This window comes from Homarus americanus, unplaced genomic scaffold, assembly GCF_018991925.1.
Source record: "Homarus americanus isolate GMGI-L3 unplaced genomic scaffold, GMGI_Hamer_2.0 scaffold47865, whole genome shotgun sequence".
In the NCBI taxonomy this organism is placed as follows: domain Eukaryota; kingdom Metazoa; phylum Arthropoda; class Malacostraca; order Decapoda; family Nephropidae; genus Homarus; species Homarus americanus.
In genome coordinates, this window is record NW_024740134.1 from 1 (window position 1) to 112,500 (window position 112,500).

The 112,500-nt window shown below is 44.1% G+C and overlaps 1 protein-coding gene across 2 annotated transcripts; it reads right to left on the bottom strand.

Annotated features, from left to right (window-relative positions):
- Positions 1–40,851: 40,851 nt before the first annotated feature.
- On the bottom strand, positions 40,852–100,485 carry LOC121875219 (nascent polypeptide-associated complex subunit alpha, muscle-specific form-like). Of its 2 annotated transcripts, none has more exons than XM_042379682.1 (4): positions 99,940–100,485; positions 82,379–82,928; positions 53,615–54,293; positions 40,852–43,839 (listed from the first exon to the last, which is right to left on the bottom strand). In XM_042379682.1, the coding sequence occupies exons 1-4, from the start codon at positions 100,001–100,003 to the stop codon at positions 43,627–43,629; spliced, it is 1,506 nt and encodes a 501-aa protein (XP_042235616.1). In that variant the 5' UTR covers positions 100,004–100,485; the 3' UTR covers positions 40,852–43,626. The 2 variants fall into 2 exon arrangements, with proteins under 2 accessions (XP_042235616.1, XP_042235615.1); XM_042379681.1 differs by having other exon boundaries at positions 99,916–100,485.
- Between the last annotated feature and the right edge of the window lie 12,015 nt (positions 100,486–112,500).

Consider the following 112,500-nt stretch of genomic DNA (forward strand, 5'->3'; position numbering starts at 1 on the left):
AGAGAGAGAGAGAGAGAGAAGATAACAAACCCCACCTCGTGTAGAGAAGGCTCCCCCCACGGTGCGCCTCTGACAGACAAATACATGGGTCGTAAGGGCGTCCATGACACTAATATTAAGCATTGCCGTTCCATTATATTTGTGAGTTTGTTTTAATGGCTTTATTGAGTGTGGAAAGAGAGAGAGATATAGAAAGAAGAAAATAGAAAAAGAGAGAGGAGAAGAAAAAATAGAAATAAAGCTAAAAAGAAGAGAAATGAAATAAGAAAAGTAAGATAATAAAAAAATAAGAGGAAGAAAAAGAGAATTAAACACAGAAAAATTATTTAACATCTACTTAAACGCCTTAAAAAAATCCACGTAAATTAAGTCAAATGATACGGTAAATTTCACTCCACTTTGGACATTTTTTTTCCCCTCTCATATTGAACCTGTATTTAAAACCATTTCTTTTCGGTCCGTTTATAGTAAAAATTTTATTATTATTTAAGAGGGAAGCGATACACTTCCATGGTGGTGCCGTGTCGTCTCTCGTTCATTAATGCATTCGTAACCTGAAGCATTTTTACGGCCTGGAAATTTCTCCTTAGTGTATTGTGTATTTTAGTTATTTATTTATTTATTTTTTATTATTTTTTTTTTTGCATTTTCTTTGCTTCTTTATTTTGTTTTCCTTTTTTTTTGCTTTTTTGCGACATTTAGAGTGAAAACACTAACCACTGGAACACAAAAGGTACAGTTTCCTTACATTCTTGTACAAATATTCACAGTAAAATTATTATTAAAACAAATACGATATAGACACACTTCTAATATTAATATAGTAATAAAAAAATCAATAAACGATATAATACTCCCAAAAATTGACCCATTTAGCGATATATAGTCAACAAAACAATAAAATATTTTTAGTATTGCAATAAAATAATAATTACTATTAAAATTCTCACAATAGCGATATATATACACCACCACTATTGGGTAAATTTCACTCACGTCACGATTTCCTTTCAGTAAATTTTAAAAGCGATTTATTAACATTTATTTTGTCGATATTTCAGCCGTAATATTCCTCCAACATTAAAATAACCTCATGAGCTAAAGAAAATCACCCTAATAAATCGTGTATCGGACCTGGGTTTTTTTTTTGTATAATTCGTGTTTTATCAGTTCATAGTATAACCATTATTATCGCAAGACTAACGATAGACCTCTTTAAAAATTCTCGTATAAAGCGATAACTGGGGTAATAGATTCTCTCAACACTATGTAATTCTTCAGGCGTTATGAGTGAGTCTCCCACAAATTTATAACATAACCTTTAGCAAAAATGTCTTAGAAACTTGCATATGCTGTGATATAATTTATGCATTATGTTAATTACGAGAAATATTTTACGAGAATAAAATGTTAATATATTGTGTGTCAATATGATCTTAATAAATTCTGAATATTGTTTTAAAATTCCTATAAATTCTTGCAATTCCCATATATTACTTTAAAAATATACTACACATTAAATATCTACAAAATAGACAAGCACTCATGATATAATCCCCTCCCATTCCTCCATCTCTCCCTTCTCCTCCCCCTCCCTTTCCTCCATCTCTCCTTTCTCCATCTCTCCCTTCTCCTCCCCCCCTCCTCCTCCTCCTCCATAACCACAGCCAGGGAACGAAAAATACCACAGGTGAAAATTCCTCAAGGTATCATGTGTCGAGGCAGGTAGGCAGGCAGACAGGTATGTAGGCAGGCAGGTATAGGCAAGCAGGTGTAGGTAAGCAAGTATAGACAGGCAGGTATAGGCAGACAAATAGGTAGGTAGGCAGACAAGTTAGGTCGGTGGTTGGAACATTTAACAAAGGTCTAAAGAATCTACAGGGCGTGCCATTACCTGGGCCAGATATATAATGGTGTTGGATCTTGTCTTTCCGGCTGGTGAGTGAGTATCATGAAGGCTCATCTAATGGAGTCCCAGGTGTAATAAGAGTCTTAATTAGTGAAGGTTCTTTTTGCTGCTTCGTTTTATTCCTCATGGACCCTTTTTTTTTTAACCCTAGAGAGAGAGAGAGTGATAAAATTGTTTGTGTGTTATGAGATGGTGTCGTAGGTGTTGAGAGCATCGATCAACCTTGAAGTGGGTAATCAGAGGGCAATAACTAACCAGGGCTTAGCATTATGATCCCTCCTCCACCCACCCTCTCTGGCCCTCTTTGATGCGAATATAAATGTGTTTTTTTTTTGACGGCTGATGTGAGACAGGGGTGGAGACGGTGGTGATAGTGGTGATGTTGATGGTGATAGTGGTGATGTTGATGGTGATAGTGATGGTGATAGTGATGGTGATAGTGATGGTGCTGTTATATAAGAGAGAAGAGGAATGGGAGGAGAGCGAGGAGGAAGGAGGGGAAATGGTGGTGGTGATAGAGGGAAGGGGAAAACAGATAGAAGAAGGAGCGAAGGAGGAAATGGAAGAGGATGAGGGAAGGAAGAGGAGGAAGCAGAAAAAATGCAATGCAAGAAAAATCACTTAGAAAGGAAGAGGAGACAGACAGACAGACAGACAGAAAAGAAACACCTCAAATAAAAAAAATAAAAAAAAACACTTAAACACACAAAACACACAACCCAACAAAACACTATAAAGAAAGCATAAAAAATCTCAGGTGTAGCGGTAATAACTCCCCTTAACGACCTCCCACCTGGTCATTTAACCCAATATATAACCCCACCCCCCCCTTTATCATACCCCTATACCCTAACTGGCTATTAATTCCCCTTTATATCATATATGACTTTGACACCTTTGTTTAATCACTTTGTTTACTTGTTTATCTATGTTGTTTACCTATGTGTTTGGGTCACTCGCTGGGGGGAGGAACACTTTAATGACTACCTGGTTTAATGTATGGCGAGTTGATTATTACAAATTAACCTGCCCGGGTCTTAAGCCTTAATGAGCTCCGGCCCAGGTGTGGGGTCGAGGAGCGTCTTTCTTTCTCTCTCTCTCTCTCTCTCTCTCTCTCTCCCTTCTTTCTTATTTCTCTCCATCCTCTCTCCCTCCTTACCTTCTTTCTTCCCCCCCTCCCTTTCTCCTTCCTTCCTCTCTCTCTCTGTCTCTCTCTCTCTCTCTCTTATTTGCCTGTAGCCGCCCACTATCTGTAACTGTAGTCGCCGCCCACTACCTATTTCAGTAACCGCCCATTATCTGTAGCTGCAGCCGCCCACTACCTGCAGTCGCCGCCCACTGTTTATTACTTATTGTCTCCACCCATTTTATGTACCTATAGCCACCCATTACCTCTACCTAAAGCCGCCCACCGTGTATGTCTGTGTTCATGTGGGTATGTGTGTATATGTGTATGTGCGTGTATATAGGACCACCTCCCAAAACCCACCTCATAACCTACACACACATAACGAGGTCACCTTACAACATAAAAACACATACATTCATACCTCACCCTACCCTCCCCCTATACACACACAGGTAAAAAGTAGATAAATGCGTTATCTGCAGCAGTAATACCTAACACACCCCCTACAGCCACCACCCCCCCAACACTATCCGGAGAGAATGTGGATTAATGTCTCCCCCTCCTCCTCCTCCTCCTCCCTCCACCTCCCCTCCTCCTCCTCCTCCCCTAGAAACTAGATCCACACTGCTGATCCTCCAAGACTCTCAGTAACTCGCATGACGACCCAGAACAAATCCAACCAGACGTGGAAAATAAAGTTGATTATATCCACATAGTTGATGATAAGGATAGATGATGATGTCAGTGATACGTGAGGAAGGGGTAGGGATGGTGGTGGGGGGGTGGTGGGGAGGAGTGGGGATGCAGAGATGGGCGTGGAGAAGTGCAGTAGGGTGGAAGAAGTAGGGAGAGATAAGGAAGTGGAGAAGAGAGAGAGAGAGAGAAGTTTAATGAGTTCAGTGTTTACCAAAAAATACTTTAAAAAAAATATCCTAAAAATTCTCCCCAAAACAAAGAAAAAAAAAAATAATTCCAACCATCCTGACCAAGAGTTAAGATATCGACTCACTCCTCACAAGACAGAGAGGCGGCACCTTTAGAGCTTCTCCTGTTTTGTGGCGGACGAGGAGAAAAACTTGTCTCAACAGAAGCTCCAAAGAAACTCAAAGTTGTTTCTGCTAAAAGGAGATTTGTCACTAGGAGAGGAGGGGGCAGGTGTGAGGGGAGGAGGTGGGAGTGGGAGAGGTCTGAGGAGGGCAGGTGTGAGGATGGGGGTGGGAGGGGTCTGAGGAGGGGAGCAGGTGTGGGGAGGAGGTGGGGGGGGTGGGGAGGGGGTCTGAGAGGCGGAGTGTGAGGAGGAGGTGGGGGTGGGGAGGGGGGGGGGTCTGAGGAGGGGGCGGGGTGAGGGGAGAAGGGAGGTGTGAAGGTAGGGAGTAAAGGTAGTAGTGGTAGATGATGAGGGGAAGAGAGGAAGAAAAGGAGAAGAAACGATGATGAAAATTAAAATAGATATGAGGAAGATAATGATAAATACTATAGGAAACAAACAAGACCAGAGAGAGAGAGAGAGAGAGAGAGAGAGAGAAATTCACAGTAATAAAATCAAACCTCCGAACAACACAAGTGACATAAAACGGTGCTATTAACCCGACCCAAACCGACCCGACCCTACCGAACAACCCGACCCGATCGTGTTATCTCTCCCCCTATATGCTTCACCCTACCTGATATACCCACACTTGCCATTAATTAACCTTACTGGCATAAGTGTACAGGTAATCAAATGTTGTAGTCTCTCTCTCTCTCTCTCTCTCTCTCTCTCTCTCTCTCTCAACAGTAATAAGTTAAATAAGTTATAATAAAATTAGTATTACTCTACACGACTAAGATTAATATTCGTCTCGGTCATAAAACGTAAGGAATGAAGCAACACCAGTAACCTAAAAGCATCATTATCAACCATCAACCCCATAAAAAAAAGTGCGTCCTTTTACCCAGCGTCTCAATCAGGTCTTCATTATTAACAAGGTGGGTGTGTAGGTGGCCCAGGTATAGCATCTCCTGATATACACTGTTACCAATACCTGCATCCTAGTGACACACCCTTCCTTTTCACCTCTCTGTATCTTATGTTATCGTTGGTTTTGTATTGGTAAGAGGACTCATGGGGTCTACTACAGGTTGTCTGGTTGACTGACCTGGAAAAATAGTGACAAGCGACCACCTACGTGAAGATATTCCCTCGTCGGTTGGAGTTGAAGAACCCGGCGTCTTTGTAGGGTACCTAGCCGTCCGCCGCCCCGATCACCCTCCAGCCGCCCCTACCACCCCCAGCCGTCCTTACAGCCGCCTCCAGAAGCTCACATTCTCCTTCCCTGTGTGTCTTTTTTCATTGGTCCTGGAATCTCATTTCTTGTAATGGAACATAACTTCTTTGTGGTTCCGCCGCTCCTCGTGTCCTTTCTGTACGTCTGTTTGTGTGTCGGTGGAGTCTGTGTTGGTCTTTTGTGGTGGTCGAGTCCCAATTTGTGATGGGTTCTGAACCTCTTTATAACCAAAAAAAGAGGAGGGGGATTTGCGGTCTTGTACGGGAGGTGCAGTCACCCACCCGTGGAGAATTACGCGGTCTACAAAATGCTCCCAGATGTTTGAGGAAAATTACAAAAACTCTCCTCTACAGGTCCGGCGGCCTCTACGGAATAACACCTTGGCCACGCCCGAGTCTGATACCTTAACCGTATGTCAAAGGAAACTTCCCTCAGTGGCAGGATATTAGATGAAATTAGATCCATTCGACAATGGATCTTGCGAGTGGTACAAAATTGACTCTCTAGTGTTCCATATTGAGATAATGAGTGTCTTGCATCTGGTATCTGAACACAAAACATCCCAGTTAATGTATTTCGTCTGTGTAGTGAATTATTATACCGTGTGGTAAGACTATGTGGTGGTTAGGTTAGGTATCTAATTATAAACGCAAGAAGAAACGCCACCCCACACACACACAACCAGCTCAACATGTATGGGTTTCTGTCTGGTTTTAACGAAGCATCGGTTAAAAGGAGTACAAGAAAACCTCACTAGAATGTTGTTGTTTATCTGGGAGTGTTGGAAGACAGTTATAGTTGATGTTGTCGCTTGTTTCATTCATACTGTTGTTTACCTGTTTTATTGTTTTTTTACTAACTACTACATTCTTCACTTAGTTACAGAGGTGATAAAAGGTTAGGTTAGGTTTAGGTTAGGTTTAGGTTAGGTTAGGTTAGGTTAATTACATAGGTGATAAAATTTTTTTATATCACTCTTCACAAACCACAGGACTCCTCGTCAATCCCCAACTACCTCTAGACACCTCTCCTCACTCTCTGCGCCAACACAACATCAAAGAGACTCCACCGTGCGCCATAACTCCCTTAAAAATGCAAACAAACAAGCGCGCCGACATCACCAAGTACCCGAACTCCTGAGGTGCGGACACGAACCGCCGAAACGAAACTCCGAACCCGCTAAAGGCAGGTCGGTTATGGTGACAAATACTTCCTCCGCGGGTGGTTGGGGGTTCAGTGGCGGGCAGGAGGAACTAGGAGGAGGAGGAACAAGAAGGAGGAAGAACCAGGAGGAGGAGGAAGAGGAATATAAGGAACTCTGTAATAAAACATACATCAGTAACTCCCCAGACACCGACGAGGAAGGACGCTGTTGTTGCCTTCTCCTTCAAGACCCGAGGCATCTTTAAGGATCTTTCAGTCTTACAAAAACTCAGTCGTCGTCATCGCCGTTATCCTCGCTATCATCATCACCATCGTCATCATCGTCACCGTCGTCATCATCATCGTCACCATCATCATCATCGTAGTCATCATAATAGTCAAAAAGCAATACCAATGTCTCACTCTCCACGTCATCCCACTTCAGCGAGACGAGTAAGTTGTGGTGATGGAGGAGGCTGGCAGAGTGAGTAGGTCAGTGACAGGGTGAGTAGGTCAGTGGCAGGGTGAGTAGGTCAGTGACAGGGTGAGTAGGTCAGTGGCAGAGTGAGTAGGTCAGTGACAGGGTGAGAAGGTCAGTGGCAGGGTGAGTAGGTCAGTGGCAGGGAGAGGAAGGTCAGTGACAGGGTGAGGGCAGGTCAGTGCTGCATATCAGGTAGAAAATGGCAGCTCCTCGCTGTATCGGAGAGAGGTTATCGATCACTCAGCGGTCATCCCGCCCGCCTGCCGTTCCGCCCGCCCGCCTTTCCGCCCGCCCGCCGTTCCGCCCGCCCTTGCTGCCCGCCCTAACCTCACTGCCTCTGCCTGCTGTTATCATTGCTGCACCGACTTACTCCTCATGTCTCTCCTCACCATCATGTCTCTCCTCACCCCTCATGTCTCTCCTCACCACTCATGTCTCTCCTCACCCCTCATGTCTCCTCACCACTCATGTGTCTCCTCACTAACTCACTCACTCACTCACTCACTGACGGAGAATATTAAGTGACTCGTTCTTGATAGGTCTATAAGTAAAGTCAATAAGTACTACAGCATTGTAAGAGAATATGTTCATGTTAATATTACCATTGACTTATTTATAGGTATTTCTACAACTGAGCTTTTGTTATGACTATTTATGTGGTCGACGTAACAGTAGTAGTAGTAGTAGTAGTAGTAGTAGTAGCACCCTCACCACAGCAGCGCCCCCATACAACATGGTACCAAACTAACTCACAATGTTACACCGATGACGTAAATAAACACAAACCACAATATTATTAAGTCAACGTCAATCCTCACTGACTTATTATGATAGATGTTTTAACAGATTGAGTCGGTAATATATCATCAACCTTAAATCAATTTGCAACGCTTCATTCTTTTGCAATTTACATTTTGCAATTTATATCCTACCGGCGTCTATCGTCACAAGCAACTAAACAAACAAGCAAGAATAGGTAAATCAAGCAAGAGTTTGATTTAGTCGTAGGAAAAACACAAGAAAAACAATGATTTATGTTATGAAAATTACTTTGTTGTTGTTTTATTGTTTTTTCCTCCTATCCTCCATCTTTCCTCCTCCTATTGCTTCCTCCACCCATCTCCCTTCCCTCCACCTCCTTGACACACCATCAGTCACTTCACCCTTAGACAGACAGACAAGCAGAGAGGTAAAAGACACACACACACACACACACACACACACACACACACACACACACACACACACACACACACACACACACACACACACACACACACTACAAATAAAACTCACTTTCAATTACCTATAAAACATTTTCTGTGTTAATACTCTAAACTCTTATGTATATTTAAGAACTTTTTTTCCTTATTTCTTCACATAGGGAAGAGTCGTGTTTACTTCCCAGTGTTGACTCAAGAGTATTTTCCTCCTTATAAGTTTCTTCCCAAATTTTTTCGTATTATTGTATTATTTTTCTTAGTATATAAATCCAGGGGTATTTTTAAATTGATGTTTTATATATACCTTTTTATATATTAGTGGATTTTATTTATATGATCAGCCTCCTCTCTCCCCAAAAAAAAATTACCCCCTAAAATAAAAAATATCCAATCAGTTATCCACGAATCCCATCTTGTTTTTCTACCTTACACGATAAACTTAATTAATTTAGAACAAAGGCATAATGATATAATGCCAAAAAATAAGACCCGATCAAGTATAATAACACAAACGAGCATAATTACTCTATCAAATATTCTATAATACTTAGAGACTAATTATAGGAAAAAATTATCAAATTATCTTTTATCTTAATTATTCATATTCTATAAGGTATTTTCTCTTATCTTCACGTCATAGGGTTTGTCTCTGAGGCTCCTATCAAAGGATTCTTAGTCGCTTTCCTTAGGCTCCATCTATCGTAAGGTTCTCCTCTGAGGCTCCATCTATCGTAAGGGGGTTACTCGAAGGCTTCATCTCATTCTATCGTAGGTTTTAAGGTTCCATCTATTGTAATATTTTTTTTTCTCCCCTGAAGCTCCATTTATCGTAAAGTTCTCCCCTGAAGCTCCATCTATCGTTAGGTTCCCTTCTGAAGCTCCATCTATCGTAAGGTTCCCCTGAAGCTCCATTTATAGTAAGGTTCTCCCCTGAAGTTCCATCTATCGTAAGGTTCCTCCTCCCCCCTCTGAAGCTCCATCTATCGTAAAAAAACAAAATCCTCACCGCTTGAGGCTCCATCATTCAATATGAAGAGCCTCAGCCCAGGTGACGTGAAGCACCTGGACGATGACTTGGCAAAATATTATCACCAAGATTTTTAAGGATTTGTTTTATTATTGTCTCTCTCTCTCTGTCTCTTGTGTCTGTCTGTTCTCTCTGTCTCTCTCTCTCTGTTGTCTCTCTGTGTCTCTTGTGTCTGTCTGTTCTCTCTGTCTCTCTCTCTCTGTTGTCTCTCTGTGTCTCTTGTGTCTGTCTGTTCTCTCTGTCTCTCTCTCTCTGTTGTCTCTCTCTGTCTCTTGTGTCTGTCTGTTCTCTCTGTCTCTCTCGCTCTGTTGTCTCTCTCTGTCTCTTGTGTCTGTCTGTTCTCTCTGTCTCTCTCGCTCTGTTGTCTCTCTCTGTCTCTTGTGTCTGTCTGTTCTCTCTGTCTCTCTCGCTCTGTTGTCTCTCTCTGTCTCTTGTGTCTGTCTGTTCTCTGTCTCTCTCTCTCTCTGTTGTCTCTCTCTGTCTCTTGTGTCTCTGTCTGTTCTCTCTGTCTCTCTCTCCATCCTATTTGGTTCTCTCTGCTCTCTTGTGTCTGTCCTTTCTCTCTGTCTCTCTCGCTCTGTTGTTTCTCTCTGTCTCTTGTGTCTGTCTGTTCTCTCTGTCTCTCTCCTTTCTTGTCTCTCTGTCTCTTGTGTCTGTCTGTTCTCTCTGTCTCTCTCTCTCTCTCTCTCTCTCTCTCTCTCTCTCTCTCTCTCTCTCGAAAAACTGGAAAATATTTATGTCACGATCTTCATACAGGCGTCAAGACTATCACGCCAGAATGATGTCATTTTCCTGTGGCGACGATGGTGGTGGTAGTAGATTGGGGTGGTAGTGGGTGGGGTGGTAGTGGGTGGGGTGGTAGTGGGTCAGGGGTGGTGAGTGGGTGGGGGTGCTTGGAGTGTATTTTTTATTGGTAGTGAGGTGGTAGTGAGATAGTACCAGGGTGGTTGTGTGAGTGGTGGTGGTAGGGGTGGTGGTGAGGTGGAGGTAGAGTTGGAAGTGGCACTATGAGGTTGGAGGTGGTGGACCACTACCTCCACAGCTTTCCACCTCTTGGAGATGCTTTACTATAGGTGTTGGTAAGGGAGTGTAGACAGGACCACTTATTTATGTCATCCCCAAGTGTGTGTGTGTGTGTGTGTGTGTGTGTGTGTGTGTGTGTCTGTGTGTGTGTGTGTGTGTGTGTGTGTGTGTGTGTGTGTGTGTGTCTGTGTCTGTGTGTGTGTAGGAATAGGATAAGGAAAAGGAGGAGGAGGAGGAAGAAAAAGAAGATAAGAAGGAGGATAAAGTGGCAAGGGAAAGAAAATGAAAAAGGAGCAGGAGGAGGAAGAGAAGGAGGCGTCCAGACCAGGCCAGCTGACCCAATGACTCGCCGTACAGCAGATGTGTGAGTGTTTGTCTTGCCAGGTTTGTGTTTGTGCACGTTAACCCGGGGTTAATCCTGGTCCTAACTCAACCTTGAAGCTGGTCATAGCTGCTGCAAGGGGGGGATATGGATGTGTTTGTTTATGTGTGTTTGTTTGTGTGTTTGTATATATGTTTAGGTATATTATGTGTATGTGTGTTTCTTTGAGTGTGTGTGTGTGTGTGTGTGTGTGTGTGTGTGAATATGCAGAGCACCTTATCGGCCTAATATATCCCGCTCTAGCCTGCCCCCGCCCTCACCCGACCTGACCCCGCCCTCACCCCGCCCTTACCTGACCTGGAGTGCCTTGAATATTTACAAGGCTCTTCATTATTTTTCTACCTATTGTTATCATACTTCTTCCCGTGGCCCTAAATTTGAGGCTGGGAAGAGTCGCCTTTTTTTTTTAGGCAGTATGATTGTTTTAACTGTTTTTATGTGTGTTTTAACCTCTTGGGTATGATGGTTTAACCCGAGTATGATGGTTTACCTCCTTGAAGTATGATGGCTTAACCCCTTGAAGGATGGTGGTTTAACTCCTTGAAGTATAATGGTTTAGCCAAACGAAGATGATGAATTAGCACCTTGTAGTATGATGGTTTAGTCCCTGAGTATGGTGGTTTAACCCCTAGAAGCATTATGGTTTAAACTCTTAAGTACAGTGAGTTTACGCCATCGAGTAAGATACCTTAACCCCTTGAGTACGATAACTTAACCCCTTGAGTACAATAACTTAACCCCTTGAGTACGATAACTTAACCCCTTGAGTACAAAGACATAATCCCTTAAGTACAATGACAACCCCTTGAATACGATGTCAATTATCGATAAGGTAATATTAGAGAGACAAAAAATTTATGTAATTTATTCTCCCCGGAAATAATGTGGTCAGAAAACACCCATTCTGTGAAATGTTCTCAATAATGTCTAACTTTTTGGGGGTTGTATTTGACGGAATATATATGAACGTTGTTGTTGTTACTGCGCTTCAACAACAAGTTACTAAGGCGTTTAAGCAAGTAATAAGGTAAGTATTAAAGTATTTCATCAACAATTAAATATTATAAGTGATAATTTGCGCGGGAAAAAATCAGAAGAGCGATGATAATAATAATAATAATAATAATAATAATAATAATAATAATGATAATGATAATGATAATGATAATAATAATAATAATAATAATAATAATAATGATAATAATAATAATAATAATAATAATAATAATAATAATAATAATAATAATAATAATAATAATAATAACCTAACCTTCCCCAGGTGATCAAAACAAACTCCTTGGAAGGGTTGTGTAGCCCTCTGGAGTTACCTGCATATCATACCTGTGTGAGCCCTCAACAATCTGTCGAACAAGACGTGACCAAGAATAACCCGAGGAGTTTAGACCTTTCATGATATCACCTCTCCTCTGGTCACGAAGGTAGGGAGGCTTGACCTGTGGTTGGTGGCAGGTGCAGGAGGCATGGTTTCTTGTCCCAGGGGAAAGACCTGTCCGCAGGGGATCATGCCGAAGAGGCCGAGGGACACAGTTGCCATTATTATCCCCTCCCTCGGGTATTTCCTGTCGTAGAAATCCCTCGGTTCCTGGGTCAGCTGTGGGGGGAAAAATGTCTTCCACTTCCTCTCATAATTTTTTTTTACTTTATGTTTTCCAGAGTTTCTTTGTCGTTGTGCCTCGGTGCTGGGTCGATCTACATAGTCATGTTTCCTAATTGCAACACGGGAAGACCTCCACGAATACCAAGGTAACGCTTCTTAGTAATCGCTTTAGTATTTTTTTTTCATATCTTCATTAACTCTATTATTATTATTATCATGAACATTATTCTAAACTTTCTTATATTTCTTTATGTCTTTGTAAAATTTTATGTTAAGAGACCCACGGATTACGTCTTCAATTTAAGTCAGTTTCTTTAGACGATTCTGCGTTTATATTTTCTCTGTTAACTGAAGGATCTTATAAACTCGTTCATTAAAACTCTTTACGCTTGATAACTTTTCTGGAGTCTCTAACCGAAGCAAGGAGTTCCTAATGCTTATAATAATGAAACTTAAAGGAATTCTTATTAAAAGTATCATCGTAAGTGGTTACTTTGGAGAATATTAACTAAGAGAGAGCTAAGAAAAGAAAGAGAGGAAGCGAAAGAGAGATAGAGAGAGCCGTCTCCCTGACCTGGGTCGGGTCGGGTGGCTCCCAGCATAAAGAGAACCTGGGCCAGGCCACTGAGGGGTGGAGAGGGCAGACGTCTCGCAATATTGCTGTTATAACCTTCACCGCCGGGCGTTCCTTATGTTAGACAATGTCCATAAACTGTTGTCACTCACGGGCCGCCTTCTGAGGGATGCCGACGCCCCTGGAACCGAGGAACTCCGCAGGGTCATGTAGCCTCTGACAGATAAACAGCCGTTCGTTCACAGGGCGTCTACCGAGGTGTGGAAATAGCTTGTTCGCTCTCCACTAACCAGACGTTTTTTGCCCCAGGTTTTTTGTTGTATATTTTCCCGGATGATCAGGTTGAATATTAGTTTCTCTCCACTAAACAGACAACGTTTTTTGGTGAGGTTTTATTATTTCTTCCTATAGTTGTGTTGTTGTTGTAAATCACTTAAGAGTTCCTCAGCGGTGGAGGCAAATTGAAAACCTGAATTTATATCACATTTATTGTTTCTTTGCATCAGTATATCAAGCTTTTGTAGGTATATAAATTTCTGTGTGTATAATAAACTCAAGGTACATTAATAATCATGTTGATTGTTTCCTTGCATTTGTATATTATTTTTTGTTGTTATATAAATTGTCTATAATCATCTGCATATAAAGTCGACAAAGGACTTTCACGCCACATGTGCCCACTAGAACACATGCTAGCGAGACAGTACACATCCACCACAGACGACAAGGTCCAAGGCTTCCATCCCTTAACCCGGAGTGACAGCCTTAGGAGCCAAGTTAATGTAAACACGAGCTCAGGCGCCTCTGACGCACGTCCTGTCAACAGGTAAATAAATAAAAGCACATTCGTTCTGCTTCACTACCGCGTCGAACACTCGCTCGTCTCCGCCTCTACCTGTTGGTTTTGTTTTATTTACAAGGCTGAGTCCGACGTTTACCCGAGTTGTAAATCATTTCCGGATTACGAACCCCAGTCGAGCTGCGTCTCTTTTTTTATTCATCACCGAACCATCTTCAAAAACGCCCTCAGGATTATTGCTAATATATTTTTCTCTTTTCAAAACTGGATCTGACTTTTGCTTTTGGTGTAACGCTTAAAGTCGTGTGAGAATTTACGGAGCTATTGTCAGAATTTACTCTTCTTTTGGGGTATAGTGAACCAATGACCCGACTTGACCTCTCAGATCAATTGACCTGACCAGAGAATATCTTTAGTGTGTAAATTTAACAGTTGAGGTGTTTTGTTGTGATGCTTGGCGGAGTTTCATTCATGTAAGATTATTCTTTCGTTCTGGCGAGACCCGTGTGTGTGTGGTGGGTCCTACAAGGTGAGGCTTTGGGTGCGGAGGTTACAAAACTGTTCAGTATTTAATTCGGTTGTGTAAAATTTGTACAAGTTTGGAGTTCGGTTGTGCAAGATGACCGCACGTTGAACTTTTGGTCTTACATAATTCACGAAACTTTAAATTTTGGTGTTGCACGACTTTTGCAGGAAGACATAACTTTTAAAGGTGTCATATTAATGTCAATAAAGATAGCGTGGACAAGAGCGTCATTCTTCAGGCTTGAGTGACTGGCGAGTCCCAGTAACTGGTATTGACTGTACAGAACGTGTGGTCACGGTCACGTGCAGGCTTGACAGCTCACCATGACTGTTGCCTCCTGGACGAGAGGAACAGTCTGACAAATGTGCCCAGTGTTTGTATATCACTGCTGGCATTTGACTGCTAATGTCAAGAGTGGCGTCCAGACACTTTTCACAATACGTAGAGAATTAAATCTTACGACAAATATTGTTGGAAAGTTTGTCCAAATAAACCTGTTTATTTTTTGTCAAGTGGAGCGCTGGTTCTACCTGTTAGGTCTCCAATAATTAAAGAGCCATTCTGTAATGTTATTCAGTTTGGTATTTATACTAACACTTAATTCTGCAGTGACTCGTCCTATTGTTGATGAGTTAATACGGGTGAAATTGACCGTGTGAATGTTTACAAACCCTATCCTTTAGCGTCACCAGGAGGCAAGAACCACTCAGGGGCTACACAACTCACCTGTCTGATGACACTGTCAAACTTTAGTCTCAGTTCCCTTTAACAGCAGACTCAAACTTAAGAGTTCCACCAGCCAATACGAGTGTGAGGGAGTGTGTGGGCCTACCAGGGGCATGATCAGGGGTACGGTGGGGGCTGCCCCTCCTGAGTGGTATTGATCGTGGGCAGGCCTCCCGGTGGGCATTAAGAGGTCTTCTCAGCACCTCTCCCGTTATCATTCTTATCTTGACCAATACGGCTTTATCGCCGTCGTTCATCGCCTGTTCGGGAAAGGCGATAGCCCAGGCCACAGCTATCAATCAATTATATGGCTCTTGGGGGGAGTTTTTCAACGGGTGTCAATTGCATTCGTGCCGCTTGTTGCATGGAGTGGAGGCTTTGGTTACGGCTCATTTGTGGCACAGCAGTGTTGGTGTTGGAGAGGATAAAGGAAGAGTGGTGGAGAACTTTGTTGGAGAGGGTAGGAGTTGGGAATTGGAAGTGGCGACAACATTTAGTATTGTTGAGTGTGACGTGAGGCGGTACTTGAGGTGAACCTTCATGATGTATCGCTTAACGTGAAGGTGATGTTAGTAGTGATGATGATGATGCTGGTGGAGTGAGGGAATAACGCTGGAGCTTGACTGTAAACGATAATTCTTGAATGGGTTGATACTACAAGTTTGTTGGTCTGGTGTGGGATAAATACTGGAAATTTGACGACGCCTGACAAGAAAAATAAATAAATAAACACAGATGAGTATTTATGACAAAAGGAAGACTAGTTCAATAAGTTGCCCGTCCAGTAGATCCCAAATTAATTTAACGTAACCAATCCATTAGGTTAGGTTAGGTTAGGTTAGGTTAGGTTAGGGCGAGAACCACTAGGACTGTGTGTGACATATTTCACCTTCAACCATGGCGAAGTGGCATGAAGGACTCTAAAGGGGTGAGGGCCTTGCCACCCCCTGCGAGGATTGAAGGATGCGAACAAAATCAGAATCCTGGAGAGTTTAATAAAAAATAAAAACTAGCAGTATGGTCAAAAGATCACGACCGGATTATCAAACGATTGTACGCGTAATCGTTCCCTGAGACTGTAACCTAACCTAACCATATCCCTTTTTTCCTACCCCTCATTCAACCTCCTCCCCATCCATCCCTTCATCATCATTCACCTCTTTCTATGGTTCAACCCATACTTACTCATCCTTCGACCATTGTCTCTACCATCCCACAATCATTCCTTCCCATCCTCACCTATCCCACCCACCCCCAGTCTCTAAAATCCCACATCCTTCTCCCCATCCTTCAATCCTTCAGGCACCAATCCCATCCTTCCCCCACCCATGGCTATAGACAAATAGGGAACGTGAGTGTGGTGGCGATACGGTCATTACAAAGAGCATTTGCATTACGCCGCTTGTGGGGGTAGGCGGTATACACTCGGTATATCACAGGCGGTACACACTCGGTAGGGGCTTCATCCGTAAATCAATACTGCACGTGATGTAGTAAGTCAGAGGAATATATATATATATACCGTACAGCGAAACCTCTCTATAACGGACTCCTATCTCCATATAATCCGTTGGTGGGGATCCTCGATATAATGGACTGTTCGTTGCTATATAGTTCGATAGGTGTAAGTTTCACATCTAACGGACAATCGATATAACGGATTTCCCTCGCCATATAGTCCGTTAAATAGAGGTTTTCACTATAATTACCGCTCGTCGTTTTTTTAAGGCTCTTCGCGCTAAAACGCACCACCCTCAATGTTTACATCACGTACCAAAGTGTAATGTCATTCATTACACATTACCAGAACGAATCAAGTGATGAGTAACATTACGATACTAAAACAAACAACACATTACTACAATATCAATAAAAATAATGCTAAAATTAGACAAAAAAATATTAATACTATCCCCACCAAAAACCACTCGGCCATTAATCACATTATGCTAGAACGCATCAGATCAGGGCGTCCATCATACTAGAATGGATTTGGGGTTCGTATGTTTTATTCAGTCTAGTATGGCCATGATAATATATGCTACCTTCACTGCCCCTCAACACGGTGATAGATCATGTTACCACGCACTACTGTATACCATTACAGACTCAAAGCCCTCATAGTAGGTTATATTCAGTGAGGAGAGTGAAGTGAGTGAGGAGATTGAGGTGAATTGTGATACACCTTTCGTTGGATATTCCACCATGACCGAGGTACTTGTGGGGTGTATTGTGTGGGTGTAGCTTCATGTGTAGCTGTTTAGGAGGAGGTGGAAGAGGTGGAAGAGGGAGGAGGAGGAGGATAGAGGGATGTACAGAAGGATGGTAAAAGAGGGAGGAGGTGGAGGTAGATGTATTGACCCTAACCTAACCTAACCTAACCTAACCTAACCTAACCTAACCTAACCTAACCTACCTAACCTAAACACAATAACAATGATGAGTATCGGAGTGTTAAGAGAGGGACAGAACAGCGACGGTTGTACTGACTATTAGTGAGGAAGGAAGGTGGTGGAACAGAGGCCTCGTACAGTGGGTGGGTGGGTGGCGGGCTGAAGACGGATGAAGGTAGATGTTATGAAATCGGAAACTAATGTTGTGAAAAAATCCGAATCATATTTTAGATAAACATTGATAAAAACAACAACAATATGGCCGACACACCAATCAATCGCTTTCACTCCGTACCCATTCACAGCTGGGTCGACCAAACGAACCAAACGACCCTTAGAACAGAAAGAGAGACTAGGGAGGTTACATTCGGGGAGACAGTTTAAGAAGCTGGGGAGTTAAAGGCTAGTTAACATGGGGGAGGATATCGCCGGGGTGGAAACTGGGGAGGGCACATTCGGGGAGATATCTTAACGTTTTGGGGTGACGGGGAAGGGCAGTAGAGGGCAAGAGGGGGTTAACTCACACGTCAAGGAAGGAAGGGCGTCAGGCAGGTGGTGGAGAGGCGTAAAACTACCTATCACGACCATGGGGAGGGGGTCGCTCTGTGGGGGTGGAACTGGGGAGATGGACTTTGGCTAGGGGTTGGGAGAGAGCTGGGGAGAATGGGGAAAGGGGTGCTGAGATGAGTAAAGACCTGGGGAAAAGGGTGGGAGGAGGTGTAAGAGCTGCTAGGAGGAGTAAAGAGCTGCTAGGAGGAGTAAAGAGCTGCTAGAGAGTAAAGAGCTGCTAGGAGGAGTAAAGAGCTGCTAGGAGGAGTAAAGAGCTGGAGGAAAGAGCTGCTAGGGAGGAGTAAAGAGCTGCTAGGAGGAGTAAAGAGGCTGCTAGGGAGGAGTAAAGAGCAGCTGGGGAGGAGTGGAGGAGGAGTAAAAGAGCTGGGAGGTAAAGAGCTGCTAGGAGGAGTAAGAGCTGCTAGGAGGAGTAAAGAGCTGCTAGGGGAGGAGTAAAGAGCTGCAGGGAGGAGTAAAAGGCTGGGGGGGGGTGGGCGGGGGTGGGCGGGGGTGTGTGGGTGGGGGTGTGGGGCGGGGGGTGGGCGGGGTGTGGGCGGAGGTGTGTGGGCGGGGGGTGTGTGGGCGGGGGTGTGTGGGCGCGTGGGGGTGGACGTGGGCGGGATGGAGAGAGGAGAAGGGAAGAGGGTTGGTGTAGCAGAGAGACTTTTGGCCGGCGGAGCAGTGAGTGGCCAGCGGAGGCAGTGTTGACCCTGACCTCAGTTCCATAATTCATGGCCCCGTCTGGATGTAATGGCCCCAGATGGCCCAACTGGGGGCTCAATCGATCATCGGAATATGATAGATTCTGCAGGCAGTAAAATCACTGTTCTGAATGCGAAATTAGTCTGAGGGAACACTGTCGGATCTTCCTATTCTTCCTTCTCCTCCTCCTCCCTCCTTCTCCTGCTGTTGTTCTTCCCCCTTCCTCCTCCCCCTGTTGCTGTCCCCCCTTCTCCTCCATCATCTCCTCCTCCATCTACCGCACTGAGTTGTGGTGATAGAAAGACAATCACTCTTCCTCCTGGTTCCCTTCTTTATCAGATTTTCCTTTGTCGTCACCGTTTATCTGTGTTGTCATCTACCGTCGGTCTGAGCACAGCATCGACGTCTCGGCTTTGATGAAGTTCAAGAATTTATCAGATTTGAAGAGTTTATTGGTTTAGGAAGTTAAAACAATAAACCATAAATAAACAGATTGTGGTAATATGAGATAAAATGTATTAATATCTTACTTTATTATGCATCTTCTCACTATATAATCCTATAGTCCATACGAGTACAAACGAGTCCGTACGAGTCCATCCGAGTCCATCTTCCCTATTTGCAAGTTTTGTGAAAGTCTCTTTGGTTCTGAGTGAAAGTGGAAGGTCAGTGAGAGATTGAAGCTGCATCCATCATGACCTAACCTTAACATAAACCTAAACCTAAACCTAACCTGACCTGACCTGACCTGACCCACTCTGATAAACCAACAAGAGAGAGAGACAATAAGAGGATCTAAGACGACACGAAAGCCTCACCCCTGGCTATAAACGTCCTAAGTTAAAGTATCCAACTCAAATTATACGAACGGTCAACTACTTCTATATATACGGTGTTACTGTTACTCGATCGTGAAACAAAGAAACGGAGGAGTGACATGAGGCGTCACTCCCTCGGTCACTGGATGAGGCGTCACTCCCTCGGTCACTGGAACATCTAGAGGTAGTGACTGATGATACTCTCCTCCCTTATCTGGGACTAAAAGTGACTAGATAACATATTGATGGTGAGCTTTATACCTGTGTTACCTGTGTGTTATTACTTCACCTGTCGCCATACCTGTTAATTAGTGGTTATCTTCCAGGAATTGATGTATTTGAGGACAGCCTTTGTATTACTACGTCATGTTGTATTAGGTGATGTTGTATATGTTGTATAATACATCCACAGGTAGGCATCATGTGGTCAGGTGTATCACTTTGTCATTAGATGTAACAGTGAATAATATGTTATCATTTCTACAACACGTGTGAGACTGTGAGTAAGATATCACATGATGTCATCTCTTAACAAATGACTCGATTACAAGGATCTCTTTTAGGATGTCAGGTTAACAAATGAACGAGCTTGTCTGTAAGATGTAAGACTATGATCGACTGTATTCAACATTGCCAAAGTCTTTATTTAAGTGTGTGAACTCTGACCACCTCATCATGATCAACCTCACTCTGTTTTTACTCGTCATTTTAAGAAAGTTCTTCGGCACCTCATTACCCGTAGACGGTAAAAAACAGAACGGGGAAATATCTAGATTAACAGTACTAATTTAATGACCATAGCCAATTAAGTGTCTTGGTCATTCCATCGTTAACATTCACATATTAGAGAGTTCAAAGTTAACACTATATATTTTTAGGCCTATAAACTCACGCTATAAACATTATACTAATTTACAAACACACACACAGGTTCTAAAAACATCCTATTATCAACTGAACCCCTGATATGACCCTTCAAACATCTTCACTACACCTGGAGCTGAGCATGATTAAACCCTTCATTAATCAGTTCCTTCTCCCAGGTGTACAGTACAACCCGAACCCATCATGATCTAATCCACCAATTACAATCTTAGAACAGTCAATTTATTAAAAAAGAATCCCTTCATTGGCTGAAACAACGCCCTATGCTTTGCTTCTGAAAACTAACCCAACTTAACCTAATCCAACTCAAACTCAATCCAATCTAACGTAAACTAACCTAACCTAACCCAACCTAATCTAACCCATCAAAAAATCTCACAACACACTTCCTTTCTTCCTTCTTCATCTAGTTATCTAATATCCACACTATTACTTTCTTCACTAACACTCACCTCTACACCTCATTCCCTCACATGTCATTCTTGGGTTGAGATGCGCAGTATTACCAATCAACGCGCGTCTAAACCAAGTCTATTTGGAGGAGTTTCTTTTTTTTTACCTTGATTGTGGATGTGGTAACGGTGATTTTTCTGGTTAGTTTTGTGCTCTCTCTCTCTCTCTCTCTCTCTCTCTCTCTCTCTCTCTCTCTCTCTCTTAGTTTACCTGGACAACCCACACGGTGTCAGAGGGAGCATAACCCACACGGTGTCAGGGTCAACCAGGAGGAGGTGTACCAATTGTTATTCTCACCCAGGAGTCAGTTCGAACCAGGCGTCAACTCATGCTGGGTCGAGTGTCGTCCGCATGTGTATATAACTGTAGCCTTTAATCCTTATAACACGAGAACATTAACCGGTTCCTCTTACTATACATAGGTTAATATACATACCTTACTATATATAGCTTAATATACATAATTTAATACATCCCGTCAGTATGAATGATAAATCAGATAAGAAAATAATCCTTAAATAATCACAAATACACACACAGTATGCTTGTGTGTGTGTGTGTGTGTGTGTGTGTGTGTGTGTGTGTGTGTGTGTGTGTGTTTTCTTCATAATCAACACAAACATCTGGGTGTGTGTAAGATGTCTGTCTTAAGTGATCATTTGCATGTTGTAAATGAATGTGTGTTGGGATTTGCATTGCAGACGTAGGATAACTGACGAGGAATTTCACACATTCAAGAAAAAAAATTTTCAGTGTGTATACAAGACGGGAGGAGGGGAGGGGAGGAGGGGAGGGGGAGGAGGGGAGGGGAGGAGGAGGGAGGGAGGGGAGGGGGAGGGGGGGGAGAGGGTGGAGGAGGGGAGGAGGGAAGGGGGGGAGGGGGCGGGGAGGGAAGGGGAAGGGGAAGGCAGGGGGAGGGATTTATCAGCAAGGAGTCACAACACAGGTGTAGGTGATGGTGTACCGCTGCTGGTCAGGTGTTCTCAGGTACACCCAGGTATGTCCCGGTTACACCTTGGTATGTGGTCGTTTGAGTAACTCGGTCAATGCTCTCTGTACTTAACCATTTATGTCTGTCTCTGTGTATTTATTTCCGTATTTATATATTTTATTTAACCATAAATAATTCTATACTGTGTTCATCCTTGGCACTGTGTATTGACCATGGTATACCCCCCTCCTAAAGCTGCCAAGACCTGACCTTAAACGTTGAACCTCTTCCGCTATCATCGTAAAGATCCGGGTTTGTGTTCGGGTTCGGATCCGGATTCGTGTTGGGGTTCGGATTCGTGTTGGGGTTCGGACTCGTGTTGGGGTTCGGATTTGTGTTTGAGTTTGGGTTCGGATTAGTGTTCAGAGTAAATATCTTTCATCACATTAGCGTTCCACATTATACACATTTACATTTTCGTATTTCTCAAAACATTCGTCTCTCCCTCATCAATTGTGTCTCAATACGAGTCTCATTTCTATATCACCTTATTGACAGAGAGAGAGAGAGAGAGAGAGAGAGAGAGAGAGAGAGAGAGAGAGAGAGAGAGAGAGAGAGAGCTGTCACACTATTCTTCTTTCGGTCTCCCAGTTACGATGATTTATGACCGGCTAGACGACACACACACACACACACACACACACACACACACACACACACACACACACACACACACACACACACACACAGACACACACACACAGCCCCCCACAAGACCAGAGTTTGTGGACGCACTATTTGTCATTTCTCCCTGAAGATTGACTGTTTTTCGTGATAGTTTCTTTACAGAGGAGAAACTGCCCGACCAACATCCTGACAGTATCATTACCAGAGGAAGAGGAGGAAGAGGAGGGGAGAAAAAAGAGGAGGAGGGAAGAGGGTAGGGGAAGAAGAGGAGGACGGGCAACGAGGATGACCTAGAATTGGTGACCAGGAGGTAAAGATGCGTTTATGAGGATCTACAAGCGTGGGTTCGAGTGTGTGTGGAAGCAGAAAGTTATCTCAGTGAGTGAGTGAGTGAGTGAATTCTCAGGACTCACTTTTTTCAGTTGTACTCAATATCCACACCAACTGTACTCAATATCCACACCAGCTGTACTCAATATCCACACCAACTGTACTCAATATCCACACCAACTGTACTCAACATCCACACCAGCTGTACTCAATATCCACACCAACTGTACTCAATATCCACACCAACTGTACTCAACATCCACACCAGCTGTACTCAACATCCACACCAACTGTACTCAACATCCACACCAACTGTACTCAATATCCACACCAACTGTACTCAATATCCACACCAACTGTACTCAATATCCACACCAACTGTACTCAATATCCACACCCTCTGCACCCTATAACTCAAGTCAACTATATTCAAGAAATTCTCCACCAGCTGTGCCCAGGAGTTGAACTATCTGTGGTCAGAATTCAACACCAACCGTGCTAATGCAGCGGTCGAGAGCCATGACAACTGGCGCCAGCTGCACAAACCTTGTTCCGCCTGTCCAGTAGCCGAGGAACAGGAGGAGGGGGCTGAGGAGACGGGAGGAGGAGGAGGAATAGGAGGAGGGGATGAAGAGGAGGGATAAAGAGGAGGAGGAAGAGGAAACGAAGGAAGTAAGAGGAGGGGGAGGAGGAGGAGGAAGTGGAAGAGGAAGGACAGAAGGAAAAGATAATTAGATGCATAACTGGGCTTCGTTGGGCCGTGGTTGAGGACGTGAGGAGACGTGGCTGTGAAGAGGTGACCCCCACCCCCCACACACCTGCCTAGGGAGGGTCATGAACCGTGAAGAGTGGGGGCGATAGGGTGAATAGGAGGGAGATAAGGGAGTAGAGGAGCTAGGTAAGGGAGTATAGGGGCTAAGTGAGGGAAAACAGGGAGTAGATAAAGGAGAACATGGAGTAGATAAGGGAGAACAGGGAGTAGACAAGGGAGAACAGGGAGTAGATAAGGGAGAACAGGGAGTAGACAAGGGAGAACAGGGAGTAGATAAGGGAGAACAGGGAGTAGATAAGGGAGAACAGGGAGTAGATGAGGGAGAACAGACACACTAATATCCCTACTCAACCTCCCACAGGAACACGAAATATAACACACACATAAGATTAACCTTTTCCTCTATTTCCTCCAACATCAACAAAGACAAACTAACAATATATTAAAATTCCAACCATGAAATACGATTTATTTACCTTCATTGCCAACAGGACTCCCACACACACCCAACCCTGTAACGAGACCCCACACACACCCACCCAACCCTGTAACGAGACCCCTCCCACACACACCCAACCCTGTAACGAGACCCTCCCACACACACACACACACCCAACCCTGTAACGAGACCCTCCCACACACACCCACCCAACCCTGTAACGAGACCCTCCCACACACACACCCACCCAACCCTGTAACGAGACCCCTCCACACACACCCACCCAACCCTGTAACGAGACCCTCCCACACACACACCAACCCCTGTAACGAGACCCTCCCACACACACCCACCCAACCCTGTAACGAGACCCCCCACACACACCCACCCAACCCTGTAACGAGACCCCTCCCCACACACACCCAACCCTGTGTAACGAGACCCCCTCCCACACACACCCACCCAACCCTGTAACGAGACCCCCCCACACACACCCACCCAACCCTGTAACGAGACCCCCACACACTCCCACCCAACCCTGTAACGAGACCCTCCCACACACACTCCACCCAACCCCTGTAACGAGACCCTCCCACACACACCCAACCCCAACGAGACCCTCCCACACACACCAAACCCTGTAACGAGACCCCCCACACATACTCCAACCCTGTAACGAGACCCCCCACACACACTCCCACCCAACCCTGTAACGAGACCCTCCCACACACCCAACCCTGTAACGAGACCCTCCCACACACCCAACCCCTGTAACGTAACGACTCTCTCCCACACACACACCCAACCCTGTAACAGACTCCCATGTAACGAGAACACTGTAACACTATCAGAACCTAATCCAGTCTCGTCTTCATCTTACTCAACTTTTTACCTAATGAATATATGCAATAAATGCCAAGTTCTATAATACGCTCTCTTAAGTCTCCTCCGGCATGAGGTCCTATAGCAGCAGCCGTCCTCCGTGGTGGCAGGAGGAACACTGAGCTAATACGGTGAACAGGGATCGTTTATATAATATTTTTTATCTTGGCTCCTTGAGTACTATGATATAACCCTTTGAGTACGATGGTCTAAGTCCTTGAGTACGATGGTCTAACCCCTTGACTATGTTCTAGCTATTTGAGTATAATCATAACTATAATGCTAACCACGTCGATATATAACCAAAAGAAATATACTCATTATACTCATTTAATATAACCGGGTAATAACAGATAATACTCACTCGCTACATTATAAAAGCCTTATTGTCTTGTATGGGTATAATAAGGACTTATAAGTTATGATAAGACTACATTAGTAAGTATATCGCGTAGTTAATATACTCAGTTATACTACAGATATGATGGAAATTTTCTCACCTGTTAATTAGAATAAAGTTAGGTGTAGGTTTTTGTAATCCAGGTGTTTAAGGTGTGTTTTGATGAGAGAGAGAGAGAGAGAGAGAGAGAGAGAGAGAGAGAGAGAGAGAGAGAGAGAGAGAGAGTTCTGCATGACTTGTTGACACACACACAGACACCAGTTGATTCTGTTAGCTTCTACCTGATGCACCGCCGAGACGCCAACAGCCAATCAAAACCTCTTTATTAACCTCAGCATTTTATACCTTTATCTTAGATGGCCGGGTTGTGGGGATAAAACTGTGTGTGTGTGTGTGTGTGTGTGTGTGTGTGTGTGTGTGTGTGTACGTTTATATACATAGCCAGATAAGACCATAAGGTAGAGTGTACCCGTATTCATTTACCGATACAAATCATGCAAATCAGTATTTATCTGATGGTGAAATTACTAACACAAGCTACAGGTTCCCCTCAAAGGACCCACCCTACCCACCAAAACCCACCACCCCAATTCCACCCACCCACCCACCTTCTCAAAACAAAACTCGTTCCTTCGTTCATAGGTCAAAGAGTAGTCTGAAATTCACCCTCAAAAATTCCCTCTATCTAGACAGTACTGTATACGTTCCGCTGTGCATATAGTTGATCTAATGGTCTGGACATTTTTTCCCTAGTTTGGACAATTTTCCCCCGAGTCTCGATAATTTTTCCCCTAGTCTCGATAATTTTTCCCCTAGTCTCGATAATTATCCCTAAATCTCGATAATTTTCCCCTAGTCTCGATAATTATCCCTAAATCTCGATAATTTTTCCCCTAGTCTCGATAATTATCCCTAAATCCCGATAATTTTTCCCCTAGTCTCGATAATCTTCCCTAAATCTCAATAATTTTTCCCCTAGTCTCGATAATTTTCCCTAAATCTCGATAATTTTTCCCCTACTCTCGATAAATTTTCCCTAGTCTCAATATTTTTATTTTTTGTCTTACCCTGTACGTGTTTACTAAAGTCTCTTGTCCTTGAGGGTGTGTGGGTGTGGTAGACCTCAAGTTTTATCGAATCATCAAGTAAAGAATGGCTTAAAACTGGCTTATTTTACCCTCGCTGTGTAAAGGTCCTGTGTTAAACTTCTTGAGGAGAAACACTCGTTTAAGGTCGACTTTCATGTAGTTAATTCTTCTTGTTTTTCTATCTGATGTGTTTGTCTGTTTGTCTTTCTGTCCGTCTGTCCATTTGTCTTGCTGTCGCTTTTTGACTCTCTCTCTCTCTCTCTCTCTCTCTGTCTATCTCATAAACTCACAGGTAAACTTTATATAGTGGACGTAGCTTCAACCATCCATATGCCAGCACAATACTTCAGCTGGTGTGCAAACTTCATCATCAATAAGTTGTGTTGTATTACGCTGTGTTGTGCTGTGATGTACTGTGTTGTGGAGTGATGTACTGTGTTGTGCTACGTTGTGTTGTGCTGTGATGTACTGTGTTGTGCTACGTTGTGTTGTGCTGTGATGTACTGTGTTGTGCTACGTTGTGTTGTGCTGTGATGTACTGTGTTGTGCTACGTTGTGTTGTGCTGTGATGTACTGTGTTGTGGAGTGATGTACTGTGTTGTGCTGTGCTGTGTTGTACTGTGTTGTGTTGTGTTGTGTTAAACCTGTTTCAGAGATGGTGCAAGACGCTGAACTGAGAGATAGCTAGCTGATGATAAGCAAAAGATTCACCCTAATACCTTGAAAAATTTATACAGGTAATGTTTGATGTAAAAATCTCTCCAGGTAAGTCTCTACAGCTAAGTCTCTACAGCCAAGTCTCTACAGGTAACCAAATAGATGGACACACACATACACACACACACACACACACACACACACACACACACACACACACACACACACACACACACACACACACAGAAAAGTCTGATCCAAGATATACCCTCAGCTAGGAATAGAAAAACACACTTCACCACCTACTGTTATGTACCAGAGAAAGTGTGTGTAGAGAAACTAACTACATTGTGTTTATGTCAAGGGAAGAAAAGTGTCTACATTACGTCCACACAGAGAGAGAAAAAAACAGTCACCTTCAAGTAGTATGTGTGTGTGTGTGTGTGTGTGTGTGTGTGTGTGTGTGTGTGTGTGTGTGTGTGTGTGTGTGTGTGTGTCATACTAAAACATGCTCACTGTCTAAAACTTTCTCCCAGGTGTTACCGAACGGACAATTGATCTAACTACCTGTCATTACCTGGACAAAGAAATCTAAGGCAAGACAGAGAATGAAACAGTACTTGATCTCGCATTATTTTCTCTGTCTATTTCTCCTGTCTCATTATCTGACAGTAGACAGGCACAACGAGAAGAGAATAGTAAATTAAACAAGTTTCTGTCTAGCCACATTACCTAAAGTAAATAAGATTTCTCTAAGTTATTCTCCCGTCTAAAGGGGGTGAAAAATCTGTCTTTTTCGACCCGTCAGTGGTAAGATGAAGCAGTGGGACGGACGCTGGACAGATAAAAAAAATCACCTCAACCAACAGTGGCAATGGACGGAGCTATGAAAATCCCGTCCTTTTTGTCTTTTAGTGGTCAGGCTCGGTGACAGTGACAGAAGGGAAAGGGGGAAAAGGGGAAGGGGGTAGAGACGGTCAGAGGAAGGGAGGGATGGAGAGGGACGGAGAGGGACGGAGAGCGAGGGAGGGAGGGGAGGAGAGGAGGGAAGGACGGAGAGGGAGGAGAGGGAGGAGGGAGGTAGGGGACGGAGGGAGGAGGGGGGGGACGGAGAGGACGGAGAGGGACGGAGAGGGACGGAGAGGGGAGGAGGAAGGGACGGAGAGGGAGGAGGGAAGGGACGAGAGGGAGGGGAGGGAGGGAGGGAGGGAGGAGGGAGGGAGGGAGGGAGGGGGGACGGAGAGGGACGGAGAGGGAGGGAGGAAGGGACGGAGAGTTACGGAGAGGGAGGACTAAAACAGAGCTCTCACTTTTTACTCTCCACGTTTTGAGAGACGGTCACTCGCCGCATTGTTCTGGACGGTCCACGCAAGAACCCGTCTGCACGTGACAACAGTAGGGGGTAGACGCTCTCTCTCGTGTGTGTGTGTGTCACATTTTCCTCTCTCTCTCTCTCTCTCTCTTTCTCTCTTAAACACACACACACACACACACTTCCCTCTCCAGCGAGGCTCAGAAGCGGTGTGAGTCTCTCTAGGAGGCTTCAGGCATAAACAGAACTTGATTTGAATCTAATTTGAATATCAGATTATAATGAGATACGTGATAAAACAAGGGAGGTAGCGTGGGCGGGCGGCGGGAAGACAGGTGGTGTAAGTTATTCCCAGCTGGGCGTCTCACCACCTGCTGGAACCCGGTCTTGAGCCACCTGAAAGGACGTTAAGATTTTTTCGTTGGTGGTGAGAGAAGCTATACATCCTGGAGGACGATGATACCTCTCCTGGAAGACCTCAAGTGTTGAGTATTGACGACTAAATACTGGAATTCCCAAGATATCTGCTGAAAATCCCAAGACATCTGCTGGAAATCTCAAACACACTACTGGAAATCCTAAGCCATCTGCTGGAAATCCCAAGACATCTGCTGGAAATCCCAAGACATCTGCTGGAAATCCCAAGACATCTGCTGGAAATCCCAAGACATCTGCTGGAAATCCCAAGACATCTGCTGGAAATCTCAAACCCACTACTGGAAATCCTAAGCCATCTGCCCCTGGAAGTCAAATTCTCTTCTAAAGACCTGAATCACTAAATCACTTGACAAACGAGCAGATAATCCACTTAATCCAGACCCATTAGCTAATCCACTGAGATCATCGGAGTCATTTCAGGATCCACACCACCTACTGAAGGATCCACACCAGCTACTGAAGGATCCACACCACCTACTGAAGGATCCACACCAGCTACTGAAGGATCCACACCAGCTACTGAAGGATCCACACCACCTACTGAAGGATCCACACCACCTACTGAAGGATCCACACCAGCTACTGAAGGATCCAGAAGGATCTGAAGGATCCACACCACCTACTGAAGGATCCACACCACCTACTGAAGGATCCACACCAGCTACTGAAGGATCCACACCAGCTACTGAAGGATCCACACCAGCTACTGACAGATGTGTGTGTGTGTGTGTGTGTTTTGCTTGATGTGTTAATACAGTTATATGATCTGACTGCTGGTACAAGAGGCTGATCAGTTGTGGTAGAGGGAGTCTTTTATCTCACACACTATTATAATGACAACAGGTTCTCAATAGTACACCGGAGCATTGTTGATGAGCTTCGTTTATTGCCAAGACGGTCTAGGTTAGGTTTAGGTTTAGATTAGGTTTAGGTTTAGGTTTAGGTCAGGTCAAGAATAATTTACCTTATATTAAGTTACGGTCAAGCGATTAGCGAGCTCACCACTTAAGCGTAACAGGTTATGGAAACGACCCACCAATCTTATTTCGACATCAAATATTTACCTACGAGTCAAGCAGACCAACATCACTCTCTTCAAGATGGAATGATCAATAGCTTCTGTGGCTCGGCGTAACAGCTTTATTTATCATTTATAATTGGTCCAAAATCCTCTTTAACGACCGGAGCATAATTTAAAGGCTGGAGAAATATTGATCTAACGCAGGTATATAATTCATCGTGTGTCCAGCTTCTCACGACACCATCATGTAACCCCACGACTCCCGGGATCACCTGGTCATTAACGAGAGATCACCTGTTTCTACCTGGGATCAGTTGGTTATTAACTAGAGATCATCTGTTTCTACCTGGGATCACCTGGTCATTCCTGGGATCGCCTGGTCCTACCTGGGATCACCTGGTTATTAACTAGAGATCACCTGTTTCTACCTGGGATCACCTGGTCCTACCTGGGATCACCTGGTCCTACTTGGGATCACCTGGCCATTAACTAGAGATCACCTGTTTTTACCTGGGATCAGCTGTTCAGAACCACCTGTATCTTGGAAGTCCAGTCGAGCAATCCCTCAGATTCCCACGACCTCCACAACCCAGTATGCAAAGGCAGGCGGCGTCCAGCGTTCCTTAGCGTACGTGTGTTGATGTGGCAAGCAGGGGAGGTCATGGCCTCAGTGCTCTCCCCCACCTCCCTCCCTCAGCGCCTTCTCACTGCTTATTCTTCTAACCTCTTCCCTCTCCCCTCCCCAATACCTCCTCCTCTCCCCCTGTATCCTCCTCAGCAGTACCTCCCCTCCTCCTCCTCCTACCCAAGTACCTCCCCTCCGCCTCACTTCAGTAACTGTATTTCCTCATCCCCACTAAATCCTCTCCTACCTCCTCCCCACTACCCCCTTTCCTCCCCCCCTCCCCCTTGTCCCTCCCCACTAACCCCCTCCCCTCTTTGCCTCTCCCACACTATTACCCCCCCCTCCCTACTACCCCCTCCCCCACCTTGCCCCCACTATTCCCCCCTACTACTCCTGTCCACTACTCATTAGTTCTCTCAGTGAAGCCTACCTGAAGGGCATGATGGCCTGTCATTTAATTCACTCACCTTTGACCTCCTCCTCCACCACTCACCCTTGACCTCCTCCTCGACCTCCTCCTCCTACACGACTCATCCTCGACTTCCTCCTCCTTTCTCACTCACCTTCGACCTCTTCCTCCTCCTTCACCATTCACCCTCAACCTCCTCCTCCTCCTCCTCCACCACTCATTCTCCTCCTCCAGTGAACTTTGACCTAATCCTCCTCCTCCTCTTCTCCTTCAGACCGACCACTACTGACTACTACTACTACTACTACCACTACCCCTACTACTACTACTACTATTACTCAAGTCAAGATCCAGCTTCACCTCCTCCCTCTACACCATCAGCGCCTCGCCCCCCAGAGACTAACCACTAAGCATTATGTTAACTCACCTTCTGATAAACTAGACTAACTGTGACCTAACCGGAGTAAACCACTATGTCTCAGCTCTCTTGTTTGTCTACAGTCTACACGTTTTTTGTTGCTTCCTTATACTATTATTACTATTACTATTACTCATACTACTATTACTACTACTACTACTACTACTATTACTACTACTACTACTACTACTAATAATAATAATAATAATGGTACCACTACTACTACTACTACCACCATCATCATCATCTCTACCACTATCACGACCATCATGACTACCACCTCTACTACTACTACTACCTGCCAGGGGTGTAAACCTAAGATACGAACGTAAGTAAGTAAATAAGTAAGTAAATAAGTAAGTAAAATATGTAAGTACCGGTAAGTAAACTAACACACACACACACCACCTGGCCACCGTCTCGCCACCACCTGCTTCCTCCTTATTCATCCTCCTTCCTGTTTTCCTTCTTCCTTCCTTCATTTTTTTGCCTTTTTTGGCTCTCTCTCTCTCTCTCTCTCTTCCTCCTCTAGTCTCTTTCTCTCCTTCATTCTTACCTCAGTCCTCTCTTCGCCTTTCTCTTCCTCTCCTTCCTTTAGCATTGCCTCCTCTCCCTTTCTCCCTCAAATGTCCCTCCCTTATACTATTTTACCCCTTCACCCCTTACATCCCTTTCTTCACGTCACACCCTCCTCACCCCTAATCCCTCACACCTCCCCCCCACTCCTCACACATCCCCCACTCCTCACACCTCCCCCCACCCCTCACGCCTCCCCTCACTAGGCTATGCTTGTCCACCTCTCGGGTCATAAACCAACACACGCTCAGCCATCAGTCAAGGTAATATATATACTGCCTCCCACCAAACACCAACCCTGATTTATGGTTCACTTTCATTATAGTTAACTTTCATTATACCCGGGTCACACAGCCGCGCCTTGTGCCTACAGGTGTATTTTAATGTAGTAATTATCATAAATGAATTTCCTCAGCGACTAGAATATAAATAATTAAACTACAAACACATATTACAACACATTTTAGTTAATATAACCTAACCTAACCTAACCACTTTTGTCTTATTTAATTTACCTAATTTACACATCAATTTATATACCCCCATCTAATTATTAATCTTCAACATACAAATTATTTATATTGTTTCAGAAACCTATTGGAAAAAAAATATTCCAACAGTGTTTAAAAATTCCATGGAAAATTTCTTCTCTTATTTTACAATTTATTAATATATGTAGACCACGATTTAACCCCCTCCTGCCTATCCCTCCCGCCTATCCCTCCCTCTCTCTCTCTCTCACCTCCCCTTCCTTCACCATCCCACTCCTCTCCCCTTTCCTCCCTCTCCCTCTTCCCTCTTACCTCCCCCTCACCTCCCTCCCTTATCCCTATATCCCCCTTCCCTCTCAACCTCACCCCCTACCCCCCTCTCCCCCTCCTCCCCCATCTACACACGAATTATAAATTAAGATCATTCAGGGATTATTCTTTATATGCAAATTAGTCTCCATTCATCATCAAGTTTATTAAGGTAAAGTCGAGGGGACTAATTTTATGGCAGGAGCAACATAAATTATCCCCGTCGTGTGGGTATCAACATCATAACTCAATTGATAGGTCGAGGTAAATCAATTATTGTAGGTAGGTTGTTGTTGTTGTTGTGGGGTGAGAGTATGGATGAGAGGTGTGGTGGTGGTAGTTGTAGTGGTTGTAGTAATAGTTGTAGTGGTTGTAGTAATAGTTGTAGTGGTTGTAGTAATAGTTGTAGTGGTTGTAGTAATAGTTGTAGTGGTTGTAGTAATAGTTGTAGTGGTTGTAGTAATAGTTGTAGTGGTTTTAGTAATAGTTGTAGTGGTTGTAGTAATAGTTGTAGTGGTTGTAGTAATAGTTGTAGTGGTTGTAGTAATAGTTGTAGTGGTTGTAGTAATAGTTGTAGTGGTTGTAGTAATAATTGTAGCAGTAGGACTTAACAGCATCAGAGTCCTAAACAGCAATAGCAAAGACAGCACTAACTAAAGTTAATTTTAGCACTCACACAGCACCCACACACAGCACACAGCACCCACACACAGCACCCACACACAGCACACAGCACCCACACACAGCACCCACACACAGCACACAGCACCCACACACAGCACCCAGCACCACACACACCCACACACAGCACACAGCACCCACACACAGCACACAGCACCCACACACCAGCACCCACACACAGCACCCACACACACAGCACACAGCACTCACACACAGCACCCAGCACCCACACACAGCACAGCACAGCACCCACACACACAGCACACAGCACCCACACACAGCACCAGCACCCACACACAGCACCCAGCACCCCACACACACAGCACACAGCACCCCACACACAGCACACAGCACCCACACACAGCACCCACACACAGCAGTAGCGGCGGCCGTAGCCAAACAAATTTAATAACAAGAGCTTGGCGAGGGAAGAGACTGACTCATTGACTCGCAAAACACCCTGGAAGCAGTTACTACCGTATATATTAATACTTCTTGACTTGATAGACCATGTGACTCCCGCATGTAGGAGAAACATACATAAATGCATACACACACAAGCATACATATTCTCTTTACAAACATGTCGACAGTTATACATGCTCATGTATACACAGACACGCACACATATATACATCTCGTCACAACCACACACACATACAAACATTCACAGTTGTCTGTTTGAAGTTGTGTTGATGTAACAAGTGCTTTTACACACACACACACACACACACACACACACACACACACACACATAACTAAACTCCTCATCTGTGTACGTATCAACATAACTTTAAGGTTTACACGTGTCTACATGTGTGTGATAATGAGGTAACACAAGTCTCTATCTCAAATCACATAATTATTCTGAATATAATTATGCTCACACCTGCCTACCTGTGGATAATTATACTCATACCTGCTTACCTATGCTTAATTATTCTCCTAAATGTTTACCTGTGGTTTAATTATCCTTATGCACTTATGCTTACCTACCTGTAAGGAATTATACCTCCATACCTGAGCATAATAAGTCACACCTGTATTGCTGACCTGACCAGACCTGAGCATGATTACACACCTGTACATAATTACAAGGTCATTCATACACACAACTGACCTTTGACCTAGATAGAGGCATCCGGAAGACTTTTCAGTTAACTCACAAATATCTAGAATTCATCCGTCCATCGATCTATCTATCTATCTATCCATCATTCTATTCATCCATTCACAAATTCACCCATTTATTGATCTATCTATCTATCTATCTATCTATCCATTTCCCATCCATCCATCCACCACCCTCCCCCCCCCTCTCTCTCACCTACACTGAGACATCTTTACGACCACATATTTTAAAGTATTTCTCATGATCATATTTTTATGTATATTTTTTTTTTCGTAAGAGAATCTCTGTTTATTTTTTTCTTACAGATTAATGAAAAGACGAGTCGTAGTTGTAACAGATTTTTGTTTCTTTTTTGTTTTTCTTTCATTTTTTCCTTATTTAATTTGCTACTTTCACGAGAGGATGAAGGAGGGTGAGGGAGGAAGGAGGGTGAGGGAGGAAGGAGGGTGAGGGAGGAAGGAGGGTGAGGGAGGAGGGACAGGAGGAAGGAGGATGCAGGAGGAAAGGAGGATGCGGGAGGAGGAGGATGCGGCAGGAAGGAGGATGCGGGAGGAAGGAGGATGCGGGAGGAAGGAGGATAGGGGATGCGGGAGGAAGGAGGATGCGGGAGGAAGGAGGATGCGGGAGGGGAGGAAAGCGTTAACGGGTGAATAGTTGGCATATTAAGTGAAATTTATAGTTGGTATGAATTTTGTTGTGTTTATTTTTTGCTGTTATCTAATTAATTTGTTGTTGTTGTTGTTGTTGTTGTTGTTATCATTATTATTTTAATGACTATTATTGTTGTTGTTATTGTTGTTGTTTTTGTTATTATTATTGTTTTCACTATTATTATTAGTAGTAGTTGTATTGCTGTTAGTGTTGTTATTGTTATTGTTGCTGTTGTTATTGTTGTTGTTGTTATTATTGTTGCTGTTGTTATTGTTATCAGTATTATCACCATCATTATAATCGTTCTCGTTATTACTGTAATATCTTCACTACTAAATCATTACGATAATTATGGCCTCTTGTCTAAATATCAATAATTACTTCAACCATAACTCCACCCATATTTATCTCACTATCTCAGTCTCTCTAATTTATGGCTCTGACGGTCGAAAATAAGGACCTGGGGGTGGGGGGGTGTAGCCATGATTATTGTGTGTACGTTAGTCTGTTCGTTTGTTGCTCTCGGAATCGCGGTTACACACTATTGGCATTCATGCTATTTAAATACACAATAAATACGATTTATGTAATGTCAATATTATATCGTATTGTTTATCATAGGCTTAAGGTTTGATCTACGACCCGCAGTTCATTGTAACATATTTTACGTATTAATAACAGTGCCTTGGGTCTTGGAACAAATAAACGTGAGCTGTATGAACAAGGTATTTTACGTATTGACAGTGCAGGTGGTAGGGGGAGGGATGGGGTGAAGCAGGGTGACCAACTGTTCCGATTGGCTCACTTAAATGATCTACACTACATTTGATACTCTCATGCAGGGTTGGTTCTCACGTTAGGTCGTGTGAAGACGGTGGGACGGAGTAATAAGACCTGCGTCACCAATACAGTACTTCAGTTAGGTGGGAGTTTAGTTTACCAAGGGGGGGTGGGAGGAGCATGTCACGTGAGGGAGGTAGGGGGAGCATTTCAAGTTAGAGAGGGGGCACTTCATGTGGAGGAAGGAGGGGGGTGAACATTTCAAGTAAGGGAGGGAGGGAGGGAGGGAGGGAGGTGTTCCACAGACTTAAGCTATATTTAGCATCTCACATCAGAGAAATAATCTCGCCGTATAAGAAAGATTACATTTATTTTCAGGAGTCAAATATCTTCATTTTCACAACGTATAATCCACTTCCAGCCAAATCCACTCAGGCTCCGTCATGAAGGCTCTTAAAAGGTGGTGTTTTGTCCGTTAGTGTATTCTGAAAATAATCTGACGTCGCTTGATAATAACATTCAATCGCGTCTTGTCACACACGCTGTCGCATTTACTGAACTGAGGCCTTTGTGTGTCCAAATTAAAGTATATTGAGGTAAGAACGAACACTTGATTGAGGAGCGTCTTGTCTACAGATGTCACTCGCATTATTAAAGTAAACAAATCATAAACGACGCCTTGATGACCCTTACACGCGTACTACATTTTTTCCCTCCGACTTACAATTTAATCAAAACACCACGAGGGGTTTTTTTTTCTTTTCTATCGTCGTAAAAAAAAATGATTAAAATGAACTTCCCTCGTCATCTTCAGTCACACACACACACACACACAGTTCCAAGAGTTCAGTAATATTTTTTCGTCCTTCCAAAGCTTACCAGAATAGTCTTAGAGAAACACGTAGTGAATTTTCTGTGTATACATTCCATTATAATGCACGCCACCCAGTCATCACAGTGAGTCACAGAAAACCAACATTCAAAGGTGTTCAATGTTTATACTCTCAAACCCTCAGTTGTACAGAAACACCAAGAATTTTCCACATCCCACACAATGACACCTTGCCCTCCCTACCTCCCTCCCTGCTTCCTTCCTTCATTCCCTCCCTCCCTCCCCGCCCTAGCCTCAAGAATCACTATCACTCGACGTCTTACAGAACCACCTTTAAGCTGCTTCTGTATTTTTGTGAATAATGAACAAGTTTGAACGCATACACCGAGCATGGTGAACACCCCCATCGTCCCGTACAATCATTCATCAGCGGCATTTCTTCTCGGAGCCAAAGGAACCTTTCTCCTCAAACGTCTACTTACCTGCCATTTATATGTTCGAATCTTCCATCTCTCACCATATATATTCCCCCCCCACAAATACACACACACACTGAGTACCACAAGGCAATATCACCATTATATACCATAGAGGCGAAACTCACAACAGTATGAGAGTAAACCTTACCTTTATGATGGTTGGTTGATTATGTCTGTCTATACTTGGTATCTTCATGACTCCCAGAAGATTTTTTTTTAATGCTTCATCCACCTTAGAGACGCTGGATGAACGAAGGATGGGTGAGTCATCCAGGTGATGTATCTCTCGTGGCTGTGTTTTCAGGTCGTGGTTCGAGAGGTTGAAGTGGGTGTATCGTTGTCCACTCGTTTTTCGCTAATTTGTTTATTTATCTGTTCACGATAAACACTAACTTGACTCAAAAGGGACGAAGAACAAGGTAGTTTCTCATCAGTATTCACATCCAACACAAAAGTTTACAAAGTATATCCTGCTGAAAGTCAAAATATAAGCGTAAGATTCACCACTAAGCCACATATCAACAATGTTATATGTACAAACTGAAATATTTCTTCACACGTATAAAAAAACGATCTTGTATGGAGTAATTCGCATTGTACATTACGAATAAACAAATGGAAACAGTAATACTTGTAAAACTATTGAGATATTTACGTGGAATTCGTAGTTCTATGGTAACAGGTGATCTGAAGAACACACACCAGCCTGCCCTGAGTTCATGGCATTGGTTCTGAGGTGACACCAATTTTTTTTTACGGTTTTTAAGTATTTTTCCATTAAAGTCATTCACTATTTGGTTCAATAGTCCTTCAACACAGATTTGCAACACACTTGATGTAGCTGAATTGTTGATAAAGTCAATAAAATCCGCCAAAACTCACAGAAATGTCAGAGACCCGGTAACGCCAAGACCAGCTAAGTTGCCAACCTATCCCGATTTTCAACCTCGTAATCCAAGGCTACCAACAGTATTTTAAACTTTTAAACCACACTGTAATCACTACTAGCAGCAAAAAAGTAACCAAAATTAAATAGTTATAAGAGGAGCACCTTCTTGGTTTACCACCATGATGTGCCTCTGATTTTAAGTATAGTCGTGAATAACAACTTTGTTTTGTACTCGGGCGCCTTTTTCCCCGGCAAGGAGTAAATAAACACAGCAGTCAACACATATTGTGGAAGAAAATATTGAGATCGTGTGGAATTTAGTGAAAATAAATACTGGTCATGTTTGTGGTCACCTAATGTGAATGGAACCGCTATAGCGTTTGTTGAGGGGGAGGGGGGGAATTCTATTATTTTTTCGTTGTCAAAACTAACTAGAAAAACACTAGCTCTTGCTCTCTCCATGGTCGGGAAGTGAGGCCAGTGACCAGCCTACTCAGTTGTTTGGCCGCGCCCTTGATATTTATTTATTTCCCATTCACATTTTTTTTTTTAATATTTCAAATAAGTTTATCTTATCTATTGGTATATTTATTTGTACGTTAGTTATTAATGAGTTTAGTGATGAGTTATTTCTCTAGGATTCTGTTTTGTCCATTAATACAGGATTTGGGAGAATTTTCTGTTAAATATAAACCCTCACATCTGAATTGCTTTTATCATAACACAAATCATAAGTTTATTTCCTCAAATATTCCAAGTTTATTTCTATTTGTTTTATTCTTTCCACCCCAACTATCACGTATTTTCTGCCTTTAAATATCACAGGAAATAAAAACCAAGCCACATCTTCGTAAACATTCCAGATTTTTTTTTATAATCTTTTATGGATTATAATTAAAGATTCATATCAGTGATTATTTTTCCCCCAGACCCAATCACCAATTTTGTTTCCCTATCACAGTTTGGGGGAGTGGAAAAAAAATAAAACACCCACCCATTTGCATATCAGAAATCTCACGTATATTATTTAGTGTATGTAACTTAGGTGTCCTCTCTCACTCGGGCTGTAATTATTAATCTATTTTGGCCTTGGTCTTAAACTCTCAGGCTTATCTTGTATTTTAATAGGAATTCATAGTACCTGTTCATTAACACCTGATCAATATTCAGTTTTAATCATCTTGGCCAGGAGAGTAAATTACTTATTTGGGTCCTGTGTGTGTGTGGGTGGGTGGGAGGGTGTGGAGGGTGGGGGAAGGGGTGTTTAGTGGGTGTGTGGGGTATGAGGTCCTGTGGGTGGGGGGGGAAGTGTGGTGTTTATGTGGGGGTGTTGTGTATGTATGTATATATACTATAGATGTATACATGTGTATATTCGTCAGAAATATACACCTCCTTTACTCCCTCCACAAACAGCTTGTAACAGAATGATCAGACAGTTTTGTATCTACACTGTCATGACACATTCACCCTGACTGAGCTCTTGAGAGATAATAAAAATAAATAAAAATTAAAAATAAACTAAAAAATATATAAAAATAAAAATCCGTCTCCAGTGAATGCTAATACCTACATATTGAGGCTAGTTATCGTACCCTGTCAGAGAATAAACCCACTCTCAATATAATCTCGTCTCTCGGGTCTATTGTTGACATGACGCATGGGAGGTTCAGACCAGTCACGTATACCTAAATTTGTAAACCCGAATCTCTTAAGAGGGTTTGTTTGGTGACGTTTAGAGGCCCGGGTGAAGCTGTTCCGAACCTCTGAGTCAAACACCCCCCTCCCTGAACCCACCTCCTCCACCCTTCCACAGACACTCTATCTTCTCTCACCCCCCACCTCCCCACCCCACCTCACCTCCTACCCACCACCTCCTACCCTACCCACTCCCACCCCCCCCTCCCTACCCCACCCTCACCCTACCCCCACCCTCCCTACCCTACCTCACCCCACCCCCCCACCCTCCCCACCCCACCCCCACCCCCACCCCTCCCCACTCCCCCACTCCCACCCCACCACCCTCCCCACTCCCCCCCTCCCTACCCTTACCTCACTCCTACCCCTCCCCCCCACGTCGCGTTGTCATTGTTATATTTGTGGACGAAAGTTAAGACTGTGTTTAGCCTTCGTCTCTTATTTTAATATTTTCCTCTTTTATTTTTATTTTTCGCTTATTTCCTTATTCTCTGGTTGAAGATGATGGTGGGTCGTCCGTTGCTTGTTGTTGCTCTTCTTCTTCTTCTTCTGCTTTTCTTTCCTTACGGTTCTGTGTTTTTCTTTGTGTTTTTGTATCTCTTTTTATTACATATTATTTGTTTGTTTGTTGGTATTGACAGTGTTATTATTTAGTTATTGTTGTTAAAGTTTTGTTGTTATTTTCACTATTTTGTTTACTGTTATTAGTATTTGTATTTTCTTTATCATTATTATTCCATTTCTTAGTGTTATCATCATCACTATATATAGGATTTATAAAACTTATATTGTATTATTTAAATTACTATTATCATTATTATTATTATTTGTATTTTATCTTTTATCATTAGTCAGTTACTCATTTCTTTCTTAATCAACTTCTGTGTCAATATTTCCGTCAACCATTACTTTCACAGTTTATTTGTTCCTGGGAGAAAAATATTACCAATATATTTCACCAACTTTTGAATTATATTTTGATAATAACTATCGTCTCAGTATATACCGTTAAAACCTTCACTGAGAAATACAAGATGTTGATGACATTTGATCCCTTGAGTACGATGCCAACACCTTGAGTACAGGAGATATTAGAGTACTGTATTCTGTATGGGTAAGTGTTATTGATATAAAATAAATAGTAAAAAAATAATAAGTTCTATATCAGTGTATACTTTCAGTACAGGAATATATCTGAATATATCACATGTTAAAAGTATAGGTGGTAATATTATGTATAAACTAATTAACAAATATAAATCATTAAAGGATAACTGGAATTAAATAAACACACAAACATCTTTCCAATCTTTATTCTGGTGTTATGGTATGTACATCATGGTGTGTGGTGTAGTACAAGCCATCCCAATAGAAATTAATATTATAGACAACAATATAAATTTTTTTTTCAAAACTCCCTTCGGCAGTTTTCAAGAAATCGAAAACCTTCACTTTATTAAATATATTTATTGCTCATACCCGACCCTGCCTGCAACCCCATTAGCGTCTTGGAACTCAGCAATGTGTGTGTCAGGAACCCCGTGTGGCCAGACATCTGAGGCTAGAGGAGAGAGGAGTCTTAACTACTCATTTTGTTTACCTCTAGATCAGCTGATGTCTTTAAAGAGCCACTTGGGGAGTCCTTGCTGCCGAGCTCACGACAGACCACCGGGTTTTTCTTTTATTAAAAATAGAATATAAAAACACGCCATTCATTACAAAAATTTAAAATAACGACTTTTTCTTTATATACAGAGAGAGAGAGAGAGAGAGAGAGAGAGAGAGAGAGAGAGAGAGAGATGTATCAACACAAAGCCTATAAACACGAAAGTGAGAGAGAGAGGATGAGCCTTTAGGATATGTAGTGAAGGTGAGTGATCAGGTAATGGAAAATGATGAAGCGTAGCAGACCATGACGCCGGACGACAGTGAGGGAGTACCAAAAAACAAGTCATATTCTTCGACACCTGTGGGAACCGACCAATCAGGGCTCTTCGACACCTGTGGGAACCGACCAATCAGGGCTGCTACCACAAGCTCGTGGGGGGTGTTTTAGGATAACACTACAAGTTTTTTTTTCCTATTTGTATTAGAAGAAAATATAACGTAACTAGCCTCTTCAATATGTGTTAATTTCTATAGGTATGTGTTAAGATGATCAAGCAGTATAGAATAAACAACTCAACTGTCATAAGCGAATGGTCTTGTTAGTGACTGCTCGAAGGGTGAGTGAGTGAATGAGTGAGTGACTACATTTATCAATATGACCAATAATAATAATATAAAAAAATTATTACTAAATAAGACATCTTGCTGGCTGGCATTAATAAAACCGCAGCGAGCAACACAGAAGTGACTCGATAAATTCTTCCTCTCCAAGTGACCTCGGAAGAAGAATTTTTCATCAACAAACTAAAAAAATTATAACAATCTATATACAGACAACCCTTTCAATTACACAAACATCTTTAAGTATTTTTTTTTTGTAATAAAGGCTGCACAAAAAAACATACATCAATAAATACTGCATCATTTCTATCATGCCCCTACCATGAAAAAAAAGTATTGACTAAAAAAGAAGTTGGACTTATGGATAATCTTTGGGTTACACAGGTCTGGTTTGTAAGGGAGAGAGAGAGAGAGAGGGAGGGTCGTGTCCACCTGAGGTCATGACCCAGCAGGTGAGTGTAAAACAACCAGCTGTTATTATCTTCTCCTCCTCCTCCTCCTCTTCCCTTGCAAAGCTACCAATGGCTCGAAGCTATACTCTACAGCACGTGTCATTCATTGTTAGCTTTAGCTTATTATAGCTTAATTATTTTTTTTGCAGTCTAAAAAAATATGAGTTGCAAATGCATGTAAAAAATAACAGCAATTAAACAACTATAAACCTGTTGAGGTATTCTTTTTAATGTACATTTTGTGTGATCGGCTGTACAACAAAAAACAAAAAGGGTCAATCTGAAGAGACAAAAAAAAAGCAAAAAAGAAAGAAAGTTTCAAAAAAAAAAAACTTTGACTTGAAAATCTTGAGCGGGTTTTGTCTTTTGAAGGACCATACAGAGAACAACAAATTCTCAAGGGCCAGGAAGCACTAAGCAGCGCCAAATTCTGAAACGTAACTTAAGAAGCGAAAAAGAGAGAAAAAAAAATACTGAACACAAGAAGAAAGAATAATTAACATAAACAACAGATCACTGCCTTGACCTTTCTTGACACGTTAACAACACACCTTATACGTTTTAGTGACAAATTCATCCATTTACTGAACACTTGAGCTACGTTTCAGAATATGGTCCTATTTAAGCGCATGTCTCTTGTTTACAACGCAGAACACCTACGGCAATCGTCTCACTGGTCGACTAAGCAACAGCAACTACAGTTCGTCCGTCTGTCAGTCAGTAAACATCATTATCTCTACGGGAACAAGAGCACCTTCAGACGTCCTTACTCGGGGACTCCACTTGACTATGGTTTTTTTTATTTTGTCTTTAAGTCACTTTTACTTTTTTTTTAAATATATATCTGCGGGTAGAAGTGTTCTCTCACTGGAGGCTCAGACCAGACTGCGGGGTAATGGCCACCGCTTTACTGTCCTGGATTTGTCGGTCATCCCCGAAATAAAAATAGTTACTTCAGCGGAATACACTTTTTCAGTAAGATGAACCTCCCGTCGACTGACTCACTGAGGACCCCACGGCGCACTCTGCTGCAGATGCCGTCGAAAAAAAAAAAGGTTGGGGGGGTAAAGGAGGGGGGTGTTGTGTAGACTGTTTCCTCCTCTCTACACCCCGCCATTAATAACACTGTCACTTTCAGTATAGACACGCAGCACTTCGTAGGAATTACCCAGGGGAGGATCCTTTGGGTGTGGGGGTTTTAAAGTCCCTGAGGTCATTATAGCATAGTCCACCACCTCAACGAGAACGGAGGCAGTGTTTAGTATCCCCTCCCTTAAACTGCTGTAAGAACACCACCGGAATTCATCCAACACTCAACTTCGGTAAACGGAGGACTGGTGAATGTGCCCGAGGAGGGGATTCACTATGGATGTGAACCCGATATAGTGGTCCTATTGTCCTGACGAGGCAGAGCTGGGCCGCCGTTCCTGCGTCTGCGTGTGGCAGTGGTCACAGTGGAGACACACGTTACAGGCTCCCAGGCGACGTGCTAAGACAGAACGTAGTTTGAGGGCAGGACCAAGCTTCATGTTGATGCTGGAGGTGAGGTGTTCCTCCGTCAGCAGCGGCAGCGCAGACCCATCGATACGTTGCTCACGGAACGCCTGCGGGAGAAGAGAGAATCATGGGTTAGCGGAGGTGTCTTAACAACGCAATAATTGTGGGGATTTCAGCGATGAGGGACGTCAAGACAGGTTTTCTCTGGCATAAATGGATGTGTATCCATTACCGCCATTGATAACAGCTTAAACGAACTACATCACACATCCTACTCAGTTCTCAACACAAATTTAGAATATGGAAATCAGTTGTAAGATAGTGGAGGGCTTTAAGATCATGCATGAGAATAAGAGAAAAATACACCGACTACTCTTTGCCAACACTGAAGGAACATATGTTTCCAGAAGTCTGTGTTAAGAATTTTTCAACAGCCAAGAGGTTGATTGGCAGTGTTTCGTGTGTGTGTGTCTCTTCCTGGCCGCTGTACAACTACCTGGGTCAGTTAGCATATAGATTGGCTCGTAGCGACAGGCCCCAAGGGTTTACAAAACGTATAAAAACGACAGTGAAGGAGGCAAGGGGGTTGTATCTCCATAGTTTGTGCGATGCTCTTTTGTTTTATGGTTTACGTGTTGTTTGGGTTTTATGGATGTTGAGGATTAATGAGTGAATACAACGAAGGTACAAGTAAGACCAAGAGATTTACTTCGCTTTTCAAATGTCGACAGTGAAATGAAATGGCTAAATCTTCAGCTCTGGGAGGACTCTAGGGGGGGCTCCGTGAGGGCTCTACATGGAAGATAATAAAACTAGTACGGACGAGAACATCCCCGCACCACGACCTGGATAAAGAATGGCGGATTTCCCTTCATACGTCACCTAGACTTGGGAAGAACTTTCACCCACAAGGCACATCGTTCCTCACTGTGAAGGTGTTGGGCCACGTCAGCTCAAGATGATATCAACAGCGAGAGGTAGAACACTTCACACACTTCCTCCACCTACAGATCTCCGTCAGACACCAGGTAACCCCCATCAAGTTCCTCGTTCACACCACACAGACGAGACGCAGACCGGCCATAACAAGCTACACGCAGACGAATTAAAAAAAATGATAAGAGATATGTCCTGGGGGATTGCCGCACCAGAGACGTAGGGCCGAGGAAGAGGTCAAGAGGTAACGCTGTTGCATGCTATATGATAGTAATTTTCGCGCAGGGGTCCGGTAGCTTTGTTTACTGATTACCTGATCGTGCTGCCAAGCCCGCCTTCCACTCACGTTCTCATTGGCCCGCGAGGGTCACGTGATTATAGTGGGGTTAGCCAATAGAATACCGTCTCGACGGAGGCGCGCATTTTGTTTCTTGTCCGAAAGATTACAAATAAATTAAGTGCTTATTATCTTATCCCAATAAAGTATCGAGAGGCAGAATTTGTATCTCGGGTCAGAGTATAAGGTCTTTGAACCTTTACAGCATCGGGGAGCAGTTTTTCCTCCAAGTACAATCTACACCCTCTGGCTGCTCTGGACGCGCGGCAACTAATATATATACATCTCTCTCCCTCGGGTCAACTCTGGGGCTGACGGTGATGAGAGCGATGATGTAAGGCTGACCTGACGGTGAGTCGTGGGATCGATTTGTTAAAAATTAGCTCGTGACCAAGACGGCAGGGAGAGGTGCCCCGCTGGTCACGTCAGCCTCCTGAGAAGGTTGACCCCGTCCCTCCCGCTGCGCCTGACACCAGCGACGTCTGCGCCCTCCTAAGGTCAAACTCTGTCCTGTGGGAGACTCACTGACCCCAGGGTACAGATGAGGTCACAACCGAGGTCATGCTGCCGCGTGGGTGTCGTGGTGGTGGTGGGTGGATGATGATGGTGGTGGTGGGTGGTGATGATGGATGATGGTGGTGGATGATGATGGTAGTAATTGATGATGAAGAATAGTGATTGATGATGATGATGATGACGACGACGACGATGATGATGAGGAGGAGGAAGGACAGAATTCAGTAAAGGAGTATGGAGATAAATGGTGGGTGGATCCAAGTGTGGATAAGTGGATAAAACTGTTTGTCAGTGGCAGCGAGTGATGGCCGGTGGATAAATGAGTGACTGGGAAGGTTCTAAAAGGATTCACACACACGCACACACACACACACAAACCCGTCCCGACATCTTTCAGCAGCCAGGGATTCACCATTAGGCAGTAGCTATCAGCGCTCCCTGACAGACAAGTCTCTTGATTCATGAGAAATTCATCTTAGGAAGAGGTCAATATATGTTGATATATTCACCAGTTGCCGGAATCATGATGGTATCGAGCCCTTCATCACTGCCCGGGCTGCACACATCAACCTTTGTTGATTCAGGTCGCAGCGGCATGGACGGCCTCCTCCTCCTCATCCTCCTACCTCCTCCTCCTATGTTGAGGATGGATGTAAAGGAGGAGGGAGGGAGGGGGAGGGAGGGTGGTAGGGTCACACATTGTTTTATCGTTTTCTTTCTCTCTCGTATTGTTATGCCTGCGCTTCTCTGACACATGAATGGCGTTGCTTTCGACAGTGAATGTTTCTGAAATTCACTTCGAACCCGTGTCTAAATATCTTCCTTTTTGACCGAGGATGCCTTTACATTTATTCATGTCAGCGACCACACGTCACCCAAGACAATTCTAACCCCCCCTCCCCTCCCACATACACACACACAAACACACACTACCCTCTCTCCCTCCCTTCCCCCTCCCTCCCTCTCTCACACCCTCCTATTCCTTCCTACACAGCAATTCTCACGTGGGGGGTATTTAATCTCTCGCTATCAACGCCATCTCATTTCTATGTTTAATCTGTGAGCTCTCAGGAGAGAATAAGAGAAGCCCTCTCTCTCTCTCTCTCAACTCTCTCTCTCAACACTTTTTCTTCTGCCCAAAACACAAAGCATCATTCATCGCGGGTACATAATGAGCATAAATAATCCCCGCCCCCCTGCACCCATGGTCACGGGGGAGCAGCCACACGGGGCTATCGTCGGGACGAGAGGTCGACGAGGGGTCACCGGTAGGTCATGAACGAGCCACTTAAAGCCACCACCACTAACCACTGCTGCAGGATAGGAGGACCCCGGGGGTGGACGGGATGGGTGGAGGGAGGGAGAGAAGGAGGAGGGGTGGCCGTGAGGTAGCTGGGAGAGGAGGGGATAGGAGGAGAAGGATGGGGGGTAGTTAAGGATACAGACAGCTAGGAAGATAGGTATTAAGCATCATGGAGAGAGGATGAGTTAGTGGTCCACCATTACAAGGTTAAGGCTCAATAAAGTAGTATAGTAAAACACACTGGAGACGACAACTCTTGTGTTCCTGAAGCAGAGCTGAGCTTCCTTGTTGACCTTGGAGAGCAAGTAACGTTGACGCTAAGAGCAACAGCAAACACACTCCTCAGCCACCCTCTCCTTCCCCCCCCTCACCTGTTAACCTCTCCCTCCCTCTCACCTGCTAAGTCCTCCCTCCCCTTCACTTACTAACCCCTCCCTCCCGTACATCCCACTTCTCCCTCTCACCACCAACTCCTCCCTCCCCCTCCCAACCATCTTGCCTCAAACAGTGGTGAGCACCAGCTGACTTGTCTCCGGCACGACGCGACCATCACCGCCAGGAGGGTGAAAGGTTCCCTCCTTGTTTAGTGGGTCTTACCATTCACCTTCAGATACTGTATCTTGACATTTAAATACAAAGATATATTCAGGTATGGTTTAGTATCGTTTTACATTTTCGCTATACTATAATATGATTGATTCAACTTCAAACACATTCAATTATTAAAACAAATAATGGGGTAAAATTATCTAATAAAGTCTTTCCATTAAACTCGCCAATGAGTGTGTCTCGTGATCCATTACTTCAAGTCATGTATTTCCTTCTACTCTCAACACAATACGGATCTAAACCAATTTGCAATCCAAACTTGACCACATCCTAAACGATACCGTTGGCGGCAGAGTTATGGCGCAGAGAATGAAGTACACTCACGATAACTCGAAGCAACGAGCCCTTAATCGATGCAAATCAACGCGTTCGAAACAAAGACTCGATACTTAACGACTGAGCATTAGCAGAGCAATCTCATCCTACAAGTTCATGAACAATGCAAATGCACTGGAATCAATCTACCAAACTGGCGATTAGACTTGGGATAAACGCTTGAGTAGTTTCTCTGGATCGACAAATCACCAGCTACTCGGGTTCGCTTGGGTTCAGAGCTGGTGGTTCGAAGCAGCTCAGAGCATGACCTCCGCAACCCGGTCCCTATCGATGGCTATCTTACTCACATAACTTATTAATTGAGCTTTTGTTTCTCTGACTGCTATTGTTTCCACGTGAGCCACAAACTCAATAACAGGAGAGATATTTACGATACACCGAGGAGGAGGAAAGCTTTTTATTATTCTGTTAATTTTCCTTTTGAGCGGAGGACCAAGATACAATATTTGTTTAGCATGAAAGTTACTTCTTATTAAAATCTTTTCTGTTTATCCAACCATGTTAAGTAACCCACTTCCTCCTGACTATAAACACACACACACTCACACACACACACACACACACACACACACACACACATCTCCATTGTTTATGCAGCGGCCATACATCGGGGTTGTCATGGTAACACAGACAAAAGCAGGCACCCACTTTCACAAGCCTCACACAGCCTTCGTTATATAGTAGTGTTATAAACCAGTCAGTATTAATACATGCCTAACATAAGCTGTACTCACGACCAAAGGAGGGGAAGAGAGTGAGAGAGAAGGGGGGGAGGGAGGAGAGGGGTAGAGGGAGGGAGAGGGATGGAGAGGGAGGAGGGGGGGGGAGAAGGAGAGGAGGGAGAGAGATTCACCTTAAAACACCTTAATCACCTTCGCTTCAGTGTCTACCGTGATCCTTAACTGCTCTAATAATACACTAGGTTAGGTTAGGGTAGCATCAAGGTACTTAATTATCAGGTGAAGGTGAAGTAAGCTGGGATACCTATTCTCCAGGTGATCCAGCCAGTCCATCCATCCAGACCCGAGTTATGGATAAGGCTGTCAGGTGGATCAGCAATGTTATCCAACCTACACGACCCCTATCATGACTTAGGATAAACGACCCCCTTAAGCGTTGGTGAGGGTCAGGAGGCCATATTCTATAAAAGCCCCCTTGAGCATGACTACATCCCCGTGTAGTCGTGGAGAAGGAGCCAATTAGTGCTATGTGAAGGGTCGTGGGAGGGTCGTGGAAGGGTAATAGGAGGGTCAAAGGTAGGAAGGGAGTAAGATGATAATAGAGGGGTCGTAGAAGGATCGTAGAGGGTCGTAGGAGGAGGGTCGTCGTAGGAAGGTCGTAAGAGGATCGTAATGATTCCAAAAACTATCAATAAATTAGACCGTCATTTATGAAGTAAAATCAACCTTTTTCATTCATATTTTCATTCATTCATCATCAATTTCCCTTCATTTTTTTCATTCATTAATAAATAACTTTTAGACTTCAAATATAAACAACTTCCACATTTTTCTGACTTTTTTTTTATTTGAAACTTTTTAGAAAATTTATGGATAATTTCTACACTATTACACCCGACACCCGTGTTATTTTTTAATACTTTTTAATACTTTTGAGGTAATAAATTAGAGGCTTTATTCTAGTAATTTTCTTCATAGGAGAGAAAATAGTATTAACGTGGGAGTGTTTACGTCGAGGTTAGGTTAGGTCTGTCTGTGCCTGAGAGAGAGAAGAGTAGGAGAATGGGAGAGGAATGAAGAGGAGAAGGAGACAAGCGAAGGAGAGAGAGAGAAGGAGGAGAAGTGAAGAGGAGGAGGAAGGGAGAGGAGATAAAAGGTAGGAGGGGCATGACCCGACCTGCTCCCACTTTCGATGGTATCTGCCTGGCGATCCCACGACTGTGCTGACGCTGGCCAGGCACGGTGTGAAGAACGCCTTGCCTGGTATCCCGTCCGGCAGTTGGTAAAGCAATAAAGACGAGTGTAATCCTGGCTGTATATAGTGAAGATTGGCCTCCTGGTCCGGGGATGGGGAGGGGGAGGGGGAGAGGGAGGTAAGGGATAAGGGAAGGGGAGGGAGACGGGGATGGGATGGGATGGAAGTGGGGAGGACACGAACTTAAACGCATCATCCCACTGCAAGATATAACGGATGGAACCTAACGTAATGTATCACAACGTAAACTAATGTAATGTAACGTAACGTAACGTAACTTAACTTAATCTGAGACTGATTGACGTAGAATTAGAGACAAATATTTGATAATAATAATAATAATAATAATAATAATAATAATAATAATAATAATAATAATAATAATAATAATAATAATAATAATAATAATAAATAAAAGTAAACAAATATAATAAAAACACTACTAACAACGAAATCTTTAACGAACGAAGATTAAAGTGAAAAGTTACAACAGTCTATTTACCAGCTGATGGAGGATGACCCCCCCTCTCTCGCACCCCTCTCGCACACCCTCTCGTTACCGGCCGACAATTTCCTTATCTCGAGAAAGAAAGCATCGTGACCATCCTCCCTCCCACCAGCCTCCCGCAGGTCGCTCCTGAGGCCACCAGATTATACAACACAACGCTGATAACATGAAATTATGGCAGATAAAGTAAGTGAAGCTAACGCTGCCTGGTAGAGGAGGAGGAAGGGGAAGAGGAGGAGGAAGAGGAGGAGGAGGAAGAGAGAATAAACAGTCTTCTTCCGTGATTTCGTCTTCCTGCCTGCCTGCCTGCCTCCTCTTTAAGAGCCGAAGACCCCAAAGAGTAGGTCGCCCTCATCTTCCTCCTATGCCTCCTCCTCTTCACCCTCTTCTTCTTCTTCTTCTTCTTCTTCTTCTTCTTCCTCCTCCTCTCTGGTAGCTTCCTGACGCCGATGGTGAGAGGTGATAGTCGCTTGATATATTGACACGACACCGCCAGAGAAAACAACACTTTTTTTTTTATTTTTTTATTTAATGGTTTGTTAATGGTCTTAAATTTTGGTATTTTTCCTCCTGACACGGCAGAGAAAATAAATCTACGACCAAGGGAAAAAGAATATATATCTTTTTCTTCTTCATTATTGAGAAAGTTTTAATATTATAAACAAGTTTTCTAAAGAACGATGTTTTAAAAAAAGGTTTTCAAAGTGTGTTTTCAAAGTGGTTTTAATGATTTTGTAATGTTTTTCTTCTATCAACATTAAGAAAAAAAAATATATTCCCAAAGAACAGGTTTTTGATACTATCCAAATAAACAACATTTCTCTCCTTCCACAACAGATTTAATAAGTTCTAAGTCTATGAAAACGACTTCAAGAAACACCACCTTTGAAAAATACACCAAATGCTCTATATATTTCGATTTTTATTTCCATCGTCCCAAAACCCAATTCTACTTTAGGTTTAAGAATGGTGGAACCTAGTAAAACCTGAAGGAACCTATTTAAACCCGAAGGAACCTATTAAAACCTAGAGAAACCTATTAAACCCGAAGGAACCTATTTTAAAACCTGGAGGAACCGTTTCAACTGTATATCGGCCATCTTATCGCGATCTAGATTATAAGAGTCCAAGTGATATTCCCCACAGCTCTCCACTACACTCAGAACACGTTTCTTCACCAGCAACTGTTGGTTAAACCCATTCGATTCTCCCCCTTGATCAAGATCTTGTTTACAATTGGCTCGCCTGTGCAATTGTATGAGGTGGTGGTAAGCTATCTATCGCATCCTGTAAGTGAGGTGAGGTGAGGGTTTTCTTTCTTTCTTTCTTTCTTTCTTTCTTAGTGTCTGTCTGTCTCTCTCTCTCTCTCACCACCGTACACCACTTACCATAATCCCTCCCCCTACCCCCCCCCCCTTCGGTAGTCTACACAGTACACACTTGAGCATTTCCATGACTACAATAGGTGAGAATTGGTAATGAGATCCATAGGCCTATAAAAAAAGTAGTAGGCATAGGAGGCGTAGGGAGGAGCGAGTTTTATTTAGGTTAACGTCTTGGTATGGTTAGGTTAGGTTAGGTTAAGTCTCTATCTTATCTCTTCTCTCTCTGTATATCTCTGTTTATCATTATTTATCGATGTATATATCGTTCATTCTGTCTGTTTGTTTGTTTAATAATTTCTTCGTTCTTTCGTTCACCTCTTATGCTAGAGAGAGAGAGAGAGAGAGAGAGAGAGTACAGGTGAATTTGGGAGAGAGTCACCTGAGTTTGACTCGAGAAGTGACAACAAAATTTTAGTATATATATCAACAGTTCTTATACGCATTAAAAAAATAAATCGAATTTATACCAAAAATCAAAGTCTTCCGCATATATCCAGGTCAGGGTTCGAATCCCGTACTGCGAATGAAAGGGCTCGAACTCCGACTAGTGAAGGGGGAAGGGGGTAATGTTCCAATGACGTTGATATATATGGATCATGAGTATTTATTTGCATATCTACATTAGATTTATTAGGTATATTGTACAGGTGTTCTCGAGGCTCGTGTAAGAATGGACTTTTGTAATGGACTTTCACTGTGAGTAATTAAGATACCTTTATAGACTCACAGGTGTGTTAGAAGTACAGGTAGCACATCCTAAACACACCGTCTCATGGTTTCGGGGCAGTAAAGGTCTCAGCAGTGAAATCCATTACTGATCCTCCTGATCCATCACACGCCCCAGTGATAGGTGATCCACTGGCACGAGGATCATTACGGCCACACCTGCAGTGACTCTCCCAAACATAGACGGATGCTCACCATACATCATCCCAGGCCTAAGGCTGCTCAGGGATTAATCTCAGGGGGTGTCGATACCTGGCCTGTGTAGCAAGACGCGGGGTGGGGAGGTGGGAGGGAAGGAGGGAGGGAGGAGGGGAGATATCTGATGCTTGTTTTTCTAATGTGATCAAATAATAATAATAATATTAATAATAATAATAAACTACACACAAACGCAGCGAAATGAAACACCTGTCAACCCCATCATCAGAGGTGAGTGTGAGGGAAGAGTGGTGTAGCAGAGGCGTTGGGCAGGACTAGAGGAATGTCACATGGTTGGAGGAAAGGACAGGGAGAAACAAACAGAGGGAGGTGCTAATGACAGAGACTCGCCGCCAGGTAATGTGGTTTGTAATATCACCTTGACCAGCCAGATGAGCCTCAGTAGATGGTCGCCTTCACATATTTCTCTCTAGGGTCAAGTGTGTGTGTGTGTGTGTGTGTGTGAGTCTCCAGTGTTTGGTCTCTCCTGTCTGGTGTTGAAGGATGTCTTGAATCTTATATGGTAGTGAGGATGTAGGAGGATATACCTGTGTTGGTGGAGGGGTATTTTTCTTGTATAGGAGGACAGGAAAGTGGGTCAAGTGTTAAACGATTCACAGAGGAACATTAACTATGGCAGTCTTCTTCACAGCTGCTGGGTGTAGCCGTGAGAAAGTTTGTATTAACGGCGACATTACGCGGCTCTTGTGGTTATAGCCCGGGGAAGGCACAGAAGGTGAGACCCTTTGTCCCATAGACACTTAGGGTAGACCCCCTTTAAGGAATTTACTAAATGATAGGCACTATGTTTGGACAGGACCTGATGTGGCCGCCGGTGACGGTATGATTGCCGCCTTCGTCTCGTCTCTGTGGTGTGGAGGGAGTCATTGTGGAATTACTTGATTGATTTTAGGGCGGAGAGAAGGGGAGAGGGAGAAGAAGTGACCGCCGGTAAGACTTCCCTCAGGTCAGTTTAGCCTCACGTGGGAATGGTGGTGTAATGTTTCTCACTCTTGGCTGTTGTTCTCAGAGAGGAGTAGATTCAGAAACATAAAAAATGAAAAACTATTAACTGGTGGAGATGTAAACTTACCTCGACATATTCGGCGCACAGTTCTATGCTCCCGACGAAGGAACAGACATCGTCGACGGTCCACTGGCCGATGGTCTCGAGTGTGGTGCAGTTCTTGTCTGAGCAGGGCGTGGGGGGCTTGTGGGTCCCCGGAGAAGGCGTGGGACGAGGCTTGGGTGGCGTGGGCGACCGGGTGGTGTGGGCCTTGGACTCCAGCTTCTTCTCCTCTTCGTGTTGAAGACCAAACAACGTCTTGACGTCGAAGGACTTGGAAGGTTCTGTGCGGGGTCTCTTGGTGGCCATGGTGGCGGAGAGGTCGAGAGGGGAGGTTGGGGCGTCAGCTGGCCGCTTCATGGCCCCCCGCAGGTAGTTCTCCAATTGTGACTGTTGCGTCGCCGAGGCGTTGCGCACCATGTTGAGGAGGACTTGCGAGGAGGACATGTCCACCAGAGGGAACCCGGGGAAACCAGGGATACCCGCGGCCCCTGGGAACATCGGGGGCGCCCCTGGGTGAGGCAGCGGAGACATGCCCGCGGCTGAGGACACTGGTATCGTCTCCATCTTCTTCTCGGCCTCCTTGACTGACGCCGCGGTGGTGGGCTGTGTGGGCACGCCGATGAAGGGCGCCGACCCGTGCTTGAAGCCCGCCAGGCCACCCAGGGGATGACGTAGGAACCCGTTGTTTGGACTGCTGAAGTAACTGCGGGGGAGACAGAGAGAGAGCCATTAGCCACGCTCGGCAGGTCAAGAAGTTTCCATTACATTACCTACATCAGGCACCATTAGTGGCTGGTCACCTCAGGCACCCTAAGAGGAGGCAGGGGTCAGGGTGAGTCAGGGTGAGGGCGGGTGAGGGTGGGTCAGGGTGATGGTGTGTTAGGGGGAGGGTGGGTCAGGGGGACTAAGTTTTAACGTAATAATGCAGACGCCGCGGCCGTCCGCCCTCCTGGAGATTACGAGCCGCCATGAAACACACCTCGACCACACACCAACCACACACACCAGCCACACCTTGATATCAGCACCACACTATTATTCAGAACCTTCACAACCATATCACCACACTCACCACACCATTATTCTAAACCTTCACAGCCACACCTCGACCACATCAGACCCACGATACAGCTCCTCAAGGCTTCTCGGTAAGTTACAATCACACGAGAGTTAAAGAATCATCACGACTCACATGGCCTCCACATACCCCCCCCCCCACACACACACCACTCTAATTTCTTGTGTAAATATTATAAAAAAGTAATCACATACCAACAGAAATCCACATTAAGTCTCATGTTCTATTTGTTAAGTCATTATATACGAGAAAAACAAACTCCACCTGAGAGGAATTTAACGCCTTAAGGAAATACGATCATGTTGGTAGCTGAGACAAGCACTGAGAAAAGCAATCACAGAGAAGAGAGAGATGAGAACCTGTCAATGTGGTGATGGTGTGGCTGAGAGGTGAGGTAAGGTTGAAGGGGTGTAGCTGAGAGGGATGTGGTTGAATGGGGATGTGGCTGAGAGGAGTGTGTGACTGACAGAGAGGTGTGGTTGAATGGGGATGTGAATAAAAGGGCATATAGCTAAAAGATCAAATGGCTGAGAAAGAGATGTGGCTTAAAGGGTGTGGCCGAGCTTTTGAAGAATTTGCATGGGTGTATATCTGGTAAAGAATACGGACGTGGGTGTGGCTGGGTGTAGGAGAATGGTATTGAGAACATGTAAGGTGGGTGTGGTTTGGGTGTAAGAATGGAGTGTACAGTTATAGTCGTTAGTAAAGATGGTGTTAGGTGGTGGTGTTAGGTGGTGGTGTAAGGGGTTAGTGGTTAAGGGGTTAGTGGTGTAAGGGGTTAGTGGTGTAAGGGGTTAGTGGTGTAAGGGGTTAGTGGTGTAAGGGGTTAGTGGTGTAAGGGGTTAGTGGTGTCGTAAGTCAAAGCAAAAGTTTATGTATGAGGGTAATGAGGGAGTGTGAGTGGTGAGGGTGGGCGTGTGAGTGGTGAGGGTGGGCGTGTGAGTGGTGATGGAGGGCGTGTGAGTGAGCAGCTGGGCGTGTAAGGAGGAGGAGGTCAGTTAGGTCAGCAGTGTGACGGGGAGAGGAGGAAGAGAGGAGAGGAGGAGAGAGCAAGGGGGGAGGAGAAGGCGTGGCATGATAAGAGACTCTGTGCAATGGAGTCAGTCTGTTTCTCGAGTTCACATTAGGTCACTCCTTAATTCACCTCCTCCTCCTCCTCCTCCATCCACCCACACCATACTAATCCACTTTATCCAACTCACATTAATAATATATTCGACCACCCACATAAGGCTGCATCCCTAATCTCTCTTAATCTTCCAAGAAACCAAAAAAAAAAATAATAATCTTCAGTAAGACATTCAGACCATCCCTTCCTCCCCCCTCCTCTCCTTCCCCGTCCCCTATCCCTCCTTCTCCCTTCCCCTCCCCCCCTCCCTCCCCTACCTCCCCTGTCAAGAAGTTCACGCGAGCGATCATGGTCTGATATGACTGGGCCCCTGGATAAAGATCTCTCAGAGTCTTTATATTCGGACAAAGATTTCAGACTTGGTAGATTTCATTTCCTGATATCTTAAGGTTGCCCAATCGATGGCCACCCAACCCAACCCAACCCAACCCAACCCCAACCCAACCCAACACAACCTAACCTAACCTAACCTAATCGATGGCCACCAAAATATGCTGAGTGTGATGACCGTGACGGAGTGGGTGTGAGTGGCTGATGGTTCACCTATCAGGAGATGAAGGTGATAGCCTGACCACTTCTGCTGCCCGTCATCAGCATACTCTCTCTCTCTCTCTCTCTCTCCTCTCTCTAGTTTCTGTCTGTGTTTCCTTATGTCTATCTTTCGGTCTATTTCTGTCCGTGTTCTGTCTGTATGTTTCCGTCTGGTTTTTTTTTATTTCTACCCATAAATAATTTAGATATGAATTACCACTCCAGAACCCAACCCCACCCCACCCCCCAAGACACGCCTGATGTCTCCTGTCAAGCTACACTAAAGTTCTTCCCTATACATTAATATCCATCTCAGGTCAGCCTCTAGTCCACGTCACAGCCGGTCAAAGATCCACCTCGAGGATAAGCTCTCTCTTGTTCTCATGTTATTACAAATGGCGCTGCTTCTCCAGGATGCAAATTTCTTCATTTTCGTGACGTCTTCAACTAAGGCTCCTTCTATCAGAGCCTGACCCCATCCAGGATACTCAATGACACACAAGACGCATCAATGGCTTATGTCTTGGAGCTTAGATTCACCCTTGTTTCCGATACGATTGAGGATTGAATTCCCTTTATCTTCAGGAAGGTTGGGATGCCCTCCATGACCCCTTTGACAGGAGGTTATGTCGAGGGGATTGTCAGTGAGGTTCTGGGCTAATGGTGGCTTTGTTAAGTCGTTGTCACGTGCGTCACCTCTTTAACGCTTTTACTACTTTCAATCATAACCGTGACTTTTGGAGGAGAAAAGGAGGAAGAGGAGAAGAGAAGAAGAGAAGAAGAGGAAGACAGGAGGAGGAGTAGGACAGGAGAAGAAGAGGAGAAGAACAGGAAGAGGCGGAGGAAGAGAAGAGGAGCAGAAGAGGAGGAGAAGGGGGAAGGAAGTGGGGGGAAAACATATGTCAGTGGGGAAAAAGGTTGGTACCTCAAGGGAGAGATTCTATATATGGGGAAGGGAACGCTGGGTGTGACTCAACCCTTAGGGGAGGACACGATGATAATGATGAGAGAATGAGATGATTAAAGATGAGGGAGATGAAGTGCCAGAGAGAGAGAGGAATAAATAGAGGGGGAGGAGAGATGCAAAGATGAAGAAAAAGAGAAAATAAAAATAAAAAAGAACGTAAGAAAGAGAGAAAGAGAGAGAGAGAGAGAGAGAATTACAACACTTCAAGGCTTCCGTAATTTACAGGTGAGGCCACAGGTCACGTACCGAGGCTTCAGCTTGCACTCTCTCCCGTGGGATAACTCGCTACCCTTTACTCAGCCAGTTAAAACTTTACTCACCACTAGTTTACACATTTACTCGCTCAGGGTAACGCGAGTGTGGTGATGGTGGTGGACGAGTCACTGCCACCACCGAGTGAGCCGACCCACTCCTTGCCTCAGACATATACTCATTGAAATCACCACCTTGTTCAAGCCGCGGCGTCTCGCGTTCATGTAATTCTAAAGGCTTTTGAATCTTAAGACAGTGATATTTCAAGTGTGATTATGGCAACATGCGGCTCACCACAGTGGGAGATTCAACCTTTTTAAACCCCCCTCGAGTGTACCATTCTGCCTTGTGGTCATTTAGCAGGAACATCACCCCTCCCCGTATGCTGAGGTCAAGAAGCCACACCCTAATTCACGACTCGCACAAGAACAATACGAATTCGAAGTCTTCAAAATCCCTAGACACAATGGTCTATAAAGAGGAGCAAGGCATAAATCCTCCGGCCAGGGGGAGGGGGATGAAGGGTCCCGACAGCCTTCTCTGAGCAGCGGGCCTCCTCACCTTTGACCTCGGGGGAGTTGTTAGCACCGGGAGGCCCCAGCGCTGCCTCGCAGGGGCACCGCCACCACGTGGGGAGGAGAGACACGTCCACCATCTGCGGCGGCCACTGGGGGCGTCAGGGAGGGAGGGAGGGACGTGGCCGCCTCAGGGGTCGCGTACTGAAGCGTGAGGGAGTGGCCCCATCACCACCGGGTACGTAATGACTCGCTCTGTTTACTGTTTTTCATCCCCGTCTCGTCTCGCCCAAGGAGGCGAGGCGGATGAATAAGATTACGCTATTCTTACGTCTACTCAACATCGGATTTAAAAGACTCACAGAGGCAGAAGGCGATTTACAAGAGGAATAAACTAACATAGCAAAGATATTAACAAAAAATAAACCCGGGTGTGTGTGTAGGAGTTCGCAGATGTACAAGTGTTGGTACAGACAATCTCGGCATCAAGATGTCTTAACGACTGGCTCTGGTCACGACCCAGCCATCGAGACCAATATCTAATCCAGGGGTTTGTCGGGGGAGCCCTTCGGAGGCGCGTCAAGGGCGGCCACGATAGGTAGAGGGAGGGAGGGAAGGGGGGGGGGTTATCTCATTTTATCCCTTGGTCATCAGGTACTCATGACTCTGAGGTCGTGCCAGGGTCGTATCTGGTCGTGTCAGGTCGTGTTAGGATTATTCCAGGGTCGTGCCAGGGGGTCGTGTCAGGGTAGTCTCAGGGTCGTGTCAGGGTACTCTCAGGGTCGTGTCTAGTCGTATCATGGTCGTGTGTCATGGTCGTTATTGGTGAGCCTCTCTCAGGAGTTGATCAGCAGCGTGATACACCTCCAATGGTTCGGTACATAAAAGTGATGTTGATTTGCCGATTCATTTAACCCTCCGTCTCGTGGGGGGGGAGGGGGGGTGAGGGAGGTGGGGGGGTGAGGGAGGTGAGCGGGTAGGGGTAGTAAGGAGTGATGATGGAAGTTGTGAGGGGGTGGCGAGGTGGGTGAGGAGGGTAAGGGAGGAGTAAGGGGGAGTGAGGGGGGAGTAAGAGGTGAGGGTCAGGTCGTCTCGTAGTGGATGACAGAAAAAGTTGTTCATTTATCCTGTGATTCACCACTGATCGTCTTGTCGATGAAAGTTGATGATACTGATTCGCCGATCATCCTGTTAATGTGATACTGATTCGCCGATCATCCTGTTAATGTAATACTGATTCGCCGATCATCCTGTTAATGTGATACTGTTTCGCCGATCATCCTATTAATAAACATGACGATTATGATACCGATTCGCCGATCACCTCAGCAGCGTCCCAGGAGAGAGAACAATTGACCACTTTGATACCTAAACAAAAAACACTTCTGCGCCCCCATCAGGTTGCATGACCCGAGCAGCATCAGGGGACCTCATCAATCTTATCGTCTCTGTTGGCATTCATTCCCCAGAGAGAGAGAGAGAGAGAGAGAGAGAGAGAGAGAGAGAGAGAGAGAGAGAGACTGTTTACTACTACTACTACTACTACTACTACTACTACTACTGCTGCAGTGGTCGAGAAGTGAAAGGTACACAGCCATTAATCTCTCCTGCTGTAGTACTGATGACTGGTTGGATACTCACACCAGGGTGGCGTTTGAGGGTGTGTAGAAGGAGAAAGAAAGAGAGGGATAGATGAAGAAAGGGATAGATGAAGACAGGGATAGATTGAAGGGGAGGGATAAATGGATGAAGTGGAGAGGGATGGCAGTGGTGGTGGTGGAAGCGGTGGTGGTAGTAGTGGTGGTGGTGGTAGTAGTGGTAGCGGTGGTGGCAATGGTGGTAGAAGCAGGAGCAACCAACTAGCCCTACGGTGCTCACGACTACTGCTCATTAATTGATAAAGGCCGGGCATTAATTTTGCTGTGAGACATTGGGCTCTCTGAGTTACGGAGGAACTTGTGTTAGTATTATTTATGAGAGAGAGAGAGCAGTAGAAAGAAAATGCAGAAAATAAACAAAATAAGAAAAGTGAGAACAGACACAATAGAAAGAGAGAGAAAACAGGATAACAACAACAACAGATAGACAAACAGAGATAAAGACAACTTATAGTCACCTTTCTGATCTCTACCTCCTCCCTCCTCAGCCAAGACCGTCCCACACTACCACTCAGGGCAAGACCTCAAGACCCCCGTCCCACCAGGTATAGCAGCCAGGTTATCTCCCAATATCAACAGGTTATCGATGGGGGAGGAGATGGAATCTCTCTCTCTCTCTCTCTCTCTCTCTCTCTCTCTCTCTCTCTCTCTCTCTCTCTCGGCGAAATCTGTGAGAAGAAGGAGAAAGGAGGAGGAGGAGGAGATGGGAGGAAGAGAAATTTGAAGGAGATACAAGAGGATAGGGAAGGGGGGAGGTGGAGGTATCTCTAAGGGGTAAGGAGAAGGATAGGGTAGAGGTGGAGGTAGATGTTGAGGTAGGGGGGTGAGGTTGAGGTAGAGGTAGGGGGTGAGGTATAGTGGGTTATCACACAGGCCATCTTTATGACTCGGCTACCCAAACATCATCTGCATATCGAGAGGATGTGTACAGGTTTTCATCTGAAGACGCATGATGGTGGTAGGTGGTAGTAGGTGGTGGTGGTAGGTGGTGGTGGTAGGTGGTGGTGGTGGTGGTAGGTGGTAGGTGGTGGTGGTAGGTGGTGTTGGTATAGGTGGTGGTAGGTGGTAGGTGGTGGTGGTAGGTGGTGGTGTTGGTATAAGTGGTGGTGGCAGGTGATGACAGGTGAACTCATAGGTAAGAGAGAAAGAGGTGAAAAACGTCTTTGATTTTCCTTGTAGCAATGGTCATACTTGCTGGCACTTTTCTCTCTATGTATTCAAACATTTTAATTCTACCTCTTGGTGGTGAGATTGTCTAGTCAGGAGAGGAATGAGACGCTGTTCCTCCCCGCCCCTGTGATCCTGAGCCGCCGTCGACCTTCAACAACACTGTCACTCTAGGGTCCCCGAAGACACCGCAGCAGCTGTTGAGGATCACAGTTTTTCTACGATGTCTGATCATACATAATAACCTAGAGTACACACGAGTACACACACACACACCACCATAATAACCTAGAGTACACACGAGTACACACACACACACACCACCATATTAACCTAGAGTACACACGAGTACACACACACACACCACCATAATAACCTAGAGTACACACGAGTACACACACCACGACACAAATCACTGCTTCGTGTGTCACTGCTGAGCCTACTGCACCGTCGTCAAAGCAAAATAACGAGACTACTGCCTTCTTCAGGAGACTTCATCTACCCCACCAGACAAACGAAATCATCATCATCATCTTCAGGAAACCTCAACCACCTCACAAGACAAACGACAACATCACTACCTTCTTCAGGAGATCTCAAGGCGTAGGGGTCGCGACATAATAGATTTACTTTTTGCTGGGGTATGATGGCGCAGAAGGGGTGAGACAATGAGATGCTGGCTGAGAATAAATAACCAATTTGGTATGGGTACAGAGAGAGAGACGTGCCCGGGTATGATTACAGACGAAGGTAATTGTACAGGGCATTAACCATTCTAGTCCTTTTGTCCCTTGGTGATAAAGGTGAACTAATGCCCGCCACCTTTACCCCCAGTCTAATATCGAGGTCAACAAAAGAACTCTTAGACTCAAGTATCCTGGTGTGTTAAGTGACTTCTCTAAACACTTAAGGGGTATATGAGCTACTTAAGTGTATATATATAAGTTGAGAATATAATTAAGTACCATGTAGTGAATATATCTACAGTATTACGCAAGTTACTCCTATTCCTATAATTATCTTTTGTTTCTCTTATTTTTTTATTCCATCTTCTTCCATTATTGAGGTTTCTGTTACTCCCCTATTCTCTCTCTCTCTCTCTCTCTCTCTCTCTCTCTCTCTCTCTCCACGTTATAACTCAAGGCAGGAATGTAGACTGAGAGGAATTCCGGTTTATTAATTTGATCTCATTAAATACCGCAATAGCTGATAATATACACGGTAATAAAGAGATAATTAACCGTTCATTACTGAGTTATTACCGGGGGAACCTACCTGGCCCTACCTGGAATATATTAATCACTACAATAGGCCTTTTTTAAGCAGAGAGAGAGAGCAGTATATGGGGGTAAATCACGTATATAGAATTTCTTAATGAGAGAGCGAATGACTATCACCTTTATATCAATATCTGTCTTTTGATTGGTTCATTATCAGGATCGTACTGCGTTAATGGAAGATTCCTTAGAAACAAATAAATATATCCTGGTGATATTAAGGTGGGGTGGGGGTGGGGGGGTAGATATTATTGCACATTTTAGGAAGTGTCACATAAGGTAGTGCAAGGTTTACGTTAGGTTAGGTTACGATAGGTTAGGTTAGGTTAGGTTAGGTTAGGTTAGGTTACGATATAGTGTCTTAAAAGTTTCCATTCTTCACGTCACAAAGACAAAACTAACCACAAGTCGTAAGGTTAGGTTAGGTTAGGTTGTTTATTGTTCTTGAGAGTCTTAGAGTATTTGAGAGAATGAATATTAATAGGTGTTGTCTCTCTGATCATTAACCAGTTACCTGCCTTAACCTCAATCACTTCACAAGTAATCGTCTAATGTCCTCCCGTGGCTGAGGAATTGTGTTTATTTATGCTTCATTAAATGTCTGTCTCCTCAAGAACCATTTGTCAACAGTGGATATCATTTTTCATTCAATTTTCTTTCAAATTTCTTTCAATTTTAATCGTTAATGTGTAGTCATTGTGGAGACATTTTCGAGACATCAACCCGTTATTGGCAGGTGTTCTATAAGTGAGGTATTTCTTTGTTTTTTTGTCTCAGTGCCTCGCCGATAGTCTGGGAGAGGGGAGGAGGGGGGGGAGGAGGAGGGGGAGGAGGGGGAGGAGAGGAGGGGAGAGGAGGAGAAGGAGGATGAGGAGGAATCTTTTTACATGAACTTTTGATGGTGAAGATTTACCGCTACCTGGGTTAATTAAGACAAGCGACAGGACGAGTTACAGCCTCACCTCCCCACCCCACCTCTCCACCATCACCCCCTCTCCACCATCACCCCCTTCCCCCCTCTCCATCACCCCCTTCCCCTCAGTTACCTAAGAATGTGGAACAGTCTTCTAATTACTATTTCTTCCCCCAGATTGACACAGCATCTTGGGGTACGACCTATTACCTGTGTAAATTCCACCCCTATCAGGTAGACTTAATGAGACGATAGTATGGAGGAGATCACCTGGTATGACGTGAGTAATGGTGGTAGTTGTGGTAGTTGTGGTAGCCCAGTGATGGTAGTGGAGATGATAGGAGTAGTGGATGTTGTTGGTGGTGATGGTGGTGGTAAGGTTAGTTAGTAGGGGGTAGTAGTAGTGGTGGTTGTTGGGATAGTGATGGTGGTGGTTGGGGTAGTGATGGTGGTTGTTGGGGTAGTGATGGTGGTAATTGTAGTCACATATGCATAGACAAACACACATAACGAACACACACAGACTACCTTCCTTCATGTATACAGACAAAACATACATGGAGAAGAGAGAGAGAGGGGAGGTGATGCTGGCTGAGACACTAACATGGTTAAGGTCGCTCAGATAATACAGACGGCAGTAATTAGGATTTGTGGCCCCTGGCAGCCGGGAGACGAGGAGGAGGAGGAGGAGGATGGGAAAGATATATAAAGAGGGCCATAGAAGATAGAAGCTATTAATGAAGGATAAAAAAGGTTATTATTGTGTATGGTTTGTGACTGTGTGTGTGTGTGTGTGTGTGTGTGTGTGTTAATCTATATATGAAAACAAGGACATCCCGGGAGGCAGGGTTAAGAGGGGGCACCAGGACGCGTCAAGGGTGAGACTGCATCACTACACACACGCACACGCACACACACACACACACACACACACACACACACACACAGGTGAATAAGCCAATAATAACAAAGAGCCGCAGGTGGCCATGGTGGCGTTGACTGTAGCTTCAGAGGCCAAAGGTTAAATCCCCTCTGGTCTTCTCCTCCTGCTAACCCCCCATTTCAGCATCCCCCCTCCTCTCTCTCCGTCACATCTCTCCCAGCATCTTCATCTCCTCGCCATTCCTCCCTCTTCCTCCTGCTCCTCCCCGTCTCTTCATCACATCTTTATTAATATCTCTTTCTTCTTCCTTCACAACCCAGTAAGTTTGCTTTGTTTATCACATCTGTTGACAAGACTGATGTACAATTTAGCCTAATCTGAGTAATTGAGTCTTGTCTTGTCATTGAGAATGTTGTTATTATGTGTTGCCACCCAAGGCAAAGGTTTGTACAGAAGAGGAGGTGAAGTCTGTTTATAAGTCATAAGTCTTGGCATAGTAACAGCTTAGCATCTCTTAATCTTCTCTTATTACGTCTCTCAGCTTCCTCATCTCCCGACGTCTCTCTCATCATCATCTCCCGACAACTACGCCCACGGGAGGTAGCGGAGGTGCACCAGGTGGGACCATCGTCAGGGGAACACCTCAACACGACAGGCGGGGGTGAGATCTGGCGACTTAGTCCAAGGGGCGTCGTCCTTTGATTGAATCTTATAGAGCGGAGATGAATACCACGACCTAGGGAGCCTGTGAAGGGAACCGGTGGGGGGTTCCTTTTCTGGCTTTTCTCGTATCAAGGCGCGACCCTTTGAGATGACGTTCTGGCGGCAGTGTAAAGCGAGCGAGCCCTTTGAGATGAGTTTTTTTTTGATGGAGGTGTGGGGGCGAGTGATCTCCAGAGTGCCCTACACGCCCTTTGAGACGAACTTCTGGAGGAGGTGAGGAGCTAGCGGGGCCTTCAGAGAGCAGTCGTAAACATGCTGTTGAATACGGTCGGTCTTCAGTCTTTATATCTAAACAGAAGTTAACTCAAACGTGTTTATAATCAGCCTGTATTGTCCGTCGGCAGCTTTTAATACCAACTCTAAAGCCGACCTAAGACTGAACTAAACTGTGTTGTACTCAGGCTAATGTCTCCCTCGTCTTGCAGGTGTCCACGGCTGCATCTAAACTCTCCTGAAGTAGGTGGAAGCTTGAGGCCACCAGCAAGCAACTCCGCGGGAATTTCATCCTTGTCGGAGGAGAACAAGTTACGAGCGGAGTTAATTCTTGTTGCGCTGGACGAGTGATGGTGTGTGTGTGTGTGTGTGTGTGTGTGTGTGTGTGTGTGTGTGTGTGTACATGTGCGCACGTGTATACATCATGTAGGTGTGTGAGAGGTGGTGCATCAGGTAGCCACACACACACACATTATACTCAACCATAATGCACCTGCGATAAATCTTGGCTGTAATTAACTGATCCACATTCAACTGGTAGTGATATGTTCAGGTAGTCGCTTGGGAAATACCTTTAATTAATCACGTTAATTAGGAAATCATGTCTCTTGTTCTCCCTCCTCTCTCTCTCACCACACACAGACAGAGGCACAACAACCCGTGTATCTTGATGTAACATGACGTTCACTACTGTTGATGGTGTCTGGCAAGGAGGTTACGTAGTGAGAACAGGACAGCTCAACGCGAACCATCCTATCAAACTTGCTTTTTAGTTAGGTTAAATTAGGTTAGGTAGGGTTAGGTTAAGTAAGGCTGGATTAAGTTACCTTCAATTTGATTAAATAAATATAGATTACATTAGGTCAGATAAAGATCAACTTGATTCCTATCTAAAACAAAAACACAAAAAGATAATAACAAATACCCCCAAGAGCTCCTCCCCTTTTCGTGGTATCATTTCAACATAATAACATCTTCCCCTACCAACAACATCAACACACAGAACCAATAAAACCACTCAGTCGGCAGTAGTACCCGGGAGGAGGTGGAGGTCTTCACGATCAGCGGGGTGAGGAAGGTCTTCACGATCAGCTAACATAATAACAATGCTCTTCGTCAGAATAATATACCATTAGATGTCAACATTATCTCTCGCTACTGAGGATTTTATTCATCTCTAAATGTATTCTGAGTTCAGTTAAAATCTTAATTATGGTGTGGAGAGAGAGAGAGAGAGAGAGAGAGAGAGAGAGAGAGAGAGAGAGATCACAGCACTCAACCACTGTCTTCCCTCCACCCAGCCACCTTCCTCCATCCTTACCCTCCACCCAAGCCTCCTCCTCTAACCTCTTCCACCTTCTTCTTCCACCTTCCTCCTCCTTCTCCACCGCGGGAGGGAGTGAAGGGACAAATATATAAGTGTTATCGCCCGAATGACAAATACCAGATGGACACGAAGCTTTAAGATAAGGGGAACTCAACCTGGCACGACTACTGGTCAAGACTAATTGTAGGTGTTGTGTCTGTCTGTCTGTGTCTGTCTGTGTCTGTCTGTCTGTCTATGTATGTGTGTGTCTGTGTAATTCTGTCACATAAATAATGCAAAATCACGATAACGAATGAAGAGAGAGAGAGAGAGAGAGAGAGAGAGAGAGAGAGAGTATCTTGGTTACACTATTAAACATGGTGATTTATAACGGGGTTGTTGAAGAGAGGAGAGATGTCTGACCTCTTTAGTGAGAACCAAGAGATGTATGGGAGCCAGGTTGATATATGTATTTTGAAGAGGAGTAAAGAGATCGACCTTGTGGAGCGGTGTGGAGGTGTATGGAGGGGTGGAGGGTGGGAAGGGTGATGGTTGGGTGTGGAAGGGAGGGGTGGTGGTTGGGTGGAAGGGTGGAGGGTGATGGTTGGGTGTGGAAGTGCAGAAATGTGGTGTGTGTGTGTGTGTGTGTGTGTGTGTGTGTGTGTGTGTGTGTGTGTGTGTGTGTGTGTGTGTGTGTGTGTGGATGTTTTGGAGGTAAGGTGTGAGGTGGAAGTATTTTATCGAGTAGAAGCACAAGAAGTTATCCCATCCACTTAACCAACCGATCCACATACCCACACAGACATCCACATCCACCATCTCTCTCTTAAACCCTCCAAACATCCACCACCACTACCACCTGCCACCACCTCAATAGCAACCGCCTCATCTCACCTTAATTACTCACCTGTGCTGCTCCCTACACCTGTGAAAGAAGGCAGATCTATGGTATGGTGTTTACCCTAAAGTGGAGTATATAAAATAAGTCTCTGTCTGCTTGAAATACACTGTTTACAATTTAATAACAGAGCAGGTCGGGCACCATACAAATAGACTGTAGGTTGATTTGCATAGTAATCCAGAACTTCACACCGTAATAGGGACAAGTAATTCATTGGAGGAGAGGGAGAGAGAAAGAGAAAGAGAGAGAGAGAGAGAGAGAGAGAGAGAGAGAGAGAGAGAGAGAGAGAGAGTAGAGAGAGAGAGAGAGAGACTTAATAGCTCCTCCCCATTCACGCGTCTCTATCAATAAAAACACCACATATATTCCACAACTCAACGTCGTCGACAAGTTTCTAATTAATCTCAACTGTATCTGAAATATAATCACAGAATCCAATTAAACGCAACATCTAATTTGCGCTGTAGGTGTGTGTGTGTGTGTGTGTGTAATTACCTCACCTGTTAATGCTTTACCTGTTAATTGTTTATATCGAGGAGGAACACCAAATCCACGAAAATTTAATCAAATGAACCTCCCAAAAGCAGTTACTAAATTTTCTCACCTTTTAGAGTGGCCAGAAACGACGCGGTGATTAGCATTATTTATGACATTACGGAGCGAGGCGAGTTTAGCATAACAATGAAGCCATATCGGTGGAGGTATAATTTGATTTGATTGGTTGTATCTGGGCACAAGGTAAGGGTAGAGGTAGGCAGGGTGTGAGTGAGAGACAGGGAGAGGCATAGACAAGCAGGGAGTGAGATAGAGCGAAAGATAGAGAGAGAGAGAGAAGTATAGATTGATAGTAATAGAGATATAGCATTGTCTCTAACCTAACCTAACCTAACCTAACTTAACCTAACCTAACCTAACCTAACTTAACCTAACCTAACCTAACCTAACCTAACCTAACCTAACTTAACCTAACCTAACCTAACCTAACCTAACTTAACCTAACTTAACCTAACCTATTCGATGGAAAATAAAGAAAAACGTCAATCCAGACCAAATACTACAAGCCACCCAACCCAGAGAAACCAGAAGCCACCCATGCCACCCACCCCATAAAATTCAGAAGCCAGCGACCCATACCACAGAACTAGCAATCAGGCCCCTCCACGCGTCACAAATGGAGGCTAGCAAGGGCACAGTAGGGGGGAGGGAGGGAGGGAGGGAGGGAGGAGGGAGGATGGATGGATGGATGATGGAAGGAGAGGGGAGGGAGGAGGTAGGGAGGGAGGGATGGGATGGATGGGGAGTGAGGGGAGGAGAGGTTCGACTGACGGGTGGCAGGTGCTAGACGCTAGACGGGATGACATTTTCTATCTCCAGGTAAATTGCACAGTGTTGTGAATTACTGCGCCTCGCTGGTCACTGCCACATGGTGCCGCCTCGAGATGGTTCTGTGTGTGTGATGGTTGGAGGGGAGGTGAGGGAGGTGAAAAGGATGGGGAGGAAGAGAGGAGGGGGGATAATGGGGAGGAGGGGAGGTAACAGCTGGAGGGTTGCATGTCAAGGGGGAAGGAAGGGTTAAGTTGGGGAGAGTAAAGGTCAAAGGTGACTTAGGTTGAGAGGAGAGGAGAGGACAAGGAAAGGAGGAGGATGTGGGAGGAGGAAGAGAAGAAGGGAAAGAGGAAGAGGAGAAGAAAGAGGAGGAGAAGAAAAAAGAAGAGAAATAATAAGAGGAAGATAAGAAAGATGAAGAGGAAGGAAAGATAGAGGAAGAAGAGTAGGAAGAAGAAAAGAAATAAAGAAGAAAAGAATAACAAATGGAAGAAAGAAGAAGAAGCAACAACACTCACACCTTATTTAACAATCACCAATGGACTGGGGCTACCATTAACCCTCCCTCTCTACCCCCCTCTCACCTACCCCCCTCCACCCTCTCACCTATACGACGAACGCTAATTGGATCAAACACCTGAGGCACACCTGACTCAACCATTATAATTAGTCCTACTAGTATTCTTAAACAACCATGAAACCACCACATGAGGGTAATACATTAGGCTGTAATTTATATATATATATTTATATATATATACATCGATGTACCACCAGGTGAATAATACACCCATTACTATCACTCTCTCATCACCTCAAATTATATAACAAACGCGTATATGGATTTTATATATATATATATCTTTTTATATCAGGGCCTCATCCAGTAAAATGTATATAACATGTATCATTAAATATTATAATCTTATATTACGAGAAAATTATATCAAGTATAATGTATCGTATACTTGTGTGTGTGTGTGTGTGTGTGTGTGTGTTTATATCACCTTATATGGAGTAGCCGCGGTACGTCTTTATATCTGAAAGCATTGTATTAAGGGAAATTCTATCCACGAGCTAATACCAATATTTCTCGAGCATTATTACACGAATGAGCTGGTCTTATAGCGTTATATTACCGGGTGTAGAAGACTTATTAACATTATGCTTGTCTAATATAACATCCAACAAGCGAGCATTATTTGGAGTAAGTTTTATAGAATTATGTATAAGTTCTCCAGGTGAAAACAACAAGAATGAATTACCTGTTTCTGAAGTATTATAGGAGTGTGTTAATGAAAGTCACTTGTATATTGATATAAGCCTTACGGGGTTAATGTTGATGTTATGCTAATTATTGATATATAATTTGCCTATAACGTCTAATCATAGGTACAAGGATATATGAGTTGGATAAATATTTACACTATATATGTGTTAGTTGTATAATTTTTTCCGTGTGTGTGTGTGTGTGTGTGTGTGTGTGTGTGTGTGTGTGTGTGTGTGTCCTCATTTGGGTTTCCTATCATCGTACTCAAGGGGTTAAGTCATAGTAATAAGGTAAAGTTATCCTACTAAATGTACTCAATAGGTTAACTCAATGTACTCAAGAGGTTAACTCACTATGCTCAAGGGGATTAAGTCACTGTACTCAAGGGGTTAATTCATCGTACTCAAGGGGTTAAAAATATTCACTCACCAATATCCATCTCTGACCACGAAAAAGTAAAAATAAAAGTGATTATCTTTTAAAAAACAAGATTAATGTTTTATTCTATTTATGTGTAAGTATTTTATTTAATTGTCTGTGTATCTTTATATCCGTTTATCTATTTATCTCTAGTTATCTATCATCTTATCTAACCATACTACCACGAACCCACACCAACCGCCATCACCAACACCCTCAATCACCACCGTCAACAACCACAATCACCAAACACTACCAACCACCATCTATCCTCATTACGAACCCCTACCACAACCCCTCATCACCAACAACCATCACCAACCACCACCACCAACCACCATCACCAACCACCATCACCAACCACCATCACCAACCACCAACCACCAGCATCACCAGTGACCCGAGATATATACGAGGATCCATCCCCTCAGTGCGTCTCATCCCGTAGAAAGAGAGAGAAATTACTAGGTCGAGTCTCTTATGTGGCTAGAAATACCTTTTTTATCTCTCCCTCCCTTCCTTCTCTCTCCCACCTTTCCCCCTCTTTCTCTCACCCTCTCCCCCCTCTTTCTCTCACCCCTCCCCCTCCTCTTTCTTTCTCCCCTTAACCCCATCCCTCCCATGTCGACGTCAGCCATTATGGATTTCAGGGCCTCAACCAACCCTCACCTCCCTCCCTCCCTGCCAGCCAGCCAGCCGACCCTGCAGCCCTACACCAGCCCTTAAGAAAACAGCTAAGAATCCCTTTTTATGGTGTGTTTAAGGCGTCATCCTCAGGGCACTAAGGGTCAGTTTATAACGATACGAGATGTGCTATAGTGATATGGGTGGTTTTAGGGTAAGGTTTAGTGGTTTAGGTTTTAGGGGATAAGGTTTATTATTGATGGGTTTTGTGGTTTAAGGAGAAAAATATATAAGATAAGGTTTTTTGTGAATATTTTTTTTTATTTTTTAGGTCAAATTCTGGTTTTATTTTCCATAGAGTTTTAGATGGGTTTTATGTTATTGAAAAATATTATATGATCTTTGGATGTGTTTTAAATTCATCAATGTCGTTAGATTTATGGTTGAAATAGATTAAAAATATGACTTTCAGGTTTATTTTAAACTCAATATCGATCTACTTCTCCCTAAAAAAAGCAAAAAAAAGCAATATATGTCTTTTGCAAATATTTTTAAGCGTTTAGCATAATTTAAAGTCATGATTAAGTCATATATATATACATAAGACTCTAATTAGGACTAGTGACGTGGCAGACCAGGTGAGAGCCAGGTGTTATGTGACTTGAGCGTAGCAACGGCGGCGGAGGCGAAGCGCAAGTCTAAATGGCCAAATGGGATCGCATAAATCGGATTTTAGTTATCGGTTTCTCACGACAGAACGATAGTGAGTTACACAGGGTTTTTTTAATCAGTTAGGTATCGGTATTATATAAAGAAAACGCCACGAGAATTTTAACGAATGATTTGGGTTCGTTATCGGCACTCGGAAACAAGCGCTGATCGTATTAAAACTCTATAATCGGGTCAGTTATCGGTTCCTATAAACAAACGATGAAGAGCATATTAAATACGTAATCGTAATAGTTATCGGTACTTCTAAACAGACAACAGACAAATTTCCAACAATTAATCGGGTTAAAAATTCGGCATTCAAAAAGACAAGCGAAGTTAAATACCGATAATAATTAATTGGTGAAAAGTATCTACCTCATAATATCGTCAACAGGTACAAGGAGGAAGAGGAGGACGAGGAGAGGAGGACGAGGAAGAGGAGGACGAGGAAGAGGAGGACGAGGAGGAGGAGGTACAGCTGTAATAAACCAAACCTCCATAGAGCAAATTAAATTTACAACAGGTGTATCAAGACCCCGACATCACGAGACAAATAGATCACAGGTGTCTAGCGGTAATTTCAATAACTATTACAACAACACCCAACAACAACAACAGCATCATCATCAACAACAACAACAGCCAGAGCTCCTTCACATCACGACTTGGAGCATAGGAGCATATTTTGCATCCCAAGGAATTTTTTATTGTCGCGTTGGAGCACCGAATCTGGCCTGGCTTATGGTAGGTGCGAGGGGGGGGGGGGCTCAGGTAGCCAGCAGGTAGAGTAGAGGACCAACACCATATTTGATTCTCATTAATATTCAAACTCCGTGAGATGGAATACCTAACCTAACCTAACCTAACCATTGATAACATACAAAATGATAAAGACGATTTTGCTTTGATATGAAAAATGTTATGTGTATTTGTTCATTCGTGTGTGTGTGTGTGAAGAACAAGTTATGGAAGGAAATGTTCTATGTCAGTGTGTATATTCCTAAGAGTTATATTAAGTTACGAAATATTGATGAAATTCTGTTAAATTTTGTGACATTAAACATCTAAAGTTCTTTATATATTTTGGTTGTGAATAATAGTGTACAGGATCATTATTCGCTCGTCATTCACTCTAATTGAACCTTTGTGTTTCATCAACCACAAGAATACATTTTTATCCACGAGTTTTTGTGTTGAATTATCTGAACATCTCGCCTCCATCACGCCAACAGGTGAGAGAAAACGTCATATATTGCCTCCATCACGCCAACAGGTGAGAGAAAACGTCATATATTGCCTCCATCACGCCAACAGGTGAGAGAAAACATCATATATTGCCTCCATCACGCCAACAGGTGAGAGAAAACATATATTGCCTCCATCACGCTAACAGGTGAGAGAAAACGTCATATATTGCCTCCATCACACCAACAGGTGAGAGAAAACATCATATATTGCCTCCATCACCTGTAGTGTCGAGAATTAATCATCAAGTCATCGTAAGACCCGACCAGGTGAGGGGAGGTGTTAGGCCTGGCCGCTGCCTCACCTCTCACATCATTACATCATCGACAACTAGCGATAACACGACCCTTACAACCACCCTTAACGACCACCAACCACCTTACCCCTGACAATTGTGGGGTAGAAGGAGAGGTAGAGGGTAGGAGGAGGGGTAGAGGGTAGGAGGAGGGGTAGAGGGAGGGGGGGGTGGGGCAATATCTTCTTGGCCTATGATAAGGATCAGGTAACCATTGCAATTATAGTTCAGGCTGTGACCTTCCCTCCCACCATATTAGGGCTGACCCAGGAGCCCACGGGTGGCCCACGCTCGAAATTACCTTTGATCCCCTGAGATGTGGGTTGACAACTTACTATAAGTATTATCTACTGCCGACGCTATACACAGTCGCGACCTGAGACCACCGCGACCCCAGATCACCGCGACCCCAGACCACCGCGACCTCAGATCACCGCGACCCCAGACCACCGCGACCCCAGACCACCGCGACCCCAGACCACCGCGACCCCAGACCACCGCGCGGTAAAAGGCTACATAAGGGGCCGTATGATGTAGTTTTTACGACACTGAGACTCTTCTGAGACTCCCATAGAAGGTGACGCATCGCTGGAGTATAAACAAAAGGTAGATGAGAAGCGCACTAGAATAACAATATACAGGGTGACGCCTAAGTCCCATTACCGAGAAACAATTGTATTATAATGATTTTGTTTAGGGGGATTTTATGCACCACCCTGTATATATTATTTTGGTAGCTACGTGTGTTTAGTGTGATTTATTATTATTATTATTATTATTATTATTATTATTAATATTATTATTATTATTATTATTTCTTTGGTGAATTATGTGTTCATAGATAAAAATATGAGGAGGAAAAGGAAGTATCATTAAAATTAGTGTTTTGTTAAATGTGATGGTTGTGGTGATAAAAATAGTGATGATAGCGGTAATGTTTCCTCTCTACACGTCACCATCACCACCATCAACCGCCCCCCCCCTCACACACATTCCATCACCGAGAATATGTAATTTCACTACCAGTTCGGACTACCAGACAACCATTCATCTCTGACCAGGACCCGATTCTACCAGACACGGTTCCCTGATACCTACTGCCACCCGACACAACCCTGAACAGGTCTCCGGGCACCGCTAATTACACCTTACGCATATTTTTCAATTTTTCACATACATGGACCCCTGATCTGCACTCCACCCTGACGGCTAGGTGAAGAGGAGGGGGTGAGGAAGGAAGAGGAAGAGGGAGGTGAGGAAAGAAGAGAGGCTAAAGGCGGGTCGGGAGAATGAAGAAGAGATGAGAGAGAGGAAAAGCAGATAATTTAATAATAATAATAATAATAATAATAATAATAATAATAATAATAATAATAATAATAATAATAGAGAAAGAAAGAAAAAACTTCCCATAAGTAGAGTTTTGCTGAGCAGTGAACGTGACTGTCAAAGGGAAGACTTTTCTAAACGATCTGGCCAAATAGTTAAAGATGGAGAGAGGGAGGGAAGGAGGGAAGGAAGGAGGGAGGGGAGGAAGGAGGGAGGAAGGAGGGAGGGACGGGAAGGTAGGGAAGGGGGGGACCTGCTCCGCTGCATCCAGGACGTCAGGGGGCCGTGTCGAGTCCCCGGGGAGTGGATGGATTTGGTAGTCGCTAACAGCTACCGTGGTCGGGGCTGAATAATGCATCACACACATTTGCAAGACAAAAAAAAAAAAAAACAATATCCCGAGTTTGGGGGATGGGGGGGTGGAGGGGGGTGGAGGGGGGAGGAGGATTTCGTGTGGAAGGTGAGTCACTGGGACATAAGTCGGTGTTTGATTGGTCGAGAAAGGGATCAGTGTGTGTTTATCACTGAGGGTATAAGGTTTTTTTATTGGTCAGAAGGTCCGGTAGCGTGTGTATTACATGGCAGGCGAGGCTCTGATACTCCAGGTGCCACGTCGCTATCGTACCTCTGCCTACCTGAAGGGGCCTCTCCTACCTGTTGATGAATATTGATTAACTAGTTTTACGAGGGGACTTTCTGGCCTCATCCACACACACACATCTGCTGTAATTTACGTCACCATTAGATACTGGAAGTGACGGCGGATGTTATAAGATTCTAAAAGAGGATCGTTTCCCTATCACCAACACGGGAACAATGTGCTTCTGAATCGTACGACATAAAGTTTAGAATACCTTATCGTGTCACCTGCACTAACACCACCTACTAATTGGATGTGGAACTCCGACCTACCAAACACCTTTTACGTTAGCATATCGATTAATTGTCAAAAAAAAAAAAAGTTGCGTGGTCGGGAGAACTTACGGAGTCTTCCTCAACACCGCCATCCTACACTTTCGGTTTATGGGGATCAGATAACCAGAGCAAAAACGTTTCCCCCCCAATTAGCATACAAGACATCAAGAGCTGATCCCATGTGCCTATAAACGGAGTGACAAGAGGCAGTAAGTAGTCATATAATGTTTGGCCTCCTTACTGACAACACAAGGAGGGCCTGGCAACACACTAAGGGCCTGGCAACACACTGAGGGCCTGGCAACACACTGAGGACTTGACAACACACTGAGGGCCTCACAACACACTAAGGGCCTAACAACACACGGATTTATAGCCCTAGTCTCCGCCAGCTACCGATTACACTGACCATTTTCACAACACAACTTATACAACTAAAACTCCTAATTAATCACTATCTTCTTTTCTTATCTCATTTTCTATCTACTCATTCGCTATTTTATTTATCCAATCACACACAACAGAAGCCGCAATTAATAGCTCCATAATCTACCCAGGTGATTAAGGGGTGATTAGGAATATTTCTAACCACTTTCTTAACATCGACGTTGAAACTACAAAAGTCACACTCGACCGATACCGATATTTCGACCCCAAGAATTAATTAGAAAAGAGACTCGAGTATCGGAGGTGTCGAAGGGTGATGGATAGTTAAGTACAGTTTGAGAAGCACGAGGTGGGTGAGGGTGGGTGAGGGTGGGTGAAGGTGGGTGAGGTGAGGCCGGCTCTCTGATTCCTGGAGGCGATGACGACGGCGGCGGCGCAATATCTCAACGCCATCACCTCGCCCGGCAGCTGGGACGAGGTAAGGACGGACACACACACACACACACACACACACACACACACACACACACACACCATCTCGGGCGACCGTTGGGCACGAGCCTTTGTGGGAAGAAGGAAGAGTTTTGTTGACGATTTATATATTTTAGGATAATATTGGTGTCCTTTAGTGTTTGAGTATATATCTTCAATAACTTCAATAATTTTATATATGACGTATTTCTATTAAATCATTCCTAAATTCTAAATCACTAATTAAACTTAGCAAAAAATATTAATTCGTAGCAGAAGTAAGACCAGACAGCTCCTCTCCTCCCGCCTCTCAACCCCCGACCAAGATAATGAAATTGTCTCTGTCGTCTCACGTGTAAAAGACGATACCTTGTAAATGTCTTCCAAGTGGATTTTTTAATGTCTTTCTCCTCGCTAGGTCGATCGGAAGGTGGGTGGGTGATTGGGTGAGTGGGTAGGTAGGTGGGTGGGTTGGTGGGTTGGTGGGTGGGTTGGTGGGTGGGTAGGTAGGTAGGTAGGTAGGAGGGTGGGTGGGTGGCGTCTTACCTTCTCCAGTTTCAAGAAGGTCGAGACCCATTACTCCTTGACGAATTCTCAAGTCGTCCCCTACTTCTTTGCCTCACCTAACCTGAACCCGAACCACACAAAAGGCTTTTACGAGACGACAAACCCAAGTTGACCAAACGTTTAAAAGCCTTCCTCCTTCATCGTCCGGCGCGACACTTCATTTCCCACTTCGTTTTAGGCTCTGAATATGACGATTAAGGAGGCTTTTATCCGGACTCCCTCACATGACGAGCACTTTTCCAGGGATCGTTTGCGGCCATTGGATGAAGTCGTTTGCTGGGTTTACGGGTGTTTACTCTGGGAGTGTGAGGGAGTCGTGTTGCACGGGGCTCTGATGATCCACTAGATAAGCTGGCCGGCCATCCCCATCTAGCGTCTCACATAACCTCCTTCAGGTCTTCTTTCACTTGTCTCTCACTCCCTTACTGACCGTTTCTCTGGTGTCATTCCCTCACTCTTCTTCCCTCTCGTGTCATGTGTGTAACCTGCCCTTACTCTCTACCCTTCTTCCGTGTCACATAATCCCGTGTTATTTACTTTCCGTCCGCCCTTAGTGTCAATTGGTGTTATGGTGAATATGTTCAAGTGTCTGCGTGTTGGAACAGGCCCCAACTATGTGCTTCAAGACGTAAAGTTAATGAATAATCGGAATGGAAACAATGCCTTAAATACAGATCTCGATGTCTGATTCACGAGACTAAAATCCGTATTCCTCTGTCTCTCTCTCTCTCTCCCTATCTGTCTATCTCTGTCTCTCTTCTCCCTACATTTATCTCTCTATCTCTTCCGCTACTCTCACCAACTACAGAAGACACAGGTGAAGGTGTAAGGGTGAAGCAGTATATGTGTACAGAGTGACGCAAGGTGAAGGGATGTTTGGGACGCTCCTGTAGGTGGAATCATTGAAGACCTGGATGGTGGCAGTGAGACCCTCAAGTAAGGTGACTCCAGAGGTCAGGGTATCCAACAGAGATGTTCCAAGATAATCTGATTTTCCGACATACATACCGCCATGGAGGGAGAGGGGGGAAGGACTCACATCTTCCCTCCCTCCCTCCTTCCTTACTTCCCCTTCCTTATTCCCATCTTCTCTCCGTCTTTAGTAGTGTCAACTCTTTATCTTCCTTCGTTAATGACTCCAATTGCAGGAGTTTTATATAAGGGTCTTAGGAGACATCGTTATATGGCTCTCACTGTCTATTGGGGAGGCTGAGGAGGGAGGGGGAGGGGGAGAGGGAGAGGGGGAGGGGGCAGGAGGCTGGAGGAGGGGGTGGAGTGGGATCTGACTTACGCTGCCTTTAAGATGAAGATGATGATGAAGATGATGATGATGATGATTCGAGTGTAATCGGAGATGGAAGAAAGAAGCAAAAAATTGAATGAGGAAAAGCTGAGATACAATGGTGAAAGAAGATGGAGATAAAAAATTATACAAAGATTCAACTAAAGTAAACAATGAGTAGAGACAAAAGTTCATAAGAAGAACCAGTTAGTCAAAGTTCCAAGCTCCTGTTACTCTCAAGTTTCACCTTCCTGTACACCTGAGGGCGGAGTCGAGGGAGGACCTGTTAGTTACCATCACCTTCACCACTCCTGCTGCTGTTCGTTGTGGCTTTAGTCTCCTCCACCTTCTCCTCCTCTCCAAACTCTCTCCTAAAATGACCGCCGCAAAACCCAGGAGCACGTGACATCGCCCCTACCGCTGACCGTCTTAAAGCCCACACGGTCGCTCCTGCTGGGGGGCTTGCAGGAGGGTCCGAGGAGACGCCGTCACGGGCCCTGTGTGGAGGTCACGCTGGTGAATAGTCGTAAGGGCTCTACACGTCAACTTGACGACTTTATTCCCGCCGGCTCACATATCACTCTAAACGAGGCTTAAGGCTACTGATAGAGCATTTAAACCCTTCTTTCTCTCGCCCCCCTCTGTCTCCCCTCCACACTCCTTTTCTCTCTCTGTCCCTCTCTGTCTCCCTCCACACTCTCTCCATTTCTCTCCGCACTCTGTCTCTCTTTCTCTCTCTAATTTCTTCTCTTTATTTCATCTTCGAGGTTAAAGACACCATTAACTACCAGGGTAAGTTAACACCCATAGATATTATGGTCTTTTGAGGAGTTTAATGGCGTCGACATTTTCCCCGATGAACTTAACAATCTATAAAGAGTAAGACCGAATACCCTAAAGTGCCATAGATATTTTTTGAGAGATAGAGTCACCCAAGAAAGCGTCCCTGAATCCTTCGAGGTGTCCAGTAGACTAAGGACGCTAGTGGCCGCCCCCTCGCCCCCAGGTACACAAAAGGTGAAAGGTGCTCAAGGTGTTCATGAGGCCGACCAAGGGAGAGGCAGGAAATCACACATCCTGCCAAAGTCCTTAGGAGGCGTTGAAGGATACCATATATGAGGGATATTTACTGTATGAGGGAAGAACAGGAGACGATGATAACGAAGGAGGAAAGAGAGAGTAAGAAGATAAGAAATGACTGACAGATAATAACGAAAGGAAGAAATAGTAAGATAAAATATATTATTATTTATCATATGAAAGAATGAGGAAACTGAAGAATGCAATAATATTACAGTACGAGGTAATAGCAGTAAAAGAAGATAACGAAATAAAATAAGAAAAACAAAATAGAATAAGACAATTTAACTTTTTCTTTATCAGTTGTTGTTATTATCATTATCCTTCTTCCGTCTTTATCAAGATATGAGTCAACTGCTTCGGGTTCACGAGTCTGAATCCCTCGGGGGTTCAGGGTTCAGAGGGACAAACAAACAGACTTTAGTAATTAACTGTACCTTACCTGTCTTAATATATTTTCTTTTTGCGTTACAAGGTGGATATTTAATAGGTGCACAATAAACTAGCCACTCCATGGTAAAAAATACACACACATATACCAGGAGCTGACGTCATGGGGTTGGGGGGGGGGGTTACCTGAGGTTGGGGGGAGGTTACCTGAGGTTTACCTGGAGGGGGAGGTTACCTGAGGTTGGGAGGTTACCTGAGGTTTTGGTATCTTAGTCAGGGTATACAGGGCATTTTGTACCCTACCTGTGGGTACGATATGACTCAGGTACAACACAAGAATAACAGATTAAACAAAGCAAAAACAGAGAAATAAGGAATAAATTAGGAAAATACAAAATAAATCAATACAAAACGATAAAAGAGGAAGAAAATGATAAAACAAAACAATAAAAAATAAGAAAATTACATAAACCAAGGAGGTGGACTAGAGAGAGAGAGAGAGAGAGAGAGAGAGAGAGAGAGAGAGAGAGAGAGAGAGAGAGAGAGGTACGGATTATCGCCTCATCTGGACACAGGACTTCACGATGCCCGTAAAACCTGGCAGGATGTCAGGATTTCCACCCCATCTCAAGGTCCAGCAGCTATCAAGGAGAGGAGGAGGAGGAGGAGGAGGAGGAGGAGGAGGAGGCCAGGAACGATATGGAAAAATAGGAGGGATGGAGAGAAGGTATGGAGGAAAATAGAATGATTGGAAAAGGAAGAAAAACACCAGTGGTAATAAGAATATGGGAAATAAAAACGATAATAATAATAATAATAATAATAATAATAATAATAATAATGATAATAATAATAATAATAAAATAAGAATATTATCACTATTATCATTATTATTACCATTATTATTATTATTATTATTATTATCATCACATACAGTATTCACGTCACTAGCGCCTGAGTCACCACCAGTATTAAGGACACGACCTACAAGACCATAAAGCCTCCTGCTGGGGGCGTGAGAGAGAGAGACATGACACGGTAAGATGCCCAGATACACGCCACCTCCCCCGTCAGGAAGACTAGACTAGACCAGAGCAGACTGACCTAACCTAACCTGACTTTTTTTTCGTTTGTTTGTTAAAATTGTGGATGATGGTAGTGGTGGGATGGTAGTGGTGGGGTGGTAGTGGTGGTAGGGTAGTAGTGGTGGGGTAGTAGTGGTGGTAGGGTGGTAGTGGTGGGGTAGTAGTGGTGGTAGAGTGGTAGTAGTGGTGGGGTGGTTGTTCTGTAGTGGTGGTAGGAAGGGTGATGGTCGTAGTGGTGTGGTAAGGGGGGGTGGTAGTAGGGTGTAGTAGGTAAAAGAGGAGGGGGAGGGGAGAGGTTGGGTGGCGGGGGTGGGGGGTGGCGGGGGGGGGAGGGGTGGTAGTTGTTGTCCACATCGATAACGCCTCTGGCACAAGAATAGGTTAAGATAGAAGCTCCAACACGACCTATCTGAGGGGGATCTCCGGCACGCCCCGCCAGGAACACCGTCAGATACAAGGTCAGGTCCTGTGCTTCTGCCCACCAACAGACAGGCTACACGAGTCAATCTCTCGCCTTCTCTCACCGATAAGGACTCTGTTATCCATCATATTTACCTCCCTTATCTCTAGCATAGGAGGAGATTTAAGCCACGTTTACTGTCGCCTTGAGTACTGAAGAGGTGAATGGGTACAAGGGCGGCGTCTCCATAGGGCACCGCAGTGACTAGACGGAGGTGGTGGTGGTGGTAGTAATGATGGTGGTGGTGGTGGTGGTGGTAGTGTTGGTGGTGGTGGTGGTAGTAGTGGTGGTGGTGGTGGTGGTGGTAGTGGTAGAACGGTAGTAAGGTAAGAAAATCATTCTAGTACCTTACCACCACTACCACCAACACCATAACCAGCACCACACCACAATAACCACTACCACACCACCACACTATACCTCACCTGGATGCTAGAGTGTTTCCCTCCTCTTTGATACCCACCGCCTGTACCCTCACCACTAAGAGACCATCCTATAATAAGAAAACCTCTAACTAATAAAACCAAATCGAAAAAAAACTCCCCGTGGCGTATCAAGATAAGATCTAACCTAACCTAACCTAATCTAAAGAAAATCAATTATAACATAAAGTTAATGGATAATTTTGCTTATTATATATCAATTATTCAATCCCATTTTTTTATTAATTTCAATTTAGAGATAAGAGTGTCTAGTTCATCCTGGAAAAAAAACTAATAAAAAAAAAAGACCCTTCGGATGGTCACTGTAAAATAAAAACCTCGTAACTGGACAACATTCTGTGGTCTCGAAGCCTGACCAAAGCTCTGGTCTTACAATAGATAGATGTTATCAGTAAAACCACAAGACCGACCTTTTGACTTCAGGATACGTAGGTGGGGGGGGAGGGGGTGAGGCAGAGTGGGAAGAGGGTGGAAGGGGGGTGGAATGGGGTGAGGAAGGCTGGAAGAGGGGTGAGACAGTCTGGAAATTGAGGCAAGATGAGTAAAGAATGAAATTTAGGGTGACTTTGAAATCAGTGACCCGGAAACGAGTGGTCAAGAGAGAGCTCAGCAGAAATAAAAGGCTAAAAAGGGAGTGACGCTGAACAGAGTTCAACAGCCTATAATTACTAAAAAGGAATATCAAAGTCCATCAGACAGTTCTCTCCTGGGGCAGTGAGAGAACTCCAAAATACAGTCGACCTAATTTTTTAATACATTTTAATACAAACTACAATCACTTTCTGGTAATTTATTAGGAGTGTAACAAAGAATCCTGTCTCTATAGTAGCCTGGGGTGAGACTAGGAATAACACTAGGAGGTAATACTAGGAGGTAACACTAGGAGGTAATACTAGGAGGTAACACTAGGAGGTAACACTAGGAGGTAACACTAGGAGGTAACACTAGGAGGTAACACTAGGAGGTAATACTCACTCGTTGGGGTTGCTGTTGTTGTACTTGGCCGCCAAAGATCTCATGAGATCAGAGCAGTTTCTGTTCATGAGGGACTCCATCTGCTTGATGGCTCCTGGACCTCCTGGGAGGCCGCCCACACCAACACCCACACCGCCCAATGAGGCGGGGCTGAAGCGATCGTAGGCGGAGGGGATGGCGGCGGGAGGCGTGAAGGCGGGGTTGGGAGGCGTGCCAGGGAAGGAGGGCGTGCGGGTGCGGTGTGAGGCGGGGGACTTGGGTGACACAGAAGGGCTGGGGGTGGCGTGGGTGGCGACGGGGGCGTCACTGCCGGGGTCTGGTGATAATCTCTCTGACTTGACGTCGTTTGTGGAGTCTGATGGCATCTTGTCCTCCAGGCGGGCACCGTTGGGCACCTCGCGCCGCACCTTCTTGCGGCCCTTGGCGCCGTACGCTGCGGCAGCCGCGGCGTTAGCGGCAGCGACCGCAGCGTGTTCCTTGTCTTTGGTGATGGGTGTGTTGTTGTTGTTGAGCGCCAGGTCCTGGGCCGTCTCGCTCTCCGCCTGGTTACCTGCAATAAGACCATCAAGGGTTAACACGGGTCACCTAGCCAAGGTCGGGGCACCTAGTTACTCTGTTTTTGTCAGATTATACACAAATATTGTGGGAAATGATTATAGCATCACTCCTGGGGCACGTCCTGGCCCGGGGCAGCAGGGGGCGGGGTGGGTACAGGATGGGCGGGGTAAGAAGTGATGGTTCTGGGGGCGTCATCGGCACGCGCACCCTCCTCCACCAGCACGCGCCACCCACGCCCTCTACACGCACTCATATACACGCCCTGTACCCACGCACGCACCCTACAAGAATCATTTATTGAAGTAAAAGTACAAAGGCAAGAGAGAGAATACCCCAGGGTATGGGCAGGGTCGGGAGGGAGTCGCCCGGGCAGTGCCGCAGGTGGTGTCCTGACCTCTGCCATGTACTGACATGTCCTCGCCCCAGGGACACACATTACCTGGGTGTGGGGCACAGCTTGCCCTCTGCCCCATGGCGGGGATCTCGTGCAGGCGGGCACCAGCCAGCCGGCCCGACCAGGGGTTCAAAGGTGCAATTTAGTGCGAAGGGCGAGGGGTCGAGGCGATGTGCTGTGGCCTGGAGGGAAGGAGGGGGGGGGGGGAGGTTGGCTGAAGCAAGGAATTAAATTGTCCGGTAGCAAGGAGGACTACAACACACGGGCGTCCCCTCCTCCCCGACATGTGATCAGGGATGAGGTAGTACAGCTTGTGTGGCATCAACACAGTCCCTAATCTGCCGCCGCTTCGACCTGCCTCAGGGGGTCTCCGCCCCCCTCGGCCCCTGGGGTCCCCCCACCACAGTCCCCATGTACCCTTGACCCCATCCTCGCCCGCTGACCCGCCCCGCCACCGCCCTGACCACTTTTTGTGCCACCCCCTGCCCGCCTCTGTCACCCCCGGGCTCGACTTGGCATATAAAAAAAATAAAACTTCAAATGTTAACTTTTTTGTCTTACAGTTTGAATGTTGTATGAAGCCGTCGGTTATCATTCTGTCGTGAAACATTCAATAAGCAAAGATCGCCGCCGTTAAAAGAAAAATGTAAGTAAAAATAATATATTAGTTGGTAACATAATGACGTCAGTAAGCCACAACCAATCACCACGCACAGCCAGTCCTAAAGGAAAGCATCTCATCGCTCATTGGCTAAGGTTACGCTCTTGCAAACAGCATATATTTTACTACATTTTCGCTATATGAAAGAAAACCTGATAATATATACCTCATAATAAAAGAATACAGCTATAATCTTATAACATCCCTTGGGAACTGACATATATATCAAGAACACTGTAATTTAGACCCATTAGGGATACTTGTATATCTGGCAGGCGGGTGGCAGTGACGGGCCGCGAGATGAGAGTTACCTGAGGATCACTCTGAGTTCAGGCGTCACAGTGGCAGGTTCATCGCTCTTACTGAAGCCTGTCTTTTACGTTATCATTCCACCACTTAGACATATACCTTTTTATTTTCAGATTAATAGAAATTAGGTTTCGCATCCGTAAAATATGAGAAAAAATGTCAAATAATGAATAAAAAACACGTCCTAATAAACTCAAAATAAAAATGAATATAAAGAAAAAATAAAATTAAGGAAAATAAACCAAACGAGACCACTTTTACACACAAAAAACGAAACATCAAAAAAATAAATAATAAAAAAATCGGAAAAAATATAACACTCGTGAAATAAATAAAATATTGAAAAAACTATTATATTTAGGTTCTCATTTGACTTAAGAAATTCCATCATGGTGGCGCGGCATAACACCTGAACCACCACCATCACCTTGGGCTGGCCGAGTCACCCTTGATCCCTAGACCATCTTAATTACGCCGTCAAAATTTCACTTGTTATCGGGTCGTATCGGAATGCAGATGGGCGTGGTAGCTGCGGGCGGCACCTGTGGGCGTGGGTGGGCGGGTTGGTTGGTTGGCTAGGTCACCACCGCGCGCCGCCCACTTAACCCACACACACACACACCAGAGAGAGAGAGAGAGAGAGAGAGAGAGATCCTTAACTAAACTCTATGTAATACTTAAAGACAGAATTCAGTCCTTAAGTCCTGTATTGACAGACTGACAGACTAACTAACTGACTGATTCATTGACTGACACCTTAAATATCGACTGACTGACAACTGAAACTTAACAGAAAATGCTTAAAAAAAATCATCAAAAACCTGACATTTCAAACGGAAGGAAAAACTAAATAAGCATCCAATATGGCCGCATAATTACACTGAGACTATACCTTAAGTAGATACATTACAACATCGTTAATTAAGGGGCAAAAAACGACCTAATGTGTGTGTGTGCGTGTGTGTGTGTGTGCGTGTGTGTGTGTGCGTGTGTCCTTCATAAGGGATGCGGGGAGTATGATTGATGCTCCTCCTATGCTCCTACAATGCTCCATGATCCATTATCCATCAAGTATCCCAGCTAGAGTGATAGAGACTGGTGGATAGGTACTTTTGAATGGCCTTGGATAGTATTATATATCCCAGGATAATCGTCCCATGTTGTGGATAAATAGACATGGATAATAAATATATACCTTTGGATAATCATAATCTTCTTGTGGATAGGTTGGATAGATACAATAATCCCAAGCCTGGAGGAGATGGATAGATTATACCAACTGGGTTATCCTCCTCACCATGGGTAGTGGTGTATAGCGATCTAATTATATCGGTGTAGTTGGTCTGTCTGTTGCCGGGCGCCTCACACCTGATCCAGTGATGACCATCTGGACGACGAGAGGAAGAGGAGGGAGAGGAAGAGGGAGAAGCGGAAGAGGAGAGGAGGGAGAAGCGACATAGGAGAGGATGAAGAGGAGGAGGGAGAAGAGGAGGAGGGAGAAGAGGAGGAGGAAGAGGTGGGAGAAGAGGAAGAGGAGAGGAGGAAGAGGAGGGTTAGGTTGTCCACTGTCCGTCCACTCTTCATCTGGGTTGTGTGTGTGTGTGTGTGTGTGTGTGTGTGTGTGTGTGTGTGTGTGTGTGTGTGAGGGCACGGATGGCTGCTTCTCCACCTGTGATGCGTTGACTTTTTTTTATAATATAATATCGTGGTTATTGTTGTAGCTTCTAGAGACATAGTTACTATAGTAGGGTTTAATTCTGCAGGTCGTAGTTAAGTGGGTTGAAGTTAGCTACTGATTATGCAACGTAGTTTTTTTTATATCAGTGCATGTTGCAGGTAATGTGGGTTAATTAAACAACTAAGGGGCTACCTGAGAGCCGTCCTTCTCAACGTGACGTAGTTGTTGTTGTTGTAGTGTGTGTGAGGCAGGTCATGATGAGGTGGCCTGCGGGATGCTGTGACCTCTGGCCCGCGGCTCACGACTCTAGTCCCGCTACAGATGCCACAGTGGTCGCCTCGGGCATCCCTTGCAGCGGCCGCCGGGTGGGCACAGGGGCACAGCGGTCACCCCCCCCCCTATCCTCACCTCCACCCTACCAGCCGCCCACCTCTCGCTCCCTCTACCCTGGTTGCGCCCCCGGCTACCGCAAGGGGCGCGGGGTCACCCCAGCCTCGCTAGCGACGTGTGGCGGAGACCCCGCACACGCGTCGTCGCTCTCAGGATCCCATCACGCTGACGAAGGCTCACCTGTTCACCTTCAACACCTCCGTCAACTAACCACAAAATCATAAATCACAAGAATTTGCAATATGCCATTGCTGGTAATATCTCCTTCAGTACCTTCGTCACGTGTAGGTCGGGGGCAGAGTGAGAGGTGCTCGCCAGGATCTGTCAGCATCGCCTGGCGTGGACGGTATTCAGAGCGTAGCTGGCACATCACAGCGGCCTGTATGTATAGGCCCTGGCGGCTCACGTCATGACGCTGCACTCCACAACCCGGCGTCTATTGTCACCAGAGCCACGGGCAGTCCGCATCTCCAGCGGCCTCCCGACGTTTCTACCAACACCTTGTCACTCAGAGGTTATTTGTCAGACAGTCTCAGCTGGAGTCCGACGTCCAGTGTCCCACTTTCCACTCCAGTTGGACTGAATTACTCACCACCGCCACCGGTGCTGTTGTCACCTCCATCATCAACGAGGGAATAACACCAGTCGACAGTGCCTTCCACCCCGACACGGCCATCCCAATAAAAAAGTACGACTCTTTCCCTCGTCAGACACCGGAGGCCTTCAGAGAGAACCAGCGACGCGTGGCTCCCTTCAGACCAGACCTCCCCTGGTGGCGGCTGTCACCACCCTTTCTATCAGCCGACCATAGCGACAGACATCAATAGCCGCCCAGTCAACCTCTTGCCGACCTACAAAGCCACCCATCCACTACACACAAGCCAGTGTTCATAGTCCCCAACTGTTTACCACATCTATGGCCATCACCTATGTACTCACAGCTGCTAGCAAGAACGCAGGGTTCAAACAACCAGCTATGAGCTGCTCTCCTGCCGCCTACAGTGCCTGTCTCCGCCCACCACCATCGCCACCCACAGAGCTCCTCCGGCCCCCCCCACAACGTTTCACTCACCGTTCCTGCAGGTTAGAACGCAACGACATTCACCCCGCAGCATCACCTTCGTCTAGAATATCACCACTTCACCACCCACACACGCCGCCCTCTACCAGCGCCCACACAGCCACCTTCCACCACCGCCCACAGCGTCTCCCCACCACCACTCAGCCGCTCCCGCCGCCCACACGACCCCCCTCTCCTTCAACCGCCGCGTGCCACCCGCTTCCAGTCATGAGTGTAAGCTGGAAGAGAGACTCACCGTCACATACTTTCAATTACCGCTGTTGACCCCGTTACCTCCCACCACCGCCGTCCACTACCATTACGGCCACCATAACTCTGCGGCAAACCAGGCGACCTACTCCCATGACCACCGGCCTCTGACTAGTACCACGACCTACCTGAGTAAAGATGACACAAGGCTACAATGAACAAGAACTATGCCTAGTCAGTGAGAGGCTACCATGATCGGGAATTATCATGATAACCCAGATATAAAACTACCATAGCTACTGCTCACCATACTACCATATACGTCACAATGGTACCTCAAGACCAGACTCACTAATACCATGAAGGATAGATGATCCACGCTTATTCTACGTCATTAAATTACCATGAAATACTATGATCTCCCGTAACACCTTCAATCATCTATTACCCCAAATTGAAAAACAAAAGATAAACGCAATAATAAAGTCAAAATCCAATCCTCTTCCACCCCTCCCACTAAAAAAAAAAAAATCCCAGTCTCACAAGAACTCACACCTCCTCGTAGTTCCAGAGCAAATGCAATGCTTAGTTCTCTTATATTCCAGGTATGCAAATGGATCCTCCTGCAGACAATATGAGATATGGAGGCATGAGAGAACAAGAGACGATTAGATTCTCCTCGCACCAGGCTCGCGCTCGGCTTTTGTTTTGGAATGTGGCCCGGGGTCAAGGCGTCTATGGCGTCCACCACCTCCCTCCATCCATCCCTCCTTCTCTCTCTACCGACCTTAGGGAGTTTCGCAGGGGATTCTCGACCCTTCCTGTCACCTGCTCTGTTTTGTTCAATATTATCAATGAATTACTATACGTGTTGGGAAGAAAATATAGCTGCTTTCATGATAGAAGGAGAAAAAAAAGAAGTCTAATTTGTAATAGTAATAATAATAATAATAATAAATCTCAATACAAAAAGTCTACCCCGAAACCCTTATTTAACCTCACCATATCTTAACTTCTTCAACAAATCCGAGTAGAAGATATTTATCAAGATGGTTACTAGTCACGCGGCGATGGGGAATATCGAGAGATAGAGCGTGTAATGATGAGGTCGAACCATTGTTCTCGAGGTGCCGTGGCGAGAGGGTGCCGGAGTTACGAGGGTGTGTGGGGGGGTGGCACAGTGGGATGATAACTCGACCCTGCTTCATAACCCTCGGTCGAAACAGTAGGGAGCATCACGCCTCCATGTAGTGCACCTTCCTGCTGTGTACGTCCATGAGTGTGTTGTGTACGTCCATGAGTGTGTTGTGTACGTCCATGAGTGTGTGTGTACGTCCATGAGTGTGTGTGTGTGTACGTCCATGAGTGTGTGTGTGTGTGTGTACGTCCATGAGTGTGTGTTTGTGTGGGGGAGGGTTCACGCGTTCGATAAGAGTTCGAAACACTTCACAGTCACTTTATCATCCGATTGAACCTTTGTTTACGTGTCGGAACATTACTCGTGAAGTGTGCAGAAGCTGTAGGGTTTTGATGTGTACAATTCCTGTGAACACAAAGCTGAAGGGGGGGGTCTATGTTTATACAGCCGTGTGTACTTGTCCGTGGAGTGTACACATGCTTGCGGTAATCTTGTAACATTGTGCGTGTGTGTGCGTGTGTGTATGTATGTATGTATGTATGTTTGTGTGTGTGTATTTTCTAATCGCCAGGTGTGTCTACAACGGGTGCAATTTCCTGGCATGTGCGTGACCAGAGGCGTGTCCTGAGGTTTCCACGGAGGCGTGTGTGTGTAAGGGGGGGTGGCAGCAGCCTTCCCCGTCACGATCTTAAGTTTCCCCAGGGCATCCCCGCCCCAAAGACCGAACACTCCTTTTCCTGACTCTTATCTCCGTCAGCGCCTTCCTCCCGTAACTACTTCCCCTCCAAGCTTCTCTTGTTTACTGATTTCCTCTAAAAAAACTATTAATTATCCTCCAACTCCTTCAAAATAATAATGAGAGAACCTTCACTCCTCCAAGAAACAGCAAGGTGTTGTATAAGGTTAGTTTGCATCTCCGTCAAAATGTCTAAAATTCAACTAACGGAGGAGCCTCACTGTTCCCCCAAGGACCAGAGAAGGACCTAGAGACTTCACATTATCCCACTGTATCAGGAGAAACTGTGCCTCTCCAACCTCCTATATTACCCGAAATCACCCCGACACACATACACACACTCTTATCAACTAGAAATGAAAATTACACCTAACAATCCCTCCCCCTCCTCGAACCCTTGTGTTGTTATGTTTCGGGTCACGGGAGAGGCGACGTGTACTTCATCCACACCTGCATGTCTTCTGGCACTTCACAGTCCCTGCGTTAAGTGTACAGGTGCTAACTTAAGAGGCTCCGTCAAGACACAAGCTCCTTAAAGACACTTGGCATATTTATACCTCCTTCAAGATGGTCGGATATTAGTCCTTAAATACACTCGCATTTCGGTTTGTTTTCGCCTTGTCTGCCGCGTGGATGATATCAATCGGGTTAGCACTATTATGGCCTGTGCATGGCTTACACCGCTTGATTATAGATATTTCGGCAAGCTATCGATAGCTCTCGTGGAGGTGTAAGTTTGAGCGCTAACTGGCGGCTCACATGCAGTCCTCAACACATCCCACAAAAGGGCGTCTATATTTCGCCAGTCGACACAAGAGACACAGAATTTATAAGGCCTTTGGATCTCACAGGAGGTATTATTAGTTTAATCTTGACTACATGATTTGAGTCGTGGCTGAGGTAAAGTTTTCGATTTTCTGACTTTGGAGAAAACTTTCGACTCTGATCAAAGTTTACGACGGTAGAAATATTTCCTCCTTTTCACGGATTTTAAAACTTTCTCTCGTTGTAGGTAAGATGAATATTCTGTTATCCTTTACCTGTACATTCAGGTGTGTGTGGGGAGCATCACCTGATTATTAATAAACTCATGAATAATATCAACTGGTTTTTTTCTTCTTCTTACTCTACAATGGTCAGACCCGCAAGAGTTATTGATTGAAAATATTATTTCAGGCCCAGTGGTCAAAGCTCTCTCCCACAATCCATCACTCACTCCTGTCTATGTTTATATCTGTTTACTGATGATTTATGAACCTACCAAGTTATTTATTGACATCATTCCTCGGGTCAAAACAGCTTCCGTCTTCTACTCAAACACAAGATGATTATTTTGGTGTCTGTGTGTAAAATATATAGACCACAGACGTGTATATTTATCCTATAAGTATAAGGTCTTGGTATACCATAAACAATGACGTGGGCGATGATATATGAAACGAGAGAGGGAAGGGGTAGCTAGGCCGACCCCTAGTGAGCGGATGTGCAAACAAGACTGTGTGTTCCAACGCTACACCTCTTCTCATTTCCATATTTTAATGAACATCTTTTATTTCCATTCCTTGACTTTGAGTTATATAAAGAATACTTCTCTTTATACTACAACAAGTACGGTATGGTATTAAAGGTGTTTTAGTGAGTGGGGGATGACTTTAGTCTTAGTTTTAACAAGTTAATAAAGTCAGATGAAGGAAATCGGACACCAGCAGAGGGAGGCGAAGGTGTCCCAGCAGCTTGTGCATGGATGGTGAGGAGGTGAGGGAGAGAGAGAGAAAAGGTGAGGGAGAGAGAGAGAGAAGGTGAGGGAGGGAAGGTGGTAGGTGTTGGATGTATTCTCACAGATGCCACAATAAAGGTAGAGGGTGTATGCGTTATGCTCTGCGCCCATTGTTCTGGCTCGTGTACTTCAGCCAGAACGATGTTTACTGAGACGCTGTTCAACCTTCCGATAACATGGTCTTAAAAAGGTAGATTAGGTTAGGTTAGGTGAGACGGATTTACACAAGACATATGTACTGGAAGTCTTTGTGTATTTCCAGTCACAGAAACATATAAGACTCAACTATTGTTTTGTTTCATAAGCATTTTGTTGATAGATGAAAATAATCTCGTTTAAAGACATAGATTTTTTTGTTGTTGAAAATATTACAGAAATCCGTACAACATTTGTCGGCCCTTTATATCCGGACATATGACACATATTGATCAGTCTCAAGCATGTCTTTGTGTGTGTGTAATAGAGACAACAACACAGAGGACGACTGACTGCTCACTACCACAAGAATCTGCCTGCCATGTGACCCTCCTTAGTGATGCCTGCTGTACCGTCAACCCAGAATGCCCCGCTGCTGGATAATGGCGCTACTTATGTGCGTCCTCTGTTCACCGTCGTTATCGAGAGAATCTGAAACTGTACGCCAAATTAAGGTGTAAGTGTCATGGCGTCTAAATGAGCCATGACACACCTATGAGTTGTTTTGTTTATACAGAGAAGAATGTCTGTTTCTTCAACGTTGCGCCCTGGTTCTTAACATGTGGATAAGACTAAATAAACTCCGGTATAAATTGTTGATTACGGAGATTACTCTTATATATAGTAACATTCTTTTTATCAGGAATGTGACGAGGTGGACCTTCTACCCGCCTCTATAGATTCCTGACAACAATGAGTCTCCTGTCAGTGAATTCGTCGTCAAAGGATCTAATTCCCTGTTCAAACAACACAGGGAAGCGAACATGTCAGCGGCTGCTCTCTTGCAAAACTGAAAAAGGACTTGAAAGGTAGTTTATGCAAAGTGTGATTGTTTAAGATGATAAGGAAGGAACAAGGAGCTGCTCTTTGTGTTAACAGGAGGTGAACTTGTGCCGAGTTAGACGCTACTTGATGTAAAGAGTCGTCTGCTGCGACTTTACGAGGAATAAACTAATTGTTGTCCGAGAGTCTCATTCGCGTCCACCAGATCCAGAATCCTGAAACGAATCTTAAGGAGTCGGAGTCATTAGCATATGAATCAATGGAGCTAAATGTCCGCCTTGACACTCGCCAAAAACTCGCACGAGATCTTAATGATTTGACTCGAGAACAGAAGCTTGTTGGAATTTAGATTAACATCACTAAACCGGTGCTGAAAATCGCTGTGTCAAATCAACTTCTGGTAGTTTTTTTCCCCTTCTTCTTCTTCTATTCAGTTACAAGAACTATAGTCCACTTCCCGGTACCAAGAACAGGACGAGAGAAAACACCCGATTGAACTAAAACAAGTCCACCTGAATCTCGACTACCATGTCCATCAAGTCTAAACCAAGTACCTATAAAAAAAAAGACTTCAAAAATTAAATCTGATTTGTTGTTTAAGCGGAGTACAAGTGTGTGATGGAGGAAGAATTAAACTTATAAAATAAAGCAACACTAACACTCAACCACCACCACCACCACCTCCCAGCTTTGATCACTGGTGATACATACGACCCTTCAAGGATATAAGTTCGACCAGGTGTTTAGGCGAGCTGGACGAGGCTGTGAGGTGTTCCGAGCCGTCAATTGTCCAGCGAGACGAGCGGGAACCCCCACACTCACCGCTGCAGTTGTCCGCACTTATCAACAGGTCCTGGTGACTCGTCCTGTTCCACCTGTCCCCCACCACTACCACCACGGAAGCCTCACATCACCTCAAGACACAGACTTTAAAATTGTGTTTTCCTTCGTAATTGGAACATAAATTTAACTTCTTTTCCGCAATAAATATTCTAAGATCAGCGACGTGCCCTGAGTCCTCGAATTCTGTAGGAAGTAACTGATAAGACTACAAGTTATAGCACAGAAGACCACTAAAGAGTACTGGAAAACGATTGAGTCAAGATATTTGTCCAAGTTATTAGAGACAAGAGTTTTAAAGAAGCTGCTGATTCGATATGATGTAGTGGGAGTTAATGTTGCTTCTACCCCTGCAACACCCAGTCGGCGGCCTCCTCCTCTCCTCATACTTCTGATCGGTCTGTGTCAGCTTTTGAACCTCGTAAAAAGTATTCATAACAGCTGGAATGAATAGGTCTCTTTAATCTATCTCCTCCATTAATGTGTGTTGTCTGAGAGCACCGCGTTAGTGCCAAAGATTCCCTGGGTTACTGTCAGAGCTGTAACCTAACTTAACCTAACCAAACATCAGTCAAAGCAATTAACAGAATGGAAGGAAGAGATAACAACAAACAACCCAATAAAACTAAACGACCTGATACAACCAGACGAACGATCAGACATTAAGTACCTCGACCCTCTTAATCGACCCAACAACCCAACACCAAACCTGACGTCGCTGATAATACGCCTCTCTCTCTCTCTCTCTCTCTCTCTCTCTCCTCAAATATCACCAATTCCGATCAACAAATAACTTGAGTGAACTGTCGACATCACTCGGACCCACCACCACCACATTGACCCCTTCTTCCCCTCTAGCACCGTCGCCGGCAGGAACCTCGCTGGACACACAGGTATATTAATGAATGTGACCACCAGTCGATGATCGGGTCCATGTTTAGTTGATGATCCACGAGTCCGGGACGATCAAGTCAGATTAATGCAGTAGACTTCTCTCGTCCTTTGAATAATAGATGTGGTGAAGAACTCTCATCTTATCCAGCCAGGGGAGACTAGGTTGGTATCCATCATCGTCATTGTCATTATCATCATCTTTGTCATCATCATCATCATCATCTTTGTCGTCATCGTCATCTTTGTCATTATCATCATCAGCGTCACCATCATCATCACCATCTTCGTCGTCATCGTCATCGTATCTAAGTTAAATTTATTCACAGGTGAGAAACATCTTGAGGAACTTTTGATCTTGCGGAAATAAATGAGAGACAGTGGCTGGTATTGTGAGGTTATGTAGATGAGAATTCCTTAAGTAATACAGGTTGACTGACTCTCTCCTAGTACAGATTGCATCATGTAGTTGACCTGACTACTCTTAGCGTTTGATCTGACCTTTCTAGCTTTTACCTGGTTCTCCTAGCTCTGATCTGGCTCTTCTAGCTCTGAACTAACCCTCCTAGCGCCCAAACCACCGAAAGAACGCTCCCAGCAGTTGACCTGACCCTCCCAGCAATTAGCCCGTCTCCCGGAGCCAATGGACCGAGGCTGATTGATGGAGGCACTCCCAAACGATGTGACGTCACCCGGGGCACTACCTTGAGGCACTGGGCATTTGTGGGTATAATATTAACTCTTTTGACATGAGACATTCCGGGTCTTTTACACTGGGTATACGACATTTACACTGGATATACGGCATTTACACTGGATATATTACCCACATTTACAAGGGGTTCGTTGACCACATTTATGCTGAATATTTTAACATATTTACACTATATCTTGGGTCACATTTACATTCGGCATTCGTCTCAGTTACACCGTATAAATATATATGACTACATTTACACACAAAAATCTTTTATTATATGTACCAGACATTTACATAATTTACAGAATATATTTTAGGCCATTTACACTAAAAGTTACCCGTATTTTTACACCATATACTGAAATGTGTTTTACGGTTTATTATCAAAACCAGAAATTTACGGCTTTTTCTTACAAGATTGAATTAATTTTAACATTTATATTAACATGAACACTAAAAATTAACAGCTTCAAAACGATAACGTAACCTCTAGAGTAACATTAAATCGGGGTTAAGAGAAATTGATCATCGTACTCAAAGGATTAAGTTATTATATTCTAGAGGTTGATTCTTCGTACTCAAAGGATTAAGACAGTATTCAATGGCTTAAGAAATCGTACTCAAAGGATTAAGACATAGTATTCAATGGCATAAGACATCGTACTCAAGGATTTAAGACATCGTACTCAAGGATTTAAGACATCGTACTCAAGGATTTTAGACATCGTACTCAAGGATTTTAGACATCGTACTCAGGGGCTTAAGAAATAGTACCCAGGTGTTGAATCTTCGTACTCACTCAACAGGATGCAAACTACGTGCATGAAATAGTACACAAACGTAGTTATATTCGGTGTTTTCGCGTAGTTAGGATAGACTAATAACCTTTTAGATGTAAGTAACGACGTGAATTTATTCATCTAACAGGAGACTAACCACGTCTGTAATAGCGAATATACGTAGTTATACAGGTATAGTAGATATAATTAGGTATATACGGTATATCTACCTATAGGAGTATTCATAATAATTCTACATCACTAATACCAACATAAATGGCTCAGGTAATTAGATACTACCACACCTGGCAAACTTAACAACCCAATTCCTTCCTGTCTTAACCCGTTCATATGTTATATACGGTAAAGACATATACTCAGACATTATATAAAATCCGAGAGACAGCCTTACAGGTAACCTCCTAAGCCAACAGGTTGAAAAGACGTATTAGTTGTTGGTGGAATTGGAACCGTCAAGAGCTGTCTAGTCACTGAGGTGTGAAATAACACAGCGATGCTTTGAAAGGATTTAATGTAAACTATACCGAGACGAGAGTTGAAATGGAGGTTCAATCAGGGTTGAAGGATTAGGTAGTAAGGTTACATGTTTCGAATCAATCCCCCTTGATGTTCCTAATCCTTATGGGGTCCGGAGAGATAAGATAAGATTAGTGATTTGAATGCAGCTATAGATACCAATCAGGAGACTTGGTGATTTTAATGCTACTGTAGATACCAATCCACTTAGCGGGTGATTTGTCTGATGATCCTGTAGTTACATATGATCGTTTAGATGACCCGAGCTCATACCTTCACTGCCTTTGTAAAGTTAAAATGAGATAAATTGATTGATTGGAGAGAAGGATTAGTAGGGGTCACGTCATCAGTGATTGGTATTAGTGATGATATACGTCATTGAGATTGTAAGTATAGAAGTAGACGCGATTTATCTATTTGTAAGTAAAGTGGATCATAAAGTGGATAGATCAGTACACTTTCACCACTTAAGATGTAGCCTTCTTGTACTTGAGAAATCTAAGGTAGAGTCCCGTACCATCTCGCATTTCTCAATTCACAACATTACGAATTTAGGTAAGAAATAAACTACTTTACTTTTGAGTTTATTCTACGACTCAGGATGTCTCTTATAACAACAGTGATCAGTAGAGAACGATAGAGAGTGTAGGGACTCAACTGGGCTTGGGCTTCTCAACTTTAGTGTATTCTGAAATCATACACACACACACACACACGCACACAACGCACCCACAAGCTCAGTACCCACACAACGTCCCCACAAGCTTAGTACCCACACAACGTCCCCACAAGCTTAGTACCCACAAACCCCCCTACATCCACACAACACCCACACCACTAACCAAATATATATAATCTACCGTCTCTCTCTGGGATCACTGGAGGAGACAGCTGTGGGGTCGCGGGCGTATATTCTTTTATTAACATCAAGAACATTACAACACAGTGTTTTGGTTTGTGTGTACGTCTCGTCCTGTGGTAACACTTGGGGGCATTCCTTCGTCTCACCCGGTGTCTTGGGGCAATGATGTCCATTTTGGGTTAGATTAGGTTAGGTTATTGACTAATTATACATAATAGTTTGTGTAATGGCAGTTTTGTGGGCTTGAATATTTATCTACACTCAAGAGAGATCTGGTTAGGGTTGAATGTAGTTTTTATCTGTTTATTGTACTTGGTTGACTTTAAAGACACGGGAAATGTCTAATTCATTTAAAGTTACTTGTAAATAAAGTACAGTTATATATATATATATACAATGATTTTTCTGGGGTACGATATAGTTTCTTAGTTATATCATCATTATATTCTTCAAGACCGTGTATAACTCTCTCATTTCTACCCAAAAATAAAGTACTTCTCTCCTCAAGTGATCTAACACTCAAAAGACGTAATGCGGTATAAACACACTCACTCCAACACACAGGCATAAAGGTATTTCAATAAAGAGATTCCTCAGAATCTTAATCACTCCCTCATTAGCATCTCTAAGTTCCTACCGGAGGGCTAAAACCGGCCATCAATATCCTTCCGTCATAGTATTGGTGGTGATCACTCAGTCCTCTGCCTATGGACCCACGCCCCTACGGAAAGTACAGGGTGGAGGAGGAACCACCATAAATCCATGGGGTAATCTTAGGCTCACTACCGCCTCTACCTTACTGCTATTACCACCACTGTATAGGGTCTAATCTTCCTTAGTAGAATCGAGTTGATGTTCTTTTGTTTGTAATGTATAGGTAAAGAGGGATCTCATATCGTTTATAATGCATAGACAAATGTTATGGTAAATACGTCTTGTTTTATGAGTTTTAAACATAAAAATTAATGTATTAATTGATTTTGGTGTTCCTAGAGCCACGTTTTACACAGAATTCAATATTATTTGTTCTAAATAATCTAAAAAGACAAACAAACATGTAGTATATAATATGAACCACGACCTAAGCTCTTTTAACAGTTTTTCATTTGTTTTCCTCACTCAACACTCCTTCACCCCGACACTCACGAGAACATCAAGTAACTCAGACCTTCAGGTAAGACTCCAGCGGGTCTTGTCTGCTGCTTAATAACTCCGCAGTCTTATACTTTACAATAAAACCAATATATTTTCGCCTTAGTAAGAAAGGTAATTATGAGGGTTGAAAATCTCCCGGCTCATTATCCAGGTAGATACAGGTAACACACACATACGAGGTCTTCACCCATCAGGTATCACCAGGTATCAAGGTGTAGAAATGACAAGAGACTAATGAAATACCTATTCACTACCACCTCCTCCTCTTTCTGCTTCTACAACGTTATTTTCGTCTTCAAGCAAAAGCCTTTAATTTATGACACGGCCGGGATGAATGTAAGTTTATTTACGACTTGATAAATAAGGAACATGGCGTTAAAGACTGGGGCCCTCGGCTTTCGTCTCCAGGTGAGTCACGTTTTTACGCTACCTCGGAGGCTCGTGTGTGTGCCGCTGGTAATTGTTGATTTATTAAATAATTGACCCTAATTATTTCCCTAATTTGAAAGTCTAATTCATACGACTTCAAGCTAAGAAAGAAGTATACATATATATACATAAACACGAGAGGTGGTATACATGATGTTTACGATAGTTGATGTATAGTGGTGGTAAACAAGACTAGAATTCTAACTCACAATACTTTATGTGATCTTTCTGTCCTATACATCTTGCTCAGGTTTCATATCTTTAGACACTTGACTCTAAGCTGAGGGACTTAACCTTAAGATATAAATTGTCCATTAAAATGTTAAACCACATCATGGACTTCAGGTCGTGAGTGGATTTTTTTTTCTCAAGTTACAAGTGGATCATTGAAGTGCACTTAACACTATTGAGTTCAAGATCGCTTGTTAAGTAATTAGAATTTCGATGATGTAAATATAATATCATTGGATAGACTAAGTTGTTAAGTACGGGGGCTAGACTTAGAACTTGTAAATATACCTTTAAGTAGAAGTAAGAGTCTTAAGTATATATTTAGCTACAGGTAGACCAGGTTAGTATTTTCTAAACCACTGGATTCATGAGGTGTAAAACCGATCCACGTCCAAGTGTTGGTTGACTGAAAGACTCACTATACCCAGAGCTCAAGTGGCTGTAATGGTGTATCTATAGTAACGTGAACTGGCCACTACATCACTCAGAGTCAAGACTGTAACTTCATCTCTACCAATAAGTGACCTCAGGTGTACGCCCCTCACCCATGTACAGAGTTTCTGATGGTGGGGTTGACACATCTCTCGCCATTCAATCAAGTTACACCGACCATCACCTTCGTTATAAACCATTGTTAAAGGGAGGATTTTACGGCTGGGGGAATCGTGTATCTACAGGAGGTTTGATTACAACTTCTATGGGCCGAGGTTAAGAGTGAACATCATCCATAAGTGTCATGTTTTTAGGTCAACATTAAAACAGAATCCTAAGTCCACAAAAAATTGAGTTCCTCTGGAGTGTAATATTTCCTTCGATTTATAAGTTGTTTTGATATTATTTCTAATTTATGTATTGAGAAAGTCTTTTGTGATAATTGTTGTGGGGTGTATAGTGTGATCTGATAGAGAGGTGAGGTGAGGGTCAAGAGATCACCTGTGTGGAGTCGAACACATCAGCCACAACAACCTACATTATCCTCACTTGAAATGTATCTAATTCAGTCATCATCCACAGAGACCATTTATCATACGTATTCACTATATTTGGGGGGGGATTTATGTCAAAGTTTATGGGAGATGAATTATATTTTTCTACTTTTTTGTTCTTAGCATTTAAGTAAGGGTTCGTTTAGCGACTACGAGTGGAAGGGGACTACCATTGTTGAGCATTAGTGGAAAGTTTCATTACGTTTAAGTTAGTCAAGTGAGAAAAAATTTGACTTACGGGAATGGTACCAAGGCGACTTACTGGAATAACACCACTTGGGCCAGACGACAGCACCGGGAGTGTCGAGATCCGTCATGGCTCTCATCCAGCCTTCCTGACCCCACACTCTCCTACTTGACAGGTCAGCCAGGGTCAAATTTGGGTCACTTACACGATGACCACAACTTGACCAGAGGATAACATACAGGTCAGGTGTCACAGGTTATTAAGGGTTTTGGAGGAGGGCGGTCACACTATTCAAAGGCTGAGAATTGTTAGGTTGATCTGGTTGGCACGAGGCACTACTGTTTCCTTCACCATAATTCTCTAAGAATCCACGTATAAACAACTCACTCCACTGGCATCACCACATACAAGATTCTTCGTCAATAAACCACAACAATATTCTTGAGAGTAAGTAGTATAATCCAAAGCACAACTCGGGGGTATGAAGAGCTCTTCCAGCTTCCAGCGCCGGAGAGCGATCACTACCACTTGGGGAGTAACGTCCAGGCGGCGTTCCAGAGAGCGGCAGCCGCGGTGCACTGGGAGTGAGGGACGGAGGGGCGGTGTGAACGGTAAGGCGTCTGCCGCACGACTGTCTGCTCTCGCTACAGGTGAGCGAGCGCAGGTACACTGGACGGTGGAGGGCAAGGGGCGAGGAGGGGGGAGGGAGGGAGGGTGTTTGTGTGTACGTGTGTGCGTGTGTGTGCAGGTCCGCCACGCTAGTGATGGTGGCGGTGGGTGCGTGTGTGTGTGTGTGTGGTGGTGAGGCCAGAGGCGGTTTGGATACCATCGGAGGCGGGTGTGTGGCGTCGCTGCCGCTGGGTCTGTGCCTCCATGGGTCCTCCCTCACTACCTGCTCCATCTTACTCACTCCACTCCACATACCGCTCACATTACTCACTCACCATTACTTAAATAACACATTCTCCTGCACTACAATATAAGGTTTTTATGATCATATATATTTGTAATACTCTACACATATTGTGAAAATTTTAATATATCAAAATGTAATCAAGAGAATTGTTGTGTATTACAGAATCTCTGACTTGTTGACCCCTGACTGTTGATTATAAATTATTCCTGTACCTGATATTTGAGGTGTGTGTGTGTGTGGTGGAGGACCCCAGGTGTGTGTGGTGGAGGACCCCAGGTGTGTGAGGTGGAGGACCCCAGGTGTGTGAGGTGGAGGGAAGGTGGCGGCAGAGGACTCCAGGTGTGGTCGGCCTACACATACCGTCACCGCTACCGTAGGAGGGAGGGCTCCTGACCGCTGCGCCCCCAGAGGTGACGGAGGAGGCCGGACACGTCACTGAGGGAGTCTTCAGTGTGTCCGACCAAACACTCTCCACGACCTCCCTCACGAAATTAGTTTACGTTGGTTAGGTTTAGGTTATGTTAGCTCAGGTTAGGTTTATTTAGGTAGTTATATTTACTGACCTAAACAGCGTAGGATTTATATAGGAACAGCGTCCTTCCTCGCTACGGACAGGTGATAATGACACCTGCACGATGGACAGCTCTCGGTGATCTAGGTAATAAAGATCACCTGTGTGTATTTCTTTGTTTATTGTTTTGATATTTTGTTGTTTTATCCCTTTAGTACGATTTGTGTATTTTCTTTAATGAACAGGTAAGAAAAAAATAAACTTTTAAAGGAAGAAAAGATGATTATAAAGGTTGGTTTTGTTTGTGTAATTATTATGACGTCATAAGTTACATAAGCCAATAGGAGTAGCGGACTTTAATAACGTCACGAACCTGAGATCCCGGGTTCTGTTGCTCTCACCACTACCAACATCACACCTACCACCACGACTTACCACGACCACCATCTACCACCATCCCTACCACCATCACCAGTACCCCCTCACCACTACCTACCACCATTAGAGCGATCACCTGCATAATTGAATCAGAAACCGCAGTCGTCGTCCCCTTCCTCCATCTCGCCCCCTCCTCCCCCCCTCCTCCATCTCCCCCCCTCCTCCATCTCTCCCCCTCCTTCTCCTCCTTCCCCCCTTCACTTTCTAGTACAGGGAGGCAATTAGATTGTCGCATAACTTGATAAGGATTATGGATCCAATTAGACCCGCTCTAATAACACCCTAAATGAAGGCGTCTAGTGCACCTCGGGTCTTGATGACCTTTACTAAGAGTTATTTTTATTTTTTATTTTTTTTAATAATTGTAAAAAAATAATAATCTTGTTGATGATTGAGGAGACTTAATTCATTGAAGAGAGAGAGAGAGCTTGTATGCTAACTGGATCTGAGTATCTAATAGGCTTCTTTCCTAATAGACTTCATCTCTAATAGAGCCCATTCCTAATTGGCTCCATCGCTAATAGGCTCTACCAAAATATGCCCCCATCCTAATAGACCCCCATCCCTAATAGACCCCATCCTAATAGACCCATCCCTAATGACCCCCATCCTAATAGACCCCATCCTAATAGACCCCCATCCCTAATGAGACCCCATCCCTAATAGACCCCATCCCTAATACCCCATCCTAATGGGCCCCATCCCTAATAGACCCCATCCCAAATAGACCCCATCCCTAATAGACCCCATCCCTAATAGACCCCATCCCTAATAGACCCCATCCCTAATAGACCCCATCCCTAATAGACCCCCATCGTTAATAAGCCCCATATCCTTAATCATTAGGCCTAGGGTCATGACATAACCCACTTTGTATTTCCTTATTTACTATTTTGTCAAGATTAAATACACAAACTCATGTTCCTTTAGGTTGTTTTTGTTTTGTTTTCTTGTTTGTTTGTTTATGTTTTGTTTTGAGGAGGATATAGGTCATTCTTGTTTACTTTATGAGGTTTGAAATGACTATTATTCCTTGTTTACAAATGTGTGTTTACAAATGAGTATCTGAGGTGAATGGGACTCTATGATTGGTTGGTTTGGGAGAGTTAATTTATTATTAGAGAGAGAGAGAAGGAGAAAGAGAGAAAGAGAGAACGAGAAGTAAAAAAACCAATAGAAGAAAAAGTGAAGATGGAGAAAGGGAGAGAGTTTTCCCCAAGACAGGAAGCAGCTTGGACGTGTGTAGGGTCTTGATAGGCTGAGGTGAGTGGGGAGGGTGTGAGTGAGGGGGGAGGGAGGTGTGGTGGGGAAGGGGAGGTGTGGAGTGGGGGAGGGGAGGGGGGGGGGGAGGGGAGGTGTAGGTGAGGGGGAAAAGGAGGTTGATGGATAAAGATAATAATAATAAACCTATATTATTCACATTAATTTTAACACTAATATTAATAATTACGATGATGATGATGATGATGAATGGACGAAAAAGATTAACCTTAAACATCACTTAATCATTCATCCTTCTTCATTTATGCCTTCATTCTACACATTCCTTCCCTCCTTCCCTTCCCTCCTTCCCTTCCCTCCTTCCCTTCCCTCCTTCCTTCCCCAACCCTTCAACCTCTTTTTTCCACTCTTGCTCTCTACCCCTTACCCTCCCCCCTCCCTTTCCTCCTACCCATTACCTTTTACCCTCCCCCCTTCCCCCTTCTCCTCCACCCAGTCTCTCATCCATCACTGTCCCTCCTCCCTTTCCATCTCTATTCCCTCCATTTATCTCTCCCTCGATTAACCAATTACTGAAGACATTCCTCCAGGTCCTCCTCCACTTGTACCTGTCGTCTCGGAGCTTCCTTGTGATTCCTAGTTTTGTCTCCGTCTCCTCTCCCTACCTCCCTCCCTCTTCTATCCTGGCTCTCTCTCACCTTCCATTTCTCCATCTCTTCTCCCTCCTCTTCCTTCGTCTTCTCCTCTATCATCTCCCTTCGCCTCATCCTCCCCCTTCTACTTCACCTCCTCCCCCTTCACCTCCCTTTCCTCCCTTCTTCTCCTTCCACCTCTTCCTCCACTCACCCCCCCCCTTTACTCCTCCACTCATCTCCCTCCACTAGCACCTAGCCCCTCCCTTAATCCCCCCTCCTCACCCCCCCTCCTCCTCCTTACCTCCCTTCCCATCCATCGAGGCCCATTCATCTACCATTCCATCTTGTTACTTTTGGCCCAGTTGAGATTGATTAACTCACCTCAGTAAGTATCGTCTGGTTGGTTAGGTCAGCTTAGACTAGTTAGGTTAGTTTAGGTGTGGTCAGGTGTGGTCAGGTCAGGAACAAAACTAGAGGAACTATGTCATGTCTTCAACTATCAAGAAGACATCCCTGGCTACCTCTTAGTGTAGTGAAGATGGCTACAGCAGCAAGCAAGCAGACAGCAGGCAAGCAAGTCTTCAGAAAGGCAGCCAACCGCATCTTCCCTGTCATATATGTGATAGTCTTTCATGTTTCCTTAATTATATCTCATTTAATCTATGTCTCAGTTACTTAATACAATTGCTATTCTATACACACACCATCTTTATTCATTCTTACACCGTGAATATTTTCTCGAGTCAAATAAATATGCGAGTTTATTTGCATTGTATAAACAGTTTGGACGTTTATATATTTTTGTGTTTTTGTTTTTTGTTTTGAATGGATGTATGTATGTCAATTTCTATATTCGATATTATGTTTGGGTAAATATAAATAGTTTAATTTATATATATATACATCGAATAAACAGTTTATGTATTTGTTGATTTTTATTGTGAAGGGAGAATAAATTTTGACAATACCTGATGATGAAGTTAGTGTAGAATATAATATTATGTAATTTATTCTATATGAAGGAATTATGTCTGTTTTATGGCCATCTGTTATGTCTAGTCTTATCTCTCTCTGATTATAACATCTTTCTCTTCCTATTTATCATATTTTGTTTTGTGTCTTCGTATATAATTTAATTCGTGGTTTATCTTCCCTTCTTTTGTATAAGTCTCGTAAATCATCATCCTTCTCCACCTTCTCTATCCTCTTTCTTTATCCCCTCTCTTCACCCCTTCCCTCCTCACCCCTCTCACCCCCTCCATCACCCCTCACCTCTCCCTCCACACCATTCCTCTCACCCCATCACCTCACGCGCCATGACGACCTCGACTCACTCTCTGTAATACAAACAATTATACTAATGAACTATTTGATAAAGTCGAGAGGGAACTGACTCGATCCATCACAACACACTTGATTGTTTCTCGGACTTAATCTTCCAGTTCCAGGACTCAGCCACCCGGATACTTTTCCAGCTCTCCCTAGCGAGGTCTCTGGGTCGTCTTTTAGTCTCTCAGGGGTCGTGTGAGGTCTCTGGGTCGTGTGCCATATCTCTCTAGGGCTGTGTGAGATTTCTGGGTCGTCTTTCGTCTCTCAGGGGATGTGTGAGGTCTCTGGGTCGTCTCTCAGGAGCTATGCGAGGTCTCTGGGTCGTGTTTCGCCTCTGACGGGTCGTGCGAGGTCTCTGGGTCGTCTTCTATCTCTCCCTAGATGAACGAACGCTACACCACCATTCCTCTATAAAGTAAAACCGCCTAGAACACCGCCACTACGGAAGAACAGCTCAAAAGAACTCCTAGAACATATTACCTACATGAGTAAAAAAAACCTAGTGTGCGGTACCTTCAGGAGAACAACTAGAACATCGTTAATACAGGAGGACAAATCTAGAACACCGTCTTTATAACATCAGGAAGAACGCCCAGCAGTAGAACACACAAAGCTTCACTCCTACAACACAACAACACAACACAACACAACACAACACAGTCTTTACACATCACCGTTCTTTAAAACACAGAACTCCTCCTCTCCCCCCTCCCCCCAACACTACATAACCCGGTTCAACCACCCATCTCTCTCCCTCACGTGTCTAAAGTCAATAACTCAACACTAATAAAACTCTCCTGGGGTAAATAAGTCACTTGCATCTGCCATCACAAATGTCCAATAACTTAAAAAAAAAGAGAAAACAAAAGAATCATTTGCTCCATGTTTTGTTTTAAAGCTATCACTACCGTCTTGCGCCAGAGTCAAATAGTAGTTAATATTTCAGGGTTGTCTTGGCTGTTACGGGTATTATTAACTCGGCGTGATGGTTATAATTCCGTCTTAGGATATCGGTCTTTTTATTTAATTTTTGTTCTTGTATTCAATAAGCTAACTGGTGAAACAGGAGGAGGAGGAGGACCCCAACCCCCTACCCAAACAGTCCCTCCCTCCTTCCCCCCCCATCTCCCTCCCTCCCCCAGCATCCCCCCACCATCATATCTCCCAAAACAACACCTGGAAGCCACTACTACCTGCATTTGCCACTAACTTATTATCCTCTACTGATAGTTGATACAGATAACTCAAACCTCCTCCTGTGTGTGTGCGTGTGCGTGTGTGTGTGTGTGTGTGAGTGTGCGTGTGCGTGTGTGTGTGTATACGTATGTCTGTCTTTTTCTGCTCTCCTTTCTGCCTTAACAAGAAGCCTGGTAATAAACTGGTCCATACCACGTCATCCATTTGTAGTTTTAATTACCAAAGATTGAACATAAAATAGATGCCATTTTAGGTTGTTGAGCCATTTACTAACTCACCTTTTAGAGAACTATTTGTTATTCTTCATTTTGACAACTAAATGGCCCTTAAGAAGTATATTAGCCCTATTATTTACGTATCAATATATTTCTAATGGTTTAAATGGCTGTTAACATATGGGGGGGTATTTAACCATTGCTTATAAGGTAGTTCATGTCTAATGGCTTCTCGTAGTTTATGTCTAACTATTTTTTAATGGCTCTTAGTAAGAATATTTATCTTATTTTTGCCTCAGTAATTTATTTCTTCAACTTTTAACATGTCTCAATTAATCAATCAATCGTCCTGTCTGAGGGTGGGTGACTACGGCCCTCCATTCTAACTGTTTTCAGATGATATTTAATTTCCTTCACCTATCCGAGTCTCTGTGTTCACCTGGTCTTCCTCTTCTTCATTTTTACACCATATATATTTTTTCCGATCATCTTCCATAAGTCATTACAATATGTTTCAATAAATTTTATCTCCACCCAAAAAAAAAAAATCCCCTAGAATAAAAATAACCAGATTTTTTCCCTAATATTAATTTTATCTGCGTATGTTTCTTATTAACAGAATAACTCACTATAGTAAAATTTCCCTAAAAAACAAATATATCCCTAAGTATTTTATATCCCTATAATAAGATAACCCTAAATCTGTATATTTTTTTCCCTAAATACCTGGAAAATTCCCTATCAGATAACGCCATTTAAAAAATACAGGTAGACAAATTCTAACCATTTATTTTCTTTATCATCTTAATGGCCCCTAAAGGCTTACATTTACTCCGCCAGTAAACCAATGGTCCAGGACTAATGGCGTCCCACACTTCTTCTCCTATCTCCGTCACTAATTGTTTTCTGCAACTTTTTATTTTTTTGTAACTTTGCCGATGACTATCTACGAATTTTTCAACGTCTGCCGCTGTATGCCGCTGTTTGCCGCTGTGTGCCGCTGTTTGCCGCTGTGTGCCGCTGTATGCCGCTGTTTGCCGCTGTGTGTTGGTGTGTGCCGCTGTGTGCCGCTGCTCTAGATAGATCAAGTTTGTTCCTTCTAGATTGTAAAAGTCAATGGCAGCTAACCATTTTTTTTAGACCAGAGTGTAAAGTGTAAAGTAAGCGTAAAGTAAGCGCAAAGTAAGCGTAAAGTAAGCGTAAAGTAAGTGTAAAGTAAGCGTAAAGTAAGCGTAAAGTAAGTGTAAAGTAAGAACAAAGTAAAAACTATATTAAGCGAAAGTAAATAACAAAGTGTAAATTGTATAAAGTAAAAAATACAATAAAGTATTAAATAAAAAATATAAAAATAACCAAAGTAAAAAAAGTAAAAACAAATTAGAAAAAAGTAAATTAATAAAAACCAACTTTATTTAAATTTATTCTTCTTTATCAGATTCACTATTTCTTGTACCAATAAACACTCTTCTTTATTAGTTAGTAATGGCTCGGTAATTACTACACCGCTTCTTTATTAGAGAGTTGGTATCGAACCCTTGTATTCTCGACTGTGTTAGAATCAGTGATCACCTGAGCCATTAACTTCAGGTGTTCAGAATTATTTTTTTTTTTCTACCTCAAATTGCTTCGTCGGGATTCGTTAGTTAAGTAAATTAAAGAGGTTTAATTTATCGGTATATAAAACTCTGCATAAACCATTAAAACTCTTATTTAAAACCATTTTGTTGGGGGGGATGGTTTAACTTCTTGAGGATACCATCTTAAACCCATCGTCTTCAAATGGTTTAATTAAGTGAGTTTTGGTTTAATGATTTAAATCTTATGAAGAGTTTAAGTTATTGATAAATATTATTATTATTATTTTGATCCAGTTTGTCTCTCTCTCTCTCTCTCTCTCTCTCTCTCTCTCTCTCTCTCTCTCTCTTCTCTGTCTCTAGGAACCTCAAGACTCTCGATTCGTTCAATCAAGTAAGACACAATAATACTTACTGGTTGGGGAAGAGATATATCTCAACCTCCCCCCTTTTCGTCATTACTATCTCAGTCTTCCATCAAGTTCTCCCATCAATCATTCTCACTGACCATTCCAACAATGCACTCTCTCTCTCTCTCTCTCTCTCTCTCTCTCTCTCTCTCTCTCGGTCTTTACTCTTACGTAGCTCATCAATCAATTCCTCAAACCAATCACTCAATCGTAATCTCAGGGTCTTTAAGTCTGTTCCATCACAATCATCAAAGGACTTACGGACTCCAATCCCTTCCCTATACAAAACTACCTAATCAAATCATATCATACTCAATCCCTCCTTGTTGAAGAGTGATTCCTACCCCATCCCATCCTTCCCCACCCCTCCATACCTCCCCCATCCTATCATCTCTCCCTCCCCCATCTCGTAATCCTTTCCTTGCTTCGTCAGGTCCTCCATTAAGTCACTCAGCCAAGATAGAATCAATACCTCATGATGCATATTAATAATATCATTACCTAAAGTCCTGCACGAGCCTGGGGAGGAAGGGACATTCAGTATCTGTTGATTCAGCTAATCTCCAAATTGATCTCGGACGGCATGAAATCAGAATGGACCAGGGGTCATTATTGTCTTTTCTCCGCCAACCCAGGATGCCGTTTTCTTTAAGCTATGGGGAGAAACAGGGGAGAGGGACTATGGGTAATAACGTATTGTGATGTAGTTATTCCTACACACACACACACACCTACCTACACACACACACACACACACACACACACAAACACACACACATATCATATCAACAAAGGTTCTAAATATCTCTATTACATGAGGTTAGCTTAGGTTAGGTTATGCTAGCTTAGGTTAGGTTAGGATAGGTTAGGATAGGTAACAAAACAAACTATCTCTCTGCCATCAGGAGTCGCCATTTTTACCAGAGGCTGAAATGTATGTAATATAATCAGGTCTTCTGTAGATTGAATCGACTGACGACACGCAAGGGCCCGAGGAGAACGATTACCAAGGTGAAAATTAGGTGGAAATAAGGCAGAAATCAGATAAAGTTCAGGTAGAGAAATCAGGTGTAAATCGGGTGGAGAAATCAGGTGTAAATCAGGTATAAAAATCAAGTGAAAATCAGGTATAAAAATCAGGTATAAAAATCAAGTGAAAATCAGGTAGAGAAATCAGGTGTAATTACTTTCGAACACTGAGCATCAACAATAGTAAAGTGATGGCAGCAGTCAACCTCAGATAAAGATCACAACAACAACAACAACAACAACAAAGATCTTAACTACAGCAGTGTCTAAGTGTGTCTAGTTGTGTATGCAAAGTTTTTTTTTCCGTCAGGGTCTTATCGCTATTTCCATCTATAAATTGATTCGTGTTAAGAAGTAGTTAACCATTCATATCATTGTGATGGGGGTAATTTGCTCAGAGGGACTGTTGTCATTTTTCATCTCTCTCTCTCTCTCTCTCTCTCTCTCTCTCTCTCTCTCTCCTATTTGGTATCACTGTCGAGGGTAGATAGGGGAGGGAGGGAGGGAGAGGGAGATATATTTTTTTTATTATTTTACGATACCATGATATGACAAAAACAACTCTCTGATGATTTAACATTAAGGTGTTGATCGTTTAGTTGTCATTGTTGCCATATAGACACTGATGCTGTGTCAATTGAGTGTTGTTGTGTTTATCTGCCATATTGCCATCACGTAGTTTATATATATCTAAACTATGTCTTTTGGTGAATAATTATTGCCAGGTTACCAAGATGTGGCCCATCCTAGGACGTAAACTACTATTAAGTCAGTTGAGTGTAAGGCAGAGTGTAAGGTGCAAGGTAACCAGGGTCTTGATGCTTTACCTGACGGAGGGGGTCGTTAGAGTGAGTGTGTGTGTGTGTGTGTGTGTGTGTGTGTGTGTGTGTGTGTCCTGTATAATCTACATCAATAAACATGTCATCTTTCCTCCACAACACACTAACATAATTTTATATCGAACACCTTTACTAAAAATAAAAATAAATAAATAAAAATCAGTATCGTTTTAATCCAGATCAAATTAATATCCAATAATTTCCTTAACACATATTTCAATAACCTTACGCTCTGAGGTGGCAGTAATCCTCGTGTAGACCATCCACCTCGTGACCCTTCAGAACAATACATCAGGTGGATGCCAGATCGATTAGATACCTCAGAGGCGACCAGCAATTGACTGCTAATTGGACCTCCTCTCACCAAATCAATACCAAACTCACTCCACTTAAATGTTGATGGATAGTGATTGCAAAAACCCCTTAGGGAGGCCTGCAAAACCTCCATGATAAGGGATAAATAACACACTCAAATTATACCCACAAGTTGAGGGAATTATAGCAGAAGCACACCTGAATTATACCCCCTAGAAGCACACCAGAATTATACTCTCCCCACCCTCTCCCTCCTTCCCCACAACAACAGGATGAACGCTGATCAAACACACATTTTTTTCTGGGATTCGTGACGGGTTTTGGAGCGCCGTCTACAAATTAAGTACTCGTTCAGCGCTCCTGAAAACCCACTTAAGTGATCGTACATCTCCTACTGACGGTGTAAGAGGCAGCATCGGGGGGCGGGTCGTGCACAGGAGTAGCACTGTAGAGGTGGTGGTGAAACTCCCACGAGCACGACCACAAGCACGACCACGAGTACGAACACGAGTACGACCACAAGCACGACCACGAGTACGACGAAGAACACGACCACCAAGACCTTCGGCACACACACTGAAGGCAAGAGGAGATTGTTTTCTCAGTTCCCACGATCGTGATTCACTCAAATTGTTGTCATCTACAAATTATGTATCTATGTATCTATCTATATCTATGTATCTATGTATCTATGTATCTATCTATATCTATTTTATCATCATATTATTGTATATATACACGTATTTACAGGTCATCTAAGAACAAAATGTCCTGCATATAAGACAAGACACGACAGAGTAAGTTTAAAGTTAGGTAGCTGGAGTTCATCATCTTTGAGGAAGTAAAGCAGAAGGTTTCCTCAGTATAACGTCTACCTGTCTACCTGTCTAGCTGTCTAATTGTCTACCTGTCTACCTGTCTAGCTGTCTCTATTTTTTGGTTTGTCTGTGTAAACATCAATCTCTCTCTCTCTCTCTCTCTCTTCGTGACATTATCCACAGTCTGCACCAAAACAAACACACACACACACACACATACACACACACACACACACACACACACACACACACACACACACACACACACACACACACACACACACACACACACACACACACACACACACACACACACAGGTGTCCACCACGGCGTGAAGAGAGGCTACAGCTTGAGGTGAGTTAGTGAGCAACATCCCAGACTTAACCACAGATAAATAAGACTACAAGTTAGCTCCGTGCAACCGTGCGGCTCGTACCGACTACTCCAGGTCTCCTGATGCCTGTAATAAGCCAGGTAAGATGCCTGTAATAAGGTGGGTAGCCAGGGCGCCCTGATTGTAGGGTCGGCCACGACAAACTCTCCTACCGTGTATGGTGGAAGACCTCAACACAACACGCAGGTCTGGTCAGGGGTTGTGAGGTGAGGGGGGAGGGGTCATTAATCACTGGGGGTCATTCATTATTAGGGGTCATTCATCACCTGGGGGAAGAGGTCATTCATCACCTGGGGGAAGAGGTCATTCATCACTGGGGGAGGTCATTCATCACTGGGGAAGGTCATTCATCACTGGGGGAGGTCATTCATCACTGGGGGAGGTCACTCATCACTGGGGAAGGTCATTCATCACTGGGGGAGGTCATTCATCACTGGGGTAGGTCATTCATCACTGGGAGGTCATTCATCACTGGGGGAGGTCATTCATCACTGGGGAAGGTCATTCATCACCAGGGAGAGGTCAATCATTATCCATCACATCTATCAATACTCTCACGGTCACCACACTATATCCTGCCTGTCTTTAACAACAGAACCATTAAACCTCCCTTAAAAATCAGTATACACCACTAATTGACACTGACACAGAAAATATCATCATCCAACACCAAAATATATCAACTAAAGACATTATCTATTACAATTCGTTCACTTATCATCTCTATAAAACAATTAAACGAACAAAAATATACAAAAACATTTCACAATCACAAGAAAATCACCTTCAAAGCA

What these genes read in the sequence shown, in the direction of transcription:
- LOC121875219 (XM_042379681.1), bottom strand. Translation starts at nt 100,003, where the DNA reads ATGAGAGCCATGACGGATCTCGACACTCCCGGTGCTGTCGTCTGGCCC. An exon ending in GTCGCCTTGGTACCATTCCC is followed by an intron (nt 82,929 to 99,915) that starts GTAAGTCAAATT and finishes GTCTTATTGCAG; the next exon opens with GTAACCAGGCGGAGAGCGAG. An exon ending in AACAACAGCAACCCCAACGA is followed by an intron (nt 54,294 to 82,378) that starts GTGAGTATTACC and finishes TCTCCCCCGCAG; the next exon opens with TTACTTCAGCAGTCCAAACA.